This window comes from Anolis carolinensis, chromosome 6, assembly GCF_035594765.1.
Source record: "Anolis carolinensis isolate JA03-04 chromosome 6, rAnoCar3.1.pri, whole genome shotgun sequence".
In the NCBI taxonomy this organism is placed as follows: domain Eukaryota; kingdom Metazoa; phylum Chordata; class Lepidosauria; order Squamata; family Dactyloidae; genus Anolis; species Anolis carolinensis.
Genome location: NC_085846.1, coordinates 38,178,582 through 38,307,344, shown reverse-complemented (window position 1 = coordinate 38,307,344; position 128,763 = coordinate 38,178,582). Strand labels below are relative to the sequence as shown.

At 41.1% G+C, this 128,763-nt stretch overlaps 2 protein-coding genes and 1 long non-coding RNA gene across 3 annotated transcripts; 2 read left to right on the top strand and 1 right to left on the bottom strand.

Annotated features, from left to right (window-relative positions):
• The first annotated feature begins 8,947 nt into the window (after positions 1 to 8,947).
• On the top strand, positions 8,948 to 73,408 carry itga2b (integrin subunit alpha 2b). Its single transcript, XM_062957091.1, has 30 exons — positions 8,948 to 10,039; positions 11,601 to 11,731; positions 14,902 to 14,999; positions 18,723 to 18,888; positions 20,826 to 20,875; positions 22,310 to 22,355; positions 26,723 to 26,845; positions 29,104 to 29,151; positions 30,546 to 30,589; positions 32,237 to 32,296; positions 33,417 to 33,469; positions 44,014 to 44,225; positions 44,791 to 44,973; positions 46,250 to 46,295; positions 47,797 to 47,895; positions 48,219 to 48,274; positions 49,227 to 49,378; positions 52,352 to 52,477; positions 52,851 to 52,918; positions 58,860 to 59,007; positions 60,407 to 60,490; positions 61,194 to 61,273; positions 62,054 to 62,134; positions 63,604 to 63,706; positions 63,906 to 64,058; positions 64,870 to 64,986; positions 66,279 to 66,392; positions 67,401 to 67,502; positions 70,500 to 70,622; positions 71,767 to 73,408. The coding sequence occupies exons 1-30, from the start codon at positions 9,855 to 9,857 to the stop codon at positions 71,857 to 71,859; spliced, it is 3,144 nt and encodes a 1,047-aa protein (XP_062813161.1). The 5' UTR covers positions 8,948 to 9,854; the 3' UTR covers positions 71,860 to 73,408.
• LOC134292380 (uncharacterized) lies at positions 64,132 to 80,082 on the bottom strand. Its single transcript, XR_009999613.1, has 3 exons — positions 79,887 to 80,082; positions 67,338 to 67,524; positions 64,132 to 65,143 (listed from the first exon to the last, which is right to left on the bottom strand). It is a non-coding gene; the product is annotated as an uncharacterized LOC134292380 (long non-coding RNA).
• On the top strand, positions 79,394 to 125,189 carry fam171a2 (family with sequence similarity 171 member A2). The gene is made up of 8 exons (XM_008113218.3): positions 79,394 to 79,633; positions 106,263 to 106,490; positions 112,384 to 112,476; positions 113,113 to 113,271; positions 113,457 to 113,633; positions 114,447 to 114,563; positions 116,722 to 116,848; positions 119,464 to 125,189. The coding sequence occupies exons 1-8, from the start codon at positions 79,531 to 79,533 to the stop codon at positions 121,022 to 121,024; spliced, it is 2,565 nt and encodes an 854-aa protein (XP_008111425.1). The 5' UTR covers positions 79,394 to 79,530; the 3' UTR covers positions 121,025 to 125,189.
• Positions 125,190 to 128,763: the final 3,574 nt, after the last annotated feature.

The following is a 128,763-nucleotide window of genomic DNA, read 5'->3' as shown; positions in this document are numbered from 1 at the left end:
ATCACATCATAAACAATAAAATGAGCAACATCAAGTGTACTTATAAAACAACTCAAAAATAACAAAAATAGAAATTTAAATATATAAATCAAACATTTAGGACATGTTTACTAATAGATCTAATATTAGTAAACAGTTAAAACATTAAACGTAAAAAGGCAATTTGTAACAAGCCAGCAGGCAGATGTAGTGTCTGTGTTTAAAGTGCTGTCTGAATTAGATTATATTGCACAATTCCACAAGATAAAAAGGGCCAAGTTAAGAAGGTTTGGTTACCATTCCCCTCCCCCACCTGCCTCCCTTTAGTCTTCACAAATTGCAGGATTGGAACCCATTCTTCAAAAAGTGACTCGAGGCACAAAGTCTCCAGTGTGTTATTCTTCCTATATTTAAGAACAGTTTAGGGACTGGTTTATTTTGGGACTTTACCACTGCCTTGTGTTGACAAAGAGCACTGCCACAGTGCACCAAATTGATTATGTGTGCTTTATATTGTATTGCTGTTTGTATGGGAACCCTTTTTTGTTCAATAAAAGTAACAAAGGTATCTGAAAAGTAAATACGAAAAAGCCCCTTCTTGCAGCAATTGAGGTCGGGTGGTTTATTTTAAGAATATAAACAAGTATTCTTTATTTGCTTGACGGCAGCTAGATATTAATGATTAAAGAGAATCTGTCTCGTCAGTGCCTTGTGTTTGCAAGTTTAAGAGACAAGGCATTCTTTCTAGAAGTGGTTCAGTTTGCTTCATATTGATACACATAGTAAAAGTGAAAAGATGTATGTAAGTGTGTGGCTGGAGTGTCCACTTACACAGATAAGTTACCACTTTGACAGCTCCCACTGCTCAGAAGACCCCAATGGCCCTCCCTCCAATGACATTACAGGTTATAGAGGGTGCCGTAAACGTGTCCAAAAGCCCTGTCAATGTCTTCCACTAATACCATACTGCCCACCACCCAAATGAAGGCTTTCATACAGGGACTATTTCATCCTAAATTTTCTGTTTTTCCTCCACCCCAGACATCCCAGTTTCTTACTCTCCATTGGTGTGGAATTTGCATTCACCCACCCACTGCCTCTCCCATAACCCTTTCCTATTATTTTGCCAAAATTTAATTACTGGGGGGTTTGGGGGGAACTGACCTTTCTCTCTGAGTTGTAGTTCACCCACAACCAGAGAAACTGACCAGCAATGATGGACCTAGACCAAACTTGGCACACAGAACCCCCATGACTAACGCAACCTACTGGAGGGCTTTGAGGCGACTGACTCATCATATTGGGAGTTGTAGTTTACCCTACAGTCAGAGAGCACACTGAACCGCACCAATGATGCATCTAGAGCAAACTTGCCCAACATAACAAACTAGGTATTGATGGAGTTTCTCAGGGTTAACCTGGCATGGTGACAGTTGTAGTTCAGCCACAACCGTATGCATTTTTTACAATTAAAAAATTAACTTTCAAATAACCCGGGCAACACCCAAGCTAATAAATCTAGTTCAATCATGGTTTTGGACTGAAATCTAAATGAGACTTTTCACTGGTAATCATATTTTAATTGATAAAGACCATGAATGTAATATTGCACTTTTTTTTCATAACACTGATTCACATCCATTGTTTGTGGTGTCTGTAAAACTGCACATATGGCTTTACTTTGCACATGCACAGTGCAGTTCAAAACCTAGATATTTACTGAAACATTTTGATGGTAGCTACTCTCCCAGAACGTATATATCCCCAAAGGCCTGTTCTTTTTTTCCGCGCTGACTGCAGTTAGGAACCTTCGGTTTGTGCTTTATTACTTTTTCTCTAACAGTTTTGCTGTCTTCTCTATTCCTGACTCCATGCACTATGTCTATTAGGCCTGGGGGAGGGTGATGTTGCTCGGGCCTGTGCCATCTGCCAGGCCTTTATCCTCTAGGTAATTATTTACGTAATTTGCATTCAGAAGACAGAATCTTGCCTTTCCTTGCAGACTTGGGCAATATCTTCTACTTCTGTGTTTTTCTTTATTAACAACTTTTCCCATCTTCACCACACTGCGGTTACCTGATGACACATGTCCTGGTTTTCATCTGAAATGTTGGAAGATGTGTTCTAAGGGTAGGCCTGAAAACCGTAAAGCAGGGGTCCCAAAACTAAGGCCTGCATGCCGGATCCGACCCCCCAAGGTAATTTACCTGGCCCTGCTCTAAACCTTAGATTACTGCTGCCATTCTCTCTCTTATTTTCCCCTCAAATTGAGGGAATCCTTTCCCAATGCATTCTTGCCTCCTCCAAATAGGAGGGAGAGAGGAGGGGGAGAAAGAAAGAATAAGTATGACAGAAAAGTTGGTAGGAAAAAGAGGGAAGAAGGGAAGGAGAAAATGAAGATAAAGATAGGAAACAAAGGGAGAAAAGGAAAAAAGGGAAGGAATTCATAAAGTGTGGAGTAATAGTTTGAATCTCAGTCTGTGTCTGAACCCAGTGGGTGAATAGCCATGTCACATTCTCAGTCTCCTATGAAGACTAAGGCAAACCCCTTGGAATAAATCTTGACAAGAAAACTGATTGGATTGTCATAAGGGTTGTCTTAACTGAAACAACTTGAAGGCATACAACAACAAACTATAATACTGCCGCCCAATAATCTGGGGAACCATGAACTGGCCCTCTGCTTGAAAGAATTGAGGCCCTCTTCCCTAAAGGCACCAGATCCCATCTGATCTTAAAGGCTAAGTGGGGTCAGTCATGGTTGATACTTGGATGAGCAACAGGCAATAAATAACATGCTGTAAGCTGTATTCCACATTAAGGAACTGGCAAAATCATACTTCAAGATTCCTTGCCCAAGAAAACCCTATGGTATTTTTGGGGTCACAATAAGTCAACAGGCAATGTAAAGGCATGCACACACACATGCTCTAGGGCAGGGGTCCCCAAACTTTTTAAACAGGGGGACAGTTCATGGTCCCTCAGACCATTGGAGGGCCAGACTATAGCTGAAAAAAAAACTATAAACAAATTCCTATGCACACTGCACATCTCTTATTTTGAAGTTAAAAAAAAACCAAACAGGAACAAATACAGCCTCAGTGTTAATCATAATAAAAATAAAAAGGGTTGGATGCCTCACACAGCTCTAAATCCTTGGGAACTTGTGATTTTGTGATACGAAATCCAGCATACCATATATATTCGAGTATAAGCCGACCCAAATATAAGACGAGACACCTAATTTCACCACACACACAAAAATATGGGAAAACATTGACTCCAGCATAAGCCAAGGGTGGTAAATTTCAGAAATAAAAACAGATACCAATAAAATCACATTAATTGAGGCATCAGTAGGTTAAATGTTTTGAATATATACATAATACTCAAATTTAAGATAAGACTGTCCAACTCTAATCAAATCATTATTCTCATCTTCTTCAATGTAAATGTGCTTATGTATCCTTTTAATAATAATAGAGTAAAATAATACATGTAATAATAATAATAATACAGGAAAATAAAACGTAGTAATAAATAGAGTAAAATAATAAATGCAATAATAATAAGATCAGAGTGAAATAATAAATGTATTATTAATAATAATAGAGTAAAATATGAAGCCAGAGTCATCCAGTACAGACAAAATCAACTGTTTCAATCAGACCAAAGACGGTTCTACCAGAGTCTGAACCAAACAACAGACACAGTAACCATAAAGCCAGAGAAAACTGCAACAACGAAGTTCTGGAAAGAGCTTTGGGAAAACAATAAGAACTACAACAAAAACGCTGGGTGATAAAGGAGTTTGAAGGAAAATTCTCACAGAACAAAATGGAACTGATGGAAATAACAACTGAAATGATCAGCAAACGAGTGCAAAAAGTCAAGAACTGGACATCGCCTGGTAGTGATCAACTTCATGGATTTTGGCTCAAACATCTGATTAGTTTACATGGAAAAATGGCCCAACAATTCAATGAGATGCTGCAGAAAGGAAGTATCAGTGAATGGCTAACAACTGGAAGAACATACCTGATACAAAAGGATCCAGTAAAAGGAGCAGCACCAGGAAACTACAGGCCAATAACGTGTCTGCCCACTATGTTTAAACTACTGACTGGCATCATAGCTGACAGAATTCAAGACTATCTTGAAGAAAAAAACATCTTGCCAGATGAACAGAAAGGCAACAAACGGAAAAGCAGGAGCACAAAAGACCAGTTATTGATTGACAAAATGATTCTGGAGAACTGTAAGAGCCGAAAAGCTAATCTTCACATGACGTGGATTGACTACAAAAAGGCCTTTGACTCACTCCCACACAGCTGGATCATCAAGTGCCTGGACGCCATCGGGATTTGTAAAAACGTTGGCACCTTCATTGAAAACATGATGGAGCACTGGAAAACTGAACTGTTTGTTGGAAATGAAAGTTATGGACTTGTCAACATCAGGAGAGGAATTTTCCAGGGAGACTCATTGTCCCCTCTGCTTTTCATTATTGCCATGATCCCTCTGTCAACAATCTTACAAAAAACAAATCTCGGCTACCAAACATCTAAGAATTCTCACAAAATTTCACATTTGATGTACATGGATGACCTGAAGCTATATGGGAAAACGGAAACTGAAATCCAATCTCTGACCAACACTGTCCGAATTTTTAGCACTGATATCAACATGGAGTTTGGTTTGGACAAATGTTCGACAGTGGCATTGAAGAAGGGAAAAATAATTGAAAGTGAGGGCATCAATATGCCCAATGGCCAAACAATTAGGTGTCACCAGCCAGAGGCCTATAAATATCTGGGCATATTACAGCTGGACAACATCAAGCATGAACATGTGAAAACTGTGGTCAGCAAAGAATACACACAAAGGGTCAGAAAAATTCTCAAAAGCAAGCTCAATGGAGGCAACACCATCAAGGCCATAAACACCTGGGCCATACCTGTCATAAGATATACTGCTGGCATTATAAATTGGACACAGGCGGAACTGGACAATTTGGACAGAAAAACAAGAAAACTCATGACCATTCATCATTCACTGCACCCTCGCGGTGATGTTGACCGGCTGTATCTGCCTAGAAGATCAGGGGGCAGAGGACTCTTACAAGTAAAACAAGTAGTCAAAGAAGAAGAACATGCCCTGGCAGAATATGTAAAACAAAGTGAAGAACCTGCTTTAATTGAAGTCAAAAATCAGAAACTCCTCAAAGCACAGCAGACAAAAAACCAGTACAAGAAAACCGCACTACAAACTAGAGCTGACAGCTGGCACAACAAAACACTGCATGGAAAGTTCCTTGACAAAATTGAAGGAAAAGCTGATAAAGAGAAGACCTGGCTCTGGCTCACGAATGGGACCCTGAAGAAGGAGACAGAAGGCCTGATCCTTGCAGCCCAGGAGCAAGCCATCAGAACAAATGCAATCAAGGCCAAGATTGAAAAATCAGCTGATGACCCAAAGTGCAGACTGTGCAAGGAAACCGATGAAACCATTGATCATATCCTCAGCTGCTGTAAGAAAATTGCACAGACAGACTACAAACAGAGGCACAACTATGTGGCCCAAATGATTCATTGGAACCTATGCCTCAAGTACCACCTCCCTGCAGTTAAGAACTGGTGGGATCACAAACCTGCAAAGGTTGTGGAAAATGAACACGCAAAGATACTGTGGGACTTCCGAATCCAGACTGACAAAGTTCTGGAACACAACACACCAGACATCACAGTTGTGGAAAAGAACAAGGTTTGGATCATTGATGTTGCCATCCCAGGTGACAGTCGCATTGAAGAAAAACAACAGGAAAAACTCAGCCGCTATCAGGACCTCAAGATTGAACTTCAAAGACTCTGGCAGAAACCAGTGCAGGTGGTCCCGGTGGTGATGGGCACACTGGGTGCCGTGCCAAAAGATCTCAGCCGGCATTTGGAAACAATAGACATTGACAAAATTACGATCTGCCAACTGCAAAAGGCCACCTTACTGGGATCTGCACGCATCGTCCGAAAATACATCACACAGTCCTAGACACTTGGGAAGTGTTCGACTTGTGATTTTGTGAAACGAAATCCAGCATATCTATCTTGTTTGCTGTGTCATACAACGTCGTTGTGTCAATAATAATAATAATACAGGAAAATAATACATGTAGTAATAAATAGAGTAAAATAATAAATGCAATAATAATAAGATCAGAGTGAAATAATAAATGTATTATTAATAATAATGGAGTAAAATAAATGTAATAATAGCAACAATAATAGAGAAAAATGTAATAATACCAATAATAATACAGAAAAATAATAAATGTACCATATATTCTCGAGTATAAGCTAACCCAAATATAGGCCAACCAGGACCCTCACCCGAGTGAGGGGGGCTTTTTCAGTCCTAAAAAAGGGCTGAAAAACTAGGCTTATACTTGAGTATATACAGTACGTATCTTGTTTGCTGTGTTATACTGTGCCTTTGTGTCAATAATAATAATAATAATAAAGAGGATTGGAAGAGACCACTTGGGCCATTTAGTCCAGCCCCCTTCTGCCTTTGTGCACCAAAAGCACCATTAAAGCACCCACTTGATAATTAATTATTAAATAAATAATAATAATTAAAATACCATTATAAACAAGCAAAGCTCTGGAAGGTCATTTTTTATTTTACAAAATGCATGAGGTTGTGGGTGATATGTGTGCTAAGTTTGATTAAGATCCATTGTTGTTTGGGTTCACAGTGCTCTCTGGATGTATGTGAACTCCAACTCCTATAAATCCATCCAGAGACCTCCAGTATTTTTGTTAGTCATGGGGGTTCTGTGTGACAAGTTAGTTCCAAGTCCATCATTGGTGGAGGTGGGAGTGCTCTTAGATTTCAGGTGAACTATGCATTCCAGTACCTACAACTCTTATAAATCAAGGGGAATTCCTCCCAAACCTCTCCAGTATTTCTCATTGGTCATAGGGGTTCCTTGTGCCAAATGTGGTCCAGGTACATTGTTGAAGGACATCATTGTGCTCAGTCTTGATGCAGGGTGAACTACAGCTTCCATCATGTTGAATCAGTCCACCGAACCCCTCCAGTATGTTCAGTTGCTGATCAATTCCTCTGTTTGCTGTGTGCCATAGAAAAGAATAGTAAAGGGTTATGAGAAAGGCAGTGGGCGGGGTCATGTAAATTCCACACCAATGGAGAGAGTAAGAAACACTGGGATGTCTGTGGTGGAGGAAAAACAGAAAATCTAGGATGAAATTGTCCCTATATTAAATCCTTCACTTGGGTGATGGGCAGTATGGCGAACATTGGCAGGGCTCTTGTACATGTTCATGGCACTCACTATAACCTGCAATGTCATTGGCAGGAGGGCCATTGGTGTCTCCTGAGTAGAGGAAACTATAGCAGTTTGTGGAGGCAGAAGCTTGTCTGTGTAAGTCAGTGTTTCTCAACCTGGGGGTCGGGACCCCTTGGGGGGGTCGTGAGCAGGTTTCAGAGGGGTCACCAAAGACCATCAGAAAACATATATTTCTGGTGGTCTTAGGAACCCCTTTGGCAGAGAAGGTGAAGATCTCTCCTCCTGTCCTTCTCTTCTTTTTTTGGAAGAGAATGCGAATCCTCCCACCAAAAGCACTTCTCCACTGTGTTCAAATTTGGGCATATTGATCATCCATGCCAGGTTTGGTTCAGATCTACTATTGTTTGAATCCACAGTGCTCTCTGGATGTAGGTGAACTACAACTCCACAACTCAAGGTCGATGCCCACCAAACCCTTCCCGTATTTTCTGTTGGTCGTGGGAGTTCTGTGTGGGAAGTGTGGCCCAATTCTATCATTGGTAGAGTTCAGAATGCTCTTTGATTGTAGGTGAACTATAAATCCCAGTAACTACAATTCCCAAGTGACAAAATCAGTCCATGCATCCAACCCCATCAGCATTCAAATTTGGATGTACTGGGTATTTGTGCCAAATTTGGTCCAGATCCATCATTGTTTAGGTTCACAGTGCTCTCTGGATGTAGATGAACTACATCTCCCCTAAATCACTGTCAATTCCTCCCAGACCCCTCCAGTAGTTTCTGTTGGTTATGGGGGTTCTGTGTGCCAGGTTTGGTCCAGGTCTGTCATTCCTGGAATCTCAGTGGTCGGTGGAAGTCAGAGCTGAATCGGTTGAAGGTACTACAAATCCCATCATCTGTCGTCCATACTCCCCCAAACATATTGTTTTTTGTGATTAATCACTATGCTTTAATTATGTTCAATTTGTAACAATGAAAGTACATCCTACATAATAGATACTTACATTGCGATTCATAACAGTAGCAAAATTACAGTTACGAAGTAGCAATGAGAATAATTTTATGTTTGGGGGTCACCGCAGCATGAGGAACTGTTTTAAGGGGCTGCGGTATTAGAAAGGTTGAGAACCACTGGTGTAAGTGGACATCCCAGTCACACACACACACACATATTTTCACTTTTATTATGTGTATAGATAGATTTTAAAAAATTTATTACATACAGTCTTTCCTCCATGTTTGTGGGGATTATGGGGTTAAAACAGGTGAATGTGACATTAGTGGGGTCAAATCGGGACAGGATAATGCTCAATGAAGCTAGGATTTATCTCTCCTGGATTCATCCGTGTTTACCTTCCTTGGGGGATATTTTAAACGCACAAAAGACACATGGTCATGCCTTTAAAAATAGCTCCTTTTGGGATACATTTTAGTTCCACTTTTGAAGGATTTGAGTTCAGTATAGTTCTTGTAAAATTGTCAAAATAAGTTAACAACCCATAAATATTGTTTATAGTTAATATAGTCCTATGTCGTCCTTATGAAAACATACATTTGGTGCAGTTTTTCCACGGTGTGTGTTTAGTCTGTAAAGTAGAGTCTTGCTTATCCAGCCTTAACTTATCTAACGTTCTGTATTATCCAACGCAGTCGGCCTTTTTATAGTCAACATTTTTGTAGTCAATATTTTCAACACATTGTGATGTTTTTGTGCTAAATTCATAAATACAGTAATTACATAACATTATCATGTACTGAACTTTTTCTGTCAATTTGTTGTAAAACATGATGTTTTGGTGCTTAATTTGCAAAATCATAACATAATTTGGTGTTTAATAGACTTTTCCTTAATCTCTCATCCAACATTTTTGCTTATCCAACGTTCTGCCGGCCCATTTATGTTGGATAAGCGAGACTCTACTGTATATGCATTTAGAATACCCTGGGGAAGGAAAATCTGCTTTTTTTCCTTCAAAACTAGACAGGCTTTATTAATTTGAGACACTTCCTTGAATTGTTTCCTCTCAAGTCTGTTGCTTCATATGGTGTTTTTTTTCCATTTGTGACTATTGATGGAAAAGATATCAGCCCACAAGAGTTTCTCATCTAACAGTTTGCCAAGGATTAAGCCTCAATGACGTGCATTGTATTTGTGAAGTCTCCTGGAAAAATAAATTCTTTTTTGACAGAGATGAAATTAATGCTCTATTAACCTTGAGGGCAGCGGGACTTGAAGCTCTCTCATTGGCAATCGGCAAGCCCAATGTTTGAACCTCGCCAGTCTTATTCCCAGACTGCTTCTACCATTCCATCTTGCTGTTTATCGACACTTGCCTGTTTCTTCTTGGAAGCATCTGCGTGGCTTCAGATTAATTCTGGTCTTTGGAGTTCCTGTGCACAAACTCATGCATGACTTCTGATAATGCGTTATTTTCAGCTGAAACAGACGCGAGGGGGAGGAAGAACAAGAGGAAATGTGTCATGGTTGTGGTGTTATGGGTGTGGAAGAGCCAATGTTAATGGATAAATATCTCAAAGTATAAGGCTGGGAAGACACCACAGAAAGAGGATGGCTAGGGGCTTTGGATCGTTGGGGATCCCTGTCCCGCTCTGGCTTTTTATGGGTGGGTTCTTGCCTAGCCATCTCCCAGTATGGACCCTCAATTTACACGCCAGTGCTCCCACAGTATACGCTGGACCCAACGGAAGCTATTTTGGCTTTGCCTTGGATTTCTACCGGGACGGTAAAGGCAGGTAGGATAATATTGGTAAAAGGATTTGGAATGGGGTGTGGGGTGAGTATAATACAATATTAGGAAACACCCACTTTCCCTGCTTCTCCCCTGCTAATAAGATGCAGAAACAGGACTTCAGAAGATGTTGAGAGGCATCTTAGCTGCTGTAACACCCCAGAGAACTGCTCATAAGACCATTCTACACAGCTGTATAAAATCTAAATTACCTGAACTAAATTATCTGGCAGTGTAGACTCAGGCCCCTTTCACACAACTGTATAAAATCCACATTGAACTGGATTATATGGTGGTGTGGACTCAGATAACCCAGTTCAAAGCAGATATTGTGGATTATCTCCCTTGATGTTCTGGGTTGTATGGCTGTGTGGAAGGACCTTCAGATAATTCAGATCAGATAATGTGGGTTATCTACCTTGGTATTCTGAATTAAAAGACAATATAAAAGGGCCCTTAGCAACCAGCCAGCTAATCACAGGGCCCATCCACACAGCCATATTAATCAGAATAGCAAGTCAGAAAATTTCACAATATCTGCTTTGAACTTGATTATCTGAGTCCATACTGCAATATATTCCAGTTTAAAGCAGAACATGTGGCATTTTATTCTGCTGTGTGGAAGGGGCCACGGTGTTATTCATAGGCAGATCCCAATAGTGACCCTTTTTTCTGTTCAACCTAACATGGACATTTGAAATACCCTAAAAGGGATCTAATCTCAGGCAAGCTGCATCAGGGTTTTTTTTTTCAAAGGGAAAGGAAAGATGAGCAAAGGAAAAGCTAAGCTTTATTTAAGGAAACAGCCCAGTTAGTTAATTCACTGTTCTTGAATCCGACATGATTTCCTTCCCATGCTCATTCTCAAATATCTATCTGGATCTGGAAAAGGATTAAGTGGAATCTGGTGCCTTTGGGGTGTTTAGGCCCTACTTAATGAATATTGCTTAATGATATCACCAAGAGCCATTCCCAAGTTTCAGGTTTGATCGAAAAACCTTAAGGTTTGGCTTGATCTTGAGCTAACTATACCAACATTGGTAACAGTTTGTCCAAGGATTGACTTCCAGAAGCTCGCAGCCAAATTGGTTCTGGGAGGTGTGATCCAGAAAGCAGTAGCTCTAAATTTTGCATCTGGAAGAGAGGAATAATATAACTCATTTATTTAAAACTCTGGTTTTTATAAAATCATGGATGTTTGAAGCCGTTTCCATCTAGGGAACATAGCTGAGGCCCTTTTCCTTTTCCTTCAGAAAACAACCCTGGGAACTTGCACAACGATCTGACCTAAGGGTCTTTCCACACAGCCCTATATCCCAGAATATCATGGCAGAAAATCCCACAATATCTGCTTTGAACTGGGTTATCTGAGTCCAGCCTGCCATATATTCCTGTTCAAAGCAGATAATGTGGGGTTTTATTCAGCTGTGTGGAAGGGGCCTAAGAAAACCAAATCAGTGCAGAAGCGTTGACCTCAGCCTGGACCAATCTAGCCAAATCTATGGCTAGCTGCATAAGACGGGGATAGTCTGTGGGTGGACACTGAGCATTTTTTCCACCTCTAGGATGAATGTGGTTGTGGGAGCCCCTCTGGCAAACACCTCGCAGCCTGGTGTGATGGAAGCAGGCTCTGTCTACTTGTGCCCTTGGGGACCCAGTGGTGGTGACTGCAACCCTATTGAATTTGATACCAAAGGTGAGTGATCCATTTGGCGTTCCCATCCTTCTCAAGACTGGTCTGGCTCACTGACTCCATCCGTAACACTTTTGATGTGTCTAGACCAGCTCTTCTTATACTTTTCCACTCGCAACCACTTTCGGCCCGAGAAATTTTTATGTGGCCCCGTATATATAGATATAAAATAAATATAAAAACTAAGGATACAAATCAGCACTTGCAAGCCTTGTTAAACAGGCAGATTTTCCTTTGCAATGCCAATAAAGTGAGGGAAGAAATTCCCTTCTAAGCATCTCGCATAGAAGTGAAAGGTTTATATGTATGCGTTTGGTGTTGCCAGGTCTGGATTATTTTAGACCCTGAGATTTAAGGGCCAAAGCTGAGGTCTAAGGATTACCCATTGTAATTTTACAGGAAGCAGCGCCTGGTGAAGTGACAATTGTGCCTTTACAGATGGCAGAGCCGGGTGGAGATACTATCAAGTTCGATACCTAAAGTATCAACCAGTGTGGCTCTCAGTATGCCATTCAAATAAAAAATAAAAAGTGTAATGAGTAAAATATATACAGAACAACCCCCATTTCCACAGCTTTGATTTCCCTGGGTTCACTTATCCATGGTCTTTCTTTTGGAAAATGGAAATCTCCATAACCTTTTGGAGATATGATGATCTTAGGAAAGGCATGACCTTGTTAGAAGTCATAACCTTTTGCAAAATGATGCCATAACCTTTTGGGAAAATAGCATTTATGCAAAGCAATTGGGTTTCTCAGCTATTAAAGTGATATACCTAGGTATGTCTTTGAACTGTTAGGGACAAAAATATGCCAATGCACATTACACACACATATATAGCAGAGTTTCAGAAGTATTCTTTTAGTTGCCCCAAAATATCTACTCTCCCTTAAAATATATTTGCCTTTAAATCATGCTCTCAAGAGACAAAAATAAGCAGACTTCTTTAAAAGTAACATGGTTGGTTTATTCACAAACTTCATGTATTCACCATACAGGTACTTTGCTCATCAATGCAGTTACAAATAGGATTTGAAGTAGTTTCTCTGTGTAGGTAACACAGGAATCTCTCTTAGAATCAACAGTCCATAGTCTAAGCATCTCTCTGTTCTAAGGGTCTAGTCTGAAAGTCTAGTCTGGTCTGAAAGTCCAATGGAGTCTGAGATCTAACATGGGATCTGAGCCCTGAACAAGCCCAGATCTCATCACATGGTCTGTAGCCCCTCCCACAACAAAGAGTTGAAGCAAACTGCAAACTAATACACCTATACAATACAGTAAGCAATTTGAATTATATACATTACAAATAACTAATGGAGGCTTGAAAAGGCTGCTATTTCCAACATCCTCCACTTCAGTTTTTCTCTAGGTTCTCCAGTGCAATTCTATGATCTCATTCTGACCCAAGAATAATCCAAATATAGGGTTCACTATTATCCACGGTTTCAGGTAGCCATGGTATGGCTTCAGGTCAGTTGCTGACCTGAAGGTTGCTAGTTCAAATCCAGGGAGAGTGTGGATGAGCTCCCTCTGTCAGCTCCAGCTTCCCATGCGGGGGCATGAGAGATGCCTCCCACAAGGATGGTAAAACACCAAAACATCCAGGCATCCCATGAGCAACGTCCTTGCAGATGGCCAATTCTCTCACACCAGAAGCGACTTGCAGTTTCTCAAGTTGCTCCTGACACACTCACACACATACAAAAAAACTATTTAGCTGTTGCTATATTTCCCCCTTTTTTAAACCTAAATTTCAGACTTCCGCAATTCCTAGGTTTCCCCTTTTTTAATTAAGAAAACAAAAAGAAAGCAATATGGGTGGGGACTACACTCACCTGTGTGATAGTTCAGAATGTGGAGGATTACTATAGAAATGGATAAAAGTACATCATACGTGATAGGGGTAAATATATTATCTGTTTTCATTATCAATACAATGGAATGAAATGCTATGATAAGAAAATAATAATAACAATAACAATAATAATAATAATAATAATAATAATAATAATAATAATAAATATACAATAATACTCCGCCCTAACTCCCCAAGGGGACTTAAGCCAGATTGCAGCATACACAAAACAAGGCAAACAGTCAATGCCTAGAAACACAAATAAGGTAAAGGCTTCCCCTTCTGGCTCTTGAGGGGTGGTGCTCATCTCCATTTCTAAGCTGAAGAGCCTGTGTTGTCTGTAGATGCCGCCAACGTCATGTGGCCAGCATGACTGCATGGAGTGCCATTTACCTTCCCGCCAAGGTGATACCTATTGATCTACTCACATTTGCATGTTTTCCGAACTGCTAGGTTGGCAGAAGCTGGGGCTAACAGTGGGAGCTCATCCTATCCTGTGGATTCAAACTGCCAAACTTCCAGTCAGCAAGTTCAACAGCTCAGCGGTTTAACCCATTGTGCCACCACAACCCCATTCCCACCATTCTTCCTACTCTCCATGGGATGAGGTCCATATCAATCAATTAGGGAATAATTTCTTCTGTAGATAAGCAAGAATAACCAAACATAAATATTCTTGATGAAACAGTGCTTTCACTTTCCTTCTCTGTTCAGTAAGAGGGACAGTGCTTGTGCATCAGCAATCTAATTAGAGAGCAGATGGCCTTTCAACACAACACCCACTCTCACTGTTCAAGTTGCTCCTAGAAAAAAGTTGCCAGTTCAGGATTGTCCTAGGTCCTGAGGTTTCCAGACCAAAATCTGAGATCTAGGGATGGCTACTGGTGATGATGTACTTATGCATTAAGTAACAACCACAATTGCTCACAGTTTGTCGTACAAACAGATAGGTACACATACCCTGTTTCCCCCAAAATAGGATCTACCTCGAAAATAAGATCTATCATGATTTTTCAGCATTTCTGAGGATGCTCAAAATATAAGCCCTATTTCAAAAATAAGCCCTAGATAGAGTTCATTTTAAAAGTCAATTTGAAAAAATAAGACTGCTCCTGAAAACAAGCCCTAACACATCTTTTGGAGCAAAAATAAATATAAGACCCTGTCTTATTTTTGGGGAAACAGGGTACACACACACACACAAAACTTATGTCTGGCGTTGCAAATCCATCTCAGATTTCAGCTGGCACATGCCAGGGTAGCCACTCCTCTTATCACTTTTTGTTTTTGTTTTGTCCATGTCATCACTATTGATTAGGTGATCAAGTGGCGCAACAGGGTTATATTAGAATGGAAGTCTTCAAGTCCAAACAATGGTTTGGAGCATCTGTGAACACCTGGAAAGACAATATTGTGGTGAGTACCAGAACTTTCCTGATGCCACATGTGGAGTAAAACAAAATTCAGCACAAGATAGATAATATAATTATAATTATAATTATAATAATAACCTGCCCTATCTCCCCAAGGGGATGCAGGATGGATTCCAACAAAAGTTACAAAGTGGCAAACATTCAATGCCAAAAATGGACAAATGGCAAATCGAATCATAACAATAAATAATACAATCTCAATATAAACTTATAAAACTAACCAAAAATGACCACAAAATAAACTTAAATGAACATAATATGACACATCACACACAATTACCATCTAAAAGATGCTTACAAGTTAGACTTAAAAGGCAATGTTGGTCAAACCTTTTTGCGAACTTGAGCCTAAACATTGGTCTTGCACAAGTTGATTTTTGAACAAAAGACTGTCCCTTATTAAGAAATGATGAGGCTTCTTCCAAAACAGTGGTTCTTAATCTTCCTAATGCTGCAACCCTTTAATACAGTTCCTCATGTTGTGGTGACCCCCTACCATAAAATTATTTTCATTGCTACTTCATGACTGTCATTTTGCTACTGTTATGAATCATAACGTAAATATCCGATATGCAGGATGCAAGTCCTATTATATTAGATACAGCGGTGTGATAAAATGGTGTTTCTTATATAAAATGGCAAGAACAAGGTTTGCTTTTGGATTTTTCCCTGAATATTTTTGAGCTGTGGTTAGTTGAATTTGTGTGATATCAAGAAACTGGATCCCAAATTATGAATTACCCTGTTTACTCAAATCTAATGCTCACTTTTATTTGGCTAACTTACCTTGCCAAAATTTGAGTGCACATTAGATTCAAGTGATATGGTAATCTTAGTGCTGAGCCAAGCAAAAGAGGAAACTGCTTCAGGAGCACTTGGAGCTCCACTGAGGGACGTCAACTCTAATTTAATTGCCATGGCTTAATGTACGCTGCAATCCTGGGATTTGTAGTTTGATGAGGCATCAGTATTTTTGGCAGAGAAGGCTCAAAATGTTGTAAAACGCCCCCGTGATCCCATAGCATTTAACAAAAGCAATTAAAGTGGACTTATTCCACAGCATAGATGAACCCCGAGATTTTCTTTTTCATTACTGGAAGCTTTGGTGTTCTTTTGTTTTTAAAGAAGGAATTCTAAGCAGGCAGCAACTGCAATGCACATCTTTTTTGGCCAAATGACAAAGAGTACACTTTTTGCCACTGCCCATTACAGCCAGCTACATGGCCATTCCTAACCACCCTAAAAAGTAATCTAAAAAATTCCTTGGCAATTCCCCAGAATGTGAACTCACCTTGCCCTTGCCTCAGCCTCACCCAGAGAAAATCACAATAATCCCCGCACAATGAATAAGGAAAAATGGGAGAAGGGCATACAATGAATTTGAGTCAGAGCCTTTGGGGTTTCCTTTAGCTTTCTGGCATATGATCTGACCTAGTCTGGGAATATTCCCTGGTCCCAGACCTCTATATTGGCTCTCTGGGGAGAGGTCTGTTGACTAACCAACACCTGAGAGTACCTTATTCTGTGTTAAAACTAACCCCATTATATCCACTGGTGCCAGACCATTAAGCCCACCATGACCCCATTGGAAATTGCATTTCTGATCATGCCTCTCTCAGAAGTGGATCAATAAGTGGACTAACTCTTCAAAATAAACCAATGACAGTTTGTTAGATTGCCCATCACACTAAGAGCCAATCAGCAATGACATCCTATGTAGTCCTGAAACTATTCCTCTCGTATGTGCCGTGATCCTGACACACAGCACACAACTCTTTTAGCAGGAAATGCACTTAGTTTAGGTTTCAAAGCGATATAACAAAACTCACATCTTGGTCCCCATTTTCTAGGAAAATACGGTATGGTCTACTACAGTGTTTTGCTACATGTGTATGGAGATGGAACAAAAATACAAAAATAAATTTATATTATTATTATTATTATTATTATTATTATTATTATTATTATTATTATTACATGTACAATGTAGATTGGGCTGGCTTTGGGGAAAGGGGGCAAGACTTGCTGGGTGGCAAGTGTTGCCATTTTGTTCTCCCGATTCTCTCCTCTTCATAGTGCCAAGGCTTAACCCCGATACTTATCTTCTACAGTCACACTTCCAAGCCCAGTCCAACTCCCCATCCCATTTTTTCTATGTTGAAGAACGGGGCAACCAAGTGGTGCTCTTCCAGATTTGGAATGTGGACAGCCATATGAATTCAGTGGGACATATCATGAGTAGCTGTGGCACTAATTGGATGAATTTGAGACAGTTCCAGAGATAATTAATCTGAATTGCAGCTGGATTATTTTAGTGGTGTAGATAAGTCCATAGCTTGTGGTTAAGAATATCCCACCTGCTTCTACTACGAGCCTGTTTGGAACTGGAAGGAGGGCTTAGATAATAAAAAGTGGAATTTTTTTCCGGTGGAGGAGACCCCATATCAGAAGTTTTGGATGGTGGACTTACAAATCAGCACAGTACCATTCCTAAGTAAAAATGAATGAATTCATATCTTCACCTTTACTTATAGTTTGACATGGAAAGTTGGGTAACTTTACATTAAACAATACATGTAAGTCATGTTCAAATCCAGCATTTTAAAAACAGATTACACAGAGGCTATTTATCCTAAATGAAGGACTTTATTTTATATTTTGTTGATATTCATTTACTTGTTGAATTGATCTCATTAATTATAATAAGTAAAATGTAGTCCCGAGTAGTCCCGAGTCACTCAGAAAATATATACAAGGCAAGTTTCAACCTGTGTCCTAATACAGGAAGTTGTCTTCTTCTGGCTACCTCAGAGAAAAACTTGACAATAGCCTATGTCACTTAGGGGAAATTGTCACCTAGTAAAAACTTTGTTTGGAATTGGACTGATCTACTGGGTAGGTTGCTCAGTAGTGGGTTAATAATATGTAGCCGAGCCTGTTTGTAAAAACTTCAAGACAATAAGTGATACATACATTCAACATCCTGGTTATTACAAGGGCAAAATTTTGCATTGTATGGGACTCCCACAATTCTGCCTCGAAGCACTTTGGATGGGAACACATCGCTCCTTGCCTTGGAGAATAGGCAACAATAGTTGGCCACAGTCAAGTTCTTAAGGTAATTTGCTTCCTGAATCCTAGCTGAACAGTTTCTGGACCAATCAAGAACTGGTGCACGTTTCTTGAACAGCTGTCAAATGAAATAAAACTGCTCTGTTTTTGCAACTGCGGTATGTCAGTACTTTGGAGTGTTTTCTCCACTGACATCCTCTCTGGTCATTGAGAATAAATCTCTGTTTTTGCCTTCTACCCATCTGTGTCTGATTTGGCCTTCTGGAAAGTGAGACATGCCAAGCTTCTTGAACCCTTGTGGTAGCTGAAATCATTTGACAGATGGGTGCAGAACTATGGATATGGGGGCCAACTATAGTTTTGAACCCATTGTTTCATGTTCTTCTCTCTAGGGCAGCAAAAAACAAGTGTGCACATTTTTACGTGACACCCCTTTCAGATATTTGACATTTTCTCTTCTTAATTTTGATGATGCCTTTGTTTTTTTACCTCGTCCCAATTTATTTGAAATTACACCAATTCAGAGCTTCTTTCTTCAAAGCTAGCAAACAGTGTCTCTTGATGTCTGCGGGGTTGCTAAATGATGTAACATCCCCCCCCCCCCAATCCACCCCATTGTTTCCTGTCCTTTCAGGCGTGTGCTCCTCTGCAGCACTGGAATGCTTTTGTCGGTCAAGATCAAGCCACAAAGACCCCAGTAGGCAGCTGTTTTTTGGCCTCGGAAGGCCTGAGGCGTTTCTCTGAATATTCACCCTGCCGTGACATTCGCATGCAGTCCTTTTACAGTTCAATCTCCTATGGTGAGTACAGTATATTAGTGGTAAAGAGAGAGAGAACAGCGAGGAGGAAAAAATCAAGCCTTAATTGTGTGCTAAGAAGAAACTTTGCTTATAGCCTTTGCCTAAAGAAGAGGGAATGAAATACAATCTGGCAGGGCTGACCCAAGACATATTGCTGCCTGAAGCAGAACAGAAAATAATATCCCCCATCCTTGGTTTATGGGAGAGAATCTTAACCAGTCAATTTATTTGATTACGTCAGCTATGTTATTTGATTCACGAGGCAGAAAACTGCATAAACAGTTCTTTCCATCTCTGGCAATAAAAACAAAATGCTAGCCAGTTAATTTACCATTTGTTTTCATTTCTGACATTAGCCCTAATCCCTAGCTTTGCCTTTTAACCTCTTGTTCCTTATCTGGTTTATCATGTGAATAAATTCAAGGCATTTTACCTCTTGCTCTTACATGCATCTTCTACACTGCCATATAATCCAGTTCAAAGCATTTTATGTGGCAGTGTAGAAGTGGCCTGGGTCAGAACCTTTAAAAAATTACTTGAAAAGTCGTTGGCTAGAGAAAGTTCAAAAAAGTAACTTTCCTAATGGTGTATCTACACTTACCCCCAAAAAATAAATTTTAAAGGACTCCAAATCTGCTCCAATGCAGACTAAGAGCAAATTAAGGCTTTGATTATTTATTATTTATTTACAGCATTTATATTCCGCCCTTTATATTCCGCGGATCACATTACACATATAGGCAAACATTCAATGCCTTTTAACATAGAACAAAGACAAGACAAACATAGGCTCCGAGTGGGCCTCGAACTCATGACCTCCTGATCAGAGTGATTCATTGCAGCTGGTTGCAGCTGGCTTGCTCTCCCGCCTGCGCCACAGCCCGGGCTGTGAGGAGGAGGGGGGGGAGGGGAAGGAGCAATAAATGAGAAGCAACTGGAAAAGCTTACACAATACGAGAATTTAAAGATCAAATTGCAAAGTCTCTGGTGCAAGCCAGTAAAGGTGGTCCCAGTAGTGATTGGCACTTTGGGCGCAGTGTTTAAAGACCTTGGCCTGCACTTAAAAACAATCAGTGCTAACAAAATTACCATCTGTCAACTGCAAAAGGCCACTCTACTTGGATCTGCACACATTATTTGCTGATACATCACATAGTCCTAGACACTTGGAAAGTGTCTGGCGTGTGATCCAATACAAAAACCAACATAGTGATCTTCTTTGCTGTGTACTAATCTTGTTGTGTATCAAATAATAATAGTTATTATTGTTATTATAATTTTATTTCTTACCCGCCTCTCCTCATAGCTTGAGGCAGGTTACAACATTGCTAGAACACATATCAAAACAAATAAACATTTAAAAACACACCATAGAATACATGGATTAAAACATATTTCCATAATATACATATCAAAATACACAAAACAATGAGCAACTCTCTTCCAGAGACATTGCATTTCTGGTCTCATGGCTTCACCAGAAATGCGATGTCACTAGCCAGCCTCTGGAAGCTCCTAAGTAAAACTGATGTTCCTTTGACTGTAAGGATCCTGTGCTTAAATCCTGCCATGCTTCTTTGATACCATTATTAGACTGGATGGATGCAGCAGCTGTGCTGCAAATCCAGCCATGTGTCATGTGGACTTTCCATAACAACTGAAAGGTGAGGACACATTATCTTGTCCTTATAGCTATGGCTGAAGATATGTGCTTGGCATTCCAGAAGAGAGCAATCCCCTATCTGTGTTTTCTTTCTAAAATCTTGTTCGGCCTGCCTCCACCCCTAAGATATAAAAACCCTATCTGTCTGCAATTTGCTGATTTACTTGGGATTCCATGGGAGGAGCACATCTATAAAGTTGTTTTAGTATGTAAGGATTTCCTCTGACTAAAACAAGAAATAAAATTGATTTTTTCCTTTCTATCCTTGAATCAGGAAATGACAAGCGATACTGCGAACTTGGGTTCAGTTCTGCCATCTCTAACGTGAGTTCTGCAGTGGAGGAGAAGACATGGCAAACAAGAGCTACAACCCTGACGGGACTGCAGTAGTTTTGCTTCACCTGATGGGTTTTGATGGGGAGGTGGTACTTCAGTTAAGCTGGCAAATGTCCCCATAACCTCACAGAAGTGTAATCTCCATCATGGCTGCCCTAATATTAGACAAGATGGTGCAACTGCCCTATGCAGCAGATGTTGGTAATAGTGGCAGTAGCAAGTCAGCTCGTGTTTCTTCTGAGCCTAGCTGTTCACTAGACTTGTGGACAGATCTGTTTTTCTTCGGTACCTTCATTTTCTTCAGTAACTTCAGTACCTTTGGGAGCACATAACGGGAAAGGCCCTCCCGGTACGAAAACCCACCCATCACGAAAGCAAGCAGGAGCTGATCTCGGTTCTTCATTTGCCTTTTGGAGCAAGCAGGGGTGCTCCGTGTGCTCTTTGCATAGGGTTTCCCTGGAAGCCTAACTCTGATGCTTTTAATCCAGGTCTTAATGAAAACAATCCCAGAAAGAGTGGTATCTTAACTCTGATGGGTTTCACCCAATTCTTAATAAAAGATATAAGGACAAAGGATCCCAGAAAGAGTGTTATCCTAACTCTGATATAAGAACAAACAATCCCAGAAAGAGTGGTATCTTAACTCTGACGGGTTTAATCCAATTCTTAATAAAAGATATAAGGACAAAGGATCCCAGAAAGAATGTTATTCTAACTCTGATATAAGAACAAACAATCCCAGAAAGAGTGGTATCTTAACTCTGATGCTTTTAATCCAGTTCTTAATAAAAGATATAAGGACAAAGGATCCCAGAAAGAGTGGTATTCTAACTCCGTTATAAGAACAAACAACCCCAGAAAGAGTGGTATCTTAACACTGATGCTTTTAATCCCGTTCTTAATGAAGGATATAAGGACAAACAATCACATCACTTCCAATTTGGACCTCAACTAATTTCCAAACTTTTTTTGCTTTGCTGGTGCAGGAGAGCTTAGGGGTTTAGGAGGCAAGCCATTATGTTTTGTAGTGTTTTTGAGCCATTTGGAAGTGGAAAGTTTTTCATTTAAGGAAAATGGGGCTCTGAAGGACTTCAAGAGACCCAAGATCTATTGCTTATAGCTCCAAAGGCCATAGTTTGGGGTGTTAACATTTTTCTCTGCACTAGTCAAACAAGCCTCCTGCCTCAGGTAAAGAAGAGGCTGAAATAATTGTATAATAAGTGTTGATATAATCCTAGTCTCCTCTATGTTTTGATTTTTTTTTAATAAACAGAAGAGGGCGGGGGCTGCTAGCTTGTCATTTATGTCGGTCACAGTAATACACATCTTAGACTGGCTTTGGTTCCCAAGCTATGACAGTTGTTTGGGCAAAGGAGCATGAAAAGTCAACGATTCATTACTGTACATCTCTTCTCCCCGCAGTCTGGGAATGCTGTGTTTGGGGGCCCTGGTGGATATTATTTTGGAGGTAAGCACTTTGATTTGCCCTGTAAGCTGTGAGAACCAATAGCTAAAGTATATCTGGAATGCTCTGTGAATTGCTGGACATCACACCACAACATTTCTTTTCCCACTGGAAATCATACAAATAATTAAGAGGCGGGAATAATTCCGCTATGAAGAGAAGTTTGGGGACTTTTTAACTTTGAAGAAAGTAAATTAAGGGAGATCGGGTGGGAACTGCGTACTGTGTGAAAAGGGAGATATATTTCTCCCTCTCTCACAATACTAGGGTCTTTTCATACTACACAGCACTTCAAACCTATTTTAACATCCATGGTTTCATTGCTTGGAATCTTAGTGGATTTGCAGTCTACATATTTAGACTTCTCTAGTACCCTAAATTACAAGCCTTACGATTGTAAAGCTGAAACCATGTCAATTAGAGTGGAAATTTAGTCCTATAATTGTCTTAGGGTGCATCTACATTGCAGAATTAATGCAGTTTGATACTACTTTATCTACTATGGCTCAATGCAGTGGAATCCTGGGGTCTGTAGTTCAGCAAGGCACCAGCACTTTTTTGGCTAAAGACCTTTTAAAACTACAACTGATACTTCAACTATGCAATTCAGCATCACACAATAGTGATATTACCTCTAGTGTGAAAGGCCAGATATACCGTATTCATAGAGGAGAAGGTTATGAATGGCTCCAACTCACAATGGCTGTGTATAGTTTGGAAGCATCTGCCCAAATAAGTACTAATGATAGCAGAGTACCTGATCTTTGACCATTAGGCTGGTAGGTAGTTGAAATTACTCTTGGCTGCATACCTTTCAAACTCCTTCCTTAGGGTTATGGGTATGGTTTACACTGCTGACAATTTCTGGACACATAACCTTTTGGAAAGGCATGACTTCCAGAGAAGAGCCAAAAAATCTTTTCCTTAGTGGTAAACATCTACGAGTATTCATGCAAGGCAAATTAGGTTTCTCAGCTGTCAGCTGGTTATCTCTTTGAACTGTTAGAAACAAAGATTATGCCAATGCACAAAAACAGCACAGTTTCAGAAGTGTTCTTTTCAGTTGCCCAAAAAAAATCTACACTCCCATAAAATATATTGGTTTTAAATCATGCTCTCAAGAGATCAAAAATAAGGTAGTCTTTGTTAAAAATAACACACCGCAGTTGGTTTATTTACAAACATCATGTATTCAGCATACAGGTTTATTACTTGTCAATCCAGTTACAAATGGATTTGAAGTAGTTTCTCTGTGCAGATAACACAGGGTATCTTATTTATAATCTTAACAGTACAAAGTCTAAAGCATCTTTGAGAGTCTAATGGAGTCTGTACAGTCTGAGAGTCTAATGGTATCTTTCCTCTAAAATGGAGTCTGAGTCCTGAACAAGCCCAGATCTGATAACATGGTCTGCAGCCCCTCCCACAACAAAGAATTAAAGAAAACTACATACCAACACACACATATACAATATAGTAAGCAATCTGAATTATTGTATATACTCAATTATAAGCCACCCCAAATATAAGACGAGACACATAATTTTACCACACACAAAAACTGGGAAAACATTTACTCCAGTATAAGCCGAGGGTGGTAAATTTCAGAAATAAAAATAGATACCAATAAAATTACATTAATTGAGGCATCAGTAAGTTAATTGTTTTTGAATACAGTAGAGTCTCACTTATCCAACGTTCTGGATTATCCAACGCATTTTTGTAGTCAATGTTTTCAATACATCATGATATTTTGGTGCTAAATTCATAAATACAGTAATTATTACATAGCATTACTGCATATTGAACTACTTTTTCTGTCAAATTTGTTGTATAACATGATGTTTTGGTGCTTAATTTGTAAAAATCACAACCTAATTTGATGTTTAATAGGCTTTTCCTTAATCCCTCCTTATTATCCAACATATTCACTTATCCAACATTCTGCCGGCCTGTTTATGTTGGATAAGTGAGACTCTACTGTATTTACACAAAGCTCAAATTTAAGATAAGACTGTCCAACTCTGATCAAATCATTATTCTCATCTTCTTCAATGTAAATGTGCTTATGCATCCTTTTAATAATAGAGTAAAAAAATAAATGCAATAATAATAATAATATCAGAGTGAAATAATAAATGTATTATTAATAATAATAAAAATAGAATAAAATAAATATAATAGTAGCAACAATAATAGAGAAAAATAATAAATGTAATAATACCAATAACAATAGAGAAAAATAATAAATATACCATATATTCTCAAGTATAAGCTGACCCAAATATAAGCCAACCAAGACCCTCACCCGAGTATAAGCCAAGGGGGGGGGCTTTTTCAGTCTTAAAAAAAGGGCTGAAAAACTAGGCTTATACTCGAGTATATACAGTATATACATTACAAATAACTACTATAGGAGGCTTGTAGAGAGTTGCTATTTCCAACAACAATTACTGGTATTTTAAAGGTGAAAACACATTTATTTCAATCTGCAATCATGCTTTAAAAAGCAACTTCCCAAAGTCCAGGGACCCTGCTTGTCTCCCTGTTGAATCTTACAACCATATACATCTTCTCCACCAACCCACACTGACTGAGAGATTCTAGGAGCATACCCTCCAACATTTCACAAATGAATACCAGGACACTTGCGACCGAGAAATGCCAGAGTGCAGATAGTAAAAGTTATTAATAAGGGAGAACAGCCAAGCTAAGGGACGATGCAGCAGTTTGCTTTGGCCTGAGCCAACTGGGAAAGGCAAGAGATCCCCCTTTCTTCTCTCTTCCTCTTTGCTAAGATAACACAATGTAACAAAATTTTCTGTTCCTGGTTTGAAAGTGTTATTTCCTGTTTCACTATGTGGTACTTTCTTTGAAAGTAGTTGTTACACCTCAGAAACATCGTTTTTGTGGCTGCCACAAATTATGTTGAATTGCTTGAAACTCTGAGCTATTCATTGAAAAACTATAGCAAAATGTGCTGCAAGATGTCCCACAAAAACAAAGCTTTTGCAGCTTAATAAACTTTTTTCATGTTTTATGAGAACCAATTAGGAAATGACATTTATAACCCAGAAACAGAGTAATTGAGTGTAAACTACTTTTGCCCTCTGGACTCAGCAGCAAATAAACTCAGCTGAGGACAAAAAGGGAAAGTGGGAGACGGAGAGAGAAACCGAGGCATTTAAAAAGTGACTGACAAGGTTTTTGGAAATTAGAAATCTTCATAACCTTTTGGAGATTTTATGATCTTTGGAAAGGCATGGCCTTGTTAGAAGTCATAATCTTTTGGAAAATGATGCCATAATCTTTTGGGAAAATGGCATTTGTCCAAGTCAATTAGGTTCCTCGGCTGTTAAACTGATGTACCTTGATATCTCTTTGAACTGTTAGAGACAAAGATATGCCAATGCACACACACACATATATAACAAAGTTTTAGAAGTATTTTTCAGTTGCCCAAAAACATCTACATCTACTTAAAACATCTTGGTTTAAATCATGCTCTCAAGAGACAAAAATAGGCAGACTTCTCTAAAAGTAACATTGTTGGTTTATTCACAAACTTCATGTATTCAGCATACAGGTACATTGCATATCAATCCAGTTACAGATAGGTTTTGAAGTAGTTTCTCTGTGTATCTCAGGGCAGCTTTCTTAGAATCAACAGCCTAAGGTCCAAAGCATCTTCCTGGTCTGGGAGTCTAATAGAATCTCTGTTTCTACATTGAAAGTCTAATGGCTTCTGTAGGGCATTCTGTCCCTACTGACTTCTAAAAGCATACATCTGTTTCTACTGAAGTCTCTAAGCATACTATTTCTAAAATGGAGTCTGAGTCCTGAACAAGCCCAAATCTAATCACATGGTCTTCAGACCCTCCCATAACAAAGTGCTAAGGAAAACTGCATACCAATACGCATATTATATACAATACAGTAAGCAATTTGAATTACAGATATAACAAATAACTAGTGGGGACTTGAAGAAGTTTGCTATTTCCAACAAAAGTGGAATGACAGAGGACTAGTAGGGTCTGTCTTTGTTAAATTGAGATAGTTAAAGGATATGAGAAAATTGGAGGGCAGTTAATTGTTAATATAATTCAAGACTGTTTTGTTGGTGGTGCGTTATCAATTGTGGGGAGCACAATTCTTTTGCCTTGCCTTCTTAGGGCCCTTCCACACAGCCATATAACCCAGAATATCAAGGCAGATCATCTACAATATCTGCTTTGAACTGGATAATCTGAGTCCACTCTGCCATATAATCCAATTCAATGTGGATTTTATACAGCTGTGTGGAAGGGGCTGTAGTCATGCTGCTGCTAAAGATGTGACTAATGGATATATGTGGTTTATCTCTCCTCCAGGTCTGATTTATTCCATTAATGCGTCAGTGATTCAAAGCAGCCTTCCTCGCCTATTGTGGTCTGTGCCCTCACAGTACGTGACAAGTGACTTCTCAGACTGGACTTACAACGATGGCTATAGAGGTTAGCTGGGCAAAGGGGGTTAAGGGAACTGGCAAGATGTTCCCATCATCCTTCCTCATTGGCCTTACTGGAGGGAGAGCGATAACCAATGCAGCCCAAAGCATCTTGCGGGCATCAGAGTGACCTTCACACCTGGAAGGAAAACCAAAGTTTTTCGAGTGTGGCATTTCCTAGCAACCCTGCTTTTTGTTTATTTGCCTGTTGCAACCAGATTAGTGCCTTCTTTTCAGTGAATATGACCTGTCTTCTCCCCATCCTGGTTGCTGCCTTTTTCCATGTAAGACTTTTTCATAGACCCCTCTGTATAACCAAGAAGTAAGTATGGGGAGAAGACGGAAGTAACCAAAGGAAGAGGAGAGCTAATAAATACTGAACATTATTGTCTCAGTCATCCTCACTTTTGTTACTTTATTAGCTCCAGAGAGTCCCTGGCCATCTGATCACCCCACTACTACTACTACTACTACTAACAACACTTTATTTATATTCTGCCCTATCTCCCCAAGGGGACTCAGGGTGGATCACAGTACACATACACAGCAAACATTCAATGCCATTTGGACAAACAGACAGAACAGACAGAAAGGAGGTATGTTGTGTCGAAGTCCAGCTTCAGTACCTTTGAGGTTGTGCTCGGATTCAGCCACAGGGTGTTGCTGTTGCTCCATTCTCTATGATGAAGAACCATCAGGACTTCTCCTTCCATTTGGTCACCGCCATTTCTGATCTTTTTCTTTTATGGTGTCGTAAAATACCTCCCTCGCTTAATTAGTGGTACCTAATTTATCTACTTACAGCTCTAAGTTGTTTTCGAACTGCTTAGGTAAACAGTGAGCTGGGCTTGACAGTTGGGTGCTCACCCTGACTGGGCTTCGAACTGACCACCTTTCGCTTGGTAGATTTTATTTATTTACAGTATTTATATTCTGCTCTTCTCACCCCAAAGGGGACTCAGGGCGGATCACATTGTACACATATAAGGCAAACATTCAATGCCATATAACATAGAACAGAGACAGTGACAGACGCAGAGGCAATTTAAACCTTCTCCAGCTTCCAGCTTCCTGAGGGTATGCTTGATTCCGGCCACAGGGGGAGCAGCTGCTTCCTCATCCACTGCAACGGCACTTCCTCATTCCAACGGTGGCTGGATGATTTTCATGGTGTTGTAAATTAGCCTCTCCACATATAAGTGGTACCTAAATTTCCTACTTGATAGATGCAACTATCTTTCGGGTTGCATAGGTCAGCAACGAGCAGGGGCTATATTTTTTTATTTTTAATTGTCGGGTGCTCACCCCAACACGGGCTGGCCTTGAACTCATGACCTCTTGGTCAGAGTGATTTATTGCAGTTGGCTACTAACCAGCCTGCGCCACAGCCCGGCCCCACGCAATGCTTTATTCAGCTGTGATGTTACAGTCATATAGTGGACTGATAACACTATGTAACATGATTTTTGGTCCTGGGTTTTAAATATCATTTCCTAATTGGTTCTATAATAAAAACATGGAAAAGGTTTATTAAACTGCAAAAACGTTGTCACGGGACCTCCTGCAATATATTTTGCTATAGTTTTGCAAAGAATATCTCATAACGTCTCAACCAATTCAACATAGTTTGTGGCAGCCACAAAAGGAAGTTATTTGTTTAAGTACCACACAATTAAACAGGAAAAAAACACTCTCAAACCAAGAACAGATAATGTTTCAAATTTTGTGACATAGTGTAATGCTACTCTGCACTGCCATGATCAAAACATCACATCTTGACATTCGATTCATGATTTTCAAAGGCTGTGCTTTCCACTATATGTCTTATTTTAAGAATATTATATCTGTAACCAGGGTAGAAATGTATTTAATGAGCTGCGAATCACGTACGAGCCACCTTGGCGTAATGCAACCATATTAAGACATTATGCTACCACATTAGCACTGTGATGGGGAAGACTGGGATTTCTGGTAGGTGGATGGAGATCATCACACCTTCTAATTTCTAATGTCCCCTGGAAGCAATTGGTTCAGCTCTCTAGCAAAAATGAGTTACCTTTCTCTACCCAACTTGCTCAGCATTTTCCATACATTGGTTCAGTCATGAATCATAATGGAGACTGCAGTCATGAAATCAGAAGAAAGCTAGGATTTGGAAGGGTGGCTAGAAAGAAGCTAAGTAGAAATCCTGAAGTGCAGGCAAGTGCTTCCTTCTGTCAAGAATATATAGCCGCATTAAACTCTCCAATCTTTTCTCCCTTCCAGGGTACTCAGTGGCTTTGGGGGAATTTAATGAGGACCCTACATCAGATGGTAAGGAAAATACCTATTTTATCAAGGGTACTTTTATAGGGTAAGATAACATGAGGAATCCATCAGATTTTATCCATGAACTACAGTAGAGTCTCACTTATCCAACATAAATGGGCTGGCAGAACGTTGGATAAGCGAATATGTTGGATAATAAGGAGAGATGAAGGAGAAGCCTATTAAACATCAAATTAGGTTATGATTTTACAAATTAAGCACCAAAATATCATGTTATACATCAAATTTGACAGAAAAAGTAGTTCAATATGCAGTAATGCTACATAGTAATTACTGTATTTATGAATTTAGTACCAAAAAATCACGATATATTGAAAACATTGACTACAAAAATGTGTTGGATAATCCAGAACATTGGATAAGTGAATGTTGGATGAGTGTGACTCTACTGTATTTGTTGTTTAGGTCAGTAAACTGAGTTAACTTAGGTTTCCTCTAGATTCATCTTTCAGTGTAGCTCTCTGGATTATGCTGGTTCTTGTTGTCTCTACAGCCACATGCTCCATCCTTTGCCATTATTTTATCTGACTAAGATTCTTCCTTTTTTAAAGCCAGGATAGTGTTTGTTGAAATGGCACTAAGGTTTGGATGATGAATTTTATCCTTCCTGAATTAAAAAAAAAATGGAGGGGTAATAAAGTTATAGTGCAAAAGAGGCAACTAGTTCACTCTTGTATTACATTAACACTAATTAGAAAGAGAAAAAGGGATATATATAGTGAGTCCTCTGAATACAAGATTCTGCACCCACTGATTCAACCGTCCACTGCTTGAAAATATTTTTAAACTATCCAACCGGTAAAATTGGAACTATAATCTCTCTCTATATGTGAAAGCCCAAGGCGAGGCGAGGCAAGGCACAAGGCATGGCACAAGGCATGAGGCAAGGCAAAGTGAGGCAAGGTGCAAGGTGAAGCAAGATGCAAGGCGAGATGCAAGGCAAGGTGCAAGGTGAGGCAAGGCAACCCAAGATGCAAGGTAAGGCAAGGCTCAAGGCAAGGGAAGGCAAAGCAAGGCAACGTGCAAGGCAAGTTGTGGAGCAATGCGCAGCATGGCACAAAGCACGAGGTGAGGCAAAGTGAGGCAAGGTGCAAGGTGAGGCACAAGACGAGACACAAGGCAAGGTGCAAGGTGAGGCAAGGTGAGGCAAGACACAAGGCAAGGCAAGGGGCAAGGGGCAAGGCAAGGCATGGCGCAATGCGCGGCATGGTGCAAGGCAAGGTGAAGCAAGGTGCGAGGCAAGGCAAGGCGTAAAGAAAGGCGCAAGGTGAGGCGCAAAGTGAGAGGCGAGGCGAGTCACAAGGCAAGGCAACCTTTTAGGATGGTGAGTTTTATGTTTCTAGTGCCCCAGCCTCACAAGGTTCTCCTTCTGCTTTCAGAATACGTGGTGGGCGTTCCTAACAAAAGCCAAACGAAAGGCGTGGTGAGTGGAAGATGGTGGGAAAATGGTCAAACAGGTTGTTATTTGGTTTCTCTCTTGCTTGTCTTAAAGAAGGTCACAATATGTGTGAGTATATCTATATATATATATATAAGAGTGATGGCATCAGGGCAGTGGACAAAACAACAAAACTACAGGCCCCCCAACCTCGAAATTTGACAACACAACCCATCATCCATGCCTCTAGGTTGATACAACAAAAAGAAAAGAAAAATAAAGTCCTAATTAGAGGGAGAGGAATAATTGTTTTCATCCAATTGCTGCCAGTTAGAAGGCTAAGCTCCGCTCACTTGGTCTCCTACCAACCCACTCAGCCCAGGGGACCCTTTACCTTAACTACCACCAATTCCTCAATACTTTATTTCCCATACCACCATACTTCGCCACAGCAACGCGTGGCCGGGCACAGCTAGTATATATATATGTTTGTTTGAATGGCATGTAACAAAATTTCTAGATGGTGAGAGTTCATTAAGGCTTAGCTAACAACTAGCTCAGTGCTCTGCATCCATGCCATGACTACTATTCCATTGAAAGGCAGTTCCTAGTTCACAGGAAAATGGGACAGATTTGTTACTTTCTCGGTACTGTATTGGTTTAGGGCTCCATCTGAAATTATCCTGCCCTGTGAAACTGTACTATGGCCTGTGAAACTGTACTTATCATAACCTCTTATGATAGGAAAGCAATGGCCCTTAGATTATGTTAGACTACAGTCACCATCAACCCCAACAAGGGATATGGATACTGCAGATTAATGACAACTGAAGGATTACTGATGGAAGGGGATTGTGTATATGTTCTGGCCACGGTGTTCCATGCCTTATAGTTACATCTCACATGAATTACTTCAATGCACTCTACGTGGGGCTGTCTCTGATGATGGCTTGGCAACTACAATTAGTGCAAACATCAGTGGCCAGGTTGTTGACTGGAGCAAATTAAAGGGAAAGCCTGGCTATGGGAATAAGGGTTTGATAATGGGTAAACTTCAAGCTATCCAACGGTTGGAGAATTTACATGGGATTAATTTATAATTGGATTGGATTCTTATTAACTAGAGCAGTGGCTGGGTTATTTTAACGGTAATATATAACAATCACTGCTTATTTTTATTAATTATGTTTTTAATGTCAATTTAATATGTTGTTTTATTCTTGTATTGTTTTGTTATGAATTGTTGATTTAATTTTACATTGGCTATATGTTTATTGTTGTACATATTGTTTGCGTTATTATATTATTGTAAGCTGCTCCGAGTCCCCTCAGAGAGATGGGGCAGGATATAAATAAAGATGATGATGATGATGATGATATACATTTGGGTTTCTTGAAGAATTTTAGTGACAGCATTCCTTTAGTGCAAGGGAGACCTGTAATCTCTCTAATTTAGACCTTGTAATCATTTCTTGGGTTACAGTTTCCATTGACCACACTGGCTGGATGTTTCTGCTTTATATAGTCATGTATAGGAAATCTCATATATAAGTCAAGGACAGAGTTTGGGACCAAAATTATGAATTTGTACATGACCCGAGAATAACTCAAGAATCATTTTGCAGGAGTTTCCTCAGAAGTCACTATGCAAACACTTTTCTCTGACGTTTTCTGCTTGTTTGCCAATCATAGGTGGAAATTCTCACCCTGAAAAAAATCTTCCGAGTTCTCTGGACCATCCCCAGTGAGCAGGTAGCGGTGTTTCAGACCCTATGATTTTCCCCTAGCGCCTAGCAAGAACTATTAGCCCGTGTGTGTGTCCCTGTGGCTTTGGGTGCCCAATGTGTTGGCCTGATAAAGGAAACATTTCCCCCCTTTGTAGAATCCCTGGATGCACATCAAGCATACACAGGGGTGTATACTTTTCCCAAATCCAAGGACTTTCCTGGCTTATAAAGGCTATCAAATGGGATTGGGGAAACAGGTAACACTCTCAATGAAAAGGAGATTTTCCACTGAGTCTAAAACCAAAGTAGTAAGGCTTTTGCCTTTCAATACTTAAGGCAAAGTTATTCCTCTATTTCTCACTTCATGTGGGGGCAAGAGAGAAAAGAGAGAGAATTGTGGGCCTGGTGGAGAGCCATGCCGAGTGTAATAAAGGTAAAAGTTTTCCCTGACATTAAGTCCAGTTGTGTCCGACTCTTGGGTTGGTGTTCATCTCCATTTCTAAGCTGAAGAGCTGGCATTGTCCGTAGACACCTCCAAGGTCATGTGGCCGGCATAACTGCATGGAGTGCCGTTACCTTCCCGTCGGAACGGTACCTATAGATCTACTCACATTTGCACATTTTCAAACTGCTAGGTTGGCAGAAGCTGGGGCTAACAGCGGGAGCTTACCTGCTCCCCAGATTCAAACAGCTGACCTTTCAGTCAGCAGATTCAGTGGCACAAGGGTTTAATCCACTGCGCCACTGGAGGCTGCCAGGTATACAAAGAACACAATACTGCTTTCCATAGATGTGTCCAGAGTCAAATGCCAAGGATTGCCTGTTACGTTATTTTATCACACCTAGAACCTGCTTTACTATTAATGGGTTCAGAGTGGTCTTTTCCTCCACACTTGATCATCCCAATAATCCCATGCTAGAAGAGAGTGCCTGATCCAAAACTAATTTATTAAATGTCATGGATCAGTGTGGTTTTTAATCACCCAAATCCTGGTCCTAACCACTTTACTCCCCTGTTATGCAGGATGGGTATTTTCTTAGATTTTTACTATGAGTGTTTTCTGTGGGACTGGGTTTGGGTATACTTGTAAAATGAAGATGAACTCTGAGCTTCCCTCTTTGTTGCCTTTCTTTTCCTCTTGCAGATAGCATCATATTTTGGGCACACGGTGGCCGTCGCTGATGTCAATGGAGATGGGTAAGGGGGAAACTGACAGGGCGACAACAGGTAGTTTATTTGCATCTTGGGTAGCTTTATGACTGGTTTGCTACACATTTCGAATGTGTAGACATGATTTTCACTCCCAGAACCCTCATTAGTTCTCTTTTCCAAGCTGTGCTTCTGTTGAAGCCCTCAAACTTTCCAGTGGGTTTTCATAAAGTTGTTATTTATATGAAGACTAGCTGTGCCCAGCCACGCGTTGCTGTGGCGTTGTCTGGTGGTGGTGGTGAGAACTTGTTGAGGCTGTATGGCCATCTGTCAGGAGTGCTTGGATTGTGTCCTCCTGCATGGTAGAAGGAAGTTGATCTGGATGATCCTTAGGGGTCACTCCAAACCTTAGGATTGTATGATGATGTTGTTGTTGTTATTATTATTATTATTATTATTATTATTATTAGTAGTAGTAGTAGTAGTATTAGTATTGAGAGGCTGGGTGGCCATCTGTTGGGAGTGCTTGGATTGTGTCCTGCATGGCAGAATTGGGTTGGACTGGATGGCCTTTAGGGGTGTCTCCTAACTGTCTGATGCTATGATTCGATGTGTATCATTATTGTGCAGATATTGGATGGCCATCTGTGAGGAGTGGTTGGATTGTGTCCTCCTGCATGATATAAGGAAGTTGAACTGGATGATCCTTAGGGCTATCTGCTAACCTTAGGATTGTATTATTAATTATTATTATTATTATTATTATTATTATTATTATTATTATTATTACTACTATTGAAAGGCTGGGTGGCCATCTGTTGGGCTGAGTAGGTTGCTAGGAGACCAAGTGGGTGGAGCTTAGCCTTCTAACTGGCAGCAATTGGATAAAAACAATTATTCCTCTCCCTCTAATTAGGACTTTATTTTTCTTTTCTTTTTGTTGTATGAACGTAGAGGCATGGATGAGGGGTTGTGTTGCCAAGTTTAGTGTTTCTGGGATGTGTAGTTTTGTTGTTTTGTCCTAGGCCAAAACTTCATTACCCTTTTATGTCAGGCTTACTTCAAAGGACCAGTCTGAACGCAGATCAAAGACAGCTGCTCTCAAACACAATCTTTATTGAAGAATACATGACTTTGGAAAAGTCGAGAATGACCTAATGTTTACATACATCTAATTTTATCACTTCTGATGCAACGTAATATCACACGCAAATATCATCATCAAACCCCACCTTCTGGATCACATTTCCACCAAGGTTTCTATCCCCCCCACACTACAGCAATTATAATTGTTTATACTTTCACCCCTGAGTTCCCAGGCTCATTTTATCTTCTCCCGCCAGGTGCTCGCATATTTATGTTATGAAGTCAGATTCAGGGCTTGGAAATTCAGCCCTGGGATCTGGCTGCATGACATGGCGCCCCCGTTTTCTTCGTCCTCCTCTTCGGTTCTTCTTTCACCATAGTCCTGAAACAAATCAAACAATAACTCTATGGGTCCATTTTGTCTAAAGTCCCCATATATTTTTTCAGCAAGCTGCGATGGAAGACTGGGTGTATTTTCCCTAAACTTTTTGGCAATGCCAATTGGAAAGTCACTTCATTGATAACACCCTGTATTCTGAATGGTCCAATATATTTGGGCCCCAGTTTTCTTGAAGGTAACCCCAATTTGATGTTTTGGGTACTTAACCACACTAGATCTCCTTTATCTAATTTATCGCCTTCCACCCTCTTTCTGTCTGCGAACGTTTTATACTTTTTGTGTGCTTCTTTTAACGAAGCAGTCACTTGATTCCAACATTCCATCATTTGCGTTTTCCATTTCCCTGCCTCTGTTCCTTCATTTTCTGTCCACCTCGGCAATTGGGGTAACGGTTGTATTTCATACCCGTAAACTACTTCAAAGGGGGTTTTGTTTGTTGCTGAATGTATAGTTGAATTAAAGGCTAGTTCCGCAAACGCCAACCACCTAGACCAGTCATTTTGTCTCATGTTAGAGTACATTCGAAGGAACTGCCCAAGCGTTTGCTGAGTACGTTCTACCGCCCCGTTTGTCATGGGGTGAAAAGCAGAACTTAAACTCCTTTCTGCTCCTAGCATTTCCAAGAATTTTTCCCAAAATTTTGCTGTGAATTGTACTCCTCTGTCACTGACTACTCTACTTGGACATCCATGTAATTTGTAAATATGGTTTATGTACAATTCAGCTAGTTTCTCAGCCGATGGTAGCTTCGTCAGTGCTATAAAGTGGGCCTGTTTAGAAAACAGGTCTAATACTGTCCAAATATAACGATGTCCTTTGCTGACTGGCAGTTCTCCCACAAAGTCCATAGCTACACATTCCCAAGGCCTGGTAGGTTCCGCTACTGTCTGTAACAATCCCATAGGCTTCCCTCCTCCCGATTTATTTCTGGCACAATCATCACACTGGACAACATGATTCTTTATGTCCTTCCTCATTCCTGGCCACCAACAATGTTTTGCTATTGCCTTTGTTGTTTTGGTAATTCCTGTATGACCAGCGCTCTGGTTGTTGTGAAAACGATGCAGAATCTTAATCCTTAATATTGCTGGGATATACAGTTTCTTGTTTACAAACCAAAATCCCCCCTTCTGGTCCCCCTTTTCTGCGTTGGACGCGATCCATTGATCTCCTTTATAAGACTGTTTTAGTTCATTTCCCCAGTTATCTTCCCCGCCGAGTTCGACAAAAGCCGTGTCCTCCTTTTGGGTTTGTGCTCTTGTCCTGACAGCTAAGCCCCATTGTTTGTCAGAGAATATTGTCCCCTCCTTTGCTGTGGTTAGGCCTTCGTGTTGAGGCATGCGTGAAAGAGCATCTGCCAAGACATTCTGTTTCCCTTGAAAAAACTTTAATTGGAAATCGAATCTGCTGAAGTATTGCGCCCATCTGATTTGTTTGGGGGACAATTTTCTAGGAGACTTTAAATACTGGAGATTCTTATGGTCAGACCAAATTTCGAATGGGATTCCGCTTCCTTCGAGGAAGTGTCGCCAGCATTCTAAGGCTTTTAATATGGCTAATGCCTCTTTTTCCCATATTGGCCAACTTTTTTCAGTTTCGCTGAACTTCCGTGACAAATATCCACAGGGTTTTAAGTTCCCATTTTGATCCTTTTGCAATAGCACTGCCCCGTACGCACAGTCTGAGGCATCGCAATGGATTATGAAAGGGCTCCTGATATCAGGGTGTTTTAGGATGGGTCCTTCAGTGAAGCATTCTTTTAAGGTCTCGAATGCCTTTTGGCATTCTGGCGTCCAACTCAGTTTGGCGCCGGGAGCTTTCACTTTTGCTGTCTCCCCTTTCCCTTTTGTTTTTAAAAGTTCTGTAAGGGGTGCGGTTATTTGTGCAAAGCCTTTTATGAAGGGTCTGTAAAAATTTGCAAACCCCAGAAATGATTGTAATTGCCTCCTTGTTTGAGGCACTCCCCATTCTTTCACATCTGCTACTTTAGCTGGATCCATAGCTAACCCTTCTGGAGACATCCGATATCCCAGAAAGTCAATTTGAGTTTTATTAAATTCACATTTGGACAGTTTTGCGTACAGCTTTGCTTCTCTTAGTCTCTGCAAAACTTCCCGGACCAATTTTACGTGCTTTTCCTTATCTTCAGAAATGATCAAGATATCATCAAGGAATATGAACACCCCTCTGTACAATAACGGGTGTAGTATTTCATTTATAAGCTGCATAAAGCAGCCGCTTCCATTTTTTAACCCGAAAGGCAAAATTTCGTATTCAAAATGGCCGAATGCGCAGGAAAATGCGGTTTTCCAAGTATCCTCCGGTTTGATCCTTAATTTATGATACGCTTCAATTAAATCCAGTTTAGTAAATATGCTCCCTTTCTTCAATACGGTAATTAAATCCTTGACTAAGGGCATAGGGTATTTATTGTCCTTGGTAATTGCGTTTAAATTTCGATAATCAATACACAATCTTAGGGAATTGTCTTTCTTTCTCCTAAATAACACTGGAGCCCCGAGAGGAGAATTAGATGGCTTAATGAAGCCTCGAGCCAGGTTTTTATCAATGTATTTTCTCAATTCCTCCTTCTCTTGCACAGACATGGGATACACTTTTGGTTTTGGTAAGTCTGCTCCTGGGGTTATTTCAATCCCTACTTCTATATTTCTTTTGGGAGGCAATTTACTGGCCTCTTTCTGGAGATTCTCTTCCAATAATGGCACCAATCTCCCCACGGTTTCCGACAGCCTGGATAAATTAGTTTCCAGGATGGATAACCGCAGGGCCACGGTCTCCGGCATACTTCCTCCAGATCCCCAACTGGTTTCTGCAGCTGCAGAGACGCCTCTTCCGAGCCTGGGAATTCTCTGGGTCACGCCGTTCGGCTTGGGGTACCCCGTAGAGGAAGCTATGGCTTGCAGCGTCTCTTCTCTCTTCGGCCGGGCCCCTTGCAAAGGCCTCTCTGCCTCATTTGGGCTTTGATCTTCTTCCTCGCTCATTATCACTTCACTGCGAATTCCGCAGGAGGGTGAGAAATGGGTTTCTCGACTTTAATGTCAGGCTTACTTCAAAGGACCAGTCTGAACGCAGATCAAAGACAGCTGCTCTCAAACACAATCTTTATTGAAGAATACATGACTTTGGAAAAGTCGAGAATGACCTAATGTTTACATACATCTAATTTTATCACTTCTGATGCAACGTAATATCACACGCAAATATCATCATCAAACCCCACCTTCTGGATCACATTTCCACCAAGGTTTCTATCCCCCCCCACACTAAAGCAATTATGATTGTTTATACTTTCACCCCTGAGTTCCCAGGCTCATTTTATCTTCTCCCGCCAGGTGCTCGCATATTTATGTTATGAAGTCAGATTCAGGGCTTGGAAATTCAGCCCTGGGATCTGGCTGCATGACATGGATTATGAAAGGGCTCCTGATATCAGGGTGTTTTAGGATGGGTCCTTCAGTGAAGCATTCTTTTAAGGTCTCGAATGCCTTTTGGCATTCTGGCATTCTGGACTTTATTTTTCTTTTCTTTTTGTTGTATGAACGTAGAGGCATGGATGAGGGGTTGTGTTGCCAAGTTTAGTGTTTCTGGGATGTGTAGTTTTGTTGTTTTGTCCTAGGCCAAAACTTCATTACCCTTTTATATATATAGATGCACAAGATAGATTGATAGTAGGATCATTGGTTAAAAGAAGAAGGGTAATATTAAATTGAATTGTGGGATAGAGGTTATTAAGAACTAGAGGTATAGTTTCTAGCAATGTCCCTTTAAAAACCTGAATTCCTGAGGCCTCTAGAGCAGTGGTTCCCAACCTTTGGTCAGGCAGATGTTTTGGACCTTAACTCCCAGAAAACCCAACCAATTTACCAGCAATTAGGAATGGTGGGAGATGAAGTTCAAAACACCTGGAGGACCAAAGGTTGGTACCACTGCTCTAAATCTAGGATACTTCTTCACTGAAGAATTAATGCATGTTTCAATGATATGGAATCATGGGAACTGTAGTTTTACAAAGTCTGTAGCTTTCTCTGCTAAAGAGTGCTGGTGTTCCCTCAATCCCGGCCTTCCATAGCATTGAGTCATTGCAGTTGCAGTAATGTTAAACTACTATAATTCTGCACCCTTGCATTTGAAACATAGCCTTTTTGCATTAGGCTGAATTATGAGCTAGTATAGTGGGTGGGTTGCTGACATTTTATGTTTGAGTGACTCCCTGGCCAGATCTGTACCCATAACAAAGGCCACCTGATTGGCAGGGCTTGGGAAAATTACTTTTGTTGGGCTATAATTTCTAGAATCCCGCAAGCATGACCAGTGGCCACACTACTGAGGAGTTGTATTTCAAGTAGTGGTTTTTGAAGCTTTTCTGGTGTATCCCATTGCTAAAGCAGTCTTATAGTACAACTTATAGCTTGTCCCGGTTTTCGAGATAGGACTTCATCACACGTTATATAATTAGCGTTTCTACACATTTAAGAAATGGCTACCTACGAAGCCCTTCACATGACGCAAACCCGTACCGTGGGTTCCAGATATTTTGCTGTTTTTACAGTGTATTTTCTCCTATGCTTCCTAAGTCATCTGGTAATTGACTTCTTTTTTAATTCCCCACATAGATAAAGGTAAAGGTTTCCCCTAACATTACTTCTAGTCATGTCTGACCCTGGGGGTTGGTGCTCATCTCTATTTCTAAGCCGAAGAGCCGGCGTTGTCCAAAGACACCTCCAAGGTCATGTGGCCGGCACCTATTGATCTATTCACATTTGCACGTTTTTGAACTGCTAGATTGGCAAAAACTGGGCCTAATAGTGGGAGCTCACCTCACTCCCTGGATTCAAACCGCTAACCTTTCAGCTAGCAAGTTCAGCAGCTCAGTGGTTTAACCCGCTGTGCCACCAGGATGTTGGTCATTGTAGATGTAAATAAATAGAAACTTTACCACAACTACTGAACCAAAGTTTACCCTGCAGTGTAATAACGTGCCACTCAGGTTTGTGAAATAAGTAACAGTAACTTTACTTCAGTTCAATAGGTCAAACAGAGCAACAATATATACAGTAGTCTCTTTGGCTTCTTACAGAGAACAGAGGGAATAAACAGTCCTTTTTAAAACAGTCTTTAATATACCTCATTGCCTTAGAGATGGTCAGGCTCCAGAGAGTCCGCAGCCATTAATTCCCTAGCTGTTATCTCTTCGCTCTCTGAGGTAAAAATGCCTGCTCAAACCGTTCCTCTCAGCAGCAAGCCGGAGACAGTAGCCAATCAGAATGTTGTCACTTGGCACTCTTAGCCAATCAGCTGCTGACACATATCTTTCCAGTCAACTCATTACATCATGGTGCCTTTTACAAATCCCCACACAGGGGCCCAATTCTCCACGTAGAGACATGTAAAAATGTGAAATTTAATGTGTGATGTGAATTTCCCATTGTCTATTTGTAAAGATCATGATGACATTGTTCTGGAGGAAGGCGCCAAGATGGGCAGTATAGAATCCTCTCTTCCACCATAATCTTTAGAACCGAGGAGGAAGGAACAGTAATTTATATCTTTTTTAAACAATGTCAATTCAGTAGAGTTACCTTTTAAATTGAGATGCATCTGTACTTATAAATTGTAATATAGAATAATATAGAATAGAAAAAATCCCATTTAGTGATCTCTTGTTAAAAAGTCCTTCAATGAGAACAAACACAAAGGAAGTCAAAGTAAAAGAAAACGTGAGAAGACAGTGGGAGGAAAATGTCTCCCGTGTGATGGGAAGGCAAACATACAAATCATGGGACAATATTGCTTCACCTATCTGTTTTGTTCAAACCTTTGTTTCTATTCCAAAAATTGTGGGTTTTTTGCCTTTGTTTTTTGCATCTACTGCCATCTATTGTCAAGTAACCCAAATTGCAGCCTTGATGAAATTAAACTCCAGTCTCACCTTGGGTTTAGTGAATTGGTTTTAGAGTTTAATCAAACCACACTTCATTCAGGGTGGAGGAATGGAGCAAGTGGCCTCTCAACACAAGGTGCTCACCGCTCTACTATACCCCTATGACTAGAGAAAGGAAATGTTAACATACACAAATACATTATTATACAGCAGAACTTTCCAAACTGTGTGTCAGTGTGATGCATACGGTAGGTGTGCCATGTGAATATGAAATAAGCAATAAATCCTATATATGGGTTGCTATGAATTTTCTAGGCTGTATGGCCATGTTCCAGAAGCATTCTCTCCTAATATTTCATGGTTACCTCACAACCTCTGAGGATGCCTGCCATAGATGTGGGTGAAACATCAGGAGAGAACACTTGGAACATGGCCATACGGCCTGGAAAACTCATAGCAACCCAGTGACTCCAGCCATGAAAGCTTTTGACAATCTATACATATAAATGAGTGATGGCATCATGGCGACCAATAAAACAACAAAACTACAGGTCCCCCAACCTCGAAATTTGACAGCACAACCCCTCATCCACGCCTCTAGGTTGATACAACAAAAAGAAAAGAAAAATAAAGTCCTAATTATAGGGAAAGGAATAATTGTTTTTATCTAATTGCTACCAGTCAGAGGGCTAATCTCTGCCCACTTGGTCTCCTAGCAACCAACTCAGTCCAGGGGACAGGCAGACTTAGGCCTCAGGCCTCTTCCACAGATTATCTAATTTGCACTGGATTATATGGCAGTGTAGACTCAAGGCCCTTCCACACAGCTATATAACCCATGTATAATCTTATATTATCTGCTTTGCACCGGATTATCTTGACTCCACACTACCATATAATCCACTTCAGTGTGCATTTTATACAGCTGTGAAGAAGGGGCCCCATATAATCCAGTTCTAAGAAGATAATATAAGATTATCAATATACAGTAGAGTCTCACTTATCCAACATAAACAGGCTGGCTGAATTAGATGCATTGGCACATCTACTAAAAAGGGGACAGAAACAAAATCCTGCTTACTATCATATTTTGTGTGTGTATTTTATACATACATATATATTCTGTCTGTGTTTTCTTACAATTTAAGTATTAGGTGTGATATTAAAATTGATCAATAAAATGTTTTTAAAAATAAAACTGATAAGGGAAGAAAGACAAATAGCTGAGCGTAGTTTTTAGAGTAACTGTATTAGTAGTTTCCAAGGATGAAAACTGATGTCTTTTGCAGAGCCATAAAACAGGGGAAAAACCGAATACCACAAAAGGTGACCAAGACAATAGACATTGACAAAATGTTTTTGAACTGCTAGGTTGGCAGGAGCTAGAGCTAACAATGGGAGCTCACCCCATACTGCAGATTCAAACTGCCAACATTCAGGTCAGCAGTTCAGCAGCACAAGGGTTTAACCCATTGTGCCACCACGGCCCCTGGTAACTTCCAATCATTAAAATGCTGGTCACAAAGTTACAGCTGTGGCCTTCCAGGCTATGAAGTGTGCTTTCTCTCTGTAAAAGCATTATCATGCTGTGTTACCTGGGGTTTTTCTGCCTTTACTCATACAGATCACCTGAGCCTTTTCATCTAAATGGAAGAGGACACATAAATGCCTTTATTGCAATGTTTCTGTCTGTTTTTATGCACAAAGGACAGTTTTACACAGAAAAAGTGAAGCTATTCCAGCGTACAGACCTTACAACTGTTATCAGCGGTGCTGTTTTATGATCTGTTTTATAGTTTAGTAGTAGAGGGTTTGCATGCAAAAGATCACAGCTTTGATTCCTGTGAACAATGAGCTTCAATGCATCTGTGGGCAGCAGAGCAGGACAGGAGGCATTTATAACTTTGCCTTCCCCATACTTTTCAACATTGGCATCCTATGGCAGCTGCCTCTTATTCTGCTAGGGCCGGCCATGTGCAGGAAACCTGTAGGCATGTTAAAAAACATTTGCAAATCCACTTTCATTTCCAGAGCCTGGAAATATGAGGGAGTTGGAATACAATTCCCAGATTACTCAGCCAATGTGTCTAGTGACCATGTTTTGTGAAAGTTGTAGTCCAAAAGATTTTCTAAGCTTTGCTAAACTAATGGAATGAATATTTTCATCAGGTTCATAGTGCATAGAATGGGGGTGTCAAACTCATTTTTATTAAGGATCACATTAGCCTTATGGTTGCCTTCAAGGGCCGTTGAATCCATGAATGGAGAATCATGGGCACAGAGGGCCAACTATAATTTTCTTACATAGTGGCTTTAGTTTTGACCCAGTTGGGTTGCGGTAGTGCAGTGGTTTAAACAGCTACCTGCAGGAAATCTGTCAACTGGAGGGTTGGCAGTTCAAAGCTGCAAGTCAGGGTGAGCTCCCGATGTCAGCCCTAGCTTCTGCCAACCTAGCAATTCGAAAGCTTGCAATGTGAGTAGGTACCACCTCAGTGGGAAGGTAAAAGGGCGCTCCGTGCAGATATACAAAAACATGCCGGCAACACGGAGATATCTATGGATAACAGGCTCCTTGTCATGGAAAAATGGAACAAGAGCACCTCCTCATGACTGGAGATGAAAAAATGGTGAATACCTTTACCTCTGTCTGTGTATTGTATGTAGTTGTGTAAAAGGCATTGAATGTTTGCCTTTTATGTGATCTGTAATCTACTCTGAGTCCCTCCGAGGAGATATCAATAAAATGTATTAGTTTAGATGTTACTGAGCAACAGCTCCCATTACTTTGATTATCTACCATGTGAACTGCTGATAATGAGAACTGCAACCTAACAGCACTTGTGGCTCTGAGGTTGGGGAATGGTTAAAAGACATTTTCTAAACATCATATCCATGAGCCTTATATCTTGTATAACAGTCAAATCCCACTCTCCTGACAAAACAGAACAGCCTTCCAAATGTTACTGTGTCACAACTCCCATCAAGTCTAGTCATTATGTCTAATGATGACAAATGCAGGAGTTGCAGTCCAGTATCTGGAGTGCCTCATAAAATGACATGGAGTGCTGGATTTGTCCCGCGAGCCTTGATTTTGACACATGTGGGAATCAGACCTAAAATCTGCATTTCAGATGAAGTGCAGACTTGGCAAAATTTCTCTTCTTTCTCCCTTCCCCTTTCTTTTCTTTTCCATCCACTCACTAGGAAAGATGATATTCTTGTGGGAGCCCCTCTCTTCATGGAGCGTCGCTTAGATCGGAAACTCTATGAAGTTGGAAGAGTTTACTTATACCTGCAGCACAAGACCCCCAATGCTTACAGCAACCCCTGGCAGAGGCTGACGGGCACTGATGTCTACGGGCGCTTTGGCATGGCCATCGCTCCCCTGGGTGACATAGACCAGGATGGATACATTGGTAGGAAGGATGGAATTGTGGTGGACTGATTTGCCACCCTTGGAAAATTCCTGGCTTTTTTATTTCTACTTTTAATAAAAAAAATCTTCTGGCCAACTGTTGAAGGCGCGAAAAGTCAATTTTAATTCAACTCGAAATCATCATGTCACAACTTAGAAGAGTTGCTTTCTTGGACTACAGCTCCCAATACATTTTCAAAATTTAGATAAATTATATGTTACAATTTGTTTTACAAGCAACATCAGTGTGTCTTAACAGGCACCATCTCCCATTAATAATAATAATAATAATTTTATTCTTATATCTCGCCCCATCTCCCCAAAGGGACTCGGGGCGGCTTACATGGGGCCATACCCGGGTACGACAATACAAATCAAATAAAAACATTAAACAAATCACCAAACAATAAAACTACAACATGATTAACAACAGTCATAGAAAATCAATATAAAAATAATATTAAAATTCCTTTCCATCTACCCTGCATCTGCTCATGTCCATCTCCCTAACTGAACAACCCTTGTGACTAAACAGATAAGTTACCATCCCACTTTTGCATCCACAGATATTGCTGTTGGAGCACCTTTCGCTGGACGGGATGAGGGTGGCCGTGTTTACATCTACCACGGAGGGAACGACGGCCTGAGTGCATCCCCAAAGCAGTTCCTAGAGAATCCTTTCACTGGACCAGCTGGCTTTGGCTTTGCCATACGTGGAGCTTCAGATGTTGATGCAAATGGATACCCTGGTAATGCAAGATGGAGACATACAGCAGTCACATATAACACTTTTTTTCTGACTTAGAAATCCAAGGAGCTGAAATCTTAAAGACTTTTCCAAGTTTTGACTGGCTTAGTGGAGGATGTGAGGTTGTGCAAGATACTTTGGTTTTGAATGAGAAATGTACATTTCATAAAGTTTAGATTAACTGGCAGTCACATCTGCAGGATGGGCAGGATCAGAATCCCGCAATGAAAGTAGTTAGAATGGTGTATCCATTAATCTAGTACATTTGAAAGGTGCTTGGAGCAGTGACATCACTAGAAATTTTATCACCTAGTATTGTAACTCATGGTGTCATCCCCATGGAGCTTCTGCTACACAATATTTTAGCTAACATTGCAGCAACCAGCAGCATCGAAAACAACGGTGCATGCTTGTAGCACATGCAAGAAAAAAATCATGATTTGTAGTGTCATTGGAATTGGGTAATAATGGCAGCTCTGACGGAACACATGCACATTAGTTTTGGAAAATGGAAATCTCTATAACCCATTTCATGATCTTTGGAAAGGCATGACCTTGTTAGAAGTTACAACCTTTTGAAAAATGATGCCATAACGTCTTGGTAAAAGCATGATCTGTTAGAGTCATAACCTTTTAGGAAAAGGGCATTCATGCAAGACAATTAGGTCTCTCAGCTGTTAAACTGATATACTTAAGAATTTCTTTGAACTGCTTGAGACAAAGATATGCCAGTGCACAAAAACATATATAGCAGTGTTTCAGAAGTGTTCTTTTAGTTACCCAAAAAACATAGAATCATAGAATCGTAGAGTTGGAAGAGACCTCATGGGCCATCCAGTCCAACCCCCTGCAAGAAGGAGGAAAATCTCATTCAGGCCATGCGGGCCCCATGGTGGGGGCAGGCCATGCGGGCCACATGACGGCAAGGCCCAGGCCGCAGCAGCAAGGCCCATCCCGAAGGTGAAGGAGGTAGGGGGTGGCGCCACCCTCCCAGGGGCCTCGATGGTGCCCCCGGGGCGATGGTGCCACAGGCAAATGCCTAGATTGCCTGGCGGTTGGACCGCCTCTGACCCCCTCTGAGGGTGCCACCCAGTGTGGTTCCCTCTTTCTGCATTTCCCTTGTGATGCCACTAGCTTTGAATCCTATATGCCTTTTTGAATCTTTGTAACTGTTTTGGGTTCTATTTGGGGAGAATGGTGGGATAAAAAGCAGATACATAGATACATAAAATAGATTATCTTTTTCTGCTTGTTTCCCCTCTCCCACCCCTGTACAGATGTGCTGGTTGGAGCTTACAGAGCCAGCAAAGTGGCTGTGTACAGGTAGGTGAATGCAATCTTGTAGCTTCTCCTAGTCATCATGTTCAAACGAGAGTGAGACTAAGGAGGCAATAAGAAAGGAGATTATTCTTGTTGTTATTGTTATCCAGATCAGGCCTGAACATATTTATGGTAACTGAATATCAAAAATATAGGTGGTATAAAATTAAATGTTCACATTTTAAATAATAATACAAAATAATATAGAGATCCCCATCTACACGACATGTTTACTGTGTATTTAACACTCTCCATAGTAATGTCATGATCTACGCAATCAAAAGTTTTGCCATAGTCTATAAAGCACAGACTGATTTTGTTTTGAAATTCTTTGGTGCACTCTATTATCCCAAGTATGTTTGTGTTACGTCCCATAGTGCCTCTCTCTGTTCAGTGAGCTTTGGTGCTACTGATGTCCCTGAGAAATCATTCGTCAATATCAACCCCCCCCCCCCCCCCCCCACACACACACACACACTGTTGCTGATGCTGTCAGTAGCTGTTTGGCATAGTTAATCTGGAGCCTCAACAAAAACTTGTCTGAAATAGAGACCCTTCTAGCAGCACTGCTGTCACAAGCATAGCCTCTTGCTGCACAGGAGCATGCAATCCCACCACTGCAGCAAGGTAGAGCCATTGGCGTGACATACCAATCCACTGTTTTGCAGGATCATAGAATCATAGAATAGTAGAGTTGGAAGAGATCTCATGGGCCATCCATGCAGGAATGCTATATGAGCTTGATGTAACTGCCAAGTATCTAGTAGGCCACGGTGATGCAGTGGGTTAAACCCTTGTGCCGCCAAATCTGCTGACCTGAAGGTTGGAAGTTCGAATCCACTAGATGGGGATGAACTCCCATCTGTCAACCTTAGCTCCTTGCCAACTTAGCAATTTGAAAACATGCAAATGTGAGTAGATAAATAGGTACCACTTCTGTGGGGAAAGGCAAAGAGACGCTCTAAGCAACATTGCCGGGCACATAACCAGGCGGTAACATTGCAGACTCCTTGGTTTGAAAATGGAGAAAGAGCACCTCCCAGAGCCAAAAAAGAGTACCGCCTCCAAAGCCGGAAATGAAAGGAGAAGCATTTGCCTTTGTTTGTGTTTGTGTGTATATGATTGTAAAGCCATTGAAAGCTTGCCTATGTATGTAAATGCTGTAATCCCACAGGGGAGAAGGGCAAAATATAAATGAAGTGCATTATTATTATTATTATTATTATTCAGAATCTCTGAACACATGTGCCCAAAGACAACTAGATATCTATCTAATCAGCTGTTGTATTAAACCTATCAACAGAATTCATTCATGAACCATAAAGAATTTATTTTCACCTTAGTAGACCAACACATCTGGCTTAATGCTCTGAAAACAGTAAATGTGACTGCATGGTAGTCTTAACCATCCATCAATGACTTTGCCAGTATTACATAACTGCAAACAGCTCTGTGCGATGATGTTTGCTTATTAATTACCGTATGCTGTTCTTTGTGCCCTCAGAGCTCAGCCAGTCGTGGTGGTCAAAGCCCAGCTGGTCCTGCCAGATGTGCTGAATCCAGAAAATAAAATGTGTGAAGCATCAGGAGCACAAGTCAGCTGGTGAGATGTGGGGCAGTAATAATTCACGCTAGAGCCCTATTGGTGCTGATGTGGTTGAGCCAAATCATTAGCAGAAGGTTTGTTTGCTATTCATTATCTTCCCTTGACCATCTGGAGAGTTATAGGCCAGGGAAAGCTGATGCACATTTAAAAAAATATAATGTAGGGATCTGCCATTTACTCCATTTTGAAGGCACAACCTCCTTCAGGGAAACTGGGTGGGTGGCCAATGCCTTGCTGAACATACATTCAACTGTAGCTTGAGGACTTCTGTAAAATAATGTGTGAAATTGCCTTCATTGTCTTTCTACTCCTCTGTACAGCTTCACAATCCAGATGTGTGTTGGAGTGTCAGGAAAAAGCATGCCACAAAAAATTGGTGAGTTTTGCTTTACTTGCTGGAAGAGATGAAAACAGTGTATTGAGAACCGGACATCAATATGTAAGTGTAGCTAGGGTTCCTGAGTCATGAGGCCCAGTTTTTTATTTCTGATTCTCAGAGTGATATGGAGAGATTCCAGAATGAATGTTCTGCCTTTAAAAGGTTTTTTAAAATATTAAATGGCATACACTGCAACTGTTGTTCATGTAGCATGCTTAATGGCATCACGTGGAACTGTTCCTTTTAGCATCACCCAGGTACCTCCACTAGGCCTTACCCCCTGTGACATCACTAGTATTTTACATCCTAAGGTTTGGCTCCAAACTTTCCTGAGATGGTCTTGACCTAGTAGTATGGCTGACAAAGGACCCTCTGTCCCTCAACTGGCTGTCAAGCGTCCTAGGATGCTTAATTTGGTAAATGTGATGGGGTCCTAAGAAATGTGGCCTCTGTTCTGTTCAACATCTTTATTAATGACTTAGATGAAGGGTTAGAAGGCATGATCATCAAGTTTGCATCAAATTGGGAGGGATAGCTAATACCCGAGAAGACAGGAGCAGAATTCAAAACAATCTTAACAGATTAGAGAGATGGGCCAAAACTATCGGTCAGGGGTGCTTTGAATAAGATTTTCCTACTTCTTGGCAGAGGGTTGGACTGGATGGCCCATGAGGTCTCTTCCAACTCTGCAATTCTACGATTCTATGTCTACTAAGTAGTTCAGTGGCTTCCACCTACATTTTCTTATACAGCTTGCTTGCTCCACGGAATATCTCCTAATGTTTTCCCACAGATAGACAGGACATGGGTTGATTGTTACTCCAGGTAATGATGAGAAATGAGCATGCATGGTTCCCCCCCCCCCAACCCCTGGCATATTTTGCACATAGTTGTTGTTGTGTTCCTTCAAGTCATTGTGCTTTCTGCCAATTTTCTTCTGCTCTGCTAGCCCTGAATGCCGAGCTACAGCTGGACCGTATGAAGCAAAGATTTGGACGTCGTGTTTTCTTGCTACAGAACAGCCAATCAAGCAGGATGTTCCCCTTGGAGCTGTCAGGAAAGATTCCCCATACCTGCCAAAACGTCACTGCCTACCTGAGGGTATGAGAGTGGCAAAGATTGCGGGGGGGGGGGGGGGGATTGAAAGATTTGGAGTGGAGGAGGAGAATAGGGTAGTGGAACTGTAGACTGTAGAACTATCTATCTATCTATCTATCTATCCATCCATCCATCCATCCATCCATCCATCCATCCATCCATCTTCTCTCCCCTTTTCCTTCCATTCCTTCCTCCTTCTCTCTCACCTATGTATTGAATTTATGTCCCACCTTTGTACCATTGGAAGCAGTTACAATATATGTAGCATTGCTCACTGGGGGGGATTTAGGAACTGTAATCTTGAAAAACAACTTCTCTGAGCTCTGTATCTAAAAGGAAGTACCTGGGTGCCTCTGCGTACCTACCTGCAGAGTGCCTTGGGTGATCAACCCTGAACTACTTTCACATGTCTGGGGGTTGAAGGCAGAGCAGTCTCAGAGCCATCATTTCGGAATTTCTAAATACGATCCCCAAATTTAGGTTGAATCTCCCTTATCTGGGTTTCTAAAATCCAAAATGCTCCAAATTCCAAAATTGTCCACATGGGTGGCTGAGAAAGTGACACCTTTGCTTTCTGATGATTCAGTTTACACACTTTTTTCATGCACAAAACTATTAAAAATATTGTGCATCAAATTACCTTGAGGCTATGTGTATAAGGCAGATATGAAACACAAATGATTTCTTTGTTTAGACCAGGGTTCTTTCTCCAAACTAACCAATTGTGTATATGCAAGTATTCCAAAATCAGAGGGGAAAATCTGAAATATGGAATACTTCTGGTCCCAGACATTTCAGATAAAGGATACTCAACCTATACTTGTCTTTGGTGGATAAGGTGATTGCTTTATCTCTGACTTGGTTGGCCAATTTTGTTCCCCACCGAAAGCCTTCTGTGTGTTTTTCATAGCTGTGTGATAGATATAATTCCAGTCGCCCCGCCCTGCCATTCACTGCAGATCTCTGCTTGAAGCCTATCTTGCAGATGTTAAAATCATTCCACCGAAATAAAAGGGGGAGGATCTTGGCAGTGTGTATGTATGCATGCCAAGATAGGGTTATTCCTGTTGCTGGGTGACTGTCTTTTGCTTCCTAGTAGGCAGAGTTGTATTAATCTTTGGGTGCTTGGATGGGAGATGCTTCTCTGGATGGATAATTTGCCTGCCTGGTGGATATTTTGCAGTGCAAGAGGGTACGGGAGAAAACAAAACAGTTTTGCAGCTTGAATTTGAAACAGAAAAATCAGGGAGCAATTAATTCAGCTGAACTGGGATTGTAGGCTACAAGGAAATAATACAAATGACTCTTTGGAAACCTAACCCCGCTAAGTCGCTCTTAGAGTATTGGCCTCCACCCCACTCTGCTCTTTTTGTATAATAAAACTGTATTTCTTCAATTCTGAGACCTACTTTTCTCCCCCATCTAAACCTATCTAAAGCAGAGTGTGTCTTAGAATTGAAGGTACTTTTTATATATTTAAATCAGGCTCTTTTTTCTGTTGGTGATACTGAAAGTAGTGTGTATCTTACAATCAGTGGCATCTTTGAACTGAATAAATGCAGTAATATAACAAAGTAAAACAACAAAGTAAAACAACAAAGGCATCTCAGAGATTGCATTGTACCAGAGTACCCTTCACCGTAGCAAGTTATCATACCTTGGCTGGGGATTATAGGTGCTGCAGTCCAATTCCATATCTATTGGGGTCCAGGTAGGCATTTGGGTCATTATTTTCCAAAGGAAAATGCTACAAATTGAAAGACTTTCAAAAAGCAGACAAAGACATGCCTCTCAAGTGGGGTGAAATATTATTTTCTGTACAGTAAGGAGTTTCGTATGCAGAAAGTGTTTTTCTGTGCAGCAACGGGTTTTCTGCACAAAAAGGCCACATGCAAATGTTATGCAGAATAAGTGGGGAGAATGTTTCCCCCCAAAAATTATTTGTTGCTGTGTGGCCCAGCAAACGGCAGAAGATTTTTCTGAAATGTCAGAGGACGAGGGGTTTGATGAGTTTCAAAGTGATGGGTCTATCAGTGCTAAGAGAGAATTGCAGACAGCTGAGGATGATGTCTTGCATTCCTGTAATCAGTCCCAGTTCTCTTGGGAAACGGCCTTCTGCCGATGGGGAGTTTTCATGAGAGGCCAGATTAGGTTTGAGAATGGAGGGAGTGAAAAATAGACTAATAATTAGACAGTCTGAGAGAATCCATGAGAAGACTTTGAAGTTCAAGTGTGTTTAGCATGATTTCATGGCTACTTGGTTGGGCTTAAATTAAGTGATGTTGGCTGTATGCCTGTCAGAGGAGACAACATTGCCTTAAGGATGGCTTTCCTGTCTCAGCTTTCAAGTTCATGATTCAAGTTTCCTGTTTTTGCATATATTCATGATTCAAGTTTCCTGTTTGCCTATGTTCCTTGAAGGGATTGCCTTGGATTTATGTTTGAATGACTGCTGTGGATTTTGGCTCTCCCAACTTTATGTATTCGGACATTTCTAGATTTCTGCTGTTTTGTATTCTCTACTTTACTGCCCTTTCAGGAAATGCCCTTTCCTCTCTTTGTTCCTTCTTTTCTAATAAACTTTTGTAGTTAGTACTACTGGCCTTGAGTTCCTCTCGGGGCAGAGAAAGGCGGGATATAAATATTGTAAATAAATAAATAAATAAATAATACTGGTCTCTGGTGTGGTGCTCTGGTGTTCCAGGGCTAGAATGCAACAGTTGCTTTCTTTGAGAAGAAAGTTAGTGAATGATGGCATCCCCGCTCCATGTAGCACTGCCTCCTAACAAATCCAGCACCAGGGAAGGTAGGGAAGCTCCTGGTGTATAAGAGAAGCATCCATCATCACTTGCTAATAGGGCTTAATGACTGGGGATGATGAGAGGTGGAATCCAACACACGTGTGGGTGCTGAGTGGGGGAAGCCTGCCTTAGGATATACCTAAGACACCTCTCTGCTCCCTTCTCCTAATTTCAGGATGAGACTGATTTCAAGGACAAACTGAGCCCCATTGCTGTCAGCCTCAATTTCAGCCTGGCATCAATCTCTAGAGTCGAAGAGTTGCAGCCTGTGCTATATGGACAGCTAATGATCCAGGAGCAGGTGAGATTACCATCCTACCCAGAATAAAAAAGTATATATTTCCTTGTTATTCCTTTCATGGCTTTGTTACTACTTGTTGTTCTGACATTCCTTCTTTAATTCATTCTCCTTTCCATCTTGACTTTTTTTTAAAAAAAGTATAAACTGCCCTGAAAACCAATTGAAGTATACAGCTGAGTTTCCAAAATAAATACTGTTGATTTTCCATTCAGCTGGATCCTAAATGCTTTCTTGAAACAGAAAAGCGGCTTTTAAATCCTGGGACTGTGTTGGATTGTTGAAATGCAGCGCAGATTCGTACAATCCAATTCAATGGACTTAAACTGCATTATTTGGCAGTATAGATCCAGCCTATCTCTGTTCCTACCTTCAGACTCGTATTATTCTGAATTGTGGAGATGACAACATCTGCATCCCGAACCTCAAACTCTCTGCTCACACGTAAGTACCAATTCCATTTTCAAGTAAACTTAGAAATGTCATTGTTTTGGACTACAGATTCCAGAATCCCCAGGTAGTATGGTCATGGCATCTGGGGAATTGTAAGAGTTGTCATCAAGCTCTTTGTAATACCAAGAAATGGTTCATCTTGATGGACAAGGGCGAAAGAGACCTGGAATGGAGTATTTGCCAAGAGACTGAACTGCAAACCAATTCAAATCTCAAGTTTTTCCATGAACTTCCTATGTGATATTAGGAAGCCAGTTTCTCTCAGCCTCTGTCTTCCCTGCCTGTAAAGATATGAAGTACAATGATAATGCTGTAGCCTTTCCTAACATAGGATCTACAGATGATGTTGGAACACAGTGTGATCAGAGATGATGGGAATTGTAGTCCAGTTACAGCTGCAGATACTACACTGGAGAGAGAATACTTTTAAGGATTAAAGATTACAACTAGATAATACATAGCAAGTCCTTTGAACATGCATTTATTTATTTGCTTGCGTGCTTGCTTGCGGCCTTTCAAAACTTGTAATCAGAGCAGCTCACAATATGGAACAAAGTATAAATAAAACATCTAAAGTTTTAATATTAAAATACAATTGAGTAGATCACAGCACTATATTATTATTATTATTATTATTATTATTATTATTATTATTATTATTATTATTGTGTCGTTGAAGGCTTTAATGGCCGGAATCACTGGGTTGCTTTGAGTTTTCCGGGCTGTATGGCCATGTTCCAGAAGCGTTCTCTCCTGAGAAGAGAATACTTCTGGAACATGGCCATACAGCTACTCACAGCAACCTATTATTATTGTTGTTGTTGTTATTGTTATTATTGTAGTAGTTGTTGTTATTTGTACCTTGCTTTTCTCTTAAGACCAAAACCCAAAGTGGCTCACTTTCCTCTTCTGTCCAGAATGAAAGAATACAAGCAGTCCCTCAGTTATGAGGGACTTGTACAAACATTCGACTTACAAAAGACTCATAGTTAAGAACAGGGGTGAAACAACAGGAAATGAGAGAAATCTGCTCGTAGGAAGGGAAATTCACTGTTGAAAGAGTTCTCATGGAGAAAAGGTGTCTCCACTGAAGCTTTCACACTAATCCTTGTTTCCACAACAAGCCAAATTTTTGCAAAATCCAATTCTCACAGGGACAGAAAGTGAAGTGAGATCTTCTGAACATAAAGCAAAACATGTGTTACAGGGGTGTTAACACTTCCCTGTGCTACCCAAAACTACAACTGGATGAAGTTCCACTTAAGAAATGTGCCTGTTCCGACTTACATACAAATTCAACTGAGGAACAAACCTACAGAACTAATCTTGTTCCTAACTTGGGAACTACCTGTACTTTGGGCACCATGTCAATTAGCTAAGTTGGTTGGGGACAATAGGAGTTGCAATGCAGAAAATGTGGAGTGCATGAGCCAGATTAGGGTGAGTTACCAATCCAGTGGCTTGATACCACTTTCATTCTGCCCTTTTGGAGTTTTTTACTAAACTCGAACTACTCTTCTGAACAGGGGGACATATAGCAAAACAAATATTACAAGGGTGTTAACCCTTTCCTGTGCTATCCAAAGCTGATAGATAGATAGATAGATAGATAGATAGATAGATAGATAGATACAGTAGAGCAGGGGTCCCCAAACTAAGGCCCAGGAGCCACATGCGGCCCATCGAAGCCATTTATCCGGCCCCCGCCTCCTCCCTTGCCCGGTGCGCGCCTTCCAGAGCTTTGCTTGTTTATAATGGTATTATAATTATTATTTAATAATTAATTAATTAATTAATTAATTATCAAGGGGTGCTTTGCTAGAGCTTTTGGTGCACAAAGGCAGAAGGGGGCTGGACTAAGTGTCCCAAGGGGTCTCTTCCAATCCTGTTTATTATTATTATTATTATTATTATTATTATTATTGACACAAAGACACAGTATAACACAGCAAACTATATATATATGCTGGATTTCGTATCACAAATCACAAGTTCCCAAGCGTTTAGGGCTGTGTGATGCATTATTATTATCATTATTAACAACATTGAGGTTGGGTGGCCATCTGTCAGGGGTGCTTTGCTTGTGCTTTTGGTGCACAAAGGTAGAAGAGGGTTGGACTGAATGACCTAAGGGGTATCTTCCAACCCTCTTTATTATTTTTATTATGATTATGATTAACATTGAGGCTGTATATGTTCCCGTTTGGGTTTTTTTTACTTCAAAATAAGAGATGTGCAGTGTACATAGGAATTTGTTTATAGGGTTTTTTTTCCAACTATAATCCAGCCCTACAACAGTCGGAGGGACTGTGAACTGGCCCCCTGTTTAAAAAGTTTGGGGACCCCTGCAGTAGAGTCTCGTTTATCCAACGTAAATGGGCCGGCAGAACGTTGGATAAGCGAATATGTTGGATAATAAGGAGAGCTTAAGGAAAAGCCTATTAAACATCAAATTAGGTTATGATTTTACAAATTAAGCACCAAAACATTATGTTATACAACAAATTTGACAGAAAAAGTAGTTCAATACACAGTAATGCTATGTAGTAATTACTGTATTTACTAATTTAGCACCAAAATATCATGATGTATTGAAAACATTGACTAAAAAATGCATTGGATAATCCAGAACATTGGATAAGCGAGTGTTGGATAAGTCAGACTCTACTGTAGATAGATAGATAGATAGATAGGTAGATAGATGGAAGATATGGCTGGAGTTACACTTTAAAATGTACGTATTCCAACCTACAAACAAATTCAACTTAAGAACAAATCTTATTCATAACTTGGGGGCTGCCTGTAGTGTGTTTAAGATAGAGATGCCAATTAAACTGAATTTGGCATCCCTGACCTCAGCCTGAAAAACCTGTGACCGATCTTTGTAGATCACCCTTCTTGCCTGATGAAAGGGGGAGAGAGAGAGGATGAAATGATTCAGTCGTGCAGAAAAATGTTCTACAGAAGCACAGAAAACATTTCTGAGCAAGAACTCTTCACCTTTCTTTCTTTTCTTTTTTTTTCTTTTTTTTGACTGATATTTTTGGACAGCCACAGATGGCTGCAGTAACAGCAGATCGGTGTCTTCTGATTGAAATAAACATATCAGTAACATAATCACTTATTAACCTTCAGCAAGATTTCCATTTCAAGGATAAGTGTTGTTTGGATCTGGTAAGGGAAGAAAGGAGAGAGGAGAGATACAGATTGGAAGGGAAATTTGACAGATTGAAATGTGGGGGCCAATATTAGGACAACCTTTCCCAACATGCCAGTTTCCAGATGTTAAACTCCCATTGTTCCCAAACAAAAGTTCTATTGTAGCATTTGTATTTGATCTGGGGGGGGGAGTAAAAACAATAACAGAGCAATTGTGAAAGAGCCAATGGATCAATAGTACAACTTGCATGCAATTCACTGTAATCCCGATTTATTTGGAAAGCAAGCAACTTCTGTTAACATCCTAATTTAATTGTAGTGTTACTGTTGTACTCTAGCCTTGAGACACCTCTCACATAGCATCACACCAGAGTCCAGTAGTACTAACTACTACAGTTTATTAAGAAAAGCATGTACAAAGGGGAAAAGGGGTATTTTCCAAAAGAGCAATAGGAAAAGAGCTATAAAATAGTGATAGACCATTTACAAAAGAACAGTAGTCCAAAAACAGCAAAGTATATGAAATCAAGGAAGCCAAGATCACAGGCAGAAATCCATAAGCATGATAGTAGGAACTTTTTTCAAGGCAAAATTCTTTCAGAAACATAGGTAAACACGGGAAATTTGAATAATGAACTTGAGATCTAAAACAGGAACCTGAATCTTTTGCAAACATTGTCTGTTCTGAGAGACATCAGTACACTTCACTTAATCTAAGCCCAAGCCCGACCAAGAAGCCATGAAATCATTCCTCACACACCTGGGTTTCAAGGACTTCCTATGAAGTCTTTCTAAATGCCTAATTCATCTATTCTTCACTCCCTCTGTGCAGAGACCTAATCTGATATCTCCCCATCAGATGAAGGCCAATTCTCAAGAGAAATGGACTTTCCCCCGATGCTAAGGAACAAACATTAGAACCCAAAACATCCTCAACTGCTGGCACTTCTCTCTGATCTAAAGCCTGCATTTCTCCCTGATCACACTCAGGCTCCTCAGTAGGAAACTCATCTTCCCCCTCGTCCTCTGAGAAATCCCCAGCATCTTGCTGAGCCCCAACAGTTACAACCACAAATTGATCTTCTAAATTCTAATGTGTAATGTTACCAAATTAAACTTCAAACCGAGAGCTGATGAGTCTCCTTTGTGGAGAGAAAAAATGGGGTGTAAATAATAATAATAATAATAATAATAATAATAATAATAATAATAATGATATGGATTGTTGATGTTGCAATCCCAGGTGACAGCAGGATTGAGGAGAAACAACTGAAAAAACTGACACGATATGAGGATTTAAAGGTTGAATTACAAAGACTCTGACACAAGCCAGTCAAGATGGTCTCAGTGGTGATTGGCACACTGGGTGCAGTGCCTAAAGACCTTGGCCTGCACTTAAACACAATCGGCGCTGACAAAATTACCACCTGCCAACTGCAGAAGGCCACCTTACTGGGATCTGCATGCATTATTCGTCGATGTAATAGCGCCAGGATGTAAAGTAGGTCATGGGGACGCAATGTGTCAAGTTTGATCTTGATCAGTCATTGGTGTGGGTTGCAGTGGTCTGAGGAAGTGAGTGAAGGTACTGTAAATCCCATCTTCCCTGGTCAGTTGTTTCCTCAAACGGCAGGAGGACTTAAAGCTGGCCACATTGCACTTGTGTGTCAAGTTTGGTACAGTTTCATCATTCATGGGCATCACAGTGGTCTGTGGGAGGTGAATTGGATGAAGGTACTGGAAATCCCATCATACAGTCCTAGACACTTGGGAAGTGTCCGACGTGTGATCCAATACAACAGCCAGCAGAGTGTCTGCTGTGGACTCATGTTGTTGTGTTTCTAATAATGATGATGATGATGATGATGATGATGCCATAGCCTCTGAAAAGCAGTGTTACCATTTAGGCCACAAAAATTAGTCTGGATTTTTAACATAGAAATGTGTGGCTGATTGCAATAGATATGTAGCCAACCCATGAACTGTAGTCTGTATATACGGTCTATATTTAGCTTGCATGGATCATTGTGCTCTTTTTATACTCTTATAATTTGATTAGTTGTCAGCATCTGGGTGGTTTTAACTTTAACGTGTAGTATGAATCTTTAGTGTGAACAATATCAATTTATTCATGCTGATTAGCTTTATTATTAGATTTAAAGGGACTTGAGGAGGTTTAAAATTAAGAGAAATGCTATTAAAACGTAAACTAACTACCCACATAAAAGATGAACTACTAAAGTTGAAAACCTACCAACCACAGAAAAATCTATCAGTTATCCAGTTAAAATTTTCTCCCTTTGTAAACCAGACCACATTCCAAAGGCCTGTCTAAATAAAAACTCCTCTTTGTCAGTTGAGCAGCCAGCTTAGCTGCACAGAAGAATTCCCAAGCTTAAAAGGATTAATGGAGAAAGACTAATATGTCTCTTTCTCTAGCCATCAGTCTTTCCCTGGCTGACCCTCCTGTCCCCTTTCTCTGTACACTTCAAGACAACAAGTGCCACTCCATTGCCATGTCAAAAGGAAAAGGGAAGGACAGTAATGAATGGAGACGGGATAAATAACCTTCCTTGGCATAACCGTAAAGTTTGGTTTTATGCCCAACCCCACATTCCCTAATTTTATTTAATTTTGAGCATTGTAGAATTAATTAGAAGATAGTTTTCAACCAACATCCACTGTTGCATCGCTGCTGAGATTGTGCTTTTTGTGTTTGTTGATGCAAAGCAGGAGGTTTTCCATTTTAACTTTAGTTTTATCTTTCTTCCAGGAACGAAGGTTCTCTATTGATCGGGGCGGACAATGTGCTTCTCATCCAGGTGACAGCAGTGAATGATGGTGAAGGTGCTTACGAGGCAGAACTGATCGTAGAGCTTCCCGCTGGAGCATACTTCCAAAAAGCAAGCAGCAGTACACAGGTATGGGCCTTGGATCTTGCAATCTTGCAAAATTGCAATCTTAGACTCTCCCCTTACTAAGTCAACTCAAGACTTCCTCTGCATTCTAATACCATATTTTAATAGCACTTATTGGTTTCTTCCAGATCTAAGTATATCCAGTCTAGTAAATCTTAGCTCATTTAGTTTCTAAAGAAACCAAAAAGGGCTGAATGAATGTGGCATCAAACCACTGGATTGGTATCTCACTATAATCTGGCTCATGCCCTCCACATTTTTTGCATTGCAACTCCCATCTTCCCCAACCAACTTACCTAATTGACATGCTAGTCCCCAAGTTATGAACAAGATTAGTTCTATAGTTTTGTTCTTCAGTTGAATTCGTATGTAAGTCGGAACAGGCAAATTTCTCAAATGTAACTTCATCCAAAAATATTTTTGTAGTTTTGGATAGCACAGGGAAGGGTTAACACTCCTGTAACGTTTGTTTTGCTTTATGTGCCCCTGTTCAAAAGACCTCACCTCAGTTTCTATCCCTGTGATAATGGGATTTTTAAAAAATTGGCTTGTTTTGGAAACAAGGATTGAGGAGAAAGTTTCAGTGGAGACTCCTTTTCCCCATGATCACTCTTTCAGGAGTGGATTTCACTTCCTATGGGTAGATTTCTCTTCCTTCCTGTTGTCGCACCCCTGTTCTTAACTAGGGGCATCATCACATTAAGCGACTTGCAGTTTCTCAAGTTGCTCCTGACACAAAAAAAACATTAATCCCTGGATTTGCCACTCATGGTGGCGAATCCGGCAGAGCCCAGTGGGGCGCTGGGGGAGCCCATTGCCTGCACCCCACATTGCCCCTCATCCCATCCCATAAGGGGAAGCATTGCTGCCTGGATTCCCCTCATTGTTTCTTATGCAACACAGAAAGTCTCCCGTGTTGCTGCCATGACCTCCTACCATGCTTCCACTCCATTTGACCCACTGTACTCCGCTGCAAGTTGATCTATGTCATGTGAATGGAGTCAGCGGGCTCTGTGCCTCAAATGGAGTGGAAGTGCCCTACAGTGGGCCAAGTTACTCATCCAATAAAACAGTATGAGTAGTTTGTAAGTTGGATGTTTGTAACTCGGCGTATAATGGGAGTGACAGTCCAACACAACTGGAAAGTGGAATGCAAATGCACTGAAATCAGTAGTCATGTGGATGGAAATGACTTCTCCGGTAGCTCTGTCAATACTATGAATGTCTTGGATAGTAATATTGTGGTAGTAACTATAGGGAGACTCTCTACTTCATTTCTTCATGATGCTCACTCAACATACATCATGAAGAATTATTTATAGGTGCATTCTACGTGACGCAACACTAGTGACAGTGCTCCACATTAATACTCATTCCCTTCCCTCTTCTCCCTTATCTGCAGAAGTTGATTTGCAACTCCCGCAAAGAAAATGAGACTCGCCTGGTGGCCTGTGAAATGGGCAATCCAATGAAAGCTGGCACAGAGGTACTTGCAGATTTCCAAAAAGAGTTTAAGCTCAACCTTGCATGAAAGCATGGCTGGACCTACCATTTGGTGGAGTGGTGCAGCGGGTTAAACCTTAAGCAAGCTGCAGAACTTGCTGACTGGAAGGTCGGAGGTTCGAATCTGCAGGACAGGGTGCGCTCCCGCTGTTAGCCCCAGCTTCTGCCAACTTAGCAGTTTGAAAACATGCAAATGTGAGTAAAACAACAGGTACCGCTTTGGTGGGAAAGTAACAGCACTCCATGCAGTCATGCTGGCCACATGATCTAGGAGGCATCTACAGACAACCCTGGCTCTTCAGCTTAGAAATGGAGATGAGCACCACCTCCCAGAGTCAGACACGACTAGACTTAATGTTGAGGGAAAACCTTTACCCAAAATAATGCAACCTGTGACTCCTTCACTTTGGTTATGTATGTTCTTCCTTCTCCATTGTGGGATCTCTTTTACTGTCTACTGAATGAGTCAGGATGTTTCTAGCTGGACTTCAGGTGAACTATAGTCCAGTGAACTCCATGTTAAGCCTCCTTGATATCAAAGAGCCCTTTGAACCAGTATTGGCCCATCCCACTCATTTCCTTGGATGAGGAGTAGCTCTGTGTGTGTCTTCTGCAGTTGATACCTGGTCAGTTCACTATGGATGCTGTGCCCACTTCTCTCTTTCTCTGCTCCTCCTCCCATACAGATCAAGGTAGATGTGGAACTAAGTGTCAGCCAACTGGAAAATGCTGAGGACACCATCAGCTTCATGCTCCAGTTGAAGAGGTAACTAACCATCCTTGATCCCTGATGTCAATTTTCCCTCCAGGGAACAGTGTCCTTGGAGTCCAATGGCTTTTAGGCATAGGCTAAACCCTTCCAGCATAACTTCCTTTCTTATAGTACAGCACAAGTGAGGAATTTGAGCCCCTTTGATATTGTTGGACTACAGCTCCCACAATATCTGACTATTCACCATGCTTAAGTGAGAGATTCTGGGAGTTGTAGCCCACAAAATAATGTATCCCAAAAGGAAAATATGTGGCTATCTGGATCTGGGGTGCACACACTATGGCCCTCCAGATATTGTTGAACTAAAACTCCCAGCATCCCATACTATTGGCTATGCTGGGTAGGACTGATGAATTATAGCCTAGTAATACCTAGAAGGCTGACCTCTACTCTAAATGATGTTGAACTGCAGTTCCCATTATCTGTAAGTCTGATCACTGGACATGTTGTCTGGGGATTATGGTAGCTCAGCAACAGCTAGACAATAATATATTCTCCATCCCTGGTATAGACATATTCATCCCGGCTGGCCAAGAAAAAACTACTTCTCCTTGCCATTGTTATCCATGCCATACCCATCACTTTAGTCAGGGATATTATGCTTTGAAACCATTGTATGGCAGCAGTCAGGAAGCACCCAGGTGTAGCCTACTTACCTCTGTTCTTCATTGTGGCTTTTCATGTCACAGTGCTAGACTTGATATTTGAAAATAAATCCTAGGCCTGGCTCTAATGTAAGCCCTGTTCTGGTGTCCATATGATTTTCCCCTGCAGCAAGAATTCACTCAATTCCAGCAGTAATGTGCTACGACTGCCAGTCCCTGTCAAGGTGGCTGCGAAGATGGAGCTTCTAGGGTGAGTATGAGCCCCAGCATGTGTGTGTGTGAAGTGGGGTGGACAGGTGGGCACCAGCTAGTGTAGAGCCTCCATCTTCAGGTGGGTTACAGGTGAAGACTCCTGAAAAAGTGGAAAAATTGTGAATAAAAAACCCAATTGTTTGTACCTAAGTTGACCACAAACTCACCCTGGAGAGCCTAGTTTTCTATAGAGAACATATTATCCAAATCCATCAAAGTCAAACCCACAAATGTGGAGAGCTGACTGTATTTCTTTTGAAAATTGCTATTTCTGTGTAATGGACACAGATTGGGGGAGGATTCTCATTGGGGAAGCACACATGCAATCTGAAAATAATACAGGACAAGAAAGCTTTCCTGCAGGATTCTGCTGATTTTCCAAAGTGATTTCTACTGTCATGGCTTTGCATGATGTGAACAATTAGTGAAGCACTGCTTCTGGAAATCATAAAGAGAAAGAATGGGTTGCTGTGGGTTTTTCAGGCTGTACGACCATGTTCCAGCAGCATTGTCTCCTGATGTTTTGCCTGTATAAAATATGGTCCGTGGCCTCACAGTTACTACACCGTTGCAATGAGGGCACCTTGGCGTCTTCGTTTTTAGGCCTGTTCCTAGGGTTATTTGGGGTGCTGATTCAGAAAATTGCATTGGATAGACCACATCAGCTTTAGATTATTAAATACGATTTTCTGTGGGTGAGCTGATGGCGACTACTGGATGACATATGTTCTGAATCAGAAACTAGAGCTGATGGGGTCTGATTCGTAACCCTTTTTGTGGTAACCGAATCAAGCATGGTTGGTGGGGACGAGAGAGAGGGCCTTCTCTGTGGTGGCTCCCCAGCTCTGGAATACTCTCTCAAAAGATATTAGATTAGCCCCCACCTTTCAATCCTTTCATTCCAACCTGAAAACACAAATGTTCAAATGGGCTTTTGACCTCGAAGAGGCTGAATGGGTCCATATGAAGTTGACACTTGACACTTTGTGAATTGATGGCAGTTAGTTTTAAAAAACTGTTGTTTTAAAATTGTATTATTTTGATTTTATGCCATATGTGTTTTATACTTATGTACCATTTTTACCTGTTGTATGTTATATGTGCACCCTGGAGTGCCTTTGTAAGCTGCTCTGAGTCCCTTTGGGGAGATGGTGGTGGGATATAAATAAAGTTTTATTTATTATTATTATTATTGCTAATACCTCACAACCTCTGAGGATGCCTGCCATAGATGTGGGCGAAACGTCAGGAGAGAATACTTCTGGAACATGGCCACACAGCCCGAAAGACATACAACAACCCTATTATTGCTAATGTTGGAGAGTGGTTCCTGGCCAAAGTGGTCCTTGGTCAAGTGGTCCCTGGTCAAAAAAAGGTTGGGAACCATTGGCGTTAAGGAAGTGCTGCTTCAGGGCAGGAAGGTGGAGTAGCATTATAATTCTCACCTTCTCTGCATCCGTCTCCCAGGATTTCTGCACCAACCGCCATTGTGCTCCCTGTGGCCACAGATTATAAGAACAACAGCATGAAGGCAGATGACTATGGACCCAAAGTTGAACACATCTATCGGGTGGGTACAAAGAAGCACAGGCTGAAATTGTGCTTGGAAAATATACTTTTGGGATCTAGAAGTTCTCAATTACAATCCTGAGATTTGTAATCCAAAGAAGTAACATTTCCAACATCTGGAATCAGACACGGGAGGTTAATAACAGTGTTGTTATTTTGCTCCATTTGCCCCTTTCCCTTCCTTTTCCACCTACTCTCAGTTGCAGAATGCGGGTCCTAGCACTGTGTCTGGAGCTGAGCTCCTCGTGGATTTTCCCAACAACTTCTGGGACGGCTTCTTGCTCTACATCACCAGGGTCAACACTGAGGGCAACATTGCCTGCTCACCCATGAATGAGACCAATCCCCTCAAGGTAGGAGTACTGTGAGATTACATCATTTGTTTTTTTTTTTGTTTTTGTTTTTTAAAGAATGTTTCTATATGAGTGTTTTCACAGCCAAATCCTTTTATTTATGTTTGCATCAGAAATTCCATCCATTCTTCTTCTTTGCTTCCATACTTAGATTTCTCCTATTTGGTGCCATGTCTTCCTCCTTTCTAAAATCCCTTCCTTTCCATTAAATATTTGGTGTAACCCATTAGTACAGCTAGTAAAGGTTACTCCAGTGACTACAATTTCAGGGACACCTACTCAACATTGCCACTGACTGCAGGATTGTGGGTGTTATAGTACAAAGCTTTTTTTCCCCTGAGCTAGCAGTTCAAAAACATGCAAATGTGAGTAGATCAATAGGTACTGCTCCAGCGGGAAGGTCACTACGCTCCATGCAGTCATGCCAGCCACATGACCTTGGAAGCGTCTATGGCTAACATCAGCTCTTTGGCTTAGAAATGGAGATGAGCACTAACCCCCAGAGTCGGACACAACTAGACTTAATGTCAGGGGAAAACCTTTACCTTTACCTATAGGTGATTCAGAAAATACATGTGATTTGCCTCTCCAGTGAGGGTGGGCAAATTTCGATTCTCCACATATTGTTCAAATGCATATGGTGGGAGCTGCAGTCCAAGGACATCTGAAAGCCACACTCTCTCCCTTTGCACATTATAGATTTGAAATTATGTATGGTCTCGGTTGTTTGAAAGCATATAGATGCTTTCCATTGCTGCCCTTGAGATACAACAGCTTGTTTTTTACCTGCACAATGTCTCTTTCACTATAGCTAGAACTCCAAGAGCCCATGACTACCCCCAGCTCCAATAGAAGCATCCAGGAAGGGCGCTGGCGTCAGAAGCGTGACCTGAGTCCCGTAACACCAGAGGAACCAGCGGTGATGGTGGTGAGACCTTTTCCGGATTGTGGGCAGTTTCATAGTATGATCCAAAGTCATTCACTTTGGTTGGTGACCACATCCCCAGATATGGAGTTATGTTAACTTTCATGTTCCACATCTGTAAGTCTGGGATGAGCTGAAAAATCTCTCAGGCAGAATTCTTCTGAAAATGAATGAAACAAACATTTTGTACATTAGAAACTGCACAACGGTAGAAATTCAGCATAACATTGTCTGTTATCTAATACAGTAGACCAGTGGTTCTCAACCTGTGGGTCCCCAGGCATCTTGGCCTACAACTTTCAGAAATCCCAGCCAGTTTACCAGCTGTTAGGATTTCTGGGAGTTGAAGGCCAAAACATCTGGGATCCACAGGCTGAGAATCACTGCAGTAGACCTTCCACTTTCATGGGGGTTAGATGCACAAGACTTGTGTGAAAATGGGAAATCCATTAATAAAAGAACCCTAGTCTTAATAGAGAGAACACCTCTCTAGAAATCTTTAGCTTTTCCAATTCTACTCTAAGGTCACACTCCATTATGGAAGACTTACGGATTTCTGGAGAAAACATATTTATCAAATAGACAAATGGCCGGGCTGTGGTGCAGGCTGTTGAGCAGCTGCAATAAATCACTCTGACCATGAGGTCATGAGTTCGAGGCCAGCCCGTGGCGGGGTGAGTACCCGTCAATTAAAAATAAAAAATAGCCCCTGTTCATTGCTGACCTAGCAACCCGAAAGATAGTTGCATCTATCAAGTAGGAAATAAGGTACCACTTATAAAAAAAAAAGTCGGCAGGCAAGTTTAACTAATTTACAACCTGGAATGAGGAAGTGCCATCAGAGTGGATGATGAAGCAGCTCCTCTCCCCTGTGGCCAGAATCGAACATCCCCTCAGGAGGTTAAATTGCCTCTGTGTCTGTCTGTCTCGGTCTTTGTTTGATGTGTTTATGGGCATTGAATGTTTGCTCTATGTGTGTATAATGTGATCCGCCCTGAGTCCCCTTCGGGGTGAGAAGGGCGGAATATAAATACTGTAAATAAATAAATAAATAAATTTACAAAAGTTAAATCCGCAAATGCGGGGGACTGACTCTACATAGCTGAAACATTCTTCCGTATCCATGAAATTAAGCAACTTGTTTGTTTTTAGTCCCTCAAAGTACAATTCTCAACCTCTGACCTCTACATTGGATTGCATCCTGAGTCTCTACGAATTATAGGCCTTATAGGTTGAGCAACTTGATTAGCCTATTTTGAATGAAATGTAATCCACTTAACGCAATCTGCCTGCAGAACTGTAGCAGCCAAATCTGTGCTGTCCTTCACTGTCAAGTGGGATTACTGGAGAAAGGGCAAGGAGCCATGGTGACGATCCATGCTGTTCTGTGGTTGCCAAGTTTCCGAGAGGTAAGAAATGAGCATTTGCTGGACATGCTGATTAGAGTATTCCAGGTCCAAAAAAGTATATATATTTTTTCCAAAATGAGTTCCATTTGTTTATGTCCATCCCAAAACAGCCCAGCATACTAAATTGAAACGCTCCTGATATAGATGTTACGGCCAAAATAGATGTTACAGATGTCAATTAGCACTTGACTGTTGTTCCCTCTTGCAAAGTACCTGCTGAAAGAGTAAGTCCCCTTTGTCACCCCATGAGCCTGTGCCATGCCTCACATGCTTTGAATAGACTACCAAATGGACAAGTCCTTGCTCTGAGAACCTTGCAGTATAAAAATAGACAAAGGAAACTAGCAAAGAAAGAGGTAGGCAGAGGGGTATACAGAAGAAAGGATGTATAATTACACCTATTATACTCAGGTACAATCACCCTCGGATATATATTTTCAATATATATATATATTTGAATGGTACTCTGTAGAACAGTGGTTCTCAGCCTATGGGTGCCAAGTGTTTTGGGCTACAACTCCCAAAAATCCCAGCCAATTTACCAGCTGTTAGGATTTCTGGGAGCTGAAGGCCAAAACATCTAGGAACGCACAGGTTGAGAACCACTGCCCTAGAACATCTCAGCTAGCATCTGGATGTTCTGGGAGTTTTAGGCAAAAAGGTGCATTTCCCAGGTTGTGGTTGTAGGAATTATGAGGTAAGCCATTGGAGAAGGTCAAGTTATTGCCAAAATCTACTGGATAGGAAGAGGATTTGGTGAGGGATTTGAAGGATATGAAGAAGTAGACATATGGAAAGTGGAAATTTGGAAAAACTAGAAAGGGGTGGATCAGCTGAATGAGTGCAGAAATATTTGGGGTCAAGCATCCAGAGTAGGCTTTGAAGGTAAGAACAAGAACCTTGTGTTGGAGAGACGGAAAGCCATTCTATGAATCAATTACTTACCCAGGCCCACTGTCCCAGATTAATGAGACTGACATGTTGTCTGTGGCAATTGTTTTACTACAGCGCCCCGTGGAACAGTTTCTCATCCAGTCTCAAGCCCAGTTCAGCGTTTCAGGAATGCCATACCACATACAGCCAGAAGTTCTACCAAGTGGATCTGCTGTGGTACGTTCAGAATTCAGGCTTGCTGAAATGAAGGGAAGTAAATTTTGAGATGGCAAAATGTATGGTGCCAAGTCACACAAAACGAAAAGAGCAAATACTTGGTGCCCAGCAAATACTGCTTCTTCCTCTGAGGCCACAGCAGTAGCAGTTGGGACGGAAAGATGGTGTTGGGGCAAACTGCTGTGTCCCTCTATTACCAAATTGCCCAAAAACATCCAGGTTCTCTTTATCTGATCAAACACTGGAAGCAAGGAGATAGTTCAACAGGTTTATTTGATCAAATCAACCTGCTGGGTGAACAAAAGGGAAAGTGCCACCCAAAACTGAGACACAGCTCAATTTTATGATCAACTCTTTGAGCATGTGCACAGGCTATTTTCAGGCTACTTTCTTTTATTTGTGTCTCATCTCTATTTCTTCCTTTTGTCCCCTTCTGGTACCAGCTGTTATTGATATTCCTGTACCTGCTTTTCTCAGCAGCTGTTTCCCCCTCCTGCATCTCCCTGCTCCTGTGCCTGCTTGTTATTAGGTCTTTCCTTCCAGACTTTCCCCTTGTATGATCTTTCCACTTTGGCAGGTAGTTTTCTGCTACTACCTTGGCTGTAGTCCCTTCAATGGTCTTTCATTTGTTACTGCATCTGGGAATGATGGAGCTGGTGTCAGGATTTATTCAACAAGGATTTATCATTGCCTTACTCTGAGGTTGCGAAAGCATGACTTGTTCAGTGCTCTTTAGTTTTTACCCAATTTGGATGCCAAGATGTTATTGAAGGATAATTCCCATCACTTTTGATCATCTGCCATTGGACTGGGGATAATGGGAATTGCACCCTAACAGCACTCGTCGCTCTGAGCTTGGGAAAAGGTTAAAGGACATTTTAAAGTTAGACATCATATCCACAAACCTTGTATCTAAATTCAAACCCCACTCTCCTGACTAAACAATAAACTGCAGCGTTCCAGATGTTACTGTATCACAACTCCCATCAACTCTAGCCATGATGTCTAATGAAGAGGAATACAGGAGTTGTAGTCTGGCATCTGGAGGGCCATATAAAATGACATGGTGGGCTGGATTAGGCAACGGCTCTTGTATCTGACACATTTGCTTTATATATGATGGGAATCATTTAGAGTTTTGACATGGATGTCATCCTGCCACATATTCAAATTCCAAGTTGGTGAAAATTGTAGGGAACTAGCTTCATTTTTGCATTTTGGAGAGAGGCAGAGAAAGCTATTTTGTCTTCTTTTAGATCAGAAGAACATAAGGCAAAGACAGGTTCAGGTCAAGTTTTTGTTTCATTTGCTTTTTTTAGAAAAGTATGGTTAACCAGTGTAGTACAGAGAGGGCTTCTGGCTTAGCAGGCTACTTCAATACACATTGCTAGGTAAAGGTAAAGGTTTCCCCTTAAAGAGTTGGGCATGTTTAGCCTGCAGAAGAGAAGGCTGAGAGGAGACATGATAGCCATGTACAAATACGTGAAGGGAAGTCATAGGGAAGAGGGAGCAAGCTTGTTTTCTGCTGCCCTGCAGACTAGGACACGGAACAATGGCTTCAAACTACAGGAAAGGAGATTCCACCTGAACATCAGGAAGAACTTCCTCACTGTGAGAGCTGTTCGACAGTGGAACTCTCTCCCCGGGGCCGTGGTGGAGGCTCCTTCCTTGGAGGCTTTTAAGCAGAGGCTGGATGGCCATCTGTCGGGGGTGCTTTGAATGCGATTTCCTGCTTCTTAGCAGGGGGTTGGACTAGATGGCCCATGTGGTCTCTTCCAACTCTACTATTCTATGATTCTATGATTCTATGATTCCCCTGACGTTAAGTCCAGTCGTGTCCGACTGGGGGTTGGTGCTCATCTCCATTTCTAAGCCGAAGAGCCGGCATTGTCCATAGACACCTCCAAGGTCATGTGGCCGGCATGACTGCATGGAGTGCTGTTACATTCCCGCCGGAGCGGTACCTATTGATCTACTCACATTGGCATGTTTTTGAACTACTAGGTTGGCAGAAGCTGGAGCTAACAGTGGATGCTCACTCTGCTCCCCGGATTTGAACCTGGGACCTTTTGGTCTGCAAGTTCAGCAGCTCAGCGCTTTAACACACTGAGCCACTGGAGGCTCCTCATAGAAGGAATTCTACAGTTTTTTAAAAAAATCTGCCATTGTCATTCTATGGAATGCTGGGATTTTTAGTATAGCGAGGGCCTGGAACTTACTTAGAGAGAATTCAAATGATTCACAACACTGCATGTCTCAGGATGATATACTCTTCCCACTGCCTGCCTCTCACAGCCATTCTGTTCTGTTCTCAGATATTCAGCTCATCCTCTCTGTCACCCTTGGCTGTCTTGGCTCCTTGTCCATTTTGCAACATTTATCAAGGACTATCTTCCATTGCTTTCTCCTCTCTTCATTCTTCTTTCCTCTGTAATATATATTTCATGTAGTTTCCTGCCTTGGTCTTTTGAAATGGCAAACTCTTGCGAGATTGCTGTAGCATACCCTGCTATTGTCCCGGAGACAGTACCAATTAATCCTCTGTCTTCCCATTGTTTCAGCTGATATTCAATTGCCCTAGTTCCTCCCTTCTCTTGCCACTGTCCTCCTTTGTCTCCAGCTTATTTCAACTGCTGGAGAGGAAAGGTAGCGAAAGAATCTGGTGCTTCCCTGTATCCTCTTCGGGTTTGTTGTGTTCATCCTCATTAGTAAAATTTGCCCTTCTGACCACACACTAATGCTGCTTGACCATATGTCTGTTCTAGTTTTTAATCTCTGAAATTTGGGGTATATGCAACAATTGCTTCTCACATCTCTAGCATTGATTTTCTTGGAGATGAAAAGATCCATTCTTGGATTCCAGGCCAGGCCTGGAGGGTTTCCTGTTCTCCTGGAGATACACATCTGCTCCTGGTTATGTTAAGCAAAATCTGGAGGGGGCGTTGGAGAGACCCCAAAGTTTCAGTTTGGTTTTCTCTCCTTTTTTTCCCCAACCAGGCAAAGACACGAATAGAGTGGGTGAATCCTGATGCTGAGAGGAAGATCCCTGTATGGTGGATCATAGTAGCTGTTTTGGTGGGACTTCTCCTTCTTGCTGCCTTCATTATAATTCTTTGGAAGGTGAGTCAAGCTCTGAGATGGACCAGTGGGACACACCGTGGAAGTATAGTGCCACCATGGATGCCAGAATTCAAAATGTAGCCGCCTCCTTAACTATGTAAAGAGAGAAGGAGAGCGATAGGGAGTCTCTTTGTGGGCTGAGTGTTATCCTACTCCAAAGTCTCAGCAAAGTGTGGCCTCTTTTTGTGGTATGCATGGCCCATAGAGTCACGTCATCCCAAAACTGGATGGAAAAATGAAGGAAAAAACTATTCATGATTTTGGAAGGATCTGGATTTTGCAGTGTTGCGTTTCTAGGAGTTAGAAGGCAACATAATCTTACCAATATTTGAATGGGAGGTGTGGATCTATTTTTGAGTCAAGTTAATTAGGATTGTTGTTGTGTGCCTTAAAGTCGTTTCAGATTTAGAGTGACCTTAAGTCTAAACTTTAGGGCCGAAGCCAGGTAAATTACCTTGGAAGGCCATATCAAGCCTGCGGACCTTACTTTGGGGACCCCTGTACTTGACTACACAACTGATGTGAGAGCTTTCTGTTGCCCATCAGCTTGGAACTTTACGGAACTTTGTTGCTGCTGTAGCATGTTAGCATTGTGTGAACTTTGTATTACAAGATATTCAATGCCTCCATTCCAAATCAGTCACAGTGGAGAAAATAAAAGCCTTTTCTACTTCTTTTCTTTAACTGAAACTCCGTATGAGTTGTATGGGTCCCCTCCAAAACTCATAAAATCTTGGGATGCCTCCTGGAAGGGCTAAACAAGCTTTGTAAACAAGGTACTGGCTTGTCTGCTATGGTGGCTGGTAATCCATAAAGTGACATACCACTCTGGACTTTAAAGGACTTATCTAAGATGTCTGTTCCCCAAATTCCAAACTAATCCATTTTCAAATCCATACTAAAACTCAGAATGGATTTGCCAGCCCTTAGAGGTTGCCCCCACTCTGTGAACTTTTCTATGGGTGAAATTTCTGAAAACACTGAAGCACTCCAGGAAATTTCAAAAGAAACAAGGTGTATGGGCAATGCTTTATTAGCTGATGGTGTAGTATGTGTGTATGAAGAGTGGAACGGGTTGTCTTACTCTGACCTAAGTGCTATGTTTTTCTCACTCCATGTTCTCCCTTCTTGTTTCTCCTAACAGACAGGCTTTTTTAAGAGAAAGCGTCCACCCACAGAGGATGAGGAACAGCTAACCAATGAGCCTGGGGCACAGTCATCTGGTGACGGGAACTAATGAGGATGTGATGCTTCCACATACACAACCCATCTGAACTCATTCCTGCACTGAACCACCCTTACATGGTTCTGAGATGACACTCTCTGGATCTTTTACTCTTTCACCATCTCCCCTTATCCATATCTAAGAATGCCATTTTCTTCTTCATAAAACAATATGTAGCACCATGTGCACACAGTTTGAGGAGATTATAAAGTAATCTACCTACTGGAGCACAGCAAGCGGGATTCTTAACCTCTCTATACTTTCAGTCACATTCACTTTCACTTTCAGGTCATGGATTGTTTCACTAGAGCCCTGAAACTCCTTTTCACCACAAACCACACTCTTTCCAGATAATCCAGTAAGTAAAAGTTTATTTGGAAAAGAGTATATAAAAATCAACAAATCTAAAAAAGAAAATCAAAGTTCTAAGTTATTTCCAAGATAGCCAAGAGTCCAAAATCATTTCAAATTCAGTCTCAATAGTCTATCCACAGATATATCCATAAACATGATAGTATGAATCTAAGGCAGGCAATCTATGCCACACATGAACTAGAAACAGGAAAAAACGTATAAACTTGAAGACATGAATTCCAAGAATGTAAGACCAAGAACTGAGAGCTGTTCACTTGAAATACAGTGTTGCTCTCACAAAGGATTGTGCAAGCAGAAACCACTTTAAAAGGCATCAATCCCTCCCATGACATCATTCCTCACACACCTGCTTTTCCTCTCCTTATCTCTAAGCCTTTGGGAAAAATGAGCCTGTCTTTGTTGTATGCTCTACCTCCAAAGTTCCAAGCACCTGGACCTGAACAAACATTCCCACATTTCTCTCAGCCTGCACTTCTGGCAGATTATCATGAGAACCAATATCGCTTTATCTAGTCTCATGAGAACTGCCAGAAGATTCCAAAGGATCTCTCTCCATAACACTTCTATCCTTCTCTGGGCCCTCTGAATCTATCCCAGCATTCCCTTTCTCATCTTCTGAGCACTCAGAATCTGACCAAGCTACACATGGATTTTCTTGCTTCCACTCATCAAGCACACCACTAATCACAAATCCATTTTTGAAAGGCTTGCTAATTTATACACAAGGCAGAAAGAACAAGTTACAGAGAGGTGAATATGCTGAAAAAGAGAACCTTCCCTTGTGTACTTTTGGAAAATGATATGTGACTTTCCTTCCCATAAAATAGGGGCATGGACCTTGTGTCTCCCTCATATGTGTATGGACTATTACTCCCATCACCCACCACATCCCAGTCTGGCCAGGGCTGAGGGGTAAAGGAATTTGGAGAGCTTCATGTTATGCACCTCTGCATTAAATATACCGTAAATTAAAACAGACAGAGTTAATAGGCAAATATGAACACAGATGATAAGTAATAGCATAATTCCCCAGAATTGATATAATGAATATGGCGGAATGCTTTAAAAAGATAACTTGGGTATCCTCCACACTGTATTTTCACTCTTCAACAGGCTGGTGCTTTTAATGTTTCAAAATTAATAATAATGTTTCACAATAAAATAATAATAATGAATTTGTACTTAATTGAACTTCTTGGTGAGATTGTTTGATAAACTGATTCTTAATTCACACCCAGTCAGTTGTTCAGTCATGATGATATAATATTTAAAGGTGATGGTGACCAAGTCTTCCATCCGCATCAGCTAATATTGGGATCACTCTTTGTTAATCCCAAATGACCCTAGTTTCTTTCTTCTGATGGAGATTTGAATTTTCAGAATGATGATATTCTCTGAAGTGAAACCCAGTACTATAGATCTGTTCAGATCGCTCTATTGTTCCTGAATGCTTGGCCATTTTACCCGAGTGTGATTTGGAAGGCACTGAACAGACTGCACGCTGGCACTACGAGATGCAGAGCCAATCTTAGGAAATGGGGCTACAAAGTGGAGTCCAAGACATGTGGGGTGTGGAGAAGAGCAAATCACAGACCACTTACTACAATGCAACCGAAGCCCTGCCACATTCACAATGGAGGACTTTCTCACAGTAACACCAGAGGCACTCCAAGTGGCCAGCTTCTGGTCAAAGGAAATTTAGTATAATGCCAATTTTTAAACTTTGGGTTTTAAAATACATTATAACTGTATCCTCAATTCGCTTCTGACACGATAAATATATTTTTTTTAAAAACCCTGGGTGTGAAATATTTTGCTATTTAGTAAACAAAAACTACAACAAGTTGAGTATCCCTTATCCAAAATGCTCAGGACTAGAAGTCTTCTGTATTTCAATTTTTCAGATTTTGGAATATTGGCATGAACATAATGAGGTATCTTGTAGATGAGACCCAAGACCAGGGGTCCCCAAACTAAGGCCCGGGGGCCGGATGCGGCCCATCGAAGCAATTTATCCGGCCCCCACAGCACAAGGGCAGAAGGGGGTTGGGCTAAATGACCCAAGGGGTCTCTTCTTCTCTTACAACCCTTATTATTATTATTATTATTATTATTATTATTATTATTATTATTATTATTATTATTATATTGTATGACACAGCAAACAAGATAGACATGCTGGATTTCATATCACAAAATCACAAGTCGAACACTTCCCAAGTGTCTAGGACTATGTGATGTATTTTTGGATGATGTGTGCAGATCCCAGTAGGGTGGCCTTTTGCAGTTGGCAGATCGTAATTTTTATTATTATTATTATTATCATTGAGGCTGGGTGGCCATCTGTCAGGGGTGCTTTGCTTGTGCTTTTGGACAACAGAGGCAGAAGGGGATTGGACTAAATGGCCCAAAGGGTCTCTTCCAACCCTCTATTATTATTATTATTATTATTATTATTATTATTATTATTATTATTAACATTGAGACTGGGTAGCCATCTGTCAGGGGTGCTTTGCTTGTGCTTTCGGTGCACAAAGGCAGAAGGGGATTGGACTCAATGGCCCAAGGGGTCTCTTCCAACCCTCTTTTATTATTATTATTATTATTATTATTATTATTAACATTGAGACTGGGAGGCCATCTGTCAGGGGTGCTTTGCTTGTTCTTTTTGTGCACAAAGGCAGAAGGGGATTGGACTCAATGGCCCAAGGGTCTATTATTATTATTTTTATTATTATTATTATTATTATTATTATTATTATTATTATTATTATTATTATTGACATTGAGACTGGGAGGCCATCTGTCAGAGGTGCTTTGCTTGTGCTTTTGGTGCACAAAGGCAGAAGGGGATTGGACTCAATGGTCCAAGGGGTCTCTTCCAACCCTCTTTATTATTATTATTATTATTATTAATTATTATTATTATTATTATTATTGCTCGGTGGCCATCTATAGTCCGGCCCTCCAATGGTCCAAAGGATTGTGAACTGGCCCCCTGTTTAAAAAGTTTGGGGACCCCTGCCCAAGACAAACATGAAATTCATTTATGTTTCATATGCCCCTTTGCAGATAGCCTGAAGGTAGTATTATATTAATATCTTTAACAAGTGTGTGAAGGAAACAAAGTCTGTGTACATCTAACAATCAGAAAGCAGAGATGTCATTATCTGTCACCTATAAACTGCAAAAACTTTTTTTTTACGGGACATCCTGCAGCACATTTTGGTATAGTTTTTAAATGACTCATAGAGTCTCAGCCAATTCAACATAGTTTGTGGCAGATACAAAAACAAAGTTTATGGAATATAACAACTACTTTAAAAATAAGTACCACACAATAAAACAGGAAATAATATTTATTTATTTACAGTATTTATATTCTGCCCTTCTCACAAAGGGGACTTAGGGCGGATCACAATGTACACATACATGGCAAACATTCAATGTCATATGAACATAGAGACAGAGACACAGACACAGAGGCAATTTAACCTTCTTCAGCTTCCAGCTCCCTGAGGGTATGCTCGATTCCGGTCACAGGGGGAGCAGCTACTTCATCATCCACTGTGACACCGAGTCCTTGATGGACAGTTCCTCATTCCAAACACTGCTGGATGATTTTTATGATGTCGTAAATTAGTTAAATTAGCCTCCCCGCATAAGCAGTACCTACATTTCCTACTTGATAGATGCAACTATCTTTTGGGTTGCTTATGTCAACAACGAGCAGGGTTATTTTTTCATGGTCGGGTGCTCACTCCGACATGGGCTGGCTTTGAACTCATGACCTCTTGGTCATAGTGATTTATTGCAGCTGGCTACTAACCAGCTGCGCCACAGCCTGGCCCCTAATATTTTCAAACCAGGAACAGAACATTTTTCAAATTTTGTTATTATTATTATTATTATTATTATTATTATTATTATTATTATTATTATTATTATTATTATTTCAGGACTAAAAAATGTCCACAGAGTTTGAAAAGGTTTCCCTTTCTGGACAGCAACTCCTAGAATCTTCTTACCATCATTGCAAATACTGGATAAAACCTATAGTCCAAGGAACAATTATTCTAACTGACATTAACCGCTAATACTATTACCTTTACTTTGCTGCTTTTTTATGATTAGAATGAAAGCCATTACTGTTTCTGAGGTTGTATTTGTCTGTTAGCTTTAGATGTAAGAAGGCATCAATTTGGTCCAAGGAAGATGGAATGTCATATCTTTATGGCCTCCAAGGGACCAGGTCTCTCAAGACTTCTGAGTCTCTAACTTTTTGCTTCCTCTGAGTCTGACACATCCTCTGAGTATAAAGGATGTTGCTAATCTGTGGTTCAAGGTTTCATTATTTGCTGTGTCTGTCATTTGGTTTAAACCCAAAGCTTCATTTGAATGGGAAAACACATGCAAATGAATGTTGACTTTCTCCCCACCTTGCCCTGCATAGCACATTTATTGCAATTCTGTACATGTGGCATGTAGCCTGTTTGCCCCGGGATTTGTTAATATGCAAGAGGCAGCATCCTTTCATCAGGAAAGAAGGGAAAGAGAAAAGGAACACGTCGGTACCACTCTCTGCAATCAAACGGAGCAGAGTATGGGGTTGTTGGAAAGACGCCTGGCTCAACAGCAGTACATGTGAAAAAGATTTTGGAGTCCTCATGGACAACAAGTTAAACATGAGCCAACAATGGGATGCAGCAGCTAAAATAGACAATGGGATTTTGACCTGCATAAATAAGAGTCTAGTGTCTAGATCCAGGAAAGTCATACTACCACTCTATTCTACACCTGGAATACTGTGTCCAATTCTGGGCACCACAATTGAAGGGAGATGTTGACAAGCTGGAATGTGTCCAGAGGAGGGCAACTAAAATGATCAAGGGTCTGGAGAAGAAACCCTATGAGGAGCGGCTTAAAGAGCTGGGCACGTTTAGCAGAAGAGAAGGCTAAGAGGAGACATGATAGCCAAGTATAAATATGTGAGGGGAAGTCATAGGGAGGAGGGAGGGAGCTTGTTTTCTGCCGCCCTAGAGACTAGGACGCAGAACAATGGCTTCAAACTACAGAAAAGGAGATTCCACCTGAACATCATGAAGAACTTCCTCACTGTGAGAGCTGTTCAGCAGTAGAACTCTCTGCTGCAGAGTGTGGCGGAGGCTCCTTCTTTGGAGGTTTTTAAACAGAGGCTGGATGGCCATCTGTCAGGGATGCTTTGAATGCAATTTCCTGCTTCTTGTCAGAGGGTTAGACTGGATGACCCATGAGCAATTTGAGATCTATCTATCTATCTATCTATCTATCTATCTATCTATCTATCTATCTATCTATCTATCTATAAATTATTAATAATAATAACAACTAGTGGAGGCTTAAGAAGGTTGCTATTTCCAATAGTTTCCAAATTGCATCTTGTATTGCCTCTCTATCCTCGTGCTATCGTAGCCTGTATTGCAGCTATCATATATTTTAGGATTTCTGTCCATTTATTGTTTGCTTCCTTCTACAGTGAGAGACAGGGATCTAGCTTTATCCTACTTTAATTTCTCCCTGTTCTTTCTTCCATTACGTTTCTTATTTTACTGTAATAGTTCTGAATTTTACTGCAATCCCACTGCATGTGGGAGAATGAACCTATCCCCCCACAATTACGCCAACATTTGCGGTCAGTGGTTCCCTTGATGTATGGAAAGAACCCTTTCCCTCTGGGTGGATCTTTGTTTTTACTCTCATGGCTTGTCCTTGGCCTTGCAACTCTTCAGATGTCTGTGGCGGAGTATCTATTGGCCTGGAGAGCCCAGTTGAGGTGGTTTAGTTCACCTTGGAGGAGGTGAGGTTCCAATCTGGATAGATAAGCAAAATGCCTGTATGCTGAATATATGAAGTTTGTGAGTAAACCAGCTATGTTACTTTTAAAGAAGTCTGCTTATTTTGGTCTCTTGAGAGCAAGATTTAAAGGGAAATATATTTTAAGGGAGAGTAGATGTTTTTTGGGGGGGACTAAAAAAACATGTATTCCACATGATGGCCAGATTCTTTTTGCATGGCCTGGCTCTTTGGCTTAGAAATGGAGATAATAATAATAATAATAATAATAATAATAATAATAATAATACTTTATTTTTCTATCCCGCCACCATCTCCCCAAAGGGACTTGAGGTGGCAAACATGGGGCGATGCCCAAAACAAAATAAAAGGTAAAGGTTTCTCCTGACGTAAAGTCCAGTCATGGCTGACTCTGGGGGTGGTGCTTATCTCCATTTCTAAGTCGAAGAGCCAGCGTTGCCCGTAGACACCTCCAAGGTCATGTGGCCGGCATGACTGCATGGAGTGCCATTACCTTCCCGCCAGAGCAGTACCTATTGATCTACTCACATTAGCATGTTTTCGAACTGCTAGGTTGGCAGGAGCTGGAGCTAATAGTGGGCACTCAGTCCGCTCCCGGGATTTGAACCTGGCACCTTTCGGTCCGTAGTCTGGATAGATAAGCAAAGATGGAGATGAGCAGCAACCCCCATAATCGAACATCACTAGATTTAAGGTAAAGGTTTCCCCTGATGTTAAGTCCAGTCATGTCTGACTCTGGGGATTGGTGCTCATCTCCATTTCTAAGCCGAAGAGCCGGCATGACTGCATGGAGCGACATTACCTTCCCACCGGAGCGGTACCTATTGATCTACTCACATTAGCATGTTTTCGAACTGCTAGGTTGGCAGGAGCTGGGGCTAACAGTGGGTGCTCATTCTGTTCTCTGGATTTGAACCTGCAACCTTTTGGTCCGCAAGTTCAGCAGCTCAGCGCTTTAACACACTGAGCCACCCGAGGCCCCAGCACTAGACTTAATGTCAGGGAAAAGCCTTTAGGGATGTGCTTCTATCCCTTTCCTAGAAGTTCAAAAGTAGAGCACACTTTGGGCCACCCATCCTCATCCACCAGGAATAAAGAAGCCCCTCTGAGCATGTTCAGAGTGCAGATCTCCATGCATAGAGGCGTTGGGGTGGAAGGGGGAGGCGTGGAGGCTCCCCCCTCTCCTTTCCCAGGACCTTCTTCCCTGGCATTGGACAGGACCCAGTTTCTAGGTGAGGTAAGGCGAGGGCGGAGTAAAGGAGGAAGAGGAGGAGGGAGCTTTCTGCGTCAGTCCCGCTCTGGTCCAGCAGGTGGCGCTGTGGTGGAGGCGTTGCTGGTTCTGCGGGAGAAGCACAAGGCGCACCATAACGGCCGCCGCCTCCCGCATTGGAGGTTTTTCCTTCGGGGCGCGCCATGGCCGGGTAGCGGGGAGGAGAAGCCGGTGGGGCGGCCAGGATGCTGCGATCGCCGGCTCTGGCCATGCGCTGGGCCATCCTCTGGCCCCTGCTCCTCGGTCCCGGGTGGACGGCGCGGGGGAAGGAGCCCCCGAGCCCCCAGGGTGAGCATCAGGGGGGAGATCGCCTCTTGGGGAGGGTGGGGGAGGGGATAGGCTCTTCTTGGGCCTGGAAATGTTACAAAAGGGGAGGGATCGGGCATTTGTGCTGTCTAGGGGGGTCTGGGGGGGTCTCCTCCAGATGTGAAGCCCCTCCCTTGGTTTTCTTGATCCTTCTAAGTTGGGGGGAGGGAGAAAAAAGATGGGTGGGTCCAACCGTCGTAGGGTTTCTTTCCCCTCAACACACACATACACTCACCTTGCTGCGCCTCTCCCCATTGTTTGCTCTTCCAAAGGGGGAGGCCACTCCCAGGACAAAAAGGGGGGCATCAATGGGGCTGCAAAGAAAGACCCATTCTTCTGACCTCCCCCCTCTCCTTTCCTGGCTCCCATCTGTCACCCTCTTCTTTCCCCCTCCTCCTCCTTATCCCCCCCCCCCACCCTTTGGCTGGCCATCTCCTTACATGGTAATCTTGTTTATTTCCCAGACCCAGGCTTTCCCCACTGCCCACCCTCAGCCATTGTCTGCTTCTCTTCCTCCATCCTCTCTCAAAAGTCCCCTTTTTTGCCTGATCACACATATATATCCATATCTCCTTCCTCTAGCTCTACAGGCAATATCCACACCCATTTCTCCTCTCTGGACCTCTCTGGGCAGACCTGTTGTCTGTGCCTATTTGTGTTTAAACTCTGTTGTGCCCCACCTCCAGACAGAGAAGTGGGTAACAAACATAATAATAAGTATTAATATTATTATTTAAACTATTTAAATTATTAAACAATCGGCGCTGACAAAATCACCAAAAGTATAGCAATGCTTTTTAGTATTTGTATTCGTATTGATGCATTGAATTACATATAGGTTTAATGCCATTCAAAAAATGTCTGTATTGCTATAACTGTAGGTACTTGTCTGTGTAAAATTACCAAAAGGCCACCCTACTTGGATCTACACGCATTATTTGCCGATATATTACTTAGTCCTTAGACCCTTGGGAAGTGCCCGATGTGTGATCCCATACAAAAGCCAGCAGCGTGATCTTGTTTGCTATGCATTAATCTTGTTTGCTATGTATTAATCTTGTTGTGTATCAAATAATAATAATAGTCTGGTCTCATAGGCAAGTATGTTGTGTGAAGGGTTTGCCCTTGGTTGCTTGCTTGGAAACAATATTGTTAATAATAATAACAATACTGCTCCAAGCAAGCATTTAAGGGCAAATCTTTCAAACATCATATCTGCTATGGGACCAAACTATTAGTATGTTGTGTGAAGGGTTTGCCCATAGATGCTTGTTTGGAGCCAGTGTTGTTAATAATATTATTATAATAATAACAATACTGCTCCAAGCAGGCATTTAAAGGCAAATCCTTCAAACATCATATCTGCTATGGGACCAGACTATTATCATCATCATTTTAATTATTTATTTATTATTGTTATGATTTGTTTTCCTTCGACAAATCCAGTGGGTTGGCACCCCCAGACGTTACCACTGGCACATATGTTGTTTGGAGGACTGCCTCTAAATGTGTGGGTTGCTTTCCTGGAGCAGTATTGTGTCTGAAAAGACAGGAAATCTCTATTGAGATTTGAAGTGTGATTTTTTTTTTTCATCCATAGATGTATGGATACTCAGGGCCTGTTGTTGCTTTTGTTATTATATGCCTTCAAGTTGTGTTTTTAAAAAAAGATTATTGGGATCCTAACGTGACTCTATCATGGGGGTTTTGTGGCAGAGTTTGTTTGGAGACTCTTGTCTTTGCCTTCCTATGAAGCTGAGAGAGTGCAACTCACCCAAGGTCATCCGGTGTTTGTTTTTACTTACCGGGACCCAAAGGCAACTCTAACATGGGTTTTCCTTGGCACAGTTTGTTCAGAGAGGGTTTTGCACTTGCCTTCCTCTGAGCCTGAGAGAGTGTGACTTGCCCAAGGTCACCCAGTGGCTGTCTATTATGATGTTTTCATTCATAGGTATATGCTAAGTCCTGCTGTTATTGTATGCTTTTACTAAGGTGACCCTAAGACAGGTTGCCACCCTTTATTCAGAAGGATTTTGCCCTTCTTCGGAGGTTGAGAGAGTGTGACTTACCCAAGGTCACTCAGTGCCTACTTGAATAGAAGATTGATCTATTTTTACAATATCTGTACCTAGTTGCACCTATCCATCTCCAATCCACTTGCTTGTATTTCTCCAAATTCCACTGTGACTTAATACTGCTTCTAGGCACCATGTACCTCCCTTGGGGTACATGAAACAGAACCAAATGATGCCCGCTTTGGAGATATAAGCATTGCATAAAACCTATATCTTTGGTGCCCGCCCCCCAGTTTCTGCTGAGAGGTGTGGCACTGTGTGCTTGGTGGGCGTGAAGTGGAGCTGGTGCACAGGTGCCACTGAGGAAGGGCTGCATGGATGCTCACAATAGATCTTCCACCCGGCTGGATTTCCATGTCTTTCCGCATCCTGGCTGCTTGTGCCGTGGGTCCAGATGGCAGAGGGGAGACAGGGCGACTGGGGTTTTGTTTTCATCCTAGCCTGCATTGCTTGGCGTACGTGTGGGAAGGAGAGCTCTGAAGCTTGATCAGAGCCAATGCTCACCAGAGCGTGTAGGAAGGGGTGGTGAAAGGAAACCGCAGTCCCTCCTTGTATGCTGTACAAGGGAGGGATCTGTCATTCCTTTTTTTCTCCTGCTGAAGGTAGGATAGGCTCTGACGTTTCCACAAATCGACTTGTCTCCCTTGAAACTGTCACTGTGTTTCTTTTAAAGGAGACCTGACTTCCACCCTTTACCTGCTGCGTGGCCTATATACCAGCTGGCACATTGGCAGTGTTTATGCCAATATGCAGAATGTTTTGCCTCCAACCTGAACTCAAATTACATCCTTTGGATGAGTCTCTGGTTCTGTTTACCTGCTAACCCAGCAGTCCTCTGACAATTGGTGCACCTACACTGTGGGATTAATGTAGTTTGACACCACTTTAACTGCTGTGGTTAAAGCTGTAATTCAGTATAGCATTGTTTGTCTCTTGTAATCCTATGTTTTTTCTGTTTTCCTAAATCAAACTACATTGCGTGCTAAATTTCTGTGAGAAGATATTCTGGATGTTGAACATGCTGGAGCAGTGTGCCATCTGCTCTGGAAACACTGTTCCTTAATCCTACATCAGCAAACCAAGGCACTTTGCACGCACTCAGGTGCTCTTTGCTTTTATCATTAAAGTACTATAGCTTTTGAGAATTCTCTCTCAGAATAGATTGCAGAGTCAAGACCTGCTATAAGGAGAGACTGTGGCCTTTTCCCCAATTCACTGCTAAAATCTCTGGGCACCTGTAAGCCATCTTACTTTCACTCTTCTGTTTCTGATCAATGTTGATTGACATGATGAGAAAAAATATTTTAAACACTTACTGCATATTAAAAAGACTGCAAAATGTCAAAGTGAGCAGGTTGCAGGATTAGGAAAAATGCATAATCTGCAGTCTCTGGATCTCTCCTCTGGGGTGAAAAGACACTCAGAATATTGAAGAGGATTCTGCCTTCTCGAGTAAGCAAAATTGTACATTTTCTCATTCACATCAAGATATTTTGTCAACACAGCAAAGCATACAGTAGAATCAAAGGACTTGACCTGTTTTAAGGAATGAGCAGAGATGGCTCTCCACTGGAGTGGAAATCAACTGGCTTTAGGTCCCCAGATGTTTTGGCCTTCAACTCCCATAAATCCTAACAGTTGGTAAATTGGTTGGGATTTCTGGGAGTTGTAGGCCAAAACACCCGAGGACCCACAGGTTGAGAACCACTGATCTAGATGCTTTGACTGTAACTCCCTGCACAGTCAGTGGTGAAGAATGGTGGGAGTTTCAGTTCAATGGCATCTGAGGGCCACCCTTATTGATTTCTTTGAGGTCTGGTGACATTAACCCCAGACTTTACCTCTAGAACCCGTTTCTATGCAAGGGTTTAGAAATAACAACTAGGATGTCTCTGAACAGATGTGGAGCAGAATTTGGGAAAGTTACTTTTAGGGCCTCAAACCACAACTAGTCAAACCACAAGTAGTCTCATGGACCCTGTTGCTCAGTGCTAAACCCACCTTTACATAAATCCAATTGATTCCATGTGCCTACTCTAGTTGAGGCAAATGAATTGATGCCTTGGGTACAACACCCCAGATCTCCCAGCCAGTAAGGCTGCTGGGAGGTTTTCTTTGGGGATCTAGGATAGCTTTGTTTGTTTCCAAAGGTACATCTGCATTGTAGAATGAATGCAGCTTGCCAGCACTTTACCTGCCATGGATCAATGCTTTAGAATCCTGGGGTTTACAGGACTGAGCCATGACAGTTGAAGTGTTGCTAAACTGTATTCATTCCACAGTATGGATGCATCTCAAATTGCAACCATCTGATAAAAACAGGCTCCAAATCTCAGTGAGACAAGTTGCAAGGCTTTTAAAAATTGTGTCAGAACCAAATCGAGAATATACTGCAAGTTGCTTCTGATGAGAGAGAATCAGCCGTCTGCAGAGACGTTGCCCAAGGGGATGTCCGGATTTGTTACCATCCTGTGGAAAGCTTCTCTCATATCTCCGCATGGAAGCTGGGGCTGACAGAGGCAGCTCATCCCATCTCGCGGATTCTTCGAACCTTCAGATCAGCAGTCCAGCTGGCCCAAGGGTTTAACCCATTGCGCCACCGCAGCTCCCAGTTGCAAGGCTGAAGAGGTGGGAATATATTTACCTGGATTCACACTAATACTTTCCCTTTGAAGTTTGTTTGTCTCTGATAAATTGAAAAGAGAGCCAGTGTGATGTAGTGGTTTGAACATTGGTCTAGTACTCAGAGAGCCTCGGATATGAATCTCCTAGGTGACTTAGAGCAAGTCACACTCGCTCGGCCTCAGAGAAAGGCAATGGCAAACTCTCTCTGAGCACATCTTGCCAAGAAAATCCCGTGATAAGTTCACCATAGGGTCACCATATGTTGGAAACGACTTGAAGGCACAAAACAACAATAAACTAAAACTGACCTTTCCATTCTCTGTGTATATTTGGAAACCTGGACCACCTTCAGATCTATTTTCCAGTGACCTTCCTGCTTCTTGATCAGAAAAGTTTCTTTTGAGAATTACAGCTCCCGTAATTTCGCAGCATGGCGTTCAGCTTTTAATATCCTATCAGTTTAGAAAGGGAAAAGCCTTCTCAGTGGCTGCTCCCAAGCTGTGGGATTTTCTCCTATGAGAAACGGAGCTCTTCCTTAATCTCCTTCTTCCAGCATGTGAAGACCTTTTTCATTGCTTGTGAAACTGATCTTCAGTCAGATCTTTGAATAGAGTAGCTGTGCAATACTTTCCTTGTTTTTGTCTTGTCTATGTGCCTTGAATTTCTTAGGGCTTTCTTAACCAGGGAATACACACAGGTGATTTTTGCCAATTCCTTCCTCTGAAATGTAACCTACTGCACCTGGTATTTGTTAGCAGTCCCCTATCCAAATACTAACTTGTTTAATATGGTAGTTTTTTTACTGTCTTTTAACTTTTTTTAACATGTTTTAATTCATGTTATGAGCTGCCTTGGGTCCCAAGTTGGGAGACCCAAGGCATAAGTATAGTTTTACTATCCTATTCCAGCTTTTAATATCCAGTTTCTACTTGTAGACTCTGTCGTCTAAGATATCCCATACATGCATTTTTCTCTTGTCAGATGTTTTGTGAATGAAATAGTGATGAGGTGAAGGATGATGTCAATCACGAAGGCCTAACATTACCCAGTTATCATGCACCAAGCCACCCTATAAAGGAGATTTTAAAGAAGAGGTGATGGTTGGTGTTGCCAACAGACTGGCATGGGCTTGTTCAGAAATAGCAATTTAGCTGCTTTATTAATGGTAATGTAGATCAGTCTTTTGGACAGAGTGATATTCATAACCGCTGTCTTCCAACAGGTCAGCTCGGCCCTAATAATATTGCAAGCAATAGGCAGAGATTGAGTATAGAATAGGAGCCCCTGGTGGTGCAGTGGGTTAAACCCCTGTGCCAGCAGAACTGCTGACTGAAAGGTCAATGTTTCAACTCTGGGGAGAGGGGTGAGCTCCTACCTGTCAGCCCCAGCTTCTCATGCGGGGTCATGAGAGAAGGCTCCCACAGGTAGTAAAATATCCGGGTGTTATCTGGGCAACATCCTTGCAGATAGCCAATCCTCTTACACCAGAAGCAACTTGCAGTTTCTCAAGTCACTCCTGACATAAAAAAGTACAGAATGGTACACTACTTTTGAGCACTTTGTCAGCTTTCTCTAGATGTCAACATAAGCGTGAGATTATTAACGTTTCTTGTTCCAAGGAACCACCATATGCAATTTAACAGTGGATCTAATGGCTACAGTAATTTCAAAGTGAGGGACTTCAATAAAATTGCAAGATACATGAAATAAATGTAAGGTGGTGTGAAAACATCTGTGATTACTACTGGTCACAGGTGCTGCTACTACTGGTTTGTTGTTTGTATTCATAACAGAAAGCAATGCTCCATTTCATTTTCATGTTAGTAAAAATAAAGGTGTACTTTCCCCACATCCAGGTTCATAGTTCCTTGGAATCTATTCATAGACCCTCTTGGGACCCAAGTTAAAAACCCATGTTCAAAAATTGAATCCTTTCTAATAATACCTGATTAGAGAGGGTTTTGAAAGCATGCATAGGAACTACAAAAACACACAGGATACCTAAGGTGTGTACACATTTATCCTCATAACTGATCTTCAGGAGTTCCTTTATATCATTGTTCCATCTTTTTGATATGAACACCTCTTGTTAGATCTATTCCACAAAATTATAAAGGCATCATCTTGCAGAGGAGCTGGAGTTCTTCCAAGGAGCTTTGCTTTGTTCCGATAATGTTGATTTTGCCACCTTATCCTAACTGGTGGCAAGCATATATTGGGAGACCACAAGGAAGACTTAAGTATTTAAACTACTGGAAATGGGAGCGAATCAAGAGGAAACTGCAGTGGAGGTTTAAAAGGGGACACAGATTTTTTCTTTCAAAAAAAGTAGGATAGCTGATGTAATGAAATACACAAAAGGTTTGGCGTCTGGAACAAGCAACTAAGCAGTTTTTGTGTTCTCAATTTCTGAAGAGGCCCTGAATAACCTCTTTTGGGGACGGGCAGTTTGCCCACAACTTCTTGTCTTATTGATCCCATCATGAATGAGTAAAAGATCCATTCAGACAGGAAGGGGAGTCAGTGATGGATCTCTGATCCTTTAGTAAGTGAAAGACTGCTAGGAATTGGGAAAGAAATGTTAGTCAGAGCTCTATCCGGATTCTTGACTGCCGAGTGAGTATGGCAGGATTTCCTTTGACTGATGAGACAGCCTGGATGAAGGAAGAAGTAGAATTTTGAGTCCAATTGCTTGCAGGATGTGTGTATGGAAGGGAGCTGAACTTTTCTGAAAGTTGTGATTAGTGGTGCAGAATAGCTACCCCACCTCCTCCTTCATGTTGCAAAAAAGTGTAAAAGTTTCTTTTAAATGATTAGTAACACATTCAAGCCATCCATAACCGAGCAGGGGCCAGATGAAGCTCTGGACCCCACAACATCATCCTACATCCATTAGTTATGGATGGCTTGGGTATGACATTATACACATTCTCCTTAAAAGGAAATTTCCAAACCTTAACAAGAAGGCATTTCCCTTTGTGAAGAAAAATGGGAGGTAGGGAGATATGGCTGGAACCTTGAACAGAGCCAAAGACAGACAGAAGAAACATATTGAAAGTGGCTTGCTCGAAAGACCTGTGACAGCAGTCATTCTTTCTTTGAGACAACTTGTAGCTCATCTAATTAGATGCTGACCATTACCCTGTTGCAGGATGTTGGTACATGAAGTGATTTATAGTTTCCAAATCATAATCTCCCTGAATTGCTGAAAACTAGATAGCAAGTGTCCTAGAAGCAAGCAAAAATATAGCAGAATCCTTTTACAACAAAACATGCTTCAGCCCGTCTATCAGCAGAGTCCAACTGCCAGCATCTGACCTTATCTACACACAGTTTAGTAAACTCACGGATTCAAGTTTTCATCTAAAATATCTGGAGGCTTTAATCTTCATAGTTGCAATAAATATACAAATGTACAAACAGCATACACAGATCCACTTTCCTTGTACAGTACTTGCAAACTATCAGTCATTAGATAGTCACAACATAGGCAGATACTCACACAGAGTCACACAGGAGAGAGAAAGATGGATTCTTTCATCCTTATGTAGCCACCTGCTCATGGTCATCAGTAAGGAACACTGGCTGATGCAACTCCTTTGCAATAACCCTCACATGGTTATGACTTTACCACACCCCCTTAGGTATTGCATCATGACATTCATAGTTACTACCCAGGTGCTATCAATCAGTCACATGTTCAACAAACAGTATTTTATTCTATGATTAGAAATGCTTTGCCATTTCCATCTAATAGAGAGAGAGAACACAATGTGGATAACTTCCCCAAGGTCTGAGTGTGACTCATTTTCCCAATCTGCCCAAACTTCTTTTACCCTCACCTTCTTCAGTATATATTGGGAGATGAGCCCATTCTGGCATTTGCGTCTTTAGAGACTTGGAAAAGGAGACCAGCCTGTGGACCTACTTTACTGCTGTTTGGATTTTCTTATTGTTGGAATATGGAAAACATCTGGGAAACAGCTGGCTCTAACAGCATTCCACGGCTGGAGAAGTCCAACTGCTACATAGCTGGAGGGGTGGGGTTCTGGGATTCACAACTATTATCGTTGTTCCTATTATTACCATATACTAGTAATAATATGGACTGCCATGGACTGAGATGCATTAAATTTATTCCAAGAAACAAATCACTAGCATGGATGCTGCAGACTAATTTAACCATCATGATTTTCTCTTAGGGCACACTGTAAATAGCTGTCTGGGAAAAGTTCTGAGCAGTGGCTCAGCATCTTGCTAAAAGCTCTTTATTCATTACTAAAAGTCCTAGATTGGAGACTTGGTGCAATATTTTGCTGTAGGTTCCTGTATGCATCCATCTATTCGTAAAATTGTATACTAATGCTTTTATGTTAAGCCGCTTTGAGTCTCCTTTGGGAGAGATAAAGCGGGATTTAAATAAATATAACAATAACAACAACAATTTAAGTGTCAGTTTAGAAGCTGTACAAAACAATTTATATACAGATACACAGATCTAGAGATACACCGAAGTATATAAATGTATAAATCAATAAAAGTAAATAATAGTCTAAAGAAAGCAGAAGCCAGACATACTGAGGCTACCTTTTAAAACTGCCATTAAACTGTGTCTAATTTTTGTATGCAGTCCAAACAATGAAAGAATATAGCATAGTGAAGAAAAGAAGGAATTGACTTGTTCAAGCACTGGAAGCTTATACAAAATATGGGATGGAGGTGGGGGTGTTGATTGATGGATACTTTATTTTGTCCAGCAAAGGTGAATTACAAAGTATAACTTCATGAATTAAAAAATGAGGCTAGAATAAGATGCAATAGAGAAGGATTCTTTAAAAGTATATGACACTCTATGGCATAAAATACAAACAAGATCTGAAATATATTGTATTAGAGGTTTATGCAAACTTCTATGTTTGTAGTGAATGACTTGTGGCAAACAGTAACATCTGTACAAAATATAACTGTTTGATGCAATAATTGGATTCTGATCATTCAGAAGATGCAAGGTATAAAACTCTACAAATTTGCCATTTTCTTTTGTAAAATTGGTATCATAAAAGTTAATCAAATGCTGCGATTTTTTGTGTGTCAAGAGCGACTTGAGAAATGCTGCGATAAAAATGGTTTAATAAGACATGGATGACTTCCCCAATTTCACAAGGTCATAAGTGCTCTTGTTCCTTTTTAAAAAAATAATTTTTATTGATTTCCAAAGTGAAAAAGTTTTTTTAAAAAAGGCTAAAAGCATAGGGAATAGACTGATGGGGTATAGGGAAATGGTGTGAGTATGGGGAGAGGGTGGGGAAGGAGGTAAAGGATGTTTTCTGAAGTCTTCCTGATGTTTTTTCAAGAAGCAGCAATGGCAAAACATTAAATCTGACTAAAAAGTAAGTGCTATTCTGAATTTGGGAATTGGCAGATACAAATGTCTTCTCATCCCTGAAACCAAGCCACAAGGTGACCAAACATAAACGGGTTTGCACTTCTATATCCCAATAGGATTTCACTGTTGAATAGTAGGCTTAGCATTGGAAAATCCCAAAGCTAATAGACAACTGTGAATAAATACCCTTAAGGCACGTAATCCTACCTGATCTTGGAAGCTAAGCAGGGTCATCCCTGGTTTGCATTTGAATGAAAGGACTGCCGATGAATACCAGGCGCTGTAGGCTATATTTCAGAGGAAGAGACTAGCAAAACCCTCCTTTGACTATTCATTGCTTAAGAAATAAATTATGGACTTTAAGTCGCCTTGCCATAAGATGGCAGGTGAATTAAAGCCACATACACTGTTTTTCCATTAGGTTTAAAAGTGGAAGGGATAGAGATGTGCTATGTGGATAAAACTTCCCTCCTGTTATATAAAGATTTTTCGGGAGAAAGTTTGAGAATTGGATGAGATCTGGTTATGTGGTTATAAAATGTCTGTATCTGGTACTGGGAACTCTTTGGCATAATATAGTGCAGTTGTGGAAGATCAAGGGGGAAAGGTGTGGTCCTTTCCCTTCCCTGTTTTTAAAACCTCCACCTGAGAGGCAGGAAGGTTTGATGGTGTGAATGTGTTTATACAATACAACATTTCTTTATTCTAGTGATGTACTTGTAATGTTACATGCCTGTCAGCTTGGGATGTCAATGCATCAGCCCAATATAACAGTTGTATTTATCCTTGAGAAATTCTGCAACTATTCAGAAGTGTATACTTGTCTGTAAATCAAACTGAAGGAGAAAAATATTAACACTGAAAATGGCTTCATCAGTACTAACTGACATCCAAAGTCCAAGGAAAACTCGGGGCATTTGAACCCACAAAAGCATGAAATTTTCTGTTGGGGGGAAATCTGGAAATTGTTTTGAAGTTACATTGGGCAGATGCTTAGTAAAGGAAAGGCTATAGTTTCCCCATTTTGGTTCTCCAGAAAACATCCTCCAATACAACATGATAAAACGGAAAGTGGGGGGCAATGACAGCAACAGAATGTTGAAGGGTATATAATACAGTACAGTCTCACTTATCCAACACTCGCTTATCCAACGTTCTGGATTATCCAATGCATTTTTGTAGTCAATGTTTTCAATACATCATGATATTTTGTTGCTAAATTCATAAATACAGTAATTACTACATAGCATTACTGTGTATTGAACTACTTTTTCTACCAAATTTGTTGTCTAACATGATGTTTTGGTGCTTAATTTGTAAAATCATAACTTAATTTGATGTTTAATAGGCTTATCCTTAATCTCTCCTTATTATCCAACATATTCGCTTATCCAACGTTCTGGCGGCCCGTTTATGTTGGATAAGTGAGACTCTGCTGTAGTATGTTGTAGTGGTTTAACAATTGAACTGAGAATCAGGATTTGAATCCCAGCTCAGCCGTGGAAGCCCAATGGGCAAGTCAAACTTTCACCCTCAGAGAGAGGCAAGGGCAAACCTCCTCTGAACAAATCTTTCCAAGAAAATCCCATATAGGGACACCATAATTCAGAAACACATTGAAGGCACACAGCAACAATCACCTATCTTTAACATAAGCATCTCAGCTTCAGTGGTCTGATCTGCCTGAAAGCCCTGGCTCTCTTTGTGAAACTCCCCTTCCTCTGGTAAGCCTGAACAAAATCATTTCTATTGAGACCTATTGATATGTTGGAAGAGTTCTCCTCAAGGTGATGTAGGACACTAGTTTTCACCTGCCTCCATTTACCAGGGATCACCCTATATTTGCTCTTTGTCAGGGATCCCCACTTTTGAATAGCATTGTGTTAGAAGATTTTGTTGTAAGAGCGCATTTTTTTTAGTTTATAGGATTCTTTTCTTTGCAAAGTTTCTTCCAAGTATTTTCTCTGCTGCTTATAATGCCTTCCTCTTTGTGGTAGGAGGTCATATTCCATGGCTCCTTGGGAGAAAAGCTGCTAAGCAGACGTAGGATGGAGCCACCCTGTCACCATAAAGAGAAAAGTGATGTATGTGACTGTGGGAGGTTATGTGTGGAGGATGAGTGGGAATGGAGTGTATCTATCCATTTTAAAATTAAGATGTCACAGTATGGCTTTGGGAAACGTACCTTACTCCAGGGCAGAGGGGGAGCGGCAAAATGAGAACATTGCCCCCAATCAGAATTCTGCCCTCCGCCACAAAATTTTACTTCAACCTCCAAATTGCAGTAACTGAAAACGTCCATTTAGCATTTAGAAATATAGTTTAGGCATCCAAAGAAGAGAGGCAGACAAAGTTACCCTGGGGAATGTGAATACGGCAAATATGCACATTCTAGCTGTGAACTATTTTCAGTTTATCACTCACTGCAATGCTAGAAATTTGGGGGAGTGAAGGAAAATATGATTAAGGTACAGCATTTTTATTCAGAGTAGCAGTAAGATCATTCTGCACTGCTATAGAATAAACCAGTGTTTATTCTTTTTTCTCCTGCACAATGCCAGAAGGCCAGTACCAGATACTTCTTCCTAATTTGCCTTATGAAGACATTGGTACTTTGCTTGAGGTGTGAAGGCATTGTAGACTGAACGTATGCAATTTATGTAATGGTGAAAGTCATTACATAATCTGGTGATGAGACGAGATTACAGCTGCTAACATTCTTCTCCATTGGGTACATTGAATAGTGTTGTTGGGAATTAAAGTCAATTTACAGCATCTGGAGGGCCAAATGATTTTCACCTGCTTAAAGTAAATATCTCTCTCTAGACTTGTTTAGTTGATGCTAGCTGGGGTCCCTATCTACACGGCCATATAAAATCCAGATTATCCACTTAGAACTGGATTATATGGCAGTGTAGATTCCTATAATCCAGGTCAAAGCAGATAATGTGGATTATCTGCTTTGATAATCTGAAATTTATGATGGCATGAAAGTGCCCTGGGATTGCTAGGGCTACACCACATGTCTTAGCAAAACTTTGCTTTCTGTAATGCATAGATAGGACTTTTAGAATCATAGAATCATAGAATAGTAGAGTTGGAAGAGACCTCATGGGCCATCCAGTCCAACCCCCTGCTAAGAAGCAGGAAATCACATTCAAAGCACCCCCGACAGATGGCCATCCAGCCTCTGCTTAAAAGCCTCCAAAGAAGGAGCCTCCACCACGGCCCGGGGGAGAGAGTTCCACTGTCGAACAGCCCTCACAGTGAGGAAGTTCTTCCTGATGTTCAGGTGGAATCTCCTTTCCTGTAGTTTTAGATTCATATCAGAATATTTATTTATTTTTATTTACTTTTATTTCCTGGTAGCAACTTGCCCAGATTCAAATGTACAAGGATGTGGTTTTGAACTTGGGTCCAGATTATCTGGATCTATCGCAGTCTGGCTTTGGACCAGGCCATAGAACTGAAACAGCCTTGGTCTCCTCAGTAGATGATCTACGCAGGAAACTTGACAGGGGGAGTGTGTCCTTGTTAGTTCTCTTGGACCTCTCAGCAGCCTTTGATACCGTAGACCACGGTATCCTTCTGAGATGCCTCGGAGGAATGGGACTTGGAGGCACTGCCTTACAGTGGCTCCAGTCCTTCCTGGAGGGTCGCTCTCAGAAGATGTTGCTGGGGGGGGGGGGGGGGGGGGAGAGACATGGAAAATATATTAGAGGTAAAATTACCAATGAAACCGGAACTATGGTTATTAGGAATAACTGAACAAAAATTAGAAACAAACAAAGACAAATTACTATTCCTGTTAACGACGGCAGCAAGGATATGCTACACGAGGGTATGGAAAACCCCCGAAATACCTAAAGAAGAAGATTGGCTGAAAAAAATACAAGATATAAAAAATATGGATAGGCTTACGTTCCTCCTATCAAAAAGTAAGGGAAATCCGATAAAAGAAACAAATTGGGACAATGTAACAAAATATCTAGAAAGAAAGTTAAAATAATTAAAACAAATATAAAAATAAACAAAACAGCAAGAGTATAGAATAAAAATGGAAAAATAGGATATATAAAAGAAAAGAAACAAGCAAATAAATAAACAAATAAAACATATATGATATAAATAGAACGAGTGAATAAACAAATAAATGAATAAAAATAAAAATAATATAAGAAACAAAAGAAGTTAGGTCCAAACGAAATTAAGAAGAAAAATACCAAAAAACAGAGGATGTAAAAAGGAACGTCCCCCATTCTGAAAGGAAGAAAGACAGGAAAGAAGAACTCCTGAGTATCAAAACAAGGAAAAGAATGAAGAAAGAAAAGGAAGGGAATCTCCATGAAGATGCTCGGAAGTCCAATATTTTTTAAAATTTCCCTTTTTCTATTTTTTTCTTTCTTTTCTTTTTCTTTTTCTTATCTCCCTCTCTCCTTTTCTTCTCTTTTCCTCTATAATCAATCATGCTTATTATCTTTTATCTATATTTTAATATGTTAATGGAAAATTTAATAAAGATTTATATTTAAAAAAAAGAAGAAGAAGATGTTGCTGGGGGACACCTGCTCGACCCCACAGCTTTTGTCCTGTGGGGTCCCACAGAGCTCAGCATTGTCCCCCATATTATTAAACATCTACATGAAGCCACTGGGGGAGATCATCCAGAGATTTGGTGTTTGATGCCATCTGTATACAGGTAACATCCAACTCTATCGCTCTTTTCCACCTACTGCTAAGGAGGCTGTCTGGGTTCTGAACCAGTACTTGGCAGCTGTGACGATCTGGGTGAAGGCAAACAAATTGAAACTGAATCCAGACAAGACAGAGGTACTCCTGATCAGTCGAAAGGCCAAACAGGGTATAGGGTTACAGCTTGTGCTGGATGGGGTTACACTCCCCCTTAAATCACAGGTTCGCAGCTTGGCACTTCTCCTGAATTCTTCGCTGAGCCTGGAACCCTGGGTTTGGTGGTGGCCAGGGAACTTTTTCACAATTAAAACTTGTGCTAGTTGCACCCGTATCTTGAGAAGCCAGACTTGGCTACCGTAGTCCACACTCTTGTTACATATCGAATAGACTACTGCAACGCACGCTACATGGGGCTGCCTTTGAAGACTGTTCGGAAGCTTCAGGTAGTATAATGGGTGGCAGCCAGATTTCTTACCGGAGCAGCATACAGGGAGCATACAACCCCCCTGCTGTGTCAGCTCTACTGGCTGCCAGTTTGCTACTGAGCACAATTAAAAGTGCTGGCTTTAGTCTATAAAGCCCTAAACAGTTCCAATTTACCCGTCCAAACGCCGCTCTGAGTCCCCTTCGGGGTGAGATAGATCGGGGTAGAAATATAGTAAATAAATAAATACATTTCTCACAGATGACTTTCTGTCCACAGCTATAAATCCACTAAATCGAAAGGATGCTACGTTATCTAAAAATCTAATAAAATATCATCTGGGTGGTTATGCAGTTTAGATCTGGGAATTGCCTAATGATGAATCTGTTTCTACCTTTGGGCCTGGAGTGTGTGCAGTGAGTGAAGAGCGGCAAGTGTGGGATTTGGGGAGAATTGGTGCCATGCCTGGGGCAACCAGGAAAGGAGTTGGCAGCTTGGCAGTAATGGACTGGGAATGACCTGAATTTGGGTTGCTGCGTGACACAGAGCTGCCGTTGAGGCCATAGACAAATGGCAGTCTTTTCAGAGAGGTGAAAGAGAGACCCGGGGCAAACAAAATCCTTCAATATTTGCTTGATCAGGCAACAGACCAATGAAATGTTTATACACTAGACCAGGGGTGTCAAACTCATTTTCATGGAGGACTATATCACCCTTATAGTTACCTCCATGGATGGAGAATCTGGATGCAGAGGGCCAACTCTTCAATGGTCACTGCTCTTTAGTTTTTACCCAGATTGGGTCCCAATTTCTTACTGAATGCTCCATCACTTCTGATTATCCACCCTGTGGACTGGGGATAATGGGAAAGGACAGTTTAAAGTCAGACATCATATCCACAATCCATGTATCTAAATTCAAATGCCACTATTCTGACAAAGCAGAACAACCTGCAGCCTTCCAGATGTCACTTTATCACAATTCCCATCAACTCTATTCATGATGCCTAATGATGAGGAATACGAGAGTCGTAGTCCAACATCTGGAGGACCACATGAAATGACATGTGGCCCACAGGCCATGAGTTTAACATGTGTGCCCTAAACTCTCATGTGGATCAGCAATGCCAGATAAATGTAGTGTCTGGTCACAACAAGATCTCTCCAAATCACTTTCAATTCCCTTAAAATAGTACTTAGACCTGAATATGCAGCATCTTACTTGTGTCTCTTTTCCTTATTAAGGATGTTCAAAATCTTCCTGGAACCCACTCTTTTTTGATCCGAAAATGACTTTTTTTTCCTTTTTAAAAAGCCCTCTTATGAAATCCGTTTGGATTTTTGTATGTGTTGAGCATCCCATATCTGGAATCCCAAAAAGCAAAATACTCCAAAATTGCCTACATGTGAGACTAAAATAGGCCCTTTCTACACTGCCATATACAATCCAGATTATCTGCTTTGATAATCTGGATTATATGACAGTGTAGAAGGAGCCCTAGTCTGGATCTATACTGCCCTGCATCCCAGGATCTGATCTCAGATTATCTATCCCAGATTATTTGGCACCGTAGACTAATATAATCCAGATCAAAGCAGATAATGTGGATTATCTGCTTTGATAATCTGGATTATATGGCAGTGTAGAAGGGGCCATCGAGACACCTTTGCTTTCTGATGGTTTAATTTATGCAGACTTTGTTTATGCACAAAATTATTTAAAATGCAGTACAGTACAAAATTACCTTTAGGCTCTCTGTATCAAGTATATCAAATATAAATAAATTTCTGACTTAGACCTGGGCGTCATCCCTGAGATGTCTCATTATGTACATATGTGCACATCTTCTAAAATCCAATACATTTCCAATGAAGGCTACTGGATTATATGAATCTACACAGCCATATAATCCAGTTCAAACAGATAATCTGGATTCAGAAACTAGATTATATGGCAGTGTCGAAGAGGCTTTATTTTTCTTTCGGACCCAAACTGCTGGTGTTTTTCCATTTAATTGAAGGACTTGTGGAGGTTTTGGTACTTAGTTAAAAGTCTTCTCGTTTTATCCATCATTATGCAACGAACATGGGACATTATGCAGTGAAAATACAACAAGGGGGTGGCGTGCATTTCACGCTTTTTTGCAATCCCTAACATGAGCTTTCCCTCTTGGGATGGCACAGCGAAAAGTGTGTGAAAGGGTATGCAAAATGAAGCAGTTTCTGAGTCTTCTGGCCAGCATCAGCACCATGGCAACTCAGAGGCCTGCTGAAGGATGCAGCTCAGGCCTTCTCTGTGGCGTGGTTTCCATGGCAACAGCATCCCTTTTGGTCCCCCTCCCCTTGTGCTGCTCTCTAGGCCTCAGTGGTGCTTGAAGGGCGGAGCCAGGTGGCAGGACAAATGAGGCTGTTGCCATGGCGACAGCAGTGCGCTCACAAAAGCAATGGAGGTCAGGCTGGCACAACAGCATCTCGACAGTGGGAAATTGGCAGGTTTTGGAGGACGGGCAAAGCAAAGGGCTCTGTTATGTGTCAAACAAGGGAAGACTTTTTTTCTCAAGGCTTTAGCATTGCTAGTGCATTTTTCTAGGCAGATATACCTTCTCTGCCCATCAATTTTGAATAAAGGCTCATAGTTTCATAACTAAGGTATCCCTTATCTGAAATCCTGAAAGCTGAAATATTCCAAAATTCAGCTGGCTGTTATTATTATTATTATTATTATTATTATTATTATTATTATTATTTGTAGCAGAAGCCAACTGAGGGTACAAGTTGTAATGTAATTGAAAACACAAACAAAGTTTTAAAAAACTTGGCATTATACTAAATGTTCTTTGACCGGAAGCTGGCTACTTGGAGTGCCTTTGGTGTTTCTATAAGAAGGTCCTCCATTGTGCATGTGGCAGGGCTTAGGTTGCATTGTAGTAAGTGGTCTGTGGTTTGCTCTTCTCCACACTCCACATGTCCTGGATTCCACTTTGTAGCCCCATTTCCTAAGATTGGCTCTGCATCTCGTGGTGTCAGAGCACAGGCTGTTCAGCATCTTCCAAGTCGCCCAGTCTTCTGTGTGCCCAGGAGGGAGTCTCTCATCCGGCGGCAGCCACTGATTGATGTTCCAGGTTTTAACCTGCCGCTTTTGGACTCTTGCATGCTGAGGTGTTCCTGCGAGTATCTCTGTAGATCTTAGAAAACTATTTCTTGATTTAAGGAGTTGGTGTGCTGGCTGATATCCAAACGGGGGATGGGCTGGAGATGTCAATGCCTGCATATCTCTGCGATCGCCTCCTTCCCTATGATCCCGCCCGGGCCCTAAGATCTTCCAGGGAGGCCCTTTTCTCACTCCCACCTCCGTCTCAAGCACAGTTGGTGGTGACGAGAAAGAGGGCCTTCTCGGTAGTGGCTTCCCGGCTCTGGAACTTGCTCCCTAGGGAGATTAGACTGGTTCCTTCGCTGTCCACCTTCCGCCGGAGTCTAAAAACATGGATGTTCCGGTGCATTTTTGAGTGACGAGGCCACCAGCCATGTATCTTGTTTTCAAACGGTTCTGCACTTTAATATTGCCACCTCCCCCCATTTTATAGGTTTTAGTGTTTTAACACGATTGGTTCCTTGTCCTCCCCACCCGTCTCTATTTTATTCATGGACTTTACTCAGAGTTTTGAACTAATTACCCTCTGTACATAGCAATTGATGTCTTGGTTTTAATAATTGTCATGTTATGTTGTTTTATAACTATGTTATTATATTGTGTTTTAAATTTATGGACTGTTCTTCTTATGTAAGCCACCCCAAATCCCTTCGGGGAGATGGAGGTGGGGTACAAGAATAAAGTTGTTGTTGTTGTTGTTCTTGTTGTTGTTGTTGTTGTTGTTATTATCGGTCCTTTCATTGCTGGCTGCTACTTCCCGGCGGATGTCAGGTGGTGCAAGGCTGGCTAAACAGTATAATTTCTCCAGTGGTGTGGGATGTAGATATCCTGTGATAATGTGGCATGTCTCATTAAGAGCCACATCCACTGTTTTAATGTGGTGAGATGTAATCCACACTGGGCATGCATATTCAGTTGGTTGAGATGGTGACATCTTTGCTTTCTCAGGGTTCCATATAATCAAACTTGTGTATCTTGCAGAAAATTATTATCAAAAATAACTCTATGTAACATGATTTTTTTCCCTGGGTTATAAATGTCATTTCCTAATTGGTTCTCTCATAAAAACATGGGAAAAGTTTATTAAACTGCAAAGCTTTGTTTTCGTGGACATCCTGCAGCACATTTTGCCATAGTTTTTCAATGAATATCTCATGGAGTCTCAATCAATTCAACATAGTTTGTGGCAGTCACAAAAACAAAGTTTCTGGTGTATAATAACTGCTTTCAAAGTAAGTACCACACAATTAAACAGGAAATGACACTTTCAAACCAGGAAGATAAAAAAATTCAAATTTTATGTAGGGCTCTTTCATACAGCCATATATAACCCAGAATATCAAGGCAGATAATCCACAATATCTGCTTTGAATTGGCTTATCTGAGTCCACATTGTCATATATTCTAGTTAAAAGCAGAAAATGTGAGATTTTATTCAGCTGTGTGAAGGGGCCATGTTATTATGTTAATTTATACCCCACTTTCTGTCTCGACAAAGGAGACGCAGCAGCTCTAGGTTTGAAGATTAATTTGGTAATGTTACACATTAGAATTTAGAAGATCCATTTGTTGTTGAAATTGTTTGACCAATTCAATTAGGATGTTATGGAAGTTGCTTCGTTTTCAAACAAATTGTGATAACAGTGAATTTTGTTATGTGGTGTAATGTGTATAAGATGATCTTCAGGAGATGTGTGTAAGGTCCATTTGAAACTTAAATTAATGTTATATTTGGATTTGGGTCCAATTTTTTAAACAGAAAATTTGGCGCTAGAGACAGAAGGGACATGAAAAACAATGGGGATAGGTTTCTACATCACAAGAAAGAAGAGCAGTTTGGCATGCTTCAAGCAAACTTTTGATTCAAAATCAACAATATGTCCACGTGAAAGTAAATAACGTGCAGAAATAAACAAAAATCTTTCAAAACTTCAAAACACCACATGAAAGCTCCTTTCAAAATGCATCCAGGACATGAGTTAGTCTTTTACATGCTTCTGCTTTTCTTACAATTTGGGTTTTGGTGGCCAGATAGCTAAATCTATGCTTTTTTTAAAAAAAAACAATGTGTGGACAGCTGGTGAGGCAGACTTGCTTTCCTTTTCCCCCCGCTTTTGATTTGCAGTTCACACACGCTTGGGATGCACCCACACAGTAGAATTAATGCAGTTTGACACCATTTTAACTGCCATAGCTTAGTGCTGTGGGTCCACAAGAGCTTCAATTTTACAAGCTTTCTCTGCCAGAGAGTGATTATGCCTCACCAAATTAAAACTCTCTCGGTTCTATAGCACTAAACTGTGGCAGCTAAAAGTAGTGTCAAACTGCATTAATTCCACAAGGCTCTTTAACTCCACAATAAGAGACTTTGCAGAACCCTGTTATTGTTCATGGCAGGGGAGAGAGGAGCTCAAGAGTTGTCACAGTTTGAAAATCATGTTGCCAACAGAGTGGAAAACAGCAACAAAAAACCCAGCCAGGCCGTATCTCAGATGAGATGGTAAAAAAAAGCAAGGAAAAGGAGTATATTCCCCGCTGTCCCCTAAATTGTATGTGCTGGAAGATTTGCCTTGTCATTGTGTGCTTTTAAGTTGTTTCCAAACCTAAGCCAAATTTATAATATTGACAGGATTTGTCCTGCCTTTGCCTTCCTCTGAGGCTGAGGGAATATGACTTGCCCAAGATCATCCAGTAAGTTAGGAGCCCCAGATGGCGCAGCGGGTTAAAACCTTGTGCCGACAGGACTGATGACTTGAAGGTTGGGTTGCTGACCTGGAGGTTGCTGGTTCAAATCCAACTTGGGGAGAGCGAGGATGAGATCCCTCTATCAGCTCCAGCTACGTGTGGGGACATGAGAGAAGCCTCCCACAAGGATGGTAACAACATCAAAACATCTGGGTGTCCCCTAGGCAACATCCTTGCAGACAGCCAATTCTTTTACACCAAAAGCAACTTGCAGTTTCTCAAGTCGCTCCTGATACGAAAAAAAATCCAATGAGTTTTCATGGCCTTACTGGGATTTGAACCCATTTCCCAGAGTCCTGTGACTTCATCATATGCATTAAACTCAGTGTTTCTACACATTTAATAAATGGCTACCAACAGAGTCAAAACTTGTACTGTGGGTTTCAGGTATTTTGCTGTTTCTAATGTGTCTATTTCTGACTATTCTTAAGTCAATTGGCAATCGACTTCATTTTAAATTTAACATGTGATGGGAATTCCCCATTGACCACTTGTAAACATAACAGTGATATCATTATGGAGGGAGGAGCTGAGTTAGATTCCTTTCTTCCATCGTAATCTTTTTGGAACTGAGGAGGCAGGAACGGTAATTTATATCTTTTTGTTATCAATGTAAATTCAATAGTTACCTCTTAAATTGAGAAGTATCTGCACTTATAAAGTGAAATTGTAATACAGAATAGTATAGAACAGATGAAATCCCATTTAATCTCATGTTAAAAAGTATTTCAGTGAGAACAAACACAGAGGAGTTTTTCAAGTAAAAGAAAATGGGGAATGAGACAGTGGGCGGAGAAATAAGTCTCCTGTGTGATGAGAAGACAAATGGATAATTTGAAAAGAAAGCTGAATGAAGGAAAACGTGTGATGGGGGTAGGAAAATCATTTGTTTAGTTTCCAAATGGGGCATTGCAAAGCTTAAGGGAAAAACAATGATTCCCAACGCTTTACTTACCGCATGGGATGAAGTCTCTAGCCCAGCATTCAAACCACTTTCCTCTGCTGATTTGTGTCCTATAGAAGTACTTTATCAGTCCACATTCTATTTGTATATGTTTACTTGTTGTTTGTTTTCCAGAGTCATCAGAGTTAAACTATCAAATGACTATGCTGCACTTGCTTCTTCTGCCCTACATCTGTTAGGTTGCTTGTCCCATGATTTGATCCATACATGTGTTTTAGGTTTTGCCATTGATCCAAATCTCTAGAGCACTGCTTCTTAAACTGTCAGCCTCAACCTTATATGGGGTCCCTTTGACTCAATGTTGGGGTCGTGAAAAATTAAAACTGTGTGTGTGTGTCTCCACACTACAAGAAACAAAACCCCACAGTATCCCATTTCACAATCCCTCCACACCAACACGAACTAACAGGCACCACCATCATCCCTATTTAAAATATTATCCAAATTAGAACAATAAAATAATAAAAATACACACTCACACAAACAAACAAACAACATTTCATTATGGTCCAAAGACCCTTTTTCTCCATAGGTGTACAAGCTATACAAGGTTAATAAGGTTAACAACCACTGACTGATTAGACACATAGTTGGATAAAATTTACAACAGTTAAAACTGCTTAGAATATGGGGTTAAAACTGCTTGATGCCATATATGATGACTAAATTAGAACAATAAAATAATAAAAATACAAACCCACACAAAAACACACACACATAAAAATCTCAATTGACTTTTTCCCCTCTCTAGGCAAAGGCAAATATCAAACTACTACATATTCCTTTTTCTACATGATTGCATTTCAGCTTCGGCTAAATACAAAACAAAATATATAAATGTGATATATAACTTCGAGTACTAATCTTATTAAAAGGTTTTTGAATGCCATCTCGACATTTAAACGAATCTGTTAGCAACAACGTACAGTGTTTACTCTGGAGAAGATACTTCAGTTGTACTTCATAAAAAGGAAAACCAGCCTGTTTTGCAAGCCTTGCAAATGCTGATTTATTATCAGTAAATGTTTAATTTTTATAGCTATTTTATGTACCTATAACTGGGATTGTCACAATTTATTGAGGGGAAAGTGGTCACATATGTTGCTTACCTTGTCAATGAAAAGTATTTTGCTCAAAGTCAGCCTTGAGTAGCTCCTTTTTTATTGTGGGCCTTGGGTTTTATCTGTTTATGTTCAATAGAACTTGCAATGGGCTTGCAGTTTCTGGTTATTAATGTTATGTCTGGGTTGGAATCCTATTGGTCATTCTCAGCTAGAGTAGATCCATTGAATCTATGATTGAATAAGGAATCAGTATACAGTATAGTTAAATTAAATCAGCATGAACATTGGGATGTAGGTCCAGATATTCCAGATCTTGGAGATAGTTCTTGATGTAGGGAGGGGACTGCAGTAACTTCCTTCCAGCTGGAGCTTCTTCGTCATCAGGGAGCTGAGTTCCAAAGCCAAGTGGACTTGAATCAACCTCTCTGTAAAGATATTATTTCCATTTGCACGCAAGGGTGGAAGGATATGTCAGGCAGGCAGCCAGCAGAGAAGATCTTTGCCATGTGTGATCAACTCTCATCTTTGCATGATGTTGCTGGAATGAATTAAGGTGCCGGGAGCCAGCATTACTTGACCTGCAGTGGACTGAATAGTAGCGACAACTAAAGGAGCGGGAAATGTAATGAGACAAACCTGGAGCTCAAATGAAAGAGGGTAGTATTACTGAATCACTGAGTGTCAGACAAGACACAATGGAATCTCATCTATGATTTCCTCTTGTGAGCCCTTCTTTCTGGCTGTACTTTGCTCTTCCAATTCTCCTGGGTCTAAAATGCATTTTCCATCAATGTGTGTTGGATTATGCTGGAGTTATCTTTCAGTCTTGGGAATAAAGGGGTGGCTTTAATGATTCATGATAATGCTTGCTTGTTGGGTTTTTTAAAACTCCACCTTCTGTCTGTTGAGTTTCATAATTTCCATGACATAGGAGCAGATTTTTCTCCATCAGAGGCATCAGGAGACTCACGTGTTTTTGTTCAACTTACTTGTTCTTTTAGATTTGTAGTCAGCCTTATTTTTTTTCAGCTACTACACAGGAATTGGAGGGAAAGCCTGATCTTACTTTGGTATAAATAAAAAATTGCAAAGTACTACACTAGATTTTTGTCTGTATTAGTTCAGTTAGTATTAATCTCTTTTGAATTCTTGTGCATAATAAGAAGAGATCCCTTCCCACTTCCAATTTAGGAAAGGGAATTTGGGACTGGGTGACCAAGACAGAGAATTAAATCAGAGAAGGAAGGATAGTTACCATTGGTTTGGTAGATACAGTGCACCTACACTGTACAATTAATATAATTTGGCACCACTGTAACTGCCATGGTTCAATGCTATGGAATAATGGGAGTTCTCATTTTACAAGTAAAACTGTAATACCTGTTGTACCCCAGGCCTGGAAACTCCCATAACCACAGCAACACACATGTAAAAAATACATAAAATATATGCAAAATCAGGAATAAGGTAAGAAGATGTATAATCCAAAAAAGGGTTAGCAATAGGTGATAACCAGACAGTAATCCAAATGTCTCATGCAAATCCCAAGGTAATGTGGTCCAGGAATAGCCAGAAAATCACAAGCACAGCATAAGTCCACAAGCAAAGGTCTACTTAGTAAAACTTGAGCAAGAATACAAAAAGAAGAACATAGAAAAGTTCCAGGATACTTAAATCCAAAACCAAGGCCTGACTTGAAACAAGAACCAGAGACCTCAGGCCTAGCTTCTCACTTGAACGCTATGTTGCCTGAAGTAACTCTTAGGTAAACAATTTGCTAATTAATAGGCACCTATAAGTCATTTCTTTTCCCACAAATTCTCTCCTCAACTTTCCCACATAAGCACTATGACCGGATCTGCCTATTTTCTACTCTAATCTGTAAACAAAGAATTTTGTTGAAATCTGTAGCTCCAGGTGTTTTTTCCTGGGAGCCTTCTGTATCACTTATTTCTTCACCCAACTCCTTACCTAATGTTGCAGTTTCTGGCTCCTTTGCCTGACCTTGAGGCCTTGCACTTTCTGTGTCAGGTTTTTTCTAGAGAGAACCAGGATTCAATAACATTAAGCCATGACAGTTAAAGTGGTGTCAAACTGCATTCATTCTACAGTGTGGATACTCCCTGGTTTGTGATGCCCTATTTTTCATGCAGAATTATTTCTTCCTTATGGGGTTCCACACATATCTAAACAATTGTCTGAGCTGTTGTGATAATCTAAATTACCATATTCACTCTTAACAGTACAGAGAGTGGATATCAACCACTATAAGTTGGAAATGGGGCAAAGGGAGTTTTGCATGAGAATGGCTGGATTGCTCAAAAGGAAAAGATGACATATTGTAGGGCATGGGATTATAGAAATGCGAAAAATATTGGAAACCCATTCATTTCTATTCATGTTGTGGAGGAATTATTTTGAAGATGGAGAACTATAACATTTTTGTTTTCTTATTTGTTTGCATAAACAAACCCAGTTGTTTTTCTCCACATAATAATTCAACTGCAAGATTTCTGGACACTTGCATATTGAGAGAATACAGCAGAGGAATACCACATTAATTTAGTTAAAACATTAAGGTTTTTTTTTCCGTAACTCAATTGCGCAGTTCTTGAATGCAAGCTTTGTAGATGACAACAGAATGGAATAAAATAATCAGAGTATGTTACGTCTTCAAATATTGGAGTATTATCTGTAGTTTGCATTATACAGTAGAGTCTCACTTATCCAACATAAACGGGCCGGCAGAATGTTGGATAAGCAGATATGTTGGATAATAAGGAGGGATTAAGGAAATGCCTATTAAACATAAAATTAGGTTATGATTTTACAAATTAAGCACCATCATGTTATACAACAAATTTGACAGAAAAAGTAGTTCAATACGAAAAAATGCTATGTAGTAATTACTGTATTTACAAATTTAGCACCAAAATATCACGATTTATTGAAAACATTGACTGCAAAAATGTGTTGGATAATCCAGAACGTTGGATAAGCGAGTGTTGAATAAGTGAGACTCTACTGTACTTGGAAACAGTTCAGCTAAAAGACTTGCTCAACAATTCAAGATGACTCTCCAAATGGCATATAATTAGGATTATTATGATAGGACCTTTTTGGTTATCTGTGGTGGTGAATATCATGAAAATTATGCACAGACTTTTTTCTTATCAGTTATTGTTAGTGTTAAGATATTTTATGTGTGGCTCAAGATACTCCTTCCAATGTGGCCTGGGGAAATCAAAAGGCTGGACATCCATGATGTAGACCAAACAAGAAGAGGTGGATGAAAAAAGTAAGACAGAGTGAGAGTTTTTAACTGGCAGCATCTTCAATATTCATTGAATTGAATATGGTATTATGAAAATCAAGCAAGGCACAAAAGGAAGTATAGGGACCAGAAACATCTAGATCAAGGATCATACTGGAATAGTCAAATTCATATATTATTCTCTTACTTTATTTCTTCTCTCTTTTCTGCAGAGGTGGTGATCAAGGTCCAGGTTTATGAGAATGGCGACTTGTCCCCACTCCCTCAAGCAGCTGTGGAAGTATATGGCAACCAGACATCCTTGGCTTCAGGCACCACTGACCATGAGGGTGTTAGCATGCTACCCATCAGCTATCGCCTGGGCACCTGGGTCCTTGTAACGGCCTCCAAGCGTGGCTTTGTTACAAACTCTGTTCCTTGGCGTGTCAACAAATTACCACGTGAGTTGTGTTGAATTATGAGGCTGGGAAACCATAAACTGGGGAATAGGGTGGGCACTTCATGGGAGAAGCAGGTGTAAAGGAAGGGCTATTTTTATCAGGATGCCTTCTAATATTGTAGAACTATCCAATGGAATTTATATAAGTAGAATGAGAGGGAGACGTCTTTATTCTCTGGAAAATATTTTATCCATGTTTTAAAACATTCCTTACTGGTAAGTAAATGGCATGGCACTCAAACTTGTAAATGTTTTCAGCGTACTACTTAGCCAATACAAAATTGTGTGTGCTTGCACACTAGTGCCAAATGCGTAATATAAAAACATTAATCTCCTGGTTGGATTTCATAAAATGTCAGCATCCTTTTCCCCTGCAATAACCAACTAGATACTGTTGGTCTGACTTGTATCTGTGCTGCACTAAGGACCTCATCACATTAGAAAAACTGATAATTCATTTGCCACCTTCACTCAGGATGTACTCTGTCCATTTCTACAGAAATCCTCTGCTTTCTGAGCTATCACATGGGCAAGTGTATTCTCTATGCGTACTGTTTTCTTTGCTTTTTTTATTGAAAAAAGGGGACCTCAGAATTGCGGACGTCCAAAATCTCGTGTCCCTGGTATTTCCAATTATTTGTAATATAAAAGAGAAAACACATAATTAAACGCACACTATGTCAAAATTTGGAAACCCCAAGTCTCAAAAAAAGGGGGGGGATATATCTGCAGAACACTGGTAATATATCAAAATTGAACAAGTCGTAAAGAATAAATTATTTTTAAAAAAATAAAAGTTTCATGCAAGAGGATTAATGGGGAGAAAAGGAGCTTCAGGATGTATTTTGAGACTGCCCACAGAAATACCCACTCTTTAACATCACTAACAACCATGTAAAACGGGAAATTCTGATAGTTCCCATTACACCTTAAAATAAGTGTCTTTTGCTGTTTCTATGCAAATTGAGGGCTCTGAAGACAATTGCACCCTGACTCCAGAAACCTCAATTTCTACCCACTTTAAAAACATTTTAAAGATGGAGTCCCATGGGCAACCAGTGGAAGGACGCTTGCATTGTTTGATGGGCTCTGTGGGACTGTGTCTTTAAGATGTTTTTAAAGCATATAGAAATGGGGGGAACCCTGTGTCTGATGAGGTCCTAAGTGTATGGTAGAGAATGCTGTTGACCCTGGAATTACTGGATTGCTATGCCCAGTTGGGAGTGCTTCTCTTGGGATTAGGGATTATGCTTATCTGGGTGTAATCATTGTGATTTGTCCTGTAAGAAGTTTTATTGAAAGGCCATGTTCAGGTTTGCTTCAAAAATTCTGACTGTGTTGCTTCAGAGTTGAAGGGCTGATGACTGTTTGACCAGCAGCATAAATGGCAATGTGGTATGTCTCTGTCCCTTTGAAAAAAATGTATTACCTGCTTCTCCCTGCTGCTTTAGGTGGGATACAACATCATTAAAACAAGAGATAAAACACTATTAAAAGACACACAAAATACACATAGGTAAAGTACAAGTTAAAATGCATAGATGAAATGCAGATTTGTGCATGCCAGGGACAGCTCAGTGCATACCCCATATCATTGCATGCCACTGGCTATTGAGGCTTGTGAAATTGATTAATATCTTTTTAAACTTTTAAAGCAATTTAGACTGTTTCAATTCTGTCAGACTGGTTTTATTATATCTTGCATTGAGATGTCTAGATAGAGGATAGAAGACAAATAGTCAGATACAAACATGCATGCGTAGATAATTAATAAGGTTACAAGGAAGGATATATCTATATCTCATATCAAAATAATGTGTTTTGTGTGTCAGATGTTAACTGAAAGAAAATGAGTTTCCTTCGAAAGCACACTGTGCTTCCAGCTAAACTCAAATGTATCCCTCCAGTGTTCCCTATATCTAAAATGTGCATAAATGTACATAAATGTACATATCCATATTTCAGTCTGCGTATCTGGGTTGGTTGCCTCCTATTTCCTGCCTATAGGCCGAAAATATTGATAGTCTTGCATGTTAGCTGTGACTTTTGCTTCCAAACCCCAGGGTGAGTCAATGAAGTGACCTTATTTCCAGGGCCGGTCTGTTGTTGCCAGTGCGCTCTAAGTGTCCACATATGGCTTGAAGGGGAAGAGCTGCCAGACTTATAATGTAAATCCCAAATGTTGAAATCATTTCATTGCAATCAATTCCTTCAGCCATCGTTCTTCCAGGTCATTTCCTTTGTGTCAATGCACCCGAGGCAAACTGGGCCGACATTAAATTCCCATTGCCCACCCCAGCCTTTTTAGAATCCTAAACATGAGAGGACTGTTAGTGGTCAACTGCTTGAACCCTCTGCTACAGCATGATTAACTTGTATTACATTTGGAATAATAGTGTTGTGCAAGCAGAGAAGATGATGACTTTGGAATCAGAGGTGACATGATTTCTTAGGAATGCCAAGGAATCCGTGCTATGATTTGATTGAACTTTTAATAATACCATCTTCACCCACATGCCCTGGCTCATAGCTATTTAAAGAGTGTGACTCACAAAGATTGGCCCTACTTTTGGTCGAATGAAACAGTTGCTTCAGGCAGCAGATACTCTACGGTGCTGGTTGGGAACAACTCTTGACTGAGCGAATTATAGGGAGGTCGCAGGTCCTAGCCATGAACTCCTTCAGGCATCTTACTTATGTATTTGTATGATTATGCATGTGTTTGTTTCTGAGTTCACCTGACATTTGTTGATGTTGCTGCATTGCAGCATTTGTTTCATCAGATAGCTAGTAATGGTGAATGACCAGTGCTAAGATGTTCGACGATAAGAGTTTTGTGTGTTATCCCCTCCAGCTTGCGTCTCTTAAGCAAACTTGCTGTCCTCAAGTACAACAGAAAATGGGGCAATTCCTGGTGCTCAAGTAAGAGTCAACTCTCCAGTGAGATTCTGCAGGGAATATGGGCTGTAAAAGGCCCTTTGCCCCAGGCAGCCAAATGTGTACAGTTGGCTGTTCTGTCAATATACTTAAAGAGTAATCTCTCCAGAGTCCTAGGCTAACCAACTTATCATTACTGCACAGTTAGATTCTGTGGAGCTTATGTAAAGATTTTACACAGTCAGCCTCCTAGAAATTTAATCTATTTTCTTCCTTCTCTGAAACCTTGTGATTTTTGGACATACAGGAAAAAGAATTCTCCCCAGACTCTCAGTGCTGTCGCTTATGAGCATCCCATGACCAGGCACTTGAGAAGTATGAAGGATATTAGTGAAACTATTCAGATTGCTCAAGCAATGTGCCAAAAGGGAATGCAAATCTAAGCTATTTCTGAAACCACTAGCCAGTAAGGTCTGAGAGAATACTATTTTGTCCCCAAATGTGGAAAACATAGAAGACAAACCTCTCATTGGTCTGTAGAACGTTTAAATCTGTAAGTTTATATGCTGTTCCATATTTTGCAAGGAAGACAAAATAGGCACACTTGTTTTATATTAAGCAGACTTAGGACTCATGATATAACAATGAGTATGTCATAAGTACCAGTAATTTCCCCTGGAGTCGGGTTAATTACTTCACTGAAAGATAGATAAAATAATTCAGTTCAGAATAGTTTCCTGCTACCCAGATGCTAGGAAATATTTTTATTGTTGCTATATCTTTTGTTCCCTGGATGCTAAAATGTTCCAGATTTTAAAACTATTTGCAGTGATCAGATTTTTTAAATCAAGTTACTGTGTGAGACTTAAATTATGCTTACCACAATTCCACACCATCATAAGCAAATACCAGTCTCCCCCAATCCATCACCCTTCAAATATGTTAGACTGCAAATTGTATTAACCCCAGCCCTGGTGTGGAGGTGGAAGGTTTAGGCCAGGGGTCCTCAAACTTTTTAAGTGGAGGGCCGGTTCATGGTCCCTCAGAATGTTGAGGGGCCGAATTATCATTTGGAAAAAAAAATGAACAAATTCCTATGCACACCATATTTATAGTGTAAATGCGCCCCCCCCCAAACAACAACAGTTTATTTATTTATTTGCTACATTTATACCCCATCCTCTCTCACCCCGAAGGGGACTCAGAGCGGTTTACAAGTTGTACGTCCATACAATATATTACATTATTAGCATAGTACAATATTAGCATTATATATTAATATATTGTACTATACCACTATACCGTAATATTATTAGTAATATTACATTTAATATATAATATATAATTTATATTATTATATTATACAATATTATTATATTGTATTATTATTATTAGCCACCCTGAGTCCCCTATTGGGTAACAAGGGCGGGGGTGGAAATACTGTAATAAATAAATAAATAAGTTATTATCAATATTATATGTATACACAATATATTATATTATTACCATAGCACAATATTAGTAAATGAAAGAACAATACAATATTTAAAAATAAAAACAGTTTTAACCAACATACTGTAAATCTTTCAGGATTTCAATGGGAAGTTTGGGCCTGCTTCTGGCCAATGAGATAGTCAAGTTAAGTAGGATTTTTGTTGTTGTGTGCCTTCAAGTCATTTCAGACTTTGGGCGAGCCTCAGCCTAAGTCTAAAACTGAGGGCGGGGGCCAGGTAAATGACCTTGGAGGGCCGCATCTGGCCCCCGGGCCTTAATTTGGGGACCCCTGGTTTAGGCTGACATCTCTGGCTTGAGAGAAGATTGTGTACTCTTGGAGCAAATGCAACCATCCGGATATGGATCGCTAAGTTGTCTAAAGCATTCACACACAACAAGGAAGCATCAGTGGACGTGTGGGAATCCCAGGTTTTGCAGAAATACAAATCAGTACGAAATATCATAAAGTGGGTGTGTCAAGAGAATGATTTAAAATTGCCCAAGACTAATCCTGCTCAGTGGACAGGGAATGTTCAGAGTTAGATTTAATCAAGTTTTACATATCCAGCTTTATTTTTGTTATGATTTGCACTGGCTCATGATGGAGTTATTTCAGTACTATAATTATTGGAGCATCATGACCAGTAATTATTACAAGTATAATAAGTATTCCCAATCCACCATTAATATTTCCATTAAACTCCTTGCTCACTAAATGGGACTTATATTGTTAACAATAAATACAGTGATCATTTGCTGGTGGGAATGAGATGGAAAACAAGTAGCAAGCAGATCCCTCCTGCTAATGAATAATACATCGGCATATTAGACACATATGATGGCTCAGATCAAACATCATATCAAGCCTTTCATTTTTAAAAAAACTGAGCTGCAATTTGATGTGATGTCTGAACTCACAAACTGGTTTTACTAACAAAACAGAATTTGAAACCATCGTCCAGAGTAGGTTTGCATCCTGTGATTTGTGCAAACTGAAAACCACGTTGTATTGTACACAGAAGGTAGTGGGTATGTGTCCTTGTGTGTATGAGTCTGCATGGTGTTTGAATTTGTGAAAGCTACTTGTTGCACATTTGATAGCTCCAACCAGTGTTTGGGTTCTAAACTAGTATTGGTGTTATATTATGTCTAAGTTTAGGATCATGATCTAGAGCAGTAGTTCCCAACCTTTGGTCTTCAAGGGATCCTGGACTCCAGCTCCCAAAAATCCTGACAGTTGACCAACCTGGTTGGATTGTCTGGGAGTTGAAATCCCAAACACCTGGAAGACTAAAAGTTCAAAACCTACATCCAGAGTAATGTGCACATTACAATTTTTCCAAGTTTCCTTTTCAACAGTTGCTTCTCCAACAAAACTCCCAAAGCCTCAAGGAGCAGTTTCTCTAAAGGCAATCTGTCTCATGAATTTAACACAACACTTCCAAAGATCTTAAAATAATTTTATTCTCTCCCCCCCCCCCCTTTTTTTTTTTTAACTTTTCGCTCTCAAATACCCTTTGCAGTCTACGCTTCTGTCAGCCTCTATCTGCTCCCAGAACGTCCCGCAACACTTATCCTCTATGATGACCTGGTGCAGATCCTTCTTGGTTCTCCAGGTAAGTGCTAAGATCCAGCTGCAGAAAAGACATATGGTAGACATCTTCTTAGGATATCAGAGTGTATCTAGCACTCACCTTTATGAATGGGAAAAATAAAAAGAAACTGTAGCCAGTGAGCACAAATGTACCAGTCCCTGGCACGCAGAGGAGGGAAATTGCTATTCTCCCACATCAGAAAGCTTGAATTGCACTGAGCTTGAACAATGCTTCTGAAGCTTTCTTTAACAGTAAGATGTCCTTGTGAGCCCAAGGTTGTTTATATAGAATACAAATACTTAAAAATACAAATTCTGAGAAAATTTCTATATGAAGTACCAATTTCCACACCTTTTTTTCAAGCATTTTGACATTCTTCTGCTTTGAAGACAAAACTGAACCTCACTTGACAGTTATTAAATTTTGTAGAGCCTATCTCTTGAATGCATTAATCCAAGGTTAAGGAGTGATAAAGGGAAAACAGATTGTATATCTTCAGAGATACTTTCACTTATGATAACAACATATATCCAAGAGCTAAGGCCTAGTATTGAAAGCAGAATCTAAGACTTCACAGTGCTGATGGGATCAGGCTGAGCTGCATCCTTTTGAGTGCTTCCAAATTGAGTTAAAATGTGGCATTCTTGACTATTGCAGGAGCTAAGAGCCAACCATGGGCACAGTTCCAGCGCAAATCTGCCCGCCTGCCTCGCAGCTCCACGTATAGTCAGCTGTCAGCCTCTCTGACCGCCGCCAGCAGTGGGCCAGACATGAGGGGATTCCCATCCTTCATCGGGGCTGAAAGTAATGGCAATGGTAAGGCACTGGCATCAGGAACTGTGAGGGTGAGATATGTGAGTTGGGCATGGGTCACCCTCTGGTAAAAGACTTGGGCAAACCAAACGGATCCTTTTAATATTATTAGAACATTCATATGTGAACATTATCATGTTGGCATTCTAATAGAATTCTATATTCTATTTTTTTTAACCTTTTCACAGGCAATAACACCTGGTTGGAGCTGGTGCCCATCGTTGCAGTCAGTGTTCACCTTTTCACTGGCAATGGGACCGAGATCCAGCTCTCAGACTCCGTCCATCTCTCTATCCCACTACCTCCAGACACAGCTGCTGCAACCACTACCAGTGTGCCAGCCTGGCGCTTTGACCTCAAGAGCGGTCAGTGTGTGGGGGTCCTTGTAAATCTTTACACTATTATAACTGCTGAATCAAAATTATAGTCTATAATCAGTGGCATACAAGGCAAGGAGAAATGTTGCTTTATTTGGGTAATGTTACGGCAGGAGGTACAATAACCATTTTCAGAACTAAAACATCTCTTCTGTGACTTTTGAATCTAGGCACTCTTTAGGGCCATAAAACCCTCTAAGTGCTTATATTTAAAACCCATTAGTGGGACTTCTGAGTCAGGCAAGAACATTGCCATGTCTGCAGATGGAAGCCTGGTATGGAGGGACAATGCTCCCAGGAGGAAGCTCGTGATAATGGAAGTGTTATGAGATGGCTGCTGGATTTGTGTCTCTCATATTGGTATTTGCAGTTTAAGACAATCTATCAGTCATAGCTGAAAGGTTATTTCGACAGTGACATGCATAATGCTTGAGTTGCTCGCTCTTAATTTGGGCAATATAAGTGAAAGGCTGTGTCAGAACCTCTTCTCCTGTTCGCACTCGGGTTAAGAATATTAATAAATTCTTTTTCCAACTGAGGAAAAAGGTACAGAGTGCTTAATTGGAATAGGATGGATTTTGTAGAGTCGGGGGTACTCTGAGGACCACATTGGACACAGTCATTTTGCCTTTGTGCTCTCCTGTGCAACAATGTTAGGTTGGGCCATGCTCCAGAGTAGCTTACTCCGTCACTACTGTCTGCAACATATCAAGGTTGTGAAAGTATTTTTATGTTAGGGTTAGTAAATGTCTGCTCTTCCTTTGGGTAGCAGGTTGATTGAGTAAATCTCTCTTCTTTCAGGTCTGTGGATCCGGAACGGGACTGGCCTCATCCGCAAGGACGGGAACCAGCTTTACTGGACATTTGTCTCTCCGCAGCTGGGTTATTGGGCAGCTGCCATGCTGTCTCCAACAAATGGTAAGATCATTATCGTAAAGCCTCTAGTGGGCTTTGCTGGGAAACTGTCAAGAAACCTGTCACAGATCTATGAATGTATATTTTCTGTTTAACTGTGGAAAATGTTTGGAGTGTGTTATTTGAGGGATCAATATTTCCTGAGAAATAAGTATGTCTGAGTGTGTGTGGAGTGCTTTTTCCATAACTATTGAATAATTACAGCCAGTTTTTCCAAATCTGATCTGCCCTAGGCAATACTTTTGGAAAAAAAAATTGTGTCTCAAAATTAAGTAAACCTAGGATTACGAGGCGCCAGGAAAAGGCAGAAAGAATATGAAGAATAAAATTTTATGTGCTTAAATTTTCTTATAAAATATTGAATTAGTTTTGTACTGTTTTGAACTTTTAAAATCATTTCATCATTTGATTTACAGTATTAATAAAATGAAAAATGTGCAGAAAGATTAACACATTCATAAATATTACATTATTTCCTCACAGATACTACAAAAAATTAATTTTTTGCTTTCCAAGAACAACTTCTCAACTGAAATTTTAAAATCTTGGATGGGCATTTTTTTAAAAAATAGCCTCTAACTCAGTGGTTCTCAACCTGTGAGTCCCCAGGTATTTTGGACTACAACTCCCAGAAATCCCAGCCAGTTTACCAGCTGTTCGGATTTTTGAGAGTCGAAGGCCAAAACATCTGGGGACCCACAGGCTGAGAACCACTGCTCTAACTGGTGATTTGGTGTTTTTGTGGACTCCATTCAGGGTAAATGTTTTGAAAGATTGCCTGAGCCTATGTATACTTTCATATATATATTTTGAATAGAAACCCCATGTGTACGACTTTATATGGGGTAAGGTTGGTAGCTACTAGAGGGAAGAAACGCCTTTGGGATAGCGCCTACAATTATAAATTGCTCTCCCAAAGAGATTTGTATAGCACATTGATACTTAAACTGTGGATCCTGACCCCAAATGGGATCCCCTTAGATGTTGGTGTCACAAAAATTGACAACAGTAAAAAGTTTCTGAATGTCACCCATTAATACAAATCTATTAGCAACAATATGCAATGTTTACAGCGGATTCTGTAGAAAACGCTTCTGCTGCACTCCATAAGAAGCTAAAATTAGCAGGCCTTCTTTTGCAAGCCTTGCAAATACCGATTTAGTATCACTAAATGTTTGATTATTATACTTATTTTATATTCATATATACTATGGTCACGTAAAAAATTCTCAGGCAGACAGAGGTTGTATGCGAAACTCCTGATCTAGTAAGCACTTGGCCATTTATAATCTCTTCAAATATTTTAGGGCTTTTCTTTTCTTTTTCCGTTTTATGATGCATAAGTTTTATTGTCTTATTTTCTATGGTTTTCCAGGGTTTTTAAAAGTTATATAGATTGAACATCCCTTATCTACATTTCCAATATCATAAACATTCCCAAATCAAAAACTGTCCATATGGGTGGCTGAGAGATGTTTCACGCACTCTGTTTCATGCACAAAATTATTAAAATAGCCTATAAAATGACCTCTATGTATATCTATAAGTTGGAGCCCCTGGTAGCATAGCGGGTTAAATCCAGGGAGCGGAGTGAGTTAGTCCCAGCTTATGCCAACCTAGCAGTTTGAAAACATGCAAATGTGACTAGATCAATAGGTACCACTTCTGCGGGAAGGTAACGGCACTCCATGCAGTCATGCCGGCCACATGACCTTGGAGGTGCTTAGAGATAACGCCGGCTCTTTGGCTTAGAAATGGAGATGAGCACCAAACCCCAGAGTCGAACATGACTAGACTTAATGTCAGGGGAAACCTTTACCTTTTACCTTATAAGGACTATATGAAACAAAAGCTATGTTCATGCTTAGACTTGGATTCCATCTCCAAGATATCTTATCATTGTACATATATGCAATATAAGTATTCAAAAATCCAAAAAAAAAAATCTGAAATCCCAAATGGTTCTGATCTTAAGCATTTTGGTTAGGAAATACTCAACCTGTATGTATATTCTTGGTATTTTATCATTACTTGTACTGAGAGTAAAAAGTATTATATAAACAACCATAATAGATAAATATCTCGGGCTTCTGGGTTATGGGGAATGGGAGAGGAAGTGGCATGCAACACTATTCTATCTTAAAAGTTATCTTCTTTACAGGGCTTGGAAGTGCAACAATGGGTATTAAAGACATTGCCACCTACCACACCATCTTCCTGCTTACTATCCTGGGTGCCCTGGCATTGCTGGTCCTCATTCTGCTTTGCTTGCTTATCTACTATTGCAGGTAAGTGTCATTGCTGACTCTTCTCCACTATTTCTCTGCCATCTCCAACTCCATTCCTAGCTCTAAAGCAGGAATGGACAACAATCTGAGGTCCAGCTAGACTTCCTGCTTTACCCCCGACTCTAAAAAAACAAAAAACAAAGTAGTCATTGGGGGTTGCAAAAACAATCTTGGAGTTGCAGGTGACCTGTGGACTGCATTTTCTTCACCCTTGCATTAAAATCTTTCATTACATTAGAAAAGCTGTACATTATATTTGTTTTAATGTTATGTCACTTGGAATTTAGACAGTTTATATGAGTGTGTTACTGGCAGAACTCCGGCCAACACACATTTTGGTGCCTCAAATGTTAGACCTATTTCTGGTTACATTTGACCTGCTGATTCCAAATAAGACACCCGTTTTCCCCCATTATATACCATATACTGCCACCTGCTTGCCTGTAAAGATTAATGATAACTATATCTCAGAAACTAAACCTGATGCGGTCTGTCCAATGCAGTTTTCTGAATAACCCCAGGAACAGACCGAAAAACCAAGACACCAAGAAAAGCAAGTGTTTTTTTTTTGTTGGGTTGTAATTAACAAGTTGGTCTAGGAGACTTGAGTTCAAGTCCCACCTCCTGCCACAAACACTGTGTGAGCCTTTGTTGCATGTTTTTAAAACCGGAGGAACAGAATCTCTCATTCTAGTATTATTTGTGGGAACTGGCGCAATCACAGTTTGTTTGCTGGAGTGTTTTACTTTTCAATCAGTTGTAGCCAGTCTGAGCTTGAGGGAAAAGCAGCTGAGCAGAAGATTTCAGGAATAGTCCCTGGAATTTGACAGCTGTTGCAAAGCACTTTTACTTCAGTTGTAGCAAAATGTCAGGCAGCCTTTGTGGGCGATTAGTCATGGCTCAGTTCCATTCCCCTCTCATCTCCTTCATTCTCTGGACAGCTAAACATGTGCAAGGGCCTGTCCAGCAATTTTGAGGAAACCAGCCATACGTGCAGTGTGGAGGGGAAGTCTATCTTTGTCAGAGGTTTGGGATTCCGGGCACACTAAAGTTCACCACATTTCATTTTAGAAACCAAGTGCGGTGTTTTGACCACTAGAAAGTTTCATACTTAACTCATTCATGTTCTGGGAAGGGGATACATCCATCACTATCTACCCTGATAGACGTCGCAGGAGCTTATGCTGGAATGAATTTAAGGGGCAAACCATTATTTGACAAATAATGTTCTCATTCTTTTACTTGAGAAATTTAAAGATCCAGAAAGAGCTGCGATGATTGATGGGGGATGTGAGAAATCAATAACTCTGTAACATACTCTGGCATCTAATTTCCAGCATGATTCCTGACTGTCCACAACCTGATCAGTCTGGAACCCCAGATTGCGCAGCCAGTTAATCCCTGAGACTATTGGTCTGTTGTGATGCGCAATAGTCTGTGTTTTGGTAGCGGCACACCCACAAATCCTGGATCAGTCTCCCCTAGCTGAACATCCTTCAGATATGGAGGACTACAATACCCATTTCCCCTGTTCTCTGAAGATAGTGAGAATTGTCATATAACACATGTGTAGGCACCAGGTTATGGAGAATGGAAATCGTGAGAAGGCTTGGAAGTTGAGAATTTGGAAGTAGAGAGCACTGTGAGCCAGGAAAACGAGTAAGGACCAATATTTAAAGAATAAATGAAGCAATGGCAAAACAGGCCATTCACACTGACTGCATCCACTGATTCATTTTGTTTGGTTTTTGTTTGGTTTTTTTTTTTTTTGCATGAGCAGCAGCAAAGGTTTAGCAGAGTTTCCTTGCTGTGTATCTCAGCCTCTCCCTCCTATCTGTGTTCAGTCACTTTAAGAGTGAGGGATTCAAATGTATAAGAAAAGAACTCTGCCAGATTTTATTCTACTCACACTGGATTGGATGTGCTTCATTAAAGAGTCCTTTCCTTGTGTGATCATCCCAGATCTGATTCCCAGCAAAAGGCATCCAGAATGCAACATGTTTTCAGATTTTAATCAACTCTCTGCCTCATTCAAAAATGTATGCATCCATTGGGGTGAGAAGGAGACTTTCCTAGTTGGTTTCATCACAGATAGCTTAAAGTAAGAAAAACAGTGTTCCCCCTTTTTGGGCTATTATTTTGATGAATTCCAGACTTTGAGGTGGTTTTATTTTAACCCCAAAACCCATGATAATCTCACCGACAGTATGTAGATTGTTTCTCAGTTTGGGATAATCTAATTTGATTAAATTCAGCTCATTGTAATGGGATTCCTGGGATGCCAGTTGCCTTTATCATATCTTCTGTTGTATAATATATGATTCCAAAAATATAACATCTCTATATTGGGGTAATAATGTTTTAAAAATTTATCACTATCTGTTGACAAACGGGCCATGCAGCTCAGTATATTTTTCTCTGACTGGAAACAGCTTATCAAAGATTCAGACAGAGTGAGGCCTTTTTCAGTCTAAGATTCTTCAGATGGAGGTTGAACCCACAAGCCACTTCCCATGTAAAATCCATGCCATGTCACAGAGATTGAACTATTTCTACTGTCACAGATACTGAAATGTGATTTATGGGTGCTTTTACTTTTCTTTCTCCCCTTTCAGGAGGCTGTGTCTGAAGCCACGTCAGCAACACAGAAAACTTCAGCTCTCTGGGGCACTGGATGCCTCTAAGAAAGACCAGGCTACATCTATGTCCCAGATCAACCTCATTTGCACGAGCCACATGGAAACGGCTTCATCCAATGGTGACACAGATGTACACACTCCCATTCTAAAATCAGCCTTTTCTTCATCCCGGGAATTTGAGAGCTCTCGTGAGGAATTCTTTAAGCAAGTATCAAACCAGAAGGGGCGTCATACTAGCAAGGCTTCCACAGTAGACACACTGAGCCAGCGCGGGGGCCCAAAGGAAGATTATCCTCGAGGGATGGAGGGCTACTCACTTAAGGCAGCTCGTTCCATGGATGTCCCTGGCACACTCGAGCCCCCTCTTCTGGAGGATTACAAGCGCGCCTATTCACATCAACGTGCTGAGGACAAGAACAACGAAACACAACGTAAGCAGGGGCGTAACGACAGCAAGGGTTACATGCAGGAGCCCCCATCACCCCCACCTCTCCCACCTCCCTTTGACCACTATGTGGGTCACAAAGGGGATCCCAAGCCCCCTGAATTTATGATGTCACAGTCAGTAGACCACCTTGCCCGTCCCACTTCACTGAGCCAACCTGGGCAACTCATCTTCTGCGGTTCTATTGACCACATGAAGGATAACATGTACCGAAATGTCATGCCAACCCTTGTCATTCCGGCCCACTACATGCGTCTGGCACCATCTGATCAGCCTCCGGGGAGCTCTGAAAACCAGTCCGATATGGACTCAGTTGGGATGGGACTCCCTCACCAGTTTGGACCCCAGGACCAGCGCCAGCAGCAGCTCCTCCAACAGCAGCTGCAACATCCACAGTTCCAGCTTCAGCAACACCAAGTGGAAGATGGTGATGGGAAGGGTTGGGGCCCCCACACCCAGTCTGTCAGTGGCTCAGTCACCATCCCAGTGCTGTTGAACGAGTCGACCATGGCCCAGTTGAATGGAGAGCTGCAGGCGCTGACCGAGAAGAAGCTGCTAGAGCTTGGAGTGAAGCAGCACCCACGGGCCTGGTTTGTGTCATTGGATGGGCGCTCCTCCCAAGTCCGTCATTCTTATATTGATCTCCAGGGTAATGAGAGGAGCCGGAGCAATGATGCCAGCCTGGACTCAGGCGTGGATGTCAATGAAGCCAAGCCACCTAAGCGCTTGAAAGAGGAGCGCTTAGCCCCTTCTATGGGCCCCACTTACTCCAAGCTTGTCTTTGCCGATGCCGACACGGAGCCAAGCAGCAGCGAGAGCCGCACTGCCATTTGCTCACCAGAGGACAACTCACTGACACCCCTCTTGGATGAGAACACAGACCACCGTGCTGCTACTATTCCGCGGCGTGGGCGCAGCCGTGGCAACAGCTCACGCAGCAGTAACAGCAACAGCGAACTGCGCCGTGACTCCATGACCAGCCCAGAGGATGACAGCAACGACCCATCTGAAGGGACTGATGACCAGGGAGACAAGAAGAGCCCCTGGCAGAAACGTGAGGAGCGGCCCCTCATGGTTTTTAACGTGAAGTAGCTCACTGGAGAATGGGCTCCATCCTCATGGCGCAGTGGGATGGTGTGGGGTGGGTCACCAGGACCATGGAGAGCATTGTTCTGTGCAAGTCTGGTGCAGTTTCCTCTTCTCTCCATCTAGACGAGTGCTTGGCAGAACAGAAACCCAAGAGGTCTGACAACAAAACTAAATGGGACAGAGCAAGCAACAGAAGGCAGCCAAGTTATGCTTCATTCTTTTCCCAGCACGCCCTATGGTCACTTCAGATGCCTGCTTTGCCCTGGGAATGTTAAAGTGTCACAAGAAGGTCCTTTTCCACCAACACCAACCACTGTGAATCAAGCAGCGTGGAACTCCAGGAACTGCAGCGGCTGTAATAGTGGCAATAGACGTTTCACTACTCTGATTTTCTGTCAGTTTGTAGAAGGAAGACAGGCCTAGTACTGAGTGGTTCCAGTTCTGTTCCAAGAACCCTTAGCACTCCACCCAGCTTGGCATTGCCAGAACTCGCATTGGCCCCTTGCCCCGACACATTGGGAGTAGAGGTGAAATGGAAGGCATTTAGTGGAATCCTTTAGCCCCACCTCGCACTTGTGAGTGGGGAGGACAGCATTGTACAGTTCCTTTTTAAAATTCAGTCCTGTGGATTTTCCAAGCCGTGGCATGGTTTGGGGGGAGGAAGGGGCAGGTGCCCAAGGGCTCTAGGCTGATGCCCATCTTTACCTGTCGTGCCTCAGTTCCCTCAATGTCCTGGGTCGCAGTACAGAGCCCAGATGAGTGGGGAGGGGAGGGTTGGGGAGTGGGGGCACCGGTGTGGCTAACTGTACATATGTGTGTGCATGCGTGTATGTTGGGGGTGGGTGGGAGTCTGAGCCAGGGTGTGTATGTATGGGTAGGTGTGTCAGTTGTCTGACCTCGCTGCCAAATGAACTCCCCAGCGGAGTCATCTCTGTGCCCCCTGCTCCCCATTTTTCCTTGTGCCTGCAACTCCTCTGTCTCCTCCAAGTGCCTTCCATCCTCAGCCTCTCCCTCCCACCCTCCCCATCCAGGCAGCTGTGAATGAAACCTTGGATGCCCACAGAGGGATGGAGACATGCCATCTGCTCTGAGCTGTTCAGATCTTCCTCTCTCTCTAATCCTTTGCCTCTCTAGCACTTGAGATCCTGGTGGGGGAGGAGTCGTGCTGAAGGAAATGGAGGCCGTCATCACATCCCCTGCTTGTAAGCCCAGCTACGCAAACTGGCTAAGCCACCAACAAAGGCAGTTTGGGAAACAGCCCCAACTAGGAACATGGTAGTGGTGGAAACAAATATCCCTGAGGGAGAACAGCAGGACCAAATATTGGGGTGAGGGGTTTTCTGATGGTGGATTGGGGGGTGGGGTGATAGCTTATATCACACTTCATGCACTGGAGGAGAGGAATATTTGAGGTGCCTCCTGAACAGTTCCTGGTGTACCCAAGGAGAGCATTTGTGGAGGCCTTGCAGGCCAGTAGGAAACATGGAGGCGTTATTTAGAGAAAGCAAACCACAAGCTTGCCCCAAGCAGAGCCTTTTTCGAACCAAACAAGATGGGAATAAGCAGGCGTTAGGGCTGTTGTGGGTTGTTTTGCTTTGTTTTTTTTAACACGGTGAACTTTGGCAATTATTTTTTTTCTAGCTTGACTTCACACCACTTGAAGATAATAAATGATGCTTTCCCGTAGAGATGAGTTATGTTGGAAGTTCCAGCTTGCCCTCTCTGCTCCCACCCATTCAACTTCCTTCCTTTCCGGCAGGCTGTTGGGGGAAGACTTAGTGTTGCTCTTGCCAGATGTCCAAATATGATCACTTACAGGGAGGTTCATCCCGCTCCTCCAGTCACTCTGAATGTTTTGACTCCTCACTGCTTCCATTGCTCTGTCCATTTCTCAATTTCTCCATATTCTCCCTTCCATCCCCCTTGTGGACTCCTCCCTCCTTCGTGAAATCAAGTTATGGGTTGCAGGGTATCTGCTCCTTGTTTATTTTGGTCGTTGCAGACACCATTTGTAAACACCTAGGCTTTAGGTGCATTTGAGAGTGGGAGACGTATGATGGTCATTCTGTGTTTAGAGAGAGGCACTTCACATATGCTCAGAAGCACGGTTCTTTTGTCACCTGTTCAGGGCTGAGCCTTAGCAACGAAAACAGGTCCTGGGGCTGAGCCCTAGCTCAAATGAAGTCCTTCTCCTACCCTAGCCTCATTTTTCAGTTCGACAGTTGGCCTGCGACAGTTTTTCTTTCCTTTCCAAGGTAATTTACACTTTTGTCTTCTCCTTCATGTTCTTTAATCTTTTAAAGTTTTTTAAAGATGCTGTCTTTCACAATCCCCCTTTCCTTGCCAATCAGCAGCATTATGTATAACTGTGGAACTTCCTGCTATTTCGTGCGATTGATGGCAAGATCAAGGCTCTCCAGAGATGGGACTAGCAGCCATCAAGTATCACAAGATGAATTTTCCTGCATGGAAGTCTTGTCAAAAACTGCAGATATTCTGTGTGTAGTTTGTTTGTAACTTGTGTGTCCCCTTCTCGGCTTGTCCATGTAACGACTTCCGTGTGGAAACTTTTATCTTCTATAAACCAGCTCTGAGCCTTTTCCATCTACAGGGAGTGACATGGGATGACTTGACCATACTCCAAGGTAGACGACTTCTACAATCACGCTCATGTCGTGGCAATATCTTGTAGGAGTGAGAGTATCCCATTCCTGTGTGTGAACTGTCAGACCAGCAGGAGAAAGCGGCAGTGGTCTTCTACTGGGATGCAGGACAGTTAATGCACAAAGAGAGTCCACTGAGCCATAATGAATTTTTCCCACTTTGCAGGGTATTTTAAAGAGCTTAGTCCATTAGCCAAGCAAAAAGCTATTTCACATTTGCATCCATCACTGCAAGCCTATTGCATGTTTGAGTGTCAGCTATCATAGTTTTGAAGAGGACAATGGCATGATCATTTCCACGTTATTGGTCACTGCTGGGCAGAGATTAGTCTGCATCCAGGCTATGATCTATCCCAGCAAATCTACACCCACAGGAATCTTATGCTACCGTTGCTATGATGTGAGGTATCTTTTAGAACAATACACATCTGTGGGATATTGGCTTCATGCAAAGATGGTCAAATGTCTAATTTTAAGAAAAGGTGGTGGTAAAGTCACCCACCACAATCAAGATCCCAAAACAAGATACCTCTTCTTCCTTTCCCAATCAGTGCACAGTGCTGTTTTCTACTACTTTTTATAGCTTAAAAAAAACTTGCACAAAAGGAAGGGGGTAAGTCAAGGTGTTCTCTGACACTGGTGCATCTTTAATTGTGTGGAATGCCTTTTCTTTCTTCAGTGACCTCAAACTTTTTGTCACCTGTTTTGAGTTTTTTAAACAAATTATATAAACAAGGGTTGTGCAAAGTTGGCAAACATTGGAGACTTGATGGCTACTGTTGGTGGAACTTCCTACTTGTTCTTTAGAATGGTATTAATATATAAACCCACTGAATTTATCAAAGTATCATTGCCCTGTGATGGTTTCCTTTTCAGGATAGCAGTTCGAAAACATGCAAATGTGGACAGGTAACGGCGCTCCATGCAGTCATGCCGGCCACATGACTTTGGAGGCATCTACAGACAATGCCAGCTCTTCGGCTTAGAAATGGAAATGAGCACCATCTCCCAGAGCTAGGCATGACTAGACAATGTCAGGGAAAAGTTTACTTTTTTTACATATATCCCTTCTCAGCTTGGTTTTTTCTGGCAAAATGGGGGGGGGGGTGTCATAGGCCCCAAAAGATCAAACTGGTATAAGAGATGATCACATAGATCTGCTTAAAGGGATTGCAAGTCTGAAGTTTCATCTTATTCGTGACAGTTTCACCTCCTTTTTTGGCATGAAGATAATATGTGAGGGCATGGCACTGGATGCAAATGACCCACCAAGGAAAAATTAAGTGGTTCATTTGCCCCAGCTGCACAACATATGCTATGAAATCATTGGTACTGAAAATGTGGACTTTGAAATGATAGTTTGTTGAACTACCCAGTTACAACAGAATGGAGAGATGGGGAGAAGAAATAAGGCATCTCATAACACTATATAACACAATTTTTGTTCCTGTTATAAATGTCATTGCCTAATTGGTTCTATCATTAAAACAGCACATTTTGCTATAGTTTTTCAATGAATCTCTCATAGAGTCTCAAACAATTCAACATACTTTGTGGCAGCCACAAAAATGAAGTTTCTGGAGTATGACAACTACTTTCAAAGTAAGTACCACACAATTAAACAGGAATAACCAGGAACAGAAAATGTTTCAATTTTTTTTACATAGTGTAATAAGCTAGAAATCAGTGGAGGGAAAAGAAAAGCGCCAAAAGAAAGGAGAAGAATGCAAGTTAGGAGCAGTCGTGCAGAAGATGTCTGGGACATAGTGAGTACCATGTGTTATTTTATGACCACACTAAGGTATGGATGGTTGTGCTTTCACTGTCACTTCACAGTAGTAGGCATCACTTCCTTGGTTGCAGCTCTTTAATTCAAGTGCGTACTTTAAAACACAATTGTTTGATTCCAGTCTTAAAACAACAAAGCTGTAGGTGCTGAAAGGAAAAATTGGTAGCCATGTTCCAGTGACTTCTCCCATTGAAGTAATCTCACTGGAAATGGAGCCAGGAAGAAAATGGAAGCATCAACCTGTAAGAACCTCAAAGTTCACAGAAATGGGTACAGTCTTGCCAGTTCCACTATCGGAAACATAGCCTGCAGCACCTGATATTGCCTATATCTCATCCAAATACTAACCAGAACTGCTTTGCTTCTAGGATCAGATGGGATCTGATGCCTGTAAGGGCAGGGATATCAAACTCATTTTCATTGAGGGCCATATCAACCTTATGGATGCCTTAAAACGGTTGTTGAATCGACTGATGGAGTACCCGTGGATACAGGGAGCCAGCTTTATGGAGTTTTTTTACATAGTGTGGGTGCACTTCAGTTTTTATCTAATTTGGGTCCCCAGATGTTATTAAACAGCAACTCTCATTCTGATAATCCACTGTGTGGACTGGGGATAATGGGAATTGAAACCCAACAGTACTTGTGGCTTGGGGAAAGGTTCAAAGGATATTTTAAAGTCAGATAACACATGTGCCTTTGGGTATTTAGGCTTTCCAACTGGAGTCGGTCCACTGAATCAAATGCTGAATATTAAATCAACACTTGCCAGTAATCCCACTGATTCAGCTAGAACTAGCAATTGGATTTAGACGAGCGTCTGTATCTCATTACAGTGTTAAGATGAAAAGTGGGAAGGGATTGCGCACATATAAATTGGACTCTGTCTTCGGGATGGGGGGAGCATGTGGCTCTGCAGATGTTTAACTATAACTCATATTAGCCATAGCGAGCAGTAAGGTATGGTAGTAGATGTGGTCTAGGAACATCTGGAGGATTATATGTTCCCTCCCCACTACAAGACACTAAAATGGGTTCAATTTAAGTTAAGCTTTGTAGAAGGCGATTTGACTGTCTGCAGCCTGTCCCACGTGAGTAATCAGATGCCAACTCTATGACTTAACACTGGCCACCCCCGCCCTTGCTTTCTTTACCATCTATTAGCAACAAAGGGCTCTCCAGATGTTGTGGGATTGCAATTTGTAGGAGTAGCCTGTAATGAACAATGCTGGAAGGTACACCCCCAACAGCATCTGAAGGGCCATGCTTTGCCCACCCTGATCTATCCCGACTAAGAGTTCTGAAAGCTTCAATAACTTAAACAGCATTCTGTAATTTCTAAGTTGTCCAATACGTTTTTTCGGTACTGTTCCATTACCTGGGTGGAGGTCACAAGGGGGCGCTAGAGGAAAATGCATAGTCCATTTTGGGGGGGGTGGAGGGTGAGTTGAAGGAGAAAAACCATTTCTCGGTTTTCCTGTTATTCCCACTACCTATGTCACTGTTGTAGAAACAACTCTAGTTTATGAAATGGGAAGTGGGAATAACCAGTGAAAAAGGGGGAAATGGTTTTCCTTATTTAACCCCCCCCCCCCCATCCCTATGAACCCACTACTCTCCGGGTGGAGTAGTGGGTTAAAGCCTTGTGACTTGAAGGTTGGGTTGCTGATCTGTAAGCTGCCATGTTCGAATCCCACCCAGGGAGAGCGCGGATGAGCTCCCTCTATCAGCTCCATGCGGGGACATGAGAGAAGCCTCTTACAAGGATAGTAAAAACATCCTGGCGTCCCCTGGGCAACGTCCTTGCAGACGGCCAATTCTCTCACACCAGAAGCAACTTGCAGTTTCTCAAGTCGCCCCTGACACGGAAAAAAAAATCCCTGTGAAATGGACTATTGTTCTTTCTATAGCACCCCCTTGTGGCCTCTGCCTAGATAATAAAATTACCATTTTTTCAGCAACATGAGCAAATTAATAGAGTGATGCTATTTCTCAAATACACAGGCAGAAAATTTACGAATAAAATGGATCCAACATGAAATGTGGGAAACTGCAATACTGAGTCAAATCACTGGTGCGTTTAACTAGGAACGGAGAAAGTTGTATACTATTGAACAAAAATCATTTATATTTGGGTAGGCAAATTGTGGCACTTCGGATAAGAAAGGAGGGGAAGGAAAGAGTGGTTGATACTCAAGACAGGAGTTTACATCTTATTACAGTCAGGTAATAAGACTGTGGGCATTCAAATCCAAGTTCTACAAGGCTCAGCTTAAATCATATCCAAAGAGGGCATGGGACTCTTCTGATATTGCTCAACTCAGGGTTTGTTTGTTTTTTTCATTTATTTCACTATTTCTATCCCTCACTTCTCGGTGCAGGAGTCACATTGGCTTAAAACAATTTAAAACAACTTACACCTAAAGCCATACGTATAAAAATTCTATTAAGTCTAGAACACGTGAAAACATTGTAAAAAGTGTCATCGAAGCCTTTCATGGCCGGAATCACTGAGCTGTTGTGAGTCTTCTGGGCTGTATGGCCATGTTCCAGAAGCATTCTCGCCTGATGTTTCATCCACATCTATGGCAGGCATCCTCAGAGGTTGAGAGGTCTCTCTTGAACGTGGCCATACAGCCCGGAAAATGCCATTGTAAAAAGAATAAATTGTGCCTTTAAAAGACCCTTATGACACAACAAGATAAAGTTCATTAAAACAATACAAAAAAATAATAAGCAGTACACCAGTGACAGCCTATCAAAGTCAATTAAAAAACCTAATAGAAGATGATTTTTTTTCCAAACCCAATATGGCATTCTGTCCCTATATATGTTCCCTTTGGCACTAAGATGGTCAAAGCATCGGAAAATACAGGAAAACTACATATGGAAAAAGCCACATATCTCCTTATTTAAAGGGAGCAATCTGATTGTGTGATAAAAGCCTCGTCTTAAGTATACTCCCAAGAGAGACAGCCCTGCTTAAAATACAGAATATGAATAAAAATGTATGTTAAGCGCCCTCTAGTGGTCAGCTGTCAAATGACTATGTTGACCTTCAATGGAAAGGCACTCCTTGGCAAGAAGCTTAAGAAGGCAAACAGACAAGAGTTCTTTCTCCCACTCTGAACATTCCACATTTATATATATGTTGGAGTTCAAACCCACACTGCCCAAGTCTTCAGTCCTCAATGAGGAAGAGTTAGTTAGAATAGGCTGAAGGAAATCCCTTCCTCCCTGTCTTCTGAATGACAGTTGGAATGTACGCTATCTTTTTCTTCTTTCTTCTT

What these genes read in the sequence shown, in the direction of transcription:
- itga2b (XM_062957091.1), top strand. Translation starts at nt 9,855, where the DNA reads ATGGCTAGGGGCTTTGGATCGTTGGGGATCCCTGTCCCGCTCTGGCTT. An exon ending in TGATGCAAATGGATACCCTG is followed by an intron (nt 44,974 to 46,249) that starts GTAATGCAAGAT and finishes ACCCCTGTACAG; the next exon opens with ATGTGCTGGTTGGAGCTTAC. An exon ending in TCATTATAATTCTTTGGAAG is followed by an intron (nt 70,623 to 71,766) that starts GTGAGTCAAGCT and finishes TTCTCCTAACAG; the next exon opens with ACAGGCTTTTTTAAGAGAAA.
- fam171a2 (XM_008113218.3), top strand. Translation starts at nt 79,531, where the DNA reads ATGCTGCGATCGCCGGCTCTGGCCATGCGCTGGGCCATCCTCTGGCCC. An exon ending in GATCCTTCTTGGTTCTCCAG is followed by an intron (nt 112,477 to 113,112) that starts GTAAGTGCTAAG and finishes TGACTATTGCAG; the next exon opens with GAGCTAAGAGCCAACCATGG. An exon ending in CATGCTGTCTCCAACAAATG is followed by an intron (nt 114,564 to 116,721) that starts GTAAGATCATTA and finishes TCTTCTTTACAG; the next exon opens with GGCTTGGAAGTGCAACAATG.